This window comes from Anastrepha obliqua, chromosome 1, assembly GCF_027943255.1.
Source record: "Anastrepha obliqua isolate idAnaObli1 chromosome 1, idAnaObli1_1.0, whole genome shotgun sequence".
Taxonomy (NCBI): domain Eukaryota; kingdom Metazoa; phylum Arthropoda; class Insecta; order Diptera; family Tephritidae; genus Anastrepha; species Anastrepha obliqua.
The window spans coordinates 136,264,420-136,367,280 of record NC_072892.1 but is presented as its reverse complement, the minus strand read 5'-3'; the positions used below and the strand labels follow the sequence as shown (position 1 = coordinate 136,367,280).

Sequence of the window (102,861 nt, the reverse complement as noted above, 5' to 3'; positions counted from 1 at the left end):
CAGAACATGATAACGTGGTACATGGACGGATCTCTAGCCGAGGAAGGTGAAGAGGCTGGTGTTTGCGGACCGGGGAAAATATACCCAAAAGCACTGGGCAAGAATACAAGTATGAATATTTCAAACATAAGTCTAAGCGCCTTAGAAAGATGCACTCACTTTAACCTTAAAAGCAACTATAACAAGAGGTGAAACAACTTCAGGGATGTGGCCAATATCAGATAGTTAACCGACTCTCAGCGAATTTGAAGCAATCAGCTGATTTGCGGACATAGCAAGGTATAGAACAGCGGTTGGTTTACGACAAAACTGAGATTGTATTGGTGGTATACGAAAAAAATCAAGGCAGTCATTGCTCATCTTACTTCGTTGCCGACTGAGTAACGACTAATGGGCAAGTGTAGGAATATTTCTATGTACATATGTGAAATGAGCGGATGCAATTGTGCTATCACGTCTCCTATGCCGTAACAACCGAAATTACTCCCACAATTTTGTTTCGAATGGCCAAATCTTAAGCTGCAATTAGTGCTGCCATACCTTAGCCATGACCGTAACCAAAGCAATCAGCTGTTCTGATCAAATACATGAGCATCACTGTAAACGATTATTTGTGCCGCACCATAACGCCATAGCCGTAACCGTAGCGGTATTTTTCTGTTAAATTTTGGTTTTTGCACCGAAATCGTAAGCAGCTGTGAAATACTTGACATTTGTTTTGATATTTGCAATACAAGTTTGAATATTAGAAATCAACGACGAAAAATTAATTGCCTTAGTGGAAAATTATACGTGTTTTTATGACAAAATGCAAATATAGTCATTGATTCTACTTCAATATCAGTAATTTATGGTTATGGCATAACTAGTCAACAAATGCTACGGTTATGGTTACAGCTTTATCCAGTCCCAGCGCCTTTTGCGAATTTCCGCCAACTCTTTATTACTGGCAACAAGTTGTGAAACAAATTGTAATATTACACTTTTTTGTTTCGCCTCTATTTCTTTAACAACAAACAGAAAATAATAAAAATATCTCACTACCTTCAGGGCATACATTCTGTCAACGAAGTACCGAGAATTGTTTGGTAAAAAGCAAAATAATTGCGCCTTCAAAATAACCTCCATTCGAAGCAATACACAAATGTCAACGTTCAGTGCAGTCATCAAAGCATCTTTTAAACACGTTTGAATAGATCTTCTTCAGCTTCTTCAACGAATTCTCTCTGGCTTCTAACGACTAAAAGCGTCGTCCGCGGAGTGGCAATTTAAGTTTTGGGAAAGGGAAAAAGTCACAGGGGGCTAAATCCGCCAAATACGGAGGTTTAATGATATTTGTCGAGTTTTTGGTCAAAAAAGTGTTCACAATATGAGCCTTATGAGACTATGCGTTGATCCATGAGTTTTCTTTCCACAAATTCGGCCGTTTCCTACGCACACTCTCTCTCAAACGTCGCATAACTTCCAACTAATATTCTTTATTTACCATAGAACCATTCGGAATGAATTCCGAGAGCACAAAACCATTATAATCGAAAAAACGAGTAGCATGAATTTCACTTTTGACCGACTTTGACGTGGTTTTTTGGGTCTCGGCTCATGTGGATAGCCCCATTCCGCCGCCTGTTGCTTTGCTCATATACCCACGTCTCCTCTTACCTATTAGTATGCACTGGATAAACGTTGGGTCCGAATTCACTTGCTCAAGAATGTCTTCAGCCACCTTCTTCCGATGAATTTTTTGAAAGAAATTCAACTCTCTTGGAACGAGTCGAGCAGCCACGCGTCTCATGCCCAATTGATGGTGTCAAATTTTGCGAATTGATTCGTGAGACACGCTAAGGTCACAAACTACAGGGTAGGCCATTTAAAGCGGGCCCATCTGGCAACCCTATAACTTTTGACAGGAACGTCAGATCGACTAATGACATAGCGCGTTGGAAGCGTCAGTCCAAGACAATTTTTACCATGGAGCAGTACACTCCAAAAGAACGCGCTGAAATAATTCAGCTTTACATCCAAAATAACTTCTCAATTGTGAAAACTCAACGTGCGTTTAAAAAAAAAAATAAAGTTAAAAGTGCGCCATCCAAAAGCACTTTACAGCGTTTATACGCAAAATTTATTAACCACGGTAGTCTCAGCAATACCAGCCACGCATCCAGACAACGTACACGACGTTCTGCTGAAAATATCGAGGCTGTACGAGCCAGTGTTGAGGAGGCTCCGCGAACATCGAGTTATCGTCGTTCTCAGGAATTAGGCATCGCCAGGACAACACTCAGGCGCATAATTCGCATCGATTTTAAAATGTTTCCGTACAAAATTCAAATGGCACAAAAATTAAACCCGGCTGATTACCCGAAACGGCTTGATTATGCCAAATGGGCCGTCGAAACCGTTCGAAATGAACCCGACTTTTGGCAAAAAATCATCATGTCAGACGAGGCTCATTTTCAGTTGAATGGAGGCGTAAACAAGCAAAATTGTCGCTTCTACGCTGCCGAAAATCCTCAATTAGTTGAAGAACAGCCTCTCTTCGATCAAAAAGTGACTGTGTGGTGCGGTGTTTGTGCGGGAATGGTCATCGGACCGTTCTTTTTCGAAAATGAAAATGGAGCCTCTGTCACCATCAATGGAGAGCGTTATCGTGCCATGATACGCGATTTTGTTATGCCAATCATCGAAGAAAATGACATGGAAGGCTACTGGTTCCAACAGGACGGGGCTACATGCCACACTTCACGCGCTACAATCGATTTTTTGAAGCCATTGTTCCCTGGAAGGTTGATTTCGAAAAATGGTGATTTTCCGTGGCCACCGAGATCACCAGATTTGACGCCACCGGACTTTTATTTGTGGGGTTATCTGAAATCCAAGGTATACATCAACAAGCCAAGGACTCTAACTCAACTTAAAAACAATATCCGACGCGAAATCGCCGCCATACCGGCCGAAATATTGGCCAAAACGATGGAAAACGCCGAAAAAAGGACACATTTGGCCATCAAGGCCAGAGGCAAACATTTGAAGGATATCATTTTCAAAAACTAGCTGGAACAAATCTCCTGGAATCAAAATAAATGATTTTTCATATCAACACAAAAAAAATGTTTTTTTCAATGTTTTTTTTCAGAAACAAATGGGCCCGCTTTAAATGGCCTACCCTGTACCTCCCTCAAACTTAAATAATGGTTTTCCATCACCATTTCCTTGCATTTGTCGACGTTTTCATCCGTTGAAGGCGTTGATGGGCGACCAGATCGGGGCAAATCTTCCACGACTTCTCAGCCCTCTGCAAAAGCCTTATACCACTCTTAGACCCGTGTTTTTGATAAAGCACACTCACCTTAGGCTTTCTGCAACATTTTCAACGATTCGGCACACGAAATCCCGTTCAAAGCATAAAATTTAAGGCAAATTCTTTGTTCGACTTTTTTATCCATAGAGAAAATCGCAGAGCACACCTGCGGTTGACTGATATAATCAAATGCCAAAAAGAAGTTAATTGACAAGTCACGCTCAAACTCTGCTACACAATAGAAGAAGAAGTTGTTCCAACATTCCAACCAAAAAAAATTAGACATATGAGTAACGCGCGCTTTTTAAATGAACAATTCCCGATATTTGTTGGACACAATGTATGACAAATTGAATAAGGAAATTGGATGCACTCACAATAAATCAAAAATACAATTCATTTTTTGTAATTTGTTTGTATAATTGTATGAAAAGTAATAAATATTTGAATACGCACATAGGCATATCTGCTAGATATACTTTTTAAAATTTTAAAACATGAGCACTGCCGATTTTTCTATATAAAGAATCAATGCTTTTAATACATATTTTGGCGACAGATATTATAAATTGGACACATTTAAAAATATTTAATTTTTTTTTTGTTTAAATATCATCCTGTTCACGGCAACCATTAATGCTCGGATTAATATTAGGATACATAAGCATTAAGGCATTTTACATAAATACAAATTCAGTATGTACACTATACTATACATATACATATGTATGTACACACATACAATACACATTTACATATTTAACACAATATTGTACATATGTACGCATACTTGTTCGGTTTCAGAGCTGCAGTACTAATGAAAATTTGAGAAAGCGCCATTTGATAAGCGTCGTCATTTCCTTGTCTCATAGCAGTGATCACAAACACGCACCGGTTTACCTAATTGTCCCTGATCCACGGGTAACGCCAATGTGTGCTCAGAGCATGAATTGCAAAAAATCTCCCCACAACTGCGGCAGTGATGTTTCCGACGCGTCAAACTGAATTCCTTTTTGCATGCAGTACAATGCGTAGCTATAGAATCTGGTGCCCAGATACCAGCACTGGCCACCTCAGCGGGTAACTGTAACGAGAGGTCGGATGAACGTAGTTTTTGCTGTCTTCTTTCGCGCTCCTCCAATTCGGACACCTTCAATTTGCTCACGCTTAGCTGTATGCCCAGTTCTTCGAGTGTTGTTTGCGCCTCCGACCATTGCGTGCGCATTTTGTCAAGTTCTGTACGCAGTTTAGAACTCTGCTGCAAGTCATCGGTGAGCTCTTTAACACAAGTTTGCAAGTTACTAATTTTCTCCTTCAACTTTACTTCTTTCTCTTGTAATGAATTTCGCCATTCGCGTTCTATACGCGATTCAGCTTCGGCACGAGCTGCACGCTCCTCGGAGGCAGTCACTTGAATGGAGAGGGTTTGTGAAGTATTCCTGAGAGCTTCACCCAAATTAGTTTTATCATTATCCCATCTGGTCGTCAATTGAGATGAATTTCGTTTAATTAAAAAAAGAAAGAAAATAGTTTAATTATGTAGTCGGTGATTTTATAGCGAATTAGTACTTTGATTTCTGCTGGAATTATTGTTAAGATATATATCAATATTTATAAAGAAGTGTGAAATTATGAGGTTTGAGCGTAAATATATATATATATAAATTCAAATATAATTTTAATTCAAAAATCTCTTTTTAACAAAAACATAGTTTAGCTAGTGCTACTGAACCCTTGATACTTAAGGGGTTACATGGGATTCGTTGGTTCAAAAATTCGATTTATTTTTTATTTTTTTGCTTATTAATTTCTACAACTTCTCAGGAATATTATCCAAAATTTTCAAGTCGATCCGAATAATAAATCGGAGATACAGCCTTTGGAATGTGTGCGCTCCAAGCCACTTTTATTGTTACTCAAAACTTTAAACGCGTTTTTCTCGGAACAGTGTTTTCAAAGTCGGTTCAAATGTTCTCGAAAACTACTCAACCGATTTTGATGAAATTTTACACAGGTGTTCGAAATACCATTTACTCGTGCTTGAATGAAGGATTTTTTTTTTTTTTTTTTTTCAATTACAACTATTTAAAAAAAACAAAATGTCAAGGAAATTTCACCGAAGTTTTCATTTTTTTGCAAAAATGTCTGCCAAAATTCCAATTTTTACTTTTTTTTTTTTTCTTTCCTTCGCTCAAGCACGAGTTTATGGTCTTAACTAAAGCACTTATTTTTGTTTTTTCATTTTTGATGAGCCTGTCAGGAGTTATGCTGACAACGCGGACGCACTTTTTTTCGAAAGTCGACGTCACAATGGAGGAATTTTAATTTTTTTGTTGAAAATTTCAGAAATTATTCTTTAAATATGTATCTATAAGACAGAAAAAAGTTTGCATTAAATAAATAATTTTTTGCATAGAAAAAAAATATTGAAAATAGGCCTTTTTTTACGCAACGAAACCCATGTAATCCCTTAAAGCATCAGCATTGTTACGCAAAGTCGCGCGGACAAACCAAGAATACCTCATATTGAAGGAATTGAATAACAAATAACGGAAGCAAAACAAGATATACCCTGCTCATCTAGCCTACCTATTGATATAACTACAGGAATTGTGCTGGTTGATAATCGTTCAATTGCTACTAAAACCATGGCACTTATGGGCAAATGACTACTAGCCTGCATATAAGGAAAAAGGAATTTACAGAGGTTTTCACAAAAACATTGACACACTGCCACACGAAATCTTTGGCGCAATCGATCCTCTCGATCTTCTGTAAGAGACAACCACTGGAAACATTGATGAGCTGTATAAATTTTTGAAAGAGACTGATTTGTTACGACGAATATAATGTCAATCATTAATCCATTATAAACCTACTTTTAATTTAGAGACAGTCGAAGGCATTTCTTGCTAGCGCTGCTAAGCAATTATTTGTTAAATAATTTAATTAATTGTACAAAAAATATAAAATAAAATAAAACCACCTGTTGTTAAGAAGACATAACAGGTGGCGCTAAAGTAATCCTCCTATCAGAAAATACTATAAATTTTGCGATTGGCCCCTAATGTCAGTTCTGTTTTGACATTTGTGTAGTAAACACATGCGAAATACACCTTAATAAACAATGTTACGCTACACTGCTCCAGAACGCGGAATATTGCTGACTATTTATTTGACCAATAATCGGTCGGTGATTTTGGCACAACGTGAAATTCGTCGCAGATTTCCTCGCCATCCAACGCCTACTGGTGAAACACTGCGACGTTTAGCCGCTCGCCTCGAAGAGACTTGTACAATACGAGATGCTGCCAGGCCGTTCTGCAGAGAATATTGCTGCTGTAGCCGAGGATGTCATGGAAGCGCTGCTGACCGCCAATCGCGTCTAACATACGCTCAAGCCATTTCCATCTTAGCGGGTACGTAAATAAGCAAAATTTACGCTTCTGGGGCACTGAAAATCCGCGTGTAACCCACGAAGAGCCATTACACCCGCTCAAAGTGACTGTATGGTGTGCTGTTTTCGCTGGAGGAGTCATCGGAGCCTTTTTCTTCGAAGACGTCGCGGGCCAAATGGTTACTGTGAATGGTGAGCGCTACAGAGCAATGAGCAACGAGTTCTTTTTGCCGCAACTTGATGAATTGGGATTGGAAAACATGTGGTTCCAACAGGACGGTGCAACGACACACACTGCACGTGCCACAACCGATATGCTGAAGGATGCATTTCCCGGGCGCCTAATCTCCCGTTTTGGCGATTTGCACTGGCCAGCAAGATCGCCTGATTTGACCGCTTCAGACTTCTTTTTGTGGGGCTTTTTGAAGTCGCGGGTTTATGTCAACACGCCTCAGACTCTTGCAGCTCTTAAAGACAATATCCGTCAAGAATGTGAGGACCTATCGCCGGAAGTTTTGGCCAAAGTGATGGAAAATGCCATAAAAAGGGCTCAAATGGCAATCAACTGTGGCGACGGCCATTTACATGACATCATATTCTCGACTTGATGTAAAAAAAATTAAAAGACCAAATAAAAATAATCCACAAGAAGAATCAAAGTTTTTAAGTTTTTTTTTAAATTACAGCCAAAAAACATCGCAAGGCTACTTTTGCGCCACCTTGTACAAATGTAGGGTTCTTTATTTCTAGAAAAACATGAAGATGTACATCTTAAATTCAATGGCCGCTGGGTACTAACAACTGTCGAGCATGGAAGCGATATACTGTAATTGCAAATATTATTATCGTCATCAAACATATGATGACGGAGAAAATGAGAACAGAACGGATAACCAGCTACAGAACAGAATACAAGAATTATTTAATAGAGGTTCTCCCAGGAAAAACCTACGGGCAGTCGCTAAGGTAAATAGTAATCTTCTGCCACCAATACAAACTTCAGCTAATATCGCCCATTAGTCGAACTAAGTAATCAAAGCGCCTAAGGCAATACTTAAATTTATAGTAACGTAGCAGTATTTAAGGTCAAAAGTGAAAAATTTCATTAAACTCGCAAAATCGAAATTCGTCAAAACTCACTTTGTCCCCAAAAGTCCCTACCTACTCAATCGATGGTAGAATGGGTGTTTCAAAAATTCTCATTGTTCACATGTACCGAATGCTCCAACTATCCAGTTTGACTGGGGTCTTCTTTTTACTGGGTATGAAATTAAAATATAATATATCTTTCAACTTTCAACTAGGTTGGTCAATATTTTTGTCGTATAAAACGTGTTGATAACTTCTGATTGTCATTGAGGACAAATCTCTTTGGGTATGGATGTTTAAAAACAATCAAATCGTTATCACTCGATGATAAACAGTTTTTTCTATGGTACCGGCAAATTTAAAGCACTTGAAATTAATAACTGGAATGTGTTGGCGTAACCACTAGAACACAAAAGACCAAAAAGGTCGAAGTGCAAACCTCCAATAAATCTAAATCTACCACTAAAACAGAAAAACCGTTTTCTGAAATTATAACCAACTGAAACGTAGTTATAATATTCTGGAAGGGGGCTGGAACGTGGATAAGATCAACGACTACTTCCAAAAATTCGGTCCAGCCCAAACTGGAAAAATCGTATTTCAAGGTGGTGTATACATCTCGATCTCAAAGTCATGGTCTTCTTCTTAATTGGCGCGATAACCGCTTAAACGATTTTGGCTAAGTTTAACAAAGAGCGGCAGTTGTTTCTTTCTCGTTCCAATTCCTTCTCCACCTGACCTTTCCAATGCAGGGGCCTTACTCTTCCTCTGCTACCACAAGCTTGTACCGCGTCGAATACTTTCAGAGCCGGAGCGTTTGTATCCATTCGGACGACATGACCCAGCCAACGTAGCCGCTGGATCTTTATTCCATGCGCTATGTCTATGACGACGTAAAGCTCATACAGCTCATCGTTCCATCGCCTGCGATATTCGCCGTGCGTAAATATACATTTTGTGAAAAAAGTACCGGGAATTGTACAATAAAACCCATAATAATTGTTTAAACATCAACATTTATTTTGTCGCCCTCAAAATAGGCTCCATTCGAAGCAATACACATATCCCAACGATTAGTCCAATCATCAAGGCACCTTTTAAACGCATTTGAAGAGATCTTCTTCAGCTTTTTCAATGAATTCTCCTTAATGGCCTCTATCAACTCAAAGCGGCGTCCGCGGAGTGGCGATTTAAGTTTTTGGAAAAGGAAAAAATCACAGGGGGCTAAATCCAGTGAATACGGTGGTTGTTCGATGGTATTTGCCGAGTTTCTGGTCAAAAAAGTGTTCACAATATGAGCCTGTGAGACGGTGCGTTATCATGGCGCAAGATCCATCAGTTTTCTTTCCATAAATTGGGCCGTTTCCTACGCACACTCTCTCTCAAACGTCGCATAACTTCCAAATAATATTCTTTATTTACGGTAGAACTATTTAGAATGAATTCCGAGAGCACAAAACCATTATAATCGGAAAAAAACGAGTAGCATGACTTTGACCGACTTTGACGTGATTTTTTGGGTTTCGACTCATGTGAATAGCCCCATTCAGCCGCTTGTTGACTGGTTTGCATGTCAAACTCATATACCCACGTCTCATCACTTGTTATGATGCGCTTGATAAACGTTGGGTCCGAATTCACTTGCTCAAGCAGATCTTCAGCCACCTTCTTCCGATGAATTTTCTGGAAGGAATTCAACTGTCTTGCTACGAGTCAAGCAGCCACGCGTCTCACGTCCCATTAATGGTGTAAAATGTTTGCGAATTGATTCACGAGACACGCTAAGGTCACAAGCTACCTCCCTCAAACTTAAATAATGGTTTTCCAGCACCATTTCCTTGACTTTGTCGACGTTTTCATCCGTTGAAGATGTTGTTGGGCGACCAAATCGCAAACTCTGCGACACTATAGAGGACAGATGTACCAACATTCCAGCAAAAAAACTTTAGACATATGTAATGCGCGCTTTTTATTCTTCAATACAAATTCATTTTCCTATGTAATTTCTAAATAAAAAATTGACATGTACACTTCTGTTAGGTGCTTGACCGAGCTTCTCCTCCTATTTGTGGAGTACGTCTTGATGTTGTTGTACAAATGGAGGAATTTAAAGTTTTTAGCGGACTCCGAACGGCACATGGTTTTTTATAAGGAGATTTTTCTTGGCAGAAATGCACTCGGAGATTTGCCATTGCCTGCCGAGGAGCCACCACTATTAGAAATTTGTGAACGAATGTTGAAAGTGCAGAAGGACTTTTCGCCATTAATTAGTATAGTATGAAGATGGGTTGGTGAATTCAAACGCGGTCGTTCAAGTCTTGAAGACGATTAAAAACAGCAACAACACCAAAAATCGTAGAAGAAATACAAAATGTTGTATAGGAAAATCATCTAGGTAATAATAGAGATTGAGTAGAAGCCCTAGGTATCTCATTGGGCAAAGTAAGCAATATTTCCACAGAAGTACTGGGTTTCAGAAAGCTGTACGTACAAAGGGTCCTGCATTCGCTAATAATGGAACAAAAACACATTCGAAAGCGACTTTCTCAGCAACATTTAGAGCGTTTTCGAATGCATAAAGTGGATTTTATGCGTCAATTCATCACTACGGATGAGACTTGAGTCTATCACCATAAATCATCTAAATCAAACCAAGTGACTACCGGTGTGCACTTCGTTCTTCGGCACCGAAAGAAGCTCGGGTCCAGAAATCGGTCAAGTGGGTGTTTTTTGGGACTGAAAGGAATTCTGTTTGTCGATTACTTGCAAACTGGTAAAACAATAAATTCTAAATATTATTGTAACCTTTTAGACCGGCTGAAGGAAACAATTCGTGAAAGAGACCCAGTTTGGAAAAGAAAAAAATTCTTTTTCATCAGGACAATGTACCGGGTCACAAGAGCATATTGACAATGGCTAAAATCCACGAATTAAAGTTCGAATTGTTGGAACATCCGCTAAATTCACCAGATTTAACCCCTAGCGACTTCTATCTGTTTCCAGATCTAAAAAAATGCATGCGTGAAAAGAGTTTTTCATCGAATGATGAGGTCATAACAGCTGTGGAAGCGCATTTTGCAGCCCTTCCAGATTCTCACTTCAGGGCTGGAATTCATAAATTGGAATCTCGTTAGAACAAGTGTATTGAATAATAAAGTGTGTTTCAAATTATAAAATTGTGTTTTTCCTATCAAACCGTAAAACTTTTTGAACAGTCTGTGAGTAATACTCTACACTGTAAGTATTCCAAACACTGACCGGGAGGAGAATATGGTATTCTATATGCAGGCTCTTCATACTAATATTTGGTTCCAAAAATGATAAAAAAGCTTCGAGTAATAAAATTCCGTGGCGATGATGAAGTAGAGTCGCCTATTTATGCCTACTTATTTTGAATTAAAAAGCTTTATGAAAGATCTTATACACACTTATATGAGGGGGCTTAAGGAAAATATATCGAAAAGGAAAAATTATTTCATATTTAATTTCACACATCTCCTTTCCATCCTGCGTACTTTTTCGATACTTCTCCGGTACAGCACATAGGTGCTTCAAAGAAAAAAAAACGAATATTCTGTTTAAACTACGTAGTCATCTAGCTAGCTACTCTAATGATGAAATATAAGATCTTGCGTTACTTGAATAAAATTTCGAGCGAACTTGGCCATTTCTATTACTTTAACGAGTGCATGCCGGGCCCTTGCATGGTGTATTTCTTTTTAATTATCTCAACTTAAGTTAAAAAGTTATTAGATACGCTCGTAAGAAATGTCGTATTTTTAACGCTCACAATTTCACACTTACTACCAGTTATTTTTTTATCGATGAGAAAGCTTACTTTTTCTCCAGCTCTGCAATTGTGTTGACCATATCTTCCTTTTGGTCCTCCAACTTTGTAAGTAGTTCTGTTTTATGCTTGAGTGAAGCATCGCATTCCTAATCCATAAAAATGGTGGAAAGAAAAGAATGTGCATGGACTGTAGTTTCAGTTTGAAATAAATACGTTTTCTTTTTTATTTTTTAGAGTATACATAAATATTACTTAAAATTATTTCATATATTTATTTAATATTTATTTTGTATAATACAATAAAAGGTGTATTTTATGTACTTAATATAGAGAAACTCAGTTTTGCAAAATGAACAGCGAGAAATTCGTACAATTTAAGCAGGTTTAACAAAAAGTAATACGTATATTTATTCTAAAATACTGAGCCTGTAGACGATTTAGCTACACAAAATATTTCTTGTTCATATTTTTTATTTTTTATTTATTTATTTAATTTGTTTTTATTTTTTTACATACATTAATAAGCCACCCAAATTATTAATGAGGTGTTTTAACAATCATCTCAAATAAAAAAAGAAAGAAAATCTGATTCAGTTCAGTCATAGTCATGAAGTCATCACCAGTTCAAAAGTAGTCCAAAGTGGCTCTAGTAACCTATGTTGCTCACGCGAGTACTCATTCCGACGTTAATCGGTTGAGTCAAAGTTATCTACGTAAATGACCCAGATTACTATCTGGCGAAGAACTTCAGTAGTATTTCCAAAAAATTTATGGAAAATCTTTCATGCTAAATACAACACCAACTCATACCAGGGCTTCCCACAACAGTCGGTTATACGTTACCGGCACAACCCGGATTTGTAGCCGACCTAGGACTGCCACTCCAGCACCACTCTGGTGCATGCTTATGCTGCTGCAATAACAACAACTACTACTTCCCGCAGAGTGTCAGTGCGCATGGAACTTCGCGCCGCCATTAGTCAAAGCCCTTTTTAACTTTAATAGCAAATTTCTTAAAAGGTTTGCTGTACTATTAATTGTATGTCATCCCTAAACCGTAGGATATTTCTAAGGATATTTAGAGAGAGGAAATAGGGCAAATATTAAAATTTATTGAGGAATTAGGCTCGGAGAAGTACTCTGAATCCATGAAGTAGGCAAAATAGAACTTTCAGTTCACATTGTTAACTCCAGTCCTAATAACAGCAAAAATAATAATAATAATACGACAAAATTGTCTCTTCTTATCCACTCTAGAGCCCTCTATATGTATGTACATTAGGGTGGTCATAATTTGTATGAAAAAAAAATTCATTTCACATTTGGTGTACTACAACAGTAGATATGTAAAGTTATTAAAACAAAATACTAAATATGAAATTTTTAGCCTATAGGAGAAAATCTCCTGCCGCAAACTTGAAAAATGTTTTTTAATACACATTTTTGAAAACAACAAAATTCGTAATTTTTAAGAAACACTGGCCTTTTTCTTATTTTTGTTTTTTTATAATAGCTTAGACTAAACTCTGATAACCGATTAAATCTCTTATTGGGATTGTCACTAATTCCATAATTGCTCCCAAATGCCAGGCATCTCTTAACAGATCCATTCGATATGGGTGCCGCGTGGCATGGCATAATGACATGCAAGGGAATTATTGTAAGGCAGACAAATTAGCGAGAGCGGACACTACGACTCGCCTCCCTCTTGGTATGAAGATTGTAGGTATACCCCTCTCAACTTACAAACAGCTTTCAACGTACAAACTACAACCCCAACACGAGATGGGTTGATAGTCTGCCATGTAACGCTACAAAAAGAATTTCGCCAAAACGGGGCGTCAAGCACTCAAAGGCGTTATTTCATCGGTCAAGGAAAAACGTCTCTATATTGGTTGCTTTGATCACAGGCCTCTGTCTCCTAGGCCAACGTACAACATTCGGACTATTGCAGAAGCTGCAACCATGAGGGGGAGGAAGAGTCTGTCAGACATCTTCTCTGCCACTGTCTTGCGTGGCATTCCACGGGGTTAAGATACTTTGGCTCTTCGTTCTTGAATGATACCGATGACCTTAGGGATACAAGTGTCAGCCAGATCAATGGGTTTGCACGACTGCCACACCTACTAAGCTACCTACCTAGACTAAGCTTAGTAATTTCAGTACATTTCACTGATTAGCTTCGTCTTTTAATATATGTACTTTAAAATCATTATTTACCTCACGATTCTGGGCATTAATAGGGTTTTAAAAACGTGAAACTTGCAGTGTTGTTTGAAAAATAAAGAAAAGTCGTAGGAAATATTTTTATACTATAATATTTTACTTAAAAAAATACTATTTTTTAGAACTTCAGGCTCAATTCGGATACTCTAAACCTTATCTGCATGGCTTAATACAGTAGAAACCCTATACTTGCGACACAATTTTTTTCACATTGCGTATTCAGTGCTCGCTACATTAGAAAGTTTTTACCTCGATACTTCAACATTTTTTTTATTCATCTTTATCTTTTGCTCTGTTTAAGATGAATTTTTGAGGATAAAGCTCGGGGAAGTACCGTCGATGGCATTCTGGTAATGACATTTTTTGAATTGAATCAGCTGAATGAATTCAGCGGAAGTGCCGTCTAAAGGCAAAGCGAAAATTTACGCTACTTACAATAAAAGAAAAAGCTGACATTCTGAACAAACTAAATGCGAGGATTTCCATTAATGCTCTAGCTAAAAATTTCCACGTGCATAGATCACAATAACTCATACTAAAAAAAAAGAACACTCCTTAAAGAAGTTTGTTACGCGACCTGAATCCGGCCCAGATAAAAGGAAAACCCATAAGGTTTCAGAATTTCTGAGTTTCTAAAAGAAAAGGCGTTCTTCAATTTGTTTGCGGATCAAAGGAACACAAATTTACCAATTAAAAGTGATATGTTAAAAGAGAAAGCCAAATTATTGCATGCCGAAATTCAGGATAAATCTGGAGGGCTACACGCTAGCCATGGTTGGATTGCAAATTTTAAAAAGAGACAAGAAATGCGATGGCTAAAAATTTTCGGAGAAAAACTGTCAAATAAGAGTGACTCCATAAACCTATTTTTGAACAAATTTAACAAAACAATTATGGATTTAAGTTTGATAAAAGAACAGATATACAATGCCGATGAGTCTGGCTTCCAAACTGTACGGCTCTAATACAGCCCATGGATCGATGAGTTACTGCCAAGTATCAACCTGAAAAATGCAATATGTTTTTTAGCTAGAAACTTCAATACAATCGTTGTTTCAAAAACAGATTGAAAAAGCGTCTGACTGGGATTGGGACGATATCATTCCTCTTTCGGATTACAGATAGCCGATGATACATCCAATATTCAATTCATTCCAACTTTGCTGCAAGTATCTAAATATGAAATGGAGCAATGAATTGTTGAACCTGAAGAAGACAGTCGGTGAAGAAGACAGTCGGTGAACGAAGACAGTCAGTGATGAACTAACGACGTGATGCTAAATACGAATAAAATTACATTGGAGGAGGATATATCAGCTTCCAATATATGCTTGGATTGGGCAGAGCAAAACAATGCTTGCTTAAACTATGTTGTGACACTGCAGAAGCTCAGAAACAGGTGGTACAAGAGAGTGTGTGCAAAACAAACCAAAATCGAAAATTTCTTTAATTTCAAATGAAACTTATCAAATTAACTTGGATTGCTATCAGTAAAAAAAGACTATTTAAATTTGTATGGAAAAGCAACCTCAGTACTTGCGAGAATCAAGTTTCTACTGTATTTCATATTTAGTATTTTTTTTTTGGGTAACTTAACATTTCTAGAGGTTGTACCGAATAATATCAACAATTTCAGAAATAGCGGTCACCCTAATGTACTTATTTCCATACTGCTAGAGTTGAAAAAAGCGCACGTTCGAAAGGCTTTTATCTGAAAGAAATTGTCAAAGATCGACGCGAGTTTTGAGCGACTTCAAACTTCCAGTTCGATGTACTAATTTGCATATCCAAAAGTTTGCTAAAGATTACATTGATTACAAAGTTGAAAATGTGTATGATAATTTTTTGAAATTCGTTAAACTTTTGTGAATTTTGCACAAAGTTTGGAGCTTTGATTTATGAATTTTGAAGTTCATTGTTGTAGAATGAACTATAAAAAATTTTCATAAAAAATGAGCACGACTTTTTTTTCTATGTTCACTGCACTCAGGAGCATAGGTCCTCGACAAGACTCAGTCTTGCGTTGGTTTCGTTAATCTATTTTGTTTTATGGCAGGGTAGGTGATTAGCCTGTCGCTACCATTAGCACGAAATAGATTTCGAATATTGCAAAAAAATGAAGTGACTTAATTATGTGAGCACAAGTGTACATGCGTTTGCTCGTAAATTTTCAAGCAAAATTTATCTAAAACCGTTTGGATTCGAAAAAAAAGCTTAAATTCACTGGCTACAGCTTTCTCTAAATGCTAATATTATATGTATGTATGTATGTAACTATGTATAATTGTATGTATAAGTAAAGTATATGATTCCAACTTTCTTCTGATTGATTTTGTCTATAAGTAACTTTTCGGTTTGTCTATGCGCAGGTATTTTATTTATGTACTTCTTATTGTACTTTTGAATAGACCGCAAATATTCAAATGAGTCGCCGCCTTCAGATTCAGTTGCACTACTTCAACATCCATATTTTCAACAATAATATATGTATGTATGTTTGTTTGTATGTACTTACACACCTATTATATATATATTCTATACATTCTAGATATATATATGTATATGTATTTATATGTATATATTATTATTGTTGTAGGTTTTTAATTTCGCTTTTTAACACCTCCTAGATAGTAAAAAGGCCTTTAGTATTATTTATATATGTATATGAATATTAGTAATTACTGTTCACAGTTACATATACATACATATATAAATTGGAAAAGAGAATTTCTGCATATAGTACGTACATACATTAGTGTTGTTGTTTCTGTTTACTATCCAAGTGAAATATGTTAAAAATTTAGTTTTTCATTTTCATTAGCAAAGCTTTGTTTTAGACAGAATTTTTTTTACAGCATTTGTTCTGGGGCTTCAAGGCTTTGCGGCAGCTATGTGTATGTATGTATGGATGTGTGTATGCATTACCGACATTCAAATCGATAAGAAAGCATTGAACTATGTATGTAGGTATGTTTCGATTTTCGAATTCGAAATTGTATACGAAAACTAAACAAAAAATGCTTAAATTCAAACTGTAATTAATGCAATTAATTGAATGCAATCGTTTTAATTTTGCATTTGCTCTTGTGAGAGCGTGTAATCACTTTTGCAGGTGTCCATCGGTTTATCCGGATACGATTTACCCACTTCGGTGAACGATTTCGCTGAAGTTGGTGTTTTAAGTTCACCATCAGTCTCTAATTTTTCGGGTGCTACGGATGCCGATGGTGATTTGCGATAATTGTTAGGATTGAAAGGCGGTATGGCGTCGACTTTTAGATGTAAACGCTTTACTGGTGGTCCGATGTCCTGGCGGTGTTTTTTGGTGAGTGCTTCAAATTTTTGTAGATTTTGTTGACGTCGTGTACTGGGCGATTTGTCTCCTCCTCCACCTGCATGGCCAGCTAGCTGTTGTTGTTGCTCTAACTTATTTTCATATTTTTTCTCTAAGGACTGCAAAATATTGCCAATTTGCGAAGCTTTGGTTTGTAGTCGTGACACCATTTCACCCTTTTGGGTGAGTTCGTCTTCACATTCCTGATTTGGTACAAATTTTGGCAAGATTTAAAGAATTTATATACATACATAAGGTAAAAGACGCCTGTAGCAATAGCTGTAGGTATTTTTCAGCATAACTTATAATTACAATAAAAATAAATGTACACCAAACGCAGTAATTTTCTAGGTATTAAGTTTTAATATATGGTGAACAGATTAAAGTTGCCACTCGAGTAGTTTCAACTAAAATGACAATATTACTTAAAATGAAATGAAATTAAAAGGTCAAAAATAAACATAAATATAATAAAAAAAAAGTAATCCCCCCTATAACACGTTGGATTAGTTCCGAGTTGTGGAAGTATTCTCGTAAAACTGATCCAAAAATCAATTGTTCTTGTAGAGAAACAAATTTTCTTTTTAACTTAAGTCTTGTAACCTTTTCACTTGTCATGGCTGAGAACTAAATATTTTATTTAAAATAAATACTTATAAAAATAAGATATCTTTACCGTAAATATGTATGAATAATCAATACGCTTACACTTCAAAAACTAGGAACACAATGTAAATTTATTTGCGAACTCTACAAATTATTCACAGAAGAGAAATATGGGGCAAATACAGCGTTATATGAGAGGATTACAAATTCAACTATTTAATGCAGGATTTCAGAAAATAAACATTTTTAGTAGTTCGATTGAGTAAAATCTTATTATACATGATTTAATTTTATTTTTTAATTCACCAAATTTAATGTATGCACAGTGAACCCTCGATTAACGACGCCACGCCTAACAAATATTTCATATAACGAACAAAATTAAAAAAAAAACAAAAATGCTTCGCTTAATTAACGAAGTTTCCTTTAACGACTAACAAAAAGAGGAAATACTTAGAGGAACAACAATGCTGAGTATATATCAAAGCTCAGCGGGGAGCTGGCTACCGAAGAGCTTATGGTTTCGCAATGTAATTTACAGCAAAAAGACGTGAAGACTTTAGAGGACGTGGAGGCAACATAAAGACAAGAACCGTCGAGTGTAATTAGAGAAATGCTGGAAGCGTAGGAGTCAGTGGCATGATGCATTAACCCTTTTACACCCCTCGACGGAATAATGCGCGAGCAAAAACTCCCTCTTATCACCAAGAACGAAATAGTCCGCGCGGCAAAAACTCTCTCTATCATCAAGAAAGGAATAATCCACAATAAATTATTAATATATAAATTTTTTTTTTTTTTAAGTTTGAGGAAAATATATAATTTTGACAATCCTGTAACATTATTTTTCATTGGAACAAACAGTAAGAGTCTTGCCGAGGATATTTTGAGTGCATCGCGTATTTCAAGCGATGATACAAAAGGGTTAAAAAGCAGACAGACAGGGGCTAGTGGCTAAACGCGCAAAAGATTTGTTCAACGCAAATTGAGTGTGAATATCTGCAATATGAATATGAACGTCTTTCGAATTTCTATAAAGGTAATTTATCAACTAAAAATAATTAACCCAAAATGTTTCTAAAATCATTATGTAGATATATGCCGCCAGGAAGCAACTAAATTTAATACTAAAAATTTTAGTCAGAACATAGGCAGGAACATAAGCTCTTTACGGCAAAAATGTCAAAAATATATTTTTTTAAATAAAATGTAGGTGTGATGTTTTTTCTTATTTCCATATACACACATATGTATTGTATGTACATACAATGGCGAGCATAATTGAGTGCACGATGATCTTCGTTCCTGATTCAATAATTAAAGATGACGTAAGATGCCTAATTCTCACCCTGTGCCGGCCATATTGAGCTACTTAAATCCGATTGTCCTCTTAAAAAAGCTCATTTTAATTTCAGCGCAAATTCTAAAGAAAAAATACTCAAAGGCATAGATACAAATGGACTTTTGCTACAAAAAATTTAGTAGGCAACACTGTTTTTGTGGGGCCAAAAGAGGATGTTAAGTTTGTTCATGTCCCAAAAGATAAAATGAGAAGAAAAGTCTGGGTAAAATCGTGCGGCACCTCATTAGAAACAGGCGAAAAAGTTTGCGAGTAACGGATTTTGAGATGAAGCCAGATCGGAAGAGGGCGAAGTTTACTAGTGATGCTCTTCCGATGCCTATCGAAATTTTGCATTGCTGGAGTGAGCGCGAAACGAAACATTCTTCGGTTTAGGCTTTTACGCAAACAGATCAAATCCTTTTTTATATGAAAAGTGTAGTATTATTTAAGCGCATTTTGATTTTTAAATCATGCACTGATTGTCGTGTGTTTCACTTGGAAAAAAATGGGCCTATCCTAAGTAACGGCTTGTGAAACTGGATAAATTTAAATCTAACGTCAGTCAAATACTTTCTGAGGGACAGATTAAAAAGTTGGAAGGCCCAACGAAAATAATTCATTGGGCTTCGGACGAAGAGCACAGGCAATTACCAAAATTCGTACATGAATTAACATAGGTCTTCTGAGAATGGGAAGAAATATATTTTTTGTGGGAAACTCATAGTTTTTAAGATATAGGTTGTCAAAGCTTTTGCCAAACCTACCGAAAATTGTAGAAATTGTTAAAATAGGTGACAATCAATTGTCTTGTCACTATGTATGTGACACATCCACGGGAATGGTTAAGTTAAAAATATAAATAGTTAAGTACCATTCATAAGATACGTAGGTGAAATGATTGAAGTGCCACTCTGGCACTCCCCAAGTAGCACTAAAGCGCCGTTATGGTACTATTATGAGACCTCCAACAGGCATATATCTACAGCTAGCCAGACCTGTTGATGTAATAGAGAAGATTGATTAATTGAATAACATTAAATTATTCTATAGTTTACATTGACTTTTTTCAATTTTTTACTACTTTTTCAGAAAGAAGATAAACGTATTCCCCTTTTTACCCTTACTTTCAAATTGCTCCATGGATTGAGTAGCATCCGAAATCAGTTGCCAAACTTTACACAAACTTTTATTACCGAATCCAAGGCGCATCCATTAAAAATGGTGGAACCAACAATGTTTTGTACATTAGATTGTCACGGCAAAGTATTGGAAAAGTAAGAAAGAAAAAATAAATCTTTCATTCTGTACTAACAGCCACATGGACACGACGAAAGAAAAAAACAAATCAGCCGATTTACCGATACCAAAAAATTTTCCAAAAATGTTAACCAAAAATCGTAGAATTGAAATGACACATTTGTGGAAGTTTTCTAAAAAATTTTAAAATTGGATTTATATGGGTTTTGTTAGACAATGAAAACCACATTTTTATACAAAAAATATTCAACAAAATACTCAAAAAAAAAAAATAAAAAAATAGTCAAAACTATCAGTGAGGTTAATATTGAACTATTTTAGTATGCATTTCTGTGACCCAGAACGCACTGTTTTATTTTATTGGGAATTATGGTTTTGCTTCACGAACGTTTCGCATAACGTAGAAGATTCTAGAACGAGGGTACACTGTACTTACAAAACAATTTTTCTATTTAAATTGTTTCGTTTGAATTCATTTTGAGTTAATTTAATTTTATTTTTAAATATATAAATTAAAAAAAAATTAAATTTTATTTTATTTTATTTATAGTTTATATATTTAAAAATTTAATTTTATTTTATTTTAGTTTATACAGGGTGAACAATATGAAGTGTTACCAAGTGTATTTGTAAAAGAGCTCATGACATCAACGTCCAAATTGTTTTAATGACAGGTCAATATATTTTTTATAAGCCATCAAAAGCATTTGCGTCTCAGTTTTGTTGAATTTTTTTTTCTGTGATGGAATTCAAACGTAATAGTGTGATTGCGTTATATTTGGCTGGTGGACCAAAAAAACCGCAACAACGCCAGAAATGATTCGGAAAGTGAAGGCTCGACTTGAACGAAATCCACGTCGAAGTGGAAGAAAAATTGCCAAAGAACTGAAAATATCGTCGCAGCATTCGACGCATATTGAAAAATGAGCTCAAGAACAAGGCTTACAAGTTCGAAAAAGCACACGATCTTTCTCCCCAGCAAAAAAAGTTCGGTGCGAAAGAGCAAAGGAGTTGTTGCGCTTGCACGAACGTGGCGAATTTCCTAACAATGGTTTTCTTATGAAAAAAGTTTCCCAATCGAGCAGTTCATAAACACTCAAAACGATCGTGTTTACTTGACCGAACGCTCACACGAGAATTTGAGCCTACGTATGGCCACTCGAAGCAATTTCCCATCGCAAGTAATTGTTTGGGCCGCAGTAACCGCTGATGGACACTCTCCAATCGTTTTTATCGAGCCTGGTGTCAAAGTGAATGCGAGACTTATTATCGGGAAAATGTTTTAGAAGCTGCTTTAGAGCCGTGGACATGCAAACATTTCGGTCGTAGACCATGGACGTTCCAACAGGACTCGGCACCGTCTCATAAAGCTCGTGTGAACCAAGAATGGTTAAAAAATCATGTTCCACACTTCATTTCGTCCACACAATGGCTTTGGAATTCGCTAGACGAAAATCCGATGGACTATTCCATCTTGTCCATTTTAGAGAGCAAGGTGAGGACTAAAAAATATGCCAGTATGGATGCGCTGAAAAAAGCGATTGTACGAGAATGGGCCAAAATACATCAAGATCACACTCGTACAGCATGCAACTCATTTTTTGACCGTTTGAAGGCTATAGTCAAGGCAAAAGGTGGTCATATCGAGCTAAAGTGAATATATGTTAAAATTGTAATCATTTTTGTACAATTTTGTCTTTGAAATCAATAAAAACTAATTTCACACAAAAAAGTTATGGTGTGTTGAATAGGTAACACTTCATATCGTTCACCCGTATATTTAAAAATTTCATTTTAGTTTATATATTTAAAACTTTTATTTTATTTTATATTTTCATTTTATTCCGATTTCGTTTTATTATATTTTATTACACTTCATTTTATATCTTTTTTTATGATTGCGTTATTTTTAGTTTTTAATATATTTTCTTTTTAGTAATTGAGTGGGCAACTGTTGTCTGGTCACCTCAAAACACTTTGCAAAACCGTGTTATCTTTGTCGGTTTTCACCTGTCTCGTTCTTACCCACCTGTAATTTACGATACATTTCCAAGTTAATTTGCTTGATATCGTCCAATTGTCGACGCAGCGATACAATCGTATCCTGCTTTTCGTGTATATCCTTCTCAAGCAATTTCATTGCCATATCAGACTCAGCTTTGAGTGATATTTGCAGTTTCAATTCCTTGTCTAGCTCTAAATTTTTCTTTTTCTCTTCACTCAATTCGGCTGTTAGCGACTCAATCGTGGCTTTATTCGCTCTATCCGTCGATTTGTTTGGACTGGCCTCGACATTGGATATAGGAACATCTTCTGTATAAAATAAATATTTAGATTTATAAAGTTTCCAAGTGCAGCAAGGGAAGGTATGGCAAGTAACATAGTTCTGTACATACTAGAACTGGTCGCACTTTGACGAAGCGCCTGATTCTCGGCTTGCAGGGCCAATAGGCTGTTACGTGCGATCGCAAGATCCTCCTTCATTAACGCATTTGTAGTGGTCAGAGTTTCGACTTTAGCTTGCAGATTACCTACAGTGGCACTAAAGACAAATTTCGATTTAAAATTTCGTTTAAAAATGACACGATACACAATTCTGCAACATCTGGCTAATTGTTTATAAGACATTTCGAATGTCCCAATTTTCATCAAGTTTGCTGTAGTTATTTTCTCTAGCATAAGCTTTGGTGAAAAGCGCCAGCCAATATGTTGCTCATGACTTCATTGCAATTTACGTACTTTAGATGCCGATTGAGCTCTTCAATGTAGTTTTTCTGATCCAAAACCGCAATCATATTGCCTTGACCGTTCGCCTCCAGTGACTGATTGATCTCCTCATCATTATCGGTACTACGCGAACTCGAACGCAGGTAAAGCGAAAAATCAATAACACCCTGTTGTGAATCCAAATCTTCCTCCTTCACGCACAAATTGCAATCAATCACATTTAGACCCACTAAGATTCCCATAATGACCACAATCTACGATAAGACACGCAAAATAACATCAACTACATATTTTTAAGACATTGCTTTTATCCCACCTCGTCGCTCATCATCAGCGCATGTGGCTCATAGTATTCGTAGAGCGAATCGTCTCGATGCTCGATAAGCGCTTGCAGATAATCAGCTAATTTCTTTTGCATCAAAGCTATACGCAACCAAGCTCGAGCGCGTCCTATATGTGTACGCACCGTGGGAAGATCTCGCACACTCGCTGTTATGTCCTGCGATTCAGGACAATAGTTTTCTACACTTTGAAGCAGGTCCCATAATTCTTTGCGTGGCCCCAAAAGACCCTAGAAAAATTGGTTAGAAATATGTAGTAGCAACACTCACGCGAACGGAGAATCATCTTTACACACCTTCTTTGGACGCAAACCATGACCTAACACGTGCTCTATTACAATGAAGAAGTGCTGCAGCGGTAGATGGTCAGAGTCCAACATACGTCCGAAACGCAACGATTGCTCCAATAACTCCTTCACCACGAGCTTACAAATATTTACCAAATTACTGCGTTCAATTTCGGCTGGATCGCGAGCTAAAAGTACACACCGACAAACATGCAACATTATTCACTGCAGAGCCAAGGCCGATTCAGAAGATTTGAATGCTAAATGTACTTATGTAATCAGCGTCGTCGAGAGCTGCATTCAAAACTGTACATACTTATATATTCATCTATGCTGCATACATATGCAGCTACAACCACATTCACACTTACTAGTATTTATATTAAATGTCATATAGCGGATTGCCACGCGCATACATATAAAGTTTGCTTGCAACTCAAACCATTCAAATTCGAAAAGCATAATTAACTGAAAACTTTAAGAAGCATAGAAATTTATAGTAAAAGCAATTTGATTGATCGCACGAGCTTTGACTTTGTAGCCAGCGTCAATCAACAAGAAAGTATAAGTTGGAAAAAAAATTATTTCACATGAAACAATGAAAATATGTGTATCTTTAGTGCTGTTGACGTTGCTTTGCCCAGGCGGTTGCCCGGTTTACGACTTCGACTTGAGAACTATCGAGCAACCCAGTCAGTTTGCGAATGGTCTAAAGCTGGCTGCCGATCTTAACTCCGAATTCAATCAGGGCATCATGAATTTTCACGTGCTTAACGATCAGCATCCGTTAAATGACGACAGTACCTGCACACTAACTTCACTTGCGTCCGACCTTGGCGCAAATCCGACAAGAAAGTTCAAAGCTTCGCGTAAAATCGAAGATGAGAAACAAGCAGAAACGGAGTTGGATGATTTTGTTGGTTCGAATCTTTTTTCCAGTGTACGTAAAAAATGTTTTTCACCGGAAGATTTGAATTTGTTGTCCGCACGCAGGGATTTCGAGGCAAGTTTGTTCATTAAAAGTAAATGTTTGAAGGCAGCATTCAAATTTCTTTATAATTTTAGTATCTTGTGCCAAAAGATCTGCCGAAGTGCCTGCTCAATGATGAAATGATAAACATGTTATTGAATTACTTTTATAATGGCAATGAGCTGATACAAAAACTGCCCGAATCTACGAGAAGGGTGCTTGATAGGGCCTACTACGATATGCTCGGCGGTTACTTGCGTTCATACTTGCTGCCAGTAGCGAAGTACTCTTATTACGGTGGCAAAGCAAGTCTAAAGGTGGTCAGCAGTGTTGTGGATTTGTATCAACAATGCAAGTCCTTTCTGAACACGAACGGTAATGGCTGGAAAATGCCCATTTTACTTGAGGAATTGGAGAACATTCATGTGGATCCTCTACGGGGCTCGGACTGCGGTGGCGACGGCAATGGAGGTGGTAGTGGTTCAACTGGTTGCGCACGTCTTGAAATGTTGCCAAGCAATGACGGCGACGAAAATGTTATGCTGGTGGCGTTGCCAAAATTAGAAGCAGATTGTATTGAAAACGGTTTAAGTAATATATGGCTGCCATTTAGAAAACGACGCAACTATGACCTCAGATCAATGAAATCTTCTTACGTAATCATACGATTTTACGAAACGGTCACACGTTGCTACCAATCACAGTCAATGCCACAGGATACTTTCAATTCCAAGCTCATAGCTTGGATCAATGAGAATATAAAACCACATTTGTCCGACGAAGAATTCTACCCTGGTCTTGGCGGAGTACTTAGGATTGCTGAAAAATTAAGAAGAGGCAGAAAAGCGACGGATATTGAAAGTGACGGCCAAATGGAAGAACTTGTACGTGAGGAAAGTAGAAACGACGATGGGTTTTCCGACATAGAACTTGCACGAAAGGCATTAGAATATAAGATGCACGAAAAAGCCAGGCAAACGTTGATTAATGGAAAACGTTGGTTTGAGAGAAATACCAACGACAATGGCAATAATCCCAATAGACAGCTGCAAAGTAGAAAAATATGCGAAAAACCAAAAACTCAAAAAAACCAGCAAGTCCAGCAAGCGAAACCAAAAAAATCAAAGTGTAAAACGAAGGGTGGAAAACATGAACATGGTGAAGCTGGGTCGCTAATGAAATTATCTTCAGAACAACAGAAACATTATCTGAAATACCTGTGTTGTATTATTGGACTGATATTGCTCGTATTGTTGATCATTTTGCTTATCGCTATGCTAATGAGATATCGTAAGCGAAAAACGAAGAAAGAGCCCAAACCAAAACCACCAAAGAAAAAGCGCAAATGTCCTGCATGGTGTAATTATTTGATTTGCAGAAAGAAACCACACGATGAGGAGATTGTTATCAAACCTGATACCAAATCGGTCATTGCGACACAACCACGTAGTTCCCACAAACGTAAAAAGTAAAATAAAACCGCTCTAATTAATCATTTCAACTTTCCAGACCGTCGCACGTCCACTTCAACGTCGTCACTGGCCTGCCAACCCGCTGCTAAATGCATTCCTTGCTCTAAGCGTGCCACTAAGGAATCGGAAAGTGCGCCCATTATCGAAACGACATCACTCGATTACTACTCCTCGTCCGAGCCCGAAAGTAAAGTACGCCAGAAAGCGAAAAAAGGCAAACAGAAAGTGGTCACGATAGATGAGAAAAAGAAGAAAAAAGCAGCATCACCGTCCCCAACGAAATCTAAGTCAGCTCCTGCCAAATCCAAATCGCCTCCGAAAAGCAGAATGGGCGGTGGAGCAGAGCATAAAACTTCGTCCGGTTCGGATAGCACCAGACGTTTGGGTATTCAACGAACTGTCCCAACTGATAATAAGAAGAGTAGTGTATAGGAAGGTATCATTTTCAAATAAATCCATATTAAATATATATTTTTTGGTTACAGAATGAAATAGTGCGTTGCAAACGTACGGTTTCGAGGGATCGCTCGAAAGGCTCGCGTAGTTGGGAAACCATGTACGATACATAAAATTCAAGATAACTTTACACCAAATGGGCTTTTATTTTTCTAAATATCTATTGCATGAGTTTCGCAAATTTAAGTAACTCTATCTATTTTTGCATTTATTTATTAAATTAGTTTTTACGAAATAAAATGTGGTTATCGCGAGTAGCCAATAAAAGATATGCGAAGGATAGAATGGTAAATATGAAGTGGCAAAGTTGAATGGGGAATCGATAAATTACGACGTACAATAGTTTCGGTTATTGAGATGAATTACGTAGAACATGCAGAGCTTTCGGCAGGGGATATCTGAGTTAACGCGCGTTTTGGAAAATACCTGCTTTGTTACGAGAGTTGCCTTTTATATTTTGCGCCTTTACAACTCTACGCGTACTTACGCAGAATCTTTCTCTCGAACAGTCCAAGCGTCGCTTCATCGGATGTTGTCATCGTCCAAGCTTCTGCGCCATACGTTAGGACGGACACGATGAGAGTCTTGTAGAGTGTTAGTTTTGTTCGTCGAGAGAGGACTTTACTGCTCAGTTGCCTACTTAGTCCAAAATAGCACTTGTTGGCAAGAGAGATTTTACGTTGGATTTCAAGGCTGACATTGTTATCGCTGTTAATGCTGGTTCCTAAATAAACGAAGTCTTTTACAACCTCGAAATTATAACTGTCAACAGTGATGTGGGTGCCGATACGCGAGTGCGCCGACTGTTTGTTTGAAGACAGTCGATTCTAGCCGGATGAAATTCGTCCGGGCCGTGAAGGCCGTCCAAAAACGGTTATAGAGCCAAAAGCAATCGATGATTCACATAAAATGTCACAAGATAGAGGCATCCTTGGACATAGTGAGACCTTTCAATATTGCGTGAACATTTGTGCGTTAAGAAGATTTGTTCTCGTTGGTTACCGCATAATTTTGCAAGTGTCTAAAAAGGGACTCGTGTTGATTTGTGTAACAGCTGACGAATCTTGGATCTATGCATATGAGCCGGAAACAAATCATCAATCGACAATATGAGTGTTCCAGGACGAGCTTAATCCAACAAAATATGTTTGCGGAAGAAGCACCTCAAAGCCTATTTTTCGGAAAATCTGTCGTAACTGTACCACTAGAGAAATTTAACAGTTAATTCTAAGTGGTACGCAATCATTTGTTTGCCGCAGAATTAAGGAAAACCAACCGCTAAAGACGAATTATCCTTCATTAAAACAATGCGGCTTACACAAGTGAGTTTTTGAGCACTCAAAAGTTCGAATTAATGGGTCACTCACCTTACAGCCCTGATTTGGTACCTAATGACTCCTTTTTGTTCCCAAGCATCAAAAATAGAGTGCGAAGTTACTTACAACGCCTGAAGAAGCTGTTGAATCCTTTGATCAGCTAGTTTTCGAGGTGTCCACTTCTTAGTGGCGAAAGTGCTTTCAAAATTGGTTCAAGCGAATGTCGAAGTGTATTGACTTCCAAGGAAAATATGTTTAAAAACAATAAAGCCAGTTTCGTTACTATTTTACTATATTTTCATTATTGAGCACAAAATATAAAAGTCAATTCTTGTACGTGAGGCTACTGTACATCCCGAAAAAGTGTACAATACAGATTTTTGAGCCAATGTTACCGATATTTGTGCGAGTATCAGGTGAATGAATCGCAACTTTTCGGTTCACACATTAATACCAAGTGTCAAAGTGCTAAATGGTTTCACCAAGAGGGTGCAACATGCCGCACAGTGAGGGAAATCATCATATTATTAAGATGCACTTTTGACGTCCTCCGATTAGGTCATGCGTATCTGCGTTGACGCATCAGTTATGATTGAAGACTTAAAAGACAGCATTGCTTTTAATAATAATAGCCAATTGGATTGACTAAACATTTACGTTTGTGATGTCCTTGCTACATACTTGAGTTTTTATTGGCCACTTCATCGCAAGTACTTTTTCACCACTCAACAATAGATAATCACATTTCAATGAATGCTTTCAAGAGAGCACTTTTGCTACTTTGGAACATTGAATGCACTCTAGAAACGAGATAAGTTATGTTAAATGGATGCATAAACAAGTCAACTATTAACTAATACACCTGTCGCTCTGCTAAACAATCTATGAAACACATTTGCTCATGAGTTATGCCTTTAATGAGAATGTTTAACGGCAAGCTTACGTAGAATGATATCAGCCTCACGCAATTGAAACATCAACGATAGACATCACATGGTTCATACCCACACATATCTACATACATTAATAAACACACCTACAAAGAAAATCTGAACTAGTTGAAGAAATTTTTAGTTTAAAAATTGTGTTATTTCTGAAAAATGGGCCAGTCTATAAATGTTTTGATTTTCGCGAGAAGTGAATGATTTGATTTTTTTGTTGTGATTTTTTAGTGAGCTATTAAGAAGCTGTGAAAAAAATACAAGTAAAGTGAGTCACAAACAAAATATGCCGAACAAAAGTAAACACATTCTATTAAAAAAGTAACGGAAATTGATTTAAAGAGTTGGTTAAAGGGACTAGAAAATTCTAGGAAAAATTGCCAGATTTTTTAAAAACTCAAATTACACTTTTATGCCTCAGTTTTCAGTCGATACTTGTAAAAGAAAATTCGTGCGGGAAACAGCAAACAGATTTGAAAAATATTTTAATGATCGGACTATTCGTGTATGGTATATAAGTGACCTACTTTGAAGGTGATACAATATTATTAATGAATAGTAAATATTTAGTGTTTTATTAACCTATTCCTAGTACTTTTTTACAGAGTTACACGATTTATCTTTACCTATTCCTACACCATTTTATATTGAATCCTATGATCTTTTTTGTAAAAATAGAAAAAGTGAATTTCGTTAGCCCATTAAACTCTATTTTTGCGCGAAACAAGCGTTACGTCCGTCAAAGAAAATCTTGTATATCATTATGGGCGAGGACCTATGTTCCAATGGAAGATAAAGCAAACGAAGGAAAGGAATGAGAACCACTAATGTACTCACTTTCGATGGGATTGTCCCAGCAAAAGCTCCGGCGAACATTCTGGCTACCTAACTGGGTCATGACAACAAATATAATCGATAAAATAAACGCTTTTATATTAAGGGACTTTCCGGTCTAGAATTTCGAAAAAAAACGATTCTTTTTTTCATGTTATGATAGTTTATACTTTCAAAAATATACTTGCAAATTTTGATATTGAAATTCGTTGTAGTTTAGACGTTACAGTTCTTTAAAAGGAGCCCGGTTTGGAGTACGACGCCCAGGTATTAGCGTGTTTAACCGTGTTTTTCTCGAAACTATTTTTTCCGAGTTGGCGTTAATAATGTCTCAAAAAGTACTGAACCGATTGATTTGAATTTTTAAAATTATATAATATGGTATTGAGTAGACTTGTGGCTCCCGCGGATAGCAGAATTATAATTTTATAAAAAAATTTTCTATTTTTTTTAAGAGCGAGAACTTGACAAAAAATCTTTTTTTTTTTTGTTTTGCCACAAACAGATAAAATATCTAGAAAAAAAAATTTTTTTTTTTTGTAAATCTGCTACCCACTATAGCGACATATCTCCTGATGAATAATCGACGGGATGTATTACGTCAGGGGAAGCAATTTTTTTTATTGTTGTCATTGAAAAAAATATTGTTTTTTTTTGTAAATAAATTGATCTAATGAATAAAAACGATTTTCAATTGATACCGATTGTTTTTAGTAAATTTTCACGTCTCTAGAGCAGAGAGGTGCCTTAAATGAGCGGCAAGTGAAGGTGCGTAAATTTAAATGAAGCTTACCGTATAGGTCAGAGATTTCATTTTCTTACAAGTGTTTAGATATGAGAAGGCTATCCACAAGGTAAGTGCCGCGCCTACACAATATTGACAATAAACACCATCGTCTAACAACTTCAAAACAATATTTGGCGTTCAAATCACTAGCCGAACGAGTTTCTGTACATTTTCGTACCCGTTAAGGAAATGTGGATTCATTACAACACCGCAGAGACGAATAAAAAATCTTCATATGGCGATAAGAAATTTGGGTGGTAAGAAGAGATTATCGATGAACCCAACGTTAATTTTAATACAGAATCAAGAAATACAATCAGTTGAAGAGTATCAAAAATTAGAGAAAGTGTAGTTAGCTCATATGGCACAACAAGATTAGAGTGCTCCTTATTTCAATTTGCAGAGACTTATTGATCCACCCCCGCAGTCTCATATCGAAAACACTTTTTAATATTCAACCAAAAAAAACTTATTATAGACAAAAGTTTTTTTTTATCCCTTCGTCAACTTGAATAAGATTTTTAAGGCAAAGGCGTTAAAGTAAAAAGTTTTTTTAAAGTATTTTAAAGAATTTCATAATTTAATGCTTGTTAATGTACTGTAAAAGACTGAGCCCTAATGGTACAACCTCATTTATGAAAATAAATAAATTAATTAATTACATGAATGTGCATGCTTTTCTAATCTAAATTTAAAAAAAATCATACAATTTTGTTTGACAATTCCACGACGTAATGTGGGGTGCCATGATTCAATTATTAAAGGTTTGCTCACTTGCGATATTAGAATTCTGACCCTCCCTTACAAAAGGTCGTATTTAAGAAGGGGATGAAAGTGGAAAAAATAAATACCTTTTTGGTAAAAATGGTAGGAAAAAACGTTTTGTTCTAACTTAAATTATAAATGGTACAAACGCGAATTGCCCGGAATGATATTAAAAAAAGGATATTAAGTTAAACCCAGATTAGTATTTTGTTAATTAATTAAGAATTAATTTTTAAATTGAAAACTGATCACGAATCTGGGAAGGTTAGCCAATATGACGCTATTTATTACCTAAGAATTATGACCGTAATGAAAGCCTTTCAGAGGAGAAGCGAACTCACCATAAATTTAGTTGACTAAAAATAAGCTGTGAGCATACACACCCCTTGTTTTACTATGCTACACCCACATAAGTTTGAGGTTTTCACCCCCAAGTCGCGATTATTCTTGCATTCCTAACTACTTGACAAACTACTCCCGACATGACACAAGAAATTATTGAAAATGTTGTTTGCAATAGCGGTGGCTCCTCGACAAGCAATGGCATCCGAGTGTATTGCTGCCATGAAAAAACTTCTCAAAAAAAACCATCTGCCATCCGGAGGCTGTGATTAATTATTATCAATACGTTCAGCATTCACGTTCATTGTCCCAAAAAGATGCTCTATGATATCCGGATTTAAGCTGTATGTCAGGATGTTTTCCATACATTTTTGGTTATGGATAGAGCAAGTGCTTACACACCCTTTTGAAAACGAAATATTTTTCCTCCAAAATTTACTTTTCTTCCACTTTTGTTAAAAATTTCTAGAGTTAGCAACTCAGTGTCTGCCTAAGGGAGGCGATTTGACACGGAATGAGAAAGCTGATTACTGAGCAAATCTTTTATTATTGAATCATGGTGGGGTGCGAAATAATTTTTCTAACATTTAATAAAATTTGAAGGGATGATCGGTACAAAATGTAAAAAGTTTCGTAACGGTCCAGTTCGATTTCAACCAGAAAATAAGCAAATAAATTATTAAAAAGTTATCCGGCTTTGAAAAGTCTTACTCGAAGTGCTTTCCATTTCACGTTTTCCTTATATAAAAAAAATTCACTTACTGTCTAGTGTTTAAATAGTTATTGCGCATTAGAAAGCATGAGCAGGCAGTTTTCTTCCAAATGGAAGTACAAGTAATTCATGGTATGTAAATTTTTTGGCATGCAAATGAGGTCAGAAAATTATAATTTAATTTATAATTTAATAATTTTATTAAATATTGCAGCAAACAAACAAAATTTGGAGAAAAATAAATCCATTATTTCCTCGGTAGTAGGCTGTAGTGATCGATATTGCGTAAAGTATCAATCAGCAATTTAAAGTTTATGGTCGAGACTGTAACGACTATTGTAATTACGTGCAATTTTGGTTTCGTCGTTACGTTTAATCATTTTTGATGTTAAAAGAAATGTCGATAATGCCGATAAAATCACAGAAATAATCAAAGTTGACCGGAATGTTAGTAGCAGGGATTGAAATTGCTCCACTACTTTCTAGTTCTCCTTTTTATTCTCGGTACTATTCTGAACTTGAACAGATGAGTAGTGGAGCAGGTAGTGTAAAACGCGTTATCAATGGTTTTACTCAGCTCCAAGTGTCTACTAGTAGCTCAGACTACTAGTCAAAAAATTTTTCAGTACTCTCTGTAGTTGGAGTAGTAGCAGAAAACTTGGAATCGCTTCTAGCGAAATAATTCATGCGAACTCCAACTACCGCTACTACTCTCACTTTTGTTGCGCTACTACTACTCCCATAGCTACTACTTGAGCAGTGTACGTTTTTGTTTTATTAGATGCATTTTCCATGCAGTTTTGCGGTGTTACACCGATAATATAAACGACAAATTAGGTATGTCCGTGTACGGCAGGCTCTACGTATGGTTGAATGCAACTTAAAATTATATTTCTTATAGCTTCTTATAACTTTTTATATTAAATTAAAATTCATAAATGTGTGATATCTATTGATATCTAGACTTTTATCAACAGAGCAATGTTTCCGGTAAGATTTGCTGCCTTTATGCCAAAAAGCGATCAAAAGGGCTATTTATTGGACCAACCCCATTTTTAGGCTTTAACAAAAATAACATAAAAAGGGAAACCAAAAAATGGATCCAAAATAAAATCAGTGAACACTGGAACAGCACAAGCGGCCTTAATCACTCCAAAACTTTTTTGAACTTCAATGCCAAAAGAGCAAAATCTGCTCTCACCCTAGATAAAAACGGCCTCAGATTACTCACCCAGCGAACTATAAGGGATGTAAAGTGTACCAAAACCTTGTGAAAAAACCAAATATGCCAGACAAAAGACACACAGTTCCCACATACTCTTATACTCCTCAAAACTTTCCTCAACTAAATAATACTCCAGTTTTTGAAAACCAATTTGTCAATCCAAATGTTACTTATGCACAACGCGTTCATAGTAATGCAGGCCAAGAAAACAATGTACTTCAAAAAATTGAAACATTACTTGCCAAACAACTTGAGCTTACTCAAAGTTTGTTTAATATAATGTCCACTTTATTAGAAAAATTATGCAAATAAATCTTCGTATAGCTATTTGGAACGCCAATGGACTCAATAACCACACCGAGGAAGTAAAAATGTTCCTTAATTTAAATCAAATTGATATTTTATTGGTGTCAGAAACCCATTTTACTAACAAAACTTATTTTAAAATTATCGGTTACGATCTCATTTGTGCTAACCATCCAGACAACAAAGCCCATGGGGGATCTGCAATTTTGATTAAGTCCGGTCTTAAGTACGAAGGTTTAGAAGAAGTCAGAGAGCAATATTTACAAGCTGCTGGGGTTAAACTAAAATGTGACGATCAATATCTACGAATTTACGCAGTATATTTTCCTCCACGTTTTAGTATAAAAACTGACCAATACGTTGAAATTTTTAAACGTTTCGGTTCTAAATTTTTTGTAGGCGGAGACTACAATGCAAAACACCCATGGTGGGGCTCTAGGCTCATTAACCCGAAAGGAAGAGAGCTGCAAAGGTGCATCTCCCAAAAAAACTATACAATTTTGTCAACAGGCACACCGACATATTGGCCAAGCGATCCAAGAAAAGTTCCGGATCTCCTAGATTTTGTCGTATACTCTGGTATACCCAGCCGAAGGCTGAGCATACAGCATAGTAACGAGCTTAGTTCCGACCACTCGCCTCTAATTGTAACGTACAATGACAATGTCCACAATATTTCTAAGATGTATAAGATCCTTACCCCAAAAACTGACCTAAAATCTTTTCAATATTGCATAGATAAACATATAGATTTAAAAATGTCAATAGAAACAGGAGTCGAACTCGATGCAGCAATAGAAGCATTCACTAATGTTATTCATGAGGCAGCGTCGAGCCCCTTGAGAGAGAAACTCCCTTCTAATGACCATGTACAAGTCCCTCCTGAAATACTACTTCTAATTAATAAAAAAAGAAGATTACGAAAAATCTGGCAGGAAAACAGATACCCCGCTAATAAAAGAGCACTGAATAAAGCTACGAAAGAACTCAAAACAAAACTATCTGATCTCAGAAATCAATCGTTTAATTCTTTCATCAAAACACTTGAACCTACAAAAAACGATAAACACAAAATCTGGAGGGCTACTAAATATTTAAAGCGGCCGATCAAGCGTAATGTCAGCATTAGGGATTCTAATGGGGTATGGTGCAGAAGCGATGAAAGTAAAACAGAGGCTTTTGCCAAACATCTCTATCAAATTTTTCAGCCAAATCTTCCAATTGCCGCCAATGACGATGCGGAGTTCACAAATTTCCTTGAATCCCCATGTCAAATGGATTTTCCGATCAGCCGGATATCAAATAGTGAAGTATCTGAAGAAATACTTAGACTAAAAAACTGCAAGGCTCCTGGATATGACTGCATTGATAGTAAAGTAGTTAAAGCTCTACCTGAGAAAGCTATTGAATTCCTTACAATAATCTACAATGCCATTCTCAATATAAATCACTACCCAACACAATGGAAATGTGCTGTTGTTGTTATGGTGCCAAAACCAAATAAACCCAAAAACTTTCTTAAGTCTTACCGCCCCATTAGTTTGCTTGTAACGTTCTCGAAAATATTCGAACGAATATTTTTGAAGAGAATGTTACCAGTAGTTGGGGACCACAACATCATTCCCGAACATCAGTTTGGGTTCAGGGCAAGACATGGCACACCAGAACAATGCCACAGGGTTGTAAATGTAATTAGGGATGCACTAGAAAGGAAGCAATACTGTTCTGCAGCTTTTTTAGATGTTCAACAGGCATTCGACAGAGTATGGCATGTGGGACTTCTATACAAAATTAAAAAACTCCTGCCAGCACATTTCTATTTGATCCTTAAATCCTATCTGAGTGAAAGGCACTTTTATGTTAGACACCGAGATGCGTCTTCAGAAATATATAATATTAGCGCTGGTGTGCCCCAGGGTAGTGTGTTGGGCCCCATCCTATTCACAATATTTACTTCCGACATGCCAATAACAGAAGAAGTTGAAGTGGCTACTTACGCTGACGATACAGCCTTCATAGCTTCTAGCGATTCACCTGCAACAGCATCCTCTTTGCTGCAAAACCAATTAAATATATTAGAAATTTGGCTTGATAAATGGAGGATCAAAGTTAACTCCGACAAGTCTACCCATGTCACCTTTACGATAAGAAAAGATAACTGCTCTAGAATATTTTTAAATAATGCTGTAATACCAATGAATACCAAGGTGACATATTTAGGAATGCATTTAGATCGACGCCTTACTTGGAAATCCCATATTAAGGCCAAACAAGAGCAGCTTAAAAATAAAACCAAGCGAATGCACTGGCTGCTTGGTCGTAAATCTCAGCTTAGTTTTGAAAACAAAATAAGACTATATAAAGCTATTTTAAAGCCTGTATGGACCTACGGTATACAGCTTTGGGGAACTGCTAGCAAATCGAATATAGAAATCCTGCAACGCTACCAATCAAAACTTTGCGTGCACTTGTTAACGCCCCTTGGTTCGTCACAAATGAAGCAATACATAAGGACTTAGATATCCCATTTGTAAAGAGTGAAATTCCAAACTTTTCTAACAGATATCTTGCACGGCTGTCAAACCATGTAAATACGAATGCTATATGCTTATTAGACTCAAGTAATGAAACAATACGACTGAAGCGTAATCATATCTTAGACTTGCCATTTCTCTAATTTTTCTGAATTAAATTATTTAATCAACACTAAATAAAAAACAAAATACATAAGTTCCTATATGAAGATAAGCAACTCATTAGTACAATTGAAATTTAATACACTTAAGATCAAATATTAGAACAAATATCGTAATTTTATAAGTAGTTTTGCATTTATGCAAATACTACCGCTGCTATTAGATAATAAGACCTAATTTGCTGAATATCATTATTTTAAGATAGATTGCAAATAAAATACTTACAAAAAAAAAAAAAAAAAAAGATTACTCTGTGGAGCACTTACAGGTCACTTTGCCTATAATAAACACTTTAACACAAGAGGGTTATCTAGTACAAGATTATGCAGGTTCTGCTGTGATGAAGAGGAGTCTATGGAAAACTTAATCACCAACTGTGAGGCATTAGGCCACAGGAGGCACAGAATCCTGGGCTCGTACCTACTAGAGGAGGAAGACCTGCAATTGCTCCCTTCCAAGGAGCTGGTTCGATTCCTCGGTATACCAAATTATTATAATTAAGTAATTAGAGGCGCACAATAGATCAATCTAGTCGCAAGGCATAAAGGCCTTAGCCTAGCCCGTACAACCATTACAATTACCAATATTTGCTGCTACGAAGTAGTTAATGCAAACGCTCATACAACAAAAACAATCTTCCATAACAGGTGTCACAACAAACTGCTCGAAAAATATTGGGTTGGCAACTAACTAATTGCGCATTTCACTCATAGATGGCTTCAGTTGAATTTTTAGGTTTGCAGTCGTAGTGCAAATATAAAACACATTTTGTTATTTTGGCTATGTTCAAAAACTCGATACATGGGCTCCTCACGAACTGAAAGAAACGCATTTAACGCAACGCATTAACAGCTGCGATTTGCTAAAAAAACGTTATGAAAATGATCCATTTTTAAAACGACTGATAACTGGTGATGAAAAATGGGTGGTTTACAACAACATCAAGCGGAAAAGATGGTGGAACAACTCAGGTGAACCAACTCAAACAACATCAAAAGCTGATATTCATCAAAACAAGGTTTTGTTATCAGTTTGGTGGGATTACAAAGGAATTGTCTACTTTGAACTCTTACCACCCAACCGAACGATCAATTCTGATGCCTACATTGAGCAACTAATGAAATTAAACAATGCAGTTGAAGAAAAGCGGCCCGAATTGACAAATCGAAAAAGTATTGTATTCCATCATGACACTGCAAGGTCACACACATCTTTGGCCACTCGGCAAAAATTATTGGAGTTTGGTTGGGATGTTTTGCTACATCCACCATATAGTCCTAACCTGACACCATCTGATTACTTTTTGTTGCGATCTTTACAAAAGTGCTTGAATGGTTAAAATTTCAATAATGACGATGATGTCAGACCGTACCTGATTCAGTTTTTTGCTAATAAAAACCAGAAGTTTTATGAACACGGGATTCTGATGCTGCCTGAAAGATGGCAAAAGGTCATTGATCAAAATGGGCAATAATAAAGTTATTTAGTTCCATGAAAAAATTGTCTTTGATTTTCTAAAAAATCCGTAATTACTTAGTGGCCAAATGCGAATTATAAATTGTTCTGGCAGTGTGTTTTCCCACAGGGTTGCTATCCTTCATACACATACATGTATTTGTAGATGAGTCCTTGAACTTATTCAAACAAAATTTAAGACAAACTGAAAATATGTATCTAAATAAAAAAAATACTGATTTCAAATGAGGTTCAAAAAAGAAAAAAAATCAAAATATGAATCTATTATTTACATATGTACATGTGTGTGTGAGTGCGAAAATATAGCAATGGAAATTATTTGAAAAAGCAACCTACGGTGATTGGACCATTCACCAGTACCACCAACACCAAACACACCAATCAAGCCATTATCTGCATGTGCATGTCGTGCGGTAAGCAAGTGCGACGACAAACTGTTGTACACATGTTCGGGCGCATCGTTAAAACGACGGCCCAGCAAGTTACGGACTGTCAATATACCATTATCATCCAGCCCATTCGACATTCCCGAATAGCGTTTGTTTTTTTGGCCCAACTGTGTGCCACGCTGTGCACCATAGCCCGCGGAGTTGGCCGTGCCGCCATTATGTTGCTGACCAATGTCAAGATCTTGCAGCTCCTTCAGGCATAGCCAATCGCCGTCGACGGATACGCGAAAGTTACAAAGATAAATGGTGTCCTGCACGCCGCCGGCTATTTCTTCGCTTGTGTTTGCATGTGATGCCTTTGGCAAAGTAATTGTCGTAGAGTTATTGTTTTGTTGTTGTTGTTGATGCTGATGCTGATGCTGCTTTTGGAGGACACCTGATGTGGCGCTGTTCGTAACGTTGACTTGCTGTTGCATTTTGTAGGCCTTATTGGAGTTTTTCGACTGTGTCACTACCTTTGTGGTGGTAGTAGTAGTAGTCTGAGTGCTTTGTTGTTCAACGGTGTTATTGTTGTTCAACGTTAATTTCCTGGTTTCGTCGGCCAGGGAGCGCATGTTACGTGTATTGGATGCACATAAACTAATTGCTGTACGAAAGGCCACACGTTTGTAAGTCTGTCTGCTTGGATCGAAACAGTTGGCCCAAAGTTCAATTTGCTGATAAACGAATCAATAGCTTTGTTCCACTGATGCTCTTAGTCACGTAGTTGGAGTTTTGCAATGCGTCCGAGTCACTTTAAATGTAAAAAAAAATAAAACGCATTATTATAGCACAGTAAGCGAAAATTATCTACTCTGGTGAAAAATCGAAGCACTACTCTCCACCCACCCTTCCACCCATATTTACCTTCAACGCATGCACCATCAAGTGCTTTGACCAAATTTCTTTTTCAAATATTTTCTGCAATCACTTCTATTTTTTATCAACTTTTCTTATTATATCAGCTTGCAATTTTCACTTCACCACTCGAGTAGTAATTAGACGATTTGTAAAGTTATTATTTTTCCAAGCAAATTTTGTGTCGTGCTTTGTCAAAAGGCTCACCGTAAAATATAGTATCTATTTTGCGACTGACTGGCTACTTCTCCGATGACTGTCTGCATTGAGCGTTCACTTCTCACAACTCAAAAGCATAGTAAATGTGTGAGTTGAGTCCTTTATGTCTCTCTGCTTGAAGTCGCACGCATCCGGTGGTGAGTTTGTTCGCTCGCAACTTGTATGTTTTCAAGTTTGCGTTATTGATTTTCCACCAATCGCTGTCACTTTGGCGCATGTAGAGACAGTTCTTAGCATTTTTTCTCCAAAATGTTGTTGGTGGCCAAAAAACACTCCATACCTCCATATCCATTCGGTTGTGTGGTGAATCAGTTGTTAAAAAATCTGTTACTGCACATTTTATATGCCGACACTCAATATTTTGATTTGTTTAGTGCTTTGCGATCCTGCTTAGTAATAATCGTTAATTTCAATTGCAAACGACATTGCAGACTGCGGTTTAGAGTTTTGGTATTTTTTAAGACCTCAGAATTATAAACAAATTGAAATTCTTATTTTTTATTCTCCGAATACAAGGACGTTTTAGGATTTTAGGCGACTCGTTGAAGAAAATGGCTGAACTACGATTTCTTACTCTTCTTCTGGTGTAGCTCTCCAAATCGACTATTGGTTTGAATTAAGATCTTTGCCTAATTTCGCCCGTTAGTCGTATTAACCGTTAACAATTCACAAGTGTCTCGCAAACAACTTTTAAGTTTATTTACGTATATGAGGTTGTTCTAAAAGTATCGCGAATTTTGTGTTTTTTTAATTATTTATTTATTAATTAATATCTATTTTGTCCCCTTCAAAGTAATCCCCATGAGATATTATGCACTTGTGTCAACGTTTCTTCCAATATTCGAAACACTTCAAAAGATCATTTTTTTATCTTGTTCAGCTCCTCTGACGGCATCGAAGTCTTTATCTCGTCAATCGTAGCGTAACGTCGTCCTTTCATGGATCTCTTCAATTTCGGGAACAAGAAAAAGTCACAGGGGGCCAAAAAGTCGAGCACAAGCAACGATGTGTGAGCAAGGGCGTTATCATGATGCAAAAGCCAATTTTTGTTCTTCCACAAATCCGGGCGTTTCTGGCGGATTGTTTCGCGCAAATTGCGCATAACTTGCAGGTAATATTCCTTATTAACCGTTTTACCTTGTGGCAAGAACTCATGATGCACAACGCCCCTGCAATCGAAGAAAATAGTAAGCAAAACTTTTACATTCGACCGAACTTGGCGCGCTTTTTTGGTCTTGGTTCCTGCGGCAGCTTCCATTGAGATGATTGAGCTTTGGTTTCCACGTCATAACCATAAACGCACGATTCGTCATCAGTTATGACCCTCTGGAGCAAATTTGGGTCGTCGCGGGCAGAGCCCAACATCTCATTAGCAATGTTCATGCGATGCTGCGTTTGGTCGAAATTGAGCAGTTTTGGTACGAATTTTGCGGCGACCCGTCTCATGCCCAAATCATTGAAAAAAATCGAATGGCACGAGCCAATCGATATGTCTAGGTCCTCAGCAACTTCTCTAACGGTTATTCGATGATTGGCCAATACAGTTTTCTTCCCTTCATCAAATTTTTCGTCTGTTGTTGAAGTGCTCGGGCGTCTGGCACATTTTTTGTCGTTCACATCTTCTCGGCCAGTCAACATTCGGAATGTATCCGCGCACTTAATTTCGTTTTTCACACAAAATTTGATACAGGTTCTTTGATCTATCTTTTTGAATAGGTAAAAATCGGAGACGAGCCGAAACACGTGCAAGCAAAGCAGCTGTCAACAATTAACTGAACATTCAAAATGGCCGAACTCGTCAGCAGGAGTGAGAGACATGAGTACCAACATATCGCCACAAAAAAATCGAAATTCGAATATACGTAATCTGCGAAAATTCAAAATTCGCGATACTTTTTCAACACACCTCGTACGACACAAAGTATTTATTTCTACGAAAAACCATTTTATACAACCTATTCCATGCTTTTACGCATTTAAATGTGAAAAAAAAAAATATTTTTAAAGTTAATAATTCAACGTTCTCACATTTTGTAATGAAAATAGAGCCGTCTATGGCCGGTATGGTCATGTCCAGAGGAAGTCTGAATCCAATACGACAAAGGAAGTTCTAAATATCGTTACGACGCCATGGAAGCCAGAACGACCTTAACATACATGAGCGAAGCAGATCGAAAGCGACATGAAGCGTGTGAATTTAAACACCGAGACGGGCCAAAATAATAAAATTTGGCGATTACGAAATAGAAGAGCTTATCTGAAGTAAAACGCGGCAAAAGCAAGGAAGAAAAAGAATATTATGTAAAAAAATGATTGCCAATATCTGTAAGTACAGTGGGTCTAATAGACGCCATAACTTAGAAGATTTGACCAATTCGATTCAAACAAACTGTATTTTATGGTCTTATTATATGCAATATATTAAAAAAAAATTTCTGTGTATAATCAACGACATTAGCTATAATGGCTTAACATCTTGTAGTCATACTTTGTGTCAATTTCTGCGCAACTTGCGGAGGTAATCGGCTCCAAATCAGCCGATTTGCCTTGATCACTGTTTGAGCGTCCATATTTATTTTCCTTAGAGGTTTTGCTTAACTATTGCCCAAACATTTTCAATGACTTTTTCGGACCTTTGGGGTCCGTACATAGGAACACTGCTTCAAATCGGTTTTCATATGCGGAACTCAGTTTGTAAAAAAACGGACGCTTTTTAAATTTCTCACAAACTAACTCTCTGCGAAAATTTTCTGTCGCGTTTTTTTTCCATGGTAATTGAATTTAGGGAAATCTCCTATATCCTGTCTTAGGACAAGGGTAACATACAGGTGTGTACTAAGTTAAGAAGGCTGGGTGAAAGGTCGATTATACGGATCGATTTTGATCAAATTTTGTGTGTGGTTTTGAGTTGGATTGTGGGTTCGTCGATGGTTTAGATTCTTAATTGGATGTGATAGTTGGCGCTCAAATTTTAATTCTATCAGGCGCTTCAGTTGAATTTTTGTTATAACCTGTATTTATAGTTCGAGTGTATTCATATTTGGAATATGTTTTGGCAATAAAAATAGAAATACTCTGGAAAGAAATGTTCCGATAGGTGGCGTTGGAGTCGAGTTATAACTAGAAGGCGTATTTATTGGCCGATTTGAGTCATATTTGTAATACGTTGGTAATAATAACAGAATAATTTTGCAGAAAATTTAATTTTCTTTAATTTCGGGTTGGAAAACCGCCAAGGTATTGACGGAAAATATTGTTCGACATTGTTCCGAGCGCGGCTTGAAGTGAGTGACGACAAAAAAGCAGGATAAAGTACTCGTCCAAAGCGGGACCTTTCTTTGTGACTACTCTTAGCACTTGCTAAGAAGAGAATAGATGTGAGTAGCAACACCATCGAACATCGACTGAAAGAGGCGAACATATCGCAGCGTCCCACATCATCAAAACCACTTCTCTCAGAAACACATTGAGAAGCAATAAAACAAGAAAATGGTGTCCCAGTATTGGACTGGCCCAGACGCTAATCCCATTGATAATATGTGGGGAACTATGAAAATACATCTTGCCGGAAGGCCAGTCCATGATTTAAAGCAACTCGTGCGTCAAATTCACAAATCTAGTCTTGTTTGTCGACAAGCAACGCAGAAAAGGTGGATCAAAGCATGAAGAAGATGCCAGGCTATACTCGACAACGATGGAGACTGCACGACTTATTGAGTAATTGCGACTCGTAGTTTTGTACATACTTTCATGTAAAAAAAAATTTTAAATATTTATATATCTTTTAGACTTCATGAATTATCGCGGTTCCTTTGTTCTGACACAGACTGTATAGTATATACAACTGCATTCTCGAAATGATATAAATATTTTGATTAGAATGAGAAATTTCGATGAAATTTGTTGAATCTTTTTATATAATATTTAGATACACAAATTTTTTTAACCTGGATTTATATGGTTTTTGTAAGAGAATAGCATGCGTGTTTTCATAGTGGAATGAGTTTGGTACGCTTGGCACAGACTTTCACTCCCACCTTTTATACAAAACTTTTAAAGTGTTGGAATAATGGCTCATTTTTTTTTAAATTGTCAAATTTATCAAACAATGTATTCGCCGATAAAACCTTTTCATGGGTCAAATATTGATCAGTGTTTTCGATATGAATTTGCTAAAGCTCAACATAAGCCATTCAGCAGAAAGGTTGTTCCTTTCTCTTTCTGCTGACTGAGCTATTAAGTCCTGATTTGAGTGGTAGAGTAACATTTTTCTGTTCCATTTTTGCCCAACAAAAAATCCAAAAATTTTTTCTGAGATAAATCGAAGCAAAACAGGAAGTAAACAAAATATTTTCAAAACTCTAACTTTAAAAACAGCCGAATTAATATAATTTTTGTGGCCCCAAATATATCGAGATATCGTACACAAAATATTGCGGAAATAGGTAACGCAAAATATTCTTTATTTTGACCTTGAACGTGTATCTAGGTAATAGTATTCTCGGAGACACTAAAAGATGCGATTGATTTGCATCCGATTCAAATTCCCAGTTTCCAACTCTCACCAGCTTTAGTCAACACCCGTTTAGAGGTGAAAAAAGTAAGAATGGGAATCCTGGGAGAACATCTCAGAAATGGTTGTGGGTTGGGTTTAGAAGCTGCTAAATAAAAACTCTTTTTCATGAAAAGAAGGGCAAACTCTCGACGCATCTATCACTACCAACCAGAAAATCTGACAATTGACTCCAGCTTCTCTTTTCCGAACGTACTATTCAACGACGCGATGCACTACTCGCGAGCAAAGAAAACAGAAGAAGGCTGCAATACGTGGGAGCGAAGAGTTGAAGATACCGACTAGCCAATATGATGACGAAGTATCTATAAAGTTTGTGTAGAACTCAAAGATAAAGGGTAATCCTGCAATATGCGACAAATACTGCCAACCGCCAAAGAACTGATTGGAATTTCTCAGCGTGTTAAATTCAACACCTGGGAAAATACTTAAGAAAATACGCAATATCAATTTACCGATTTTAAGACTGCTTTTGGATGCAAATAAGTTTATATTATTGCTATACCACTACCAACAATACCATTAAAATTGGAAAGAAACCACCTACGGAAAGAAAGTCTATATTAGAGAACTTCGTTCAATTCGGAATCAGTATCAATTCCTATAATACCAACGAGAGTTTCCCTCTCAACACGAAAGAGATGTATAAGTTCTAATAAAACCATTGCTAAGAACCTTTTCACGGTTATATTTTGATTGCTTGCCAGTTAATTTTTGAAAGATTGAATTAACAACAAATGAAATAATGACCATTGTTTCAACTCATTGCTTCTTATAGTTATTTATGTAAATGTTGGAAACATGTCTTGCTTAAGGGGGTAGTATGGTTAATTCGGTGCAAAACAAGCATATTTTTCGAAATTTTTTTTGTCGACACAGTTGATTTATTCAAAATTTTAAAATTACTTCATTATAAAGTCATATTTAAAGAATATTGTGTGAAATTTTCATTGATTTTTATGAAGAAATGAGTTGGTGGCAGCGAATCTTCGCGGACGTCTCATAAAAAAGTTTTATTGCGGTGTCCCTCAGAACTCATTACTGGATCAACTAAAATCAAAAAACCAAATTGATTTCATCAGCTAATAAAGTTTCGCAGGTAACAACGTCGATTTTTTTTTTTTTTTTTTTTTAATTTTTTAAAGCGCTTTGAAGTCAAAACACCGATTTTTCATTAAGGGGTTATATACCTTGTGTTTTTCAAAAAAATCAAAATAAATTTTATTTCTTTATCGTAAAGTACAATCCCTTGAGAACATTTTCCAAAAATTTCATAGAGATCTGAGCAATAGATCGAAAGTTACAGCGTTTTAAATTGTGCGTCGTCACGTCCTGAGCGTACGGCCTCATGCGGCGCTTGAAACTTTAAACGCGATTATCTCAAAAACGTGTTTTTCCAAAAATGCTTTTGCGGTGGACGCGATTGCAAAAAAAGTATTTAACCGATTTTTATAATTTTTTTTTTTAAATTGTTCGTAATTGATGTCGCCTCTTAGTGAACGATCAACTTTTTATGTATAAATTTTTATTTTGCAGATATGAATTTTTTAATGCCAATTTTAGGACTGTAGAAGTGGAGTTTTTTAAAAACATGTTCCTATTTTCACAAAAATCAAAATATTTAATATATTGATCGTTCACTAAGAAGATATAACCCTATACTAATGAAATCTTTTCGATTTTTTGATTTCAGTTGACTTGGTGGACTTGAATCGCGTCCACCGCAAGCCTCTTCCAAAAAAAGGGTCTTGGGGGAAAACGCCATAACTCCGCCATTTTTAAATATTTTTACACAAACAAAGCCTTTTTTTTCTTTAAACATTGTAATATCCAATAATAAAAACTTTTATACAATAAAATTATTGCTACATATCTTTAAAAAAACCCAACTTTCGCTAATTTCACCGGACCACAAGGTATATAACCCCTTAAAAAAACTTGAAAACTTTGTTGTTTTAAAATATGACAAAATTAAAAAAAAAAAAACTCGACGTCATTACCTCGTGAATAAAGTAAAGAAACAAAAAAACCAAATTTGAAAAGAATCGGTGCAGTAGATATGAATCTACAGTGGACACCGACCGTAAAAAAGGCAAGTGTGAGAAAAACGCGTTTAAAGATTTCGGCAGCGTGAAATCCGGTTGGAGAGGTAGATACTTAATCCTTTGTGTCTTTGTCAATTTTACTCTAATGCACTTCAAACTTTCACACAATAATCTTAAGATGTTATAGAATAATTTAAAAAACAAAAAAAAAAAACAAAAAATGAAAAAAAAAATACCATACTACCCCCTTAAGAAGAACTCTTAACTGACGAGATCCAAGACCACACACACTTCCGGAACCCAACAGTTTATAAACAGGCTTTAAATGGCATTCATCAGGCGTCTCTTACCACCTTCTTAAACTCCCGCCCCCCGAATGCCGTCATTGAAGTCCAATCTCCACACTTCGCGCACGAAGAGCTCCAGCTACCTCTTAAAATTACTTTTAAATTTTGCAACAGATCAAAAATATCGAGAGATAATTTGAAAATGAACTTTCAAAATTAATTGCTATCGACTATTACCAAAATTTTTCAATCAATGTGGTAGTCCTATGTATTTTATATGTAATATTCATTAAATAATCATAAATTCAAACACAATTTAAAACAAACGACGTCAATTTATAGTAAGTTTAAACACAATTTTTCTAGGCATAGAAAGGCTCCTCATAACAAACCATCTACTGTTCGTAGGCAGCATAAAACTGTAGGTCCTTACATTTGTGGATGCACATCAAGACGCTCACTACAACTTGGACGGACGGCTTGGCCGCACATCCAACAAATATGTGTGCGCCAATTATATTCATATATGTACTCGTATATGTAGGCATATATTAACATATTGATGTATTCATAAATTCTTTCATTGCCGTAAAATTAGTCTCCTATGGTGCGTACAATCGCTTCCGGAAGCTTTCGTTTATATCACCTGTTGGATCTGATATATATATTATAGTTCATAAATATGTATGTATGTATGTATGTCTATTGGAATGCGCACATAAGTATGTACATATGCACAAAACGTTTGCCAACAATGCAGAATGAAAATAATAATAATAAATTATTATGAATAAATGAAAATCGTCAACTCACCGGGCTTCCGTTTTTTGGGCGTACAAGTTTGTGATGAAGCTGATGATGCCTCCGACGCTATTCCAGTTTGAACGTTACTTGTTCCCGTTACAACGCCAGCTGCGTTCGACACTATTGCACTAATTTGCGAGGAAATACTTTCCGAACGTCGGAAAGTATCTCGCAATCTGTTAAGGGACGACAATGAAGGAGAACCAGACAACAGGTTACTGGACGCATTGCTGACGATCTCATCACTATCTGGACTTCGTAACAACAAATTACGGGAACTACTCATTTTCGTACAACACTCACTTTCCCACACAACACAGCACTTGTTAAACACCGTCAATTAAAACAACACAAGTGTCAAAATACTTTTTAAAAGTCAGACAATGGGAATTAAAATTAAATAAATGCTGTAAATGCCCAGACAAACACCTTCGACGCAAACAAAATGGTAAAGTAACCAAAACAATTTTTTTCGATTGTTTATGACAATTCAGTTATCACTGCAGTGGCTCTCAAAGTGCTAATAGGAAGGAAATAAAACAATCGGCAACGTACTAACAGATTTTTAAGAAAATGTATTTACTACAAATATGTATAAACTTTACCATATGCATTTATTGCAGTTTAAATATTGTAATTATTTTATTTTATACCTAACTACGCAGTTAGGCGAACGCAAATAGTCGATATATTCGTTACACTTTGGTGATAGGTCTGTTCATGTAAAAATTATTCAATTACTTAATTTCTGAGAATTCCCTCTCAAAGAGAAAAATATTAAACAAGTACGTGATCGCAAAACCAGTGGCAATTGCAACTTTTACTTTTTAAATTGTTGAAGGGAAAGATCAAAAAAAGAAAACAAATTTCAGTTAAGCTAATCCGAATTAAATTAAATAAATAAGCAAATAAAATGGAAAATACCGAGCTTAGCATCACATGATTTTATTTTGTCCACAATCATCTGTTGCATTTAATCCTCGCTGTCAGATGAAGAATATTCCATCAACAATTGAGTGGTTGTGGCAATCACAGCTTTCTTCATACTGTCCTTGCTTCCGTCTTGCTATTGATCCACAAACGGAGGTGCCTACAATTTTAAGCCGACTCCGAACGGCAGATATTTTTTTATGAGAAGCAGAAATACACTCGGAGGATTGCCATTGCCTGCCGAGGGGCGACCGCTATTAGAAAAAGCTTTTTTCTTAATTTTGATCTTTCAACGAGATTCGAACCTATATATGAATATTACCAAATTAAGTAATAACCAAGAAGTAGAAGCTTAATACACAAAAGATACCTTTGCGATACCCTTCCGATTTATATTTCGGAAACTGCAGCAACGGTGACAGGAGACTATGGTTCAGAAGCGCATACCAATATTATCTGAAATATATTTGTTACTAGCAAACCCGACCCGCTTCGCTGGGCAAAGACACGGTGGGTCCACGTTTTGGCATATATTTCGAGACCCTAGTCATCAATAGGTATGAAAATTACCCCACGTTAAAGCACTTATCGACAGCTTTCATTTGATGCCCATATTGCACATCCACAACCAAATTTTACCCTGGCCCACGTTTTGACCTATATCTCGAGACCCCAGTCACGGAGCGGCAAGAGAAATACTCTGTACTAAAGCATTCACCAACAGCTTCCAATTGATATCCATATTGTACAAACACATTCTAGGGTCCAAGTGTTGGTCTCTATCTCGGGACCCTAGTCACGGAGCGGCATGAAAAATACTCTGAACTAAAGCATTCACCAACAGCTTCCATTTGATACCCATATTGTATATACACATCCGAAGGTTACCCGGGCCCACGTTTTGACCTATATCTTGAGACCCCAGTCACGAAGCGGCATGAGAAATACTCTGTACTAAAGCATTCACCAACAGCTTCCAATTGATATCCATATTGTACAAACACATTCTAGGGTCCAAGTGTTGGTCTCTATCTTGGGACCCTAGTCACGGAGCGGCATGAAAAATACTCTGAACTAAAGCATTCACCAACAGCTTCCATTTGATACCCATATTGTATATACACATCCGAAGGTTACCCGGGCCCACGTTTTGACCTATATCTTGAGACCCCAGTCACGGAGCGGCATGAGAAATACTCTGTACTAAAGCATTCACCAACAGCTTCCAATTGATATCCATATTGTACAAACACATTCTAGGGTCCAAGTGTTGGTCTCTATCTCGGGACCCTAGTCACGGAGCGGCATGAAAAATACTCTGAACTAAAGCATTCACCAACAGCTTCCATTTGATACCCATATTGTATATACACATCCGAAGGTTACCCGGGCCCACATTTTGACCTATATCTCGAGACCCCAGTCACGGAGCGGCATGAGAAATACTCTGTACTAAAGCATTCACCAATAGCTTCCAATTGCTATCCATATTGTACAAACACATTCTAGGGTCCACGTGTTGGTCTCTATCTCGGGACCCTAGTCACGGAGCGGCATGAAAAATACTCTGAACTAAAGCATTCACCAACAGCTTCCATTTGCTACCCATATTGTACAAACACATCCTAGGGTTACCCGGGTTCACGTTTTGGCCTATTTCTCGAGACCCTGGTATCCGATTCTTAAAATTTTAAAACACAAACCATCTACTGAATAGTCCAAACAAAGCCTAAAAATTTGGTTTGGATAGGTGAGCCCGTTCGCGAGTTTTAAGCGAATATAGGGACAGATTTTCACATTTATATATATAGATTTAAATTTAAACTTTGACTCAATTGACAAATTTTAATTCGTTTTTATTTTTACTTTGCCATCAGCTGTTTTTCTCACTTGCAAATTCTTACAAGTAGAAATTTATGCAGTAAAAACTTGCAACTTTCCCTCAAAATGAAATGTCTTTTTGCTCTCTCACTTTCCCCTACTTTGCAAATTTTTTGTATACATGGTCACGAAAACTTGATAACGTGAGACAATAGTTACAAGTTGTTTCCTTCATGAACAGACCTAATATAAATATATGTAATATTCACTTCACTCCACACTATCCTCTGTTATCGTTTATCGGTTTATTATAAAAGTCCCTGCCATTATGACATTTCTTGTTACGACACGGAAAACAGCTGCTAGCACAATAACGATAGTTATTATTATATTGAGAAAAAGATGAGCTTGCTCAGAAAGGTATAATAATAATTTAAATCAAATTCATTTACTATAGCTTTCACCCATTACAGTGTACACAGCAACTTCTGGTAGACACAAATATTTGTGCACAGGCAATTACCGCTACCAACGCAGCATTCCACACAAGTCCAGTATGCAGCCGCGTGCAAGCCGGTCGTTATCGAGTCACGACAAAACGTAATCGCCCGCTCACCTATGAAATGGCCAACCCACCCCATTACATTGCACATCGAAAGTCTTGGAATTCATGGAATACGTGTACGTATAAAAAATATTTATTAAAATTGCAATATGCTAATTTAAACAATATAACTTGCTCTCCACAGCAACGATGTTGGATGGACTACGCTCCTCGCAGACAGCCATTGAGGATTTGTTTGTACGAAAATTCATGACCGGTACTTGGCATGCCCTTATTGTTTCCGAAGTGATTATCAAAAGACAGCACAACATGATAAGAATAGCAGCCATTGTCCGCCAAGCAATAAGCCCTCGCAAGATGTACTTTCTTATTGGTTACACCGAAGAACTCTTATCCTATTGGCTGCAATGTCCGGTCACATTAGAGTTGCAAACAGTCGCGGATAAAACAGATGTTATATTCAAGTACATTTAAGTTCTTTATCTTAGTTACCGTATAGATGGAGAAATAAGCAGACGAAGTAACCAAATAAAGCGCAGCCCTACCAAAATCCCTTTATCAGTGCACAGTAATCTCGTTGTGATTCTTATTACTCTGCCAAGTCTTAATGGCTTTGTTAACAATGGTAGCATCTTGATCTTTAACCTACGATTATTAATGGTGATGAATTTTCAACTGAGCATACGTACAACTTTCAATAGCAAACCTGTTCAATTAGTGTTTTTAAGTTCGTCACTGAGTTGCAATTCAGTACACGCTTTCTCAATGCTTTGACTAGCTCCAAGAATATGAAAACGACTATCTTCCTAGATCCTCCACAAATTTTGTCCCATACTTTCACTAACGCTGTATCCGTGATGACTCCTGCAAAACACGTCACATACCATTTTTCTAAAATTTCACTGGAGTTAAAAACGCCTAGTTTATCTAAATGGCTGCAATACAGAAGCAGAATTATAATGAAAGTCTACTTGAATAAAAGCTTGATAAATACTTAAACATAATTTACAAAAGAATTTTTTAACAACAAACTTACTTGTTCAGTTCGATGTCTTCACGCTTCAACAACGTCTGTGTCAACTCTTTCAGCTTAGGGCACTCCTGTTCTATGCCCTTTGTACATGCAAAGAACTCTTTAGCTATCCAATATGTTTCCACATCATTGTCAAATATCTGCAGTAGCACGTTCACAATTTCCATAAAATTGTTGTCATCTTCAGGTGGACCAATCAACGGATGTAGCAATCGACCATTTTCCAAAAGCCACATTGTTTGTAGTACTTTACTTTTAGGCGTAGTCTTCTCGATATATTGCATCATAGTTACTGCGCGGAGCAAGTCCTCGTAGACGGCAGTACGTTGTTCTAAGATATAATCCATGGAGTTTTTATGTAGAGGCAACACGCCGAGTATTATACTCCACAATAGGCTGCGCTGTGCAGTGGGTACAGTGTAACTTAAACAAAACTGTTTTAATTTAGAGTGATTCCGTATATTGTCTTGGAGTAGTTTATTCAAAGATTTCTTTTCTTCTACAGAATAGCATCCTACTTTTTCATAGTAACTTGAGCGAAAATTTCGTTCGTCCATTGTGGTCAATCTTCTGTTCTGGTTATATGACCAATACACAAGTATGCGACGTAATGAAATTTATCCACTTAAAAAAATTGTCTAAAGTTGTATTCTACATTGTATTAATAACGCAAATTAGTGAACTTTTTCAGTCGCGAAGTTTTGTGCACTATTTAAAAAGATTTCTTCAATAAACTATAGGAATAAAAATGAGTAATCGATTTTTTAGTCATTAATATTTATATCGAGTAAACGATATGTCTATTACACAAGGTGCTTTTTAGGATGCATGAGAACTTTAAGTGCTAATGTATCGATCAAACAATTTATGATGTCTGTTAAGGTGACAATTCACACTAAATATGTTATTTTGTCCGTTCCATTCAGTTGTGAGTTACAGGGTGTTAACAATGGAGTTCAACAAAGCGTAAAACCGATACATTTTACAATTTTTCTTTGATAAAGGTGAAAATGCAAGCCGCTGAAAATGTGAATGGTGTTGTAACAGCTACTTACGAGCAATTTTGGTTTCGTCGATTCCGTTAAGGAATTTTTTAATTAATTAATTTTTTAATTTAAATAAAATGTCGCACAAATCACATAAATAATCGAAGTTTCCCGACATTTTAGTAGACGCAAGCGGTAAGAGCTAAAGATAGACTATAAAACGAGGAGGTAAAGATAGACTATAAAACGGTTTTAAACCATTTACGCAAAAAAAGATAAAAATAGTGGATTTCTTTTTCCCCAAACTAATATCAACACAGTTTTCTATTCTCGACTGTCAAATCATAGTTATCCATATCGATATTTCGCATGCAGCTAATGGTGGTCACACTCACCAACGTAAACGTACGCCCGTACGCCCGTATCAGCTCACAAGATAAAACAACTATCTATGATACTACGGAACGGAACGATGATGAGAATTCATTTAGAAGGACTCTCATTAGTTTCATCCTGTCAGCTGATACGGGCGTATGTTTACGTTGGTGAGTATGAGCCCCATAAAAAAACACCCGAGATGTGTTGCATACCAAAAAGATAATCTAGCATTTTATTGTAACAGAAACTATTCCATTTCCCATAAATGTTTGGGAAGCACTAACTCCAGTCCTTGACAGAATGCAGGTGAGGCCTTCCGAAAACCGCTACTGTTTTTCGCGATTTTGGTAACCGATGAGCAGATAAGCAAATAAAAGGAAGAGAGCGTGTTTGTTTGCAAATATTCCGTAAATGGTTTGGCAATGGATTTTTAAATTAAAGAAATTTTGAAAGCACCAATTATATAAATATAAATAAAATATAAAATGAAAAAAGTGTGTGTGTGTATATGATTTCTGGTTCATACAGGAAAAATTTTCTTACTTTACGATGCGGTGTTGTGCGTGTCGTTCATACAAGGCAAAACTCCGTTGGTTGCAATTGCTTTAGTTTTTAGTTTACAGTCAACAACAACATTAAGAAAAATGAAAACACAGTGAGTTGCTTATGCTCGGGAAGTATCCCTCGCCTAGCCTCTCCTCGTCTCGTCCTCTTCCACAAGTTATGAGTTGCTTCAATAAAAGTTCGCAAGTAATTTTTATTCCTTTCGTTTGTTTATCTACAGCATTGGCGTCAGCGCGAGTTCGAAAGGTGCAATCTTGTATTCTATCATTCTTGGGTCATTCCAAACTTTAAGCTGAAAAATGGGTAAGTTATGCATAAAAAGTTAGTAAAATTTATTATTTACAATACTAACTGGATATACTGAATTTATACTCATTAAAGTTTAACTTGGGTTCATAATTTTTGTAATAATATTATTTCTTTACGTCTGATGATTGTCGACGTACGCGAAAACGTAAGAGTTGCCCAACTTTCTCTATGTAAACGAGTTCACATAAATGCATGCATTCGTAGTCAACTGTCAAAGAGAAGTAAACGCCAACTGGAGCAACATTTTTTTGTAGACGTGTCTTTAATTGGCAATACTGTTGTTTCCGTGGCGCCGCAATCTGACGACGGATTCTTATAGAACTCGACAAAAGAAAACGAAATGAAGAAGTAAAATTTTTTGATATCTCGCTTAATTTTCAAGTAATTTAATGTTAAATTTGTCTAATTTAGCGAAAAGTTGGTGTTGCCATACACCTGAAATAAAAACGAAGTTCGTATGCAGAGATGTTCAGCAGAAGGTTCATTGTAAAACTGCAGTATTTTTTGCTCTAATTTTAAGTTGAGAAATAATTTTGAAAATAAAAACATACAACTCATTCAAACTTAAAAACAATGATATTAAGCGTATCTCAAAAAATAATAAAGTAATTAAAATTAAATTAATGAACACAGTATTTTTTGCGTAGAACTTCTTTTCGTGTGGGCGCCTTCGGCCGCGCTTCAAAAAAATAACCCTCATCAGTCCAACTCCGGCTACGCAATCCACAGTATTTTTGCGTAGAACTTCTTTCCGTGTTAAAACCATTGAACCCAAAATTAAAACATCATATGCGTGTATGTAGTAAAGAAGCACAATAACCCTCATCCCCAACATTAACACTAAACTTAAATACTTAATTTTTGTTCATATTTTTGTTTCAGGCATCCGGCAACACCATACTGTTGTCATTCCAATCTTCTTCTTATTCGCGTTTAAAATTGGAAAGTGACTGTATGGACAAATGCATTTGCATTTTATTTTAATAAAAATAATTCGAATATAAGAATAAAAATAAGTAAAAACACGCGTGTGAGGGTATATTTCGTGAATTTTAGTGAAGTGTTAAAAAATATATAGTGTAATGTGGCAAATTATAGTGAAGTTCCAAAGGGCATTTTGAGACCTTTTTTATTAAATATCTCGAGAACTAAGCGAGATATCAAAAAATTTTACTCATTCATTTCGTTTTCTTTTGTCGAGTTCTATAAGAATCCGTCATCAGATTGCGGCGACACGGAAACAGCAGAATCCCCCTTTAATTATGTGGATAATAAATTTTCTGAATTGCTGAATTGTAGCAAATCAAGTACATATTCATAGGAGAAGGGGAAAGTCATGACGTCACGCTCTCGAAGCCAGGTTTGTTTACAGTCAAATGAAGTTGAATGTTAAAATGGAAGAAAATAAAAACACTGCTTTGATTAAATGCAATTATTAATGACATTTATTATAAGACTTAATCAGTAAGACTTCATCAAATATGACAGAAAGTGTTTTCCAGTCACGTCAAATCGCTAACAAATCATTACGCGAGCGTAAAAGAATAATTAATGTAATCAAAAAGAGAAACTGCAAAGAGCTACGTACCAACTTTTTTTAAATTGGATTAGACAACGTCATCTGTGGTAATTGCATAGCTTAGGAAACCCTGTCACGTGGAAAATTGAACAGTACTATCGGCCGGCGCTTTCTCCAAGCGTTCTTCAAGATAAGCGCAAATATTTGACAGCTGAGTAATTAACGCAATTTTCTTGACGACTTCGTTAGTGTATTGCCAAAAATGATTGATTTGTGCCGGGAAAAGTGGGCTTGGTGGCTACTAGTCCTTTTAATAATACTGCCGGAACAGGGTGATTGTTCTGCTAGCAGCAATGAGTATATGAAACGTGAGCATTCATTGATACGGCCGTTCCAAGGTGAGTTTTATGCTTCCAATTGCGATTAATTTAATCGACGCAATTGAAATGAAGAAAATTAAATAAGGAAAGGCTCACGCACTACTCGATACTTTACGTTTTACAGGCATTGGTATAAATTTACCATATTGGGATTTTCTTGGACACACAATGGTAACTAGCAACTACATAAGACTGACGCCAGATTTGCAATCGAAGAGCGGTGCACTTTGGAACTACTCGGTAAGTTTTGCATAAAAAAAAAAAACGAAGCCAGGTTGCGAGGAACATATTAATGTGTGCTGTTTTATGCCATAGCCCGTTATGACACGCAACTGGGAGGTACATGTTACATTCAAAGTGCACGGAAGGGGAAATGAACTGTTCGGAGATGGATTCGCTATTTGGTATACCAAAGAACGTATGCAGGGAGGACCCGTGTTCGGCAGCAAAGACTATTTCTCCGGTTTGGCGGTGATATTGGACACTTACAGCAATCAAAATGGACCACACAATGTAAGACTAACCCAAATAAATGAAAAAATCAAATAATTGTCATACAACATTCTATTGTAATTCATGTAATAGCATCAACATCCCTACCTCAGTGCTATGATAAACAATGGCACATGGACATATGATCATGACCGGGATGGCACACACACACAACTGGCCGGTTGTGAGGTGCGTTTTCGTAATGTGGACTATGAGACACATGTGAGCATACGTTATGAAAATGACATACTCTCGATCTCCACGGATATGGAGAATAGAGGCGAGTGGAAGAGTTGTTTCGTGGTGAACGATGTTGAATTGCCAACGGGATACTTCCTTGGATTGTCGGCGACAACTGGAGATCTATCCGACAATCATGACATAATTGGTGTAAAGTTTTACGATCTTGATATAAATGTGACGGTGGGTTTTGCTTTCTGCCACAACATTACGCATTAGCTACATATTTTAAAGTTTTCCCATTTCTTTTGTCTTGCAGCCGGAAGAGATATCAGCACGTTCTAAAATTGTGCCGCGTGCGAAAACCTATGAACCGCCACGTGAACACAAAGACGATCCCAAGCCGGGCATGTCAAATGTGAAAATATTCTTCATACTTTTATTCGGCATGTTGGTTGCAATCGCTGGCGCCATTTTTGCGATCTCATACTTTAAAGAGAAGAATTCAAGAAAGCGCTTCTACTAAACACACTTACTTCCACTTCCACTGCACACGACAGACATCATAGACTTTTCCTTAGCAAAATATTTCAAATACATACATATATACATAATACAGAAACGACAAACAACATAAGCACACTCACACTTTTGTTGCAATGACACTAAATGCTAATTTATTGTGTATTTAATGTAAAATTTTGTCTATATACATACATATATTTTAATTTAGTACTGCTAGACAAATGCGGCATGAAAGTTGCTTCTAATGCAAAAGGGCGCATCTAAGTCATTGCGTTCATTTGGTATTACAAGTTTTCATACCGCACGGTATGAAGTTATTTTATCAACTACATTTACATGGATTTTTTTTATTCTAAACCATACAATTAGAAAGAAATATATAAAGTAATTGTAAATAAAAAAAAAACGTAAAAGTAAAAAATTACATGCGATATTCAATATGTTGGTGAGAAGGTATGTATCTGTGTATGTAGCACGATAAGAAACCTCTACAAAGAAACGCTTTACGAATGGACTTTGGATAAAGTGTGCGTAATTCCAGGTAAGAAAAAACAAACAAGCAGTTTTTTAATCCAATTTTATAATTTGATTGTATATATGTATGTTGCGTTTATCAGCATTAGAAATATTCCGCCTTAAGTTAGGTTAGGTTGGGTTCTTTTCTATGGAAATAAAACGCCGTTTTTAACATATTTTATTAAGCAGTTTTTATTACAGGTGTATGTGTATATGAAGGTATGTATGCAATTAGGTTTATATAGTAGATCTATGCTTGTACGCTTTTTCCAACAATGTATTATCGAAATATTACTTCTAATTATATATGTACGTAGGTGTTTTTATTTATTTATTGTAAGTATGTATGTAAGAATATTAATTGGAATCGAAGGAACATTCTTATTTCTGAAAATCTTTAATTTTTCTTTATTGTTTGCAATTTGTATTTAATAAATGTACGTGTTATTATTTGTAAGTCTTTATATTTTGAAACAAACTGCAACATATACATACAGGTATAGTAAAATTATAACTAACTTGCCGGTCGACTGACTAAAATCCAACTGGTTCGCTAATAATGAACGCGCAATGGCTGCGCAAATTCTTTGTAAATGGAAAACTGATGATTAGTACAAAGAAATAATAAATAAATAATGCGGCAGTTAACAGTTGGTTAATTTAACGGGCGCTTAATGCTTTGAAGCAACGTACCAAACAAGAGACTGCCTGTGCATAGCTTGGAAACATTAAACACTTATAAATGGAGTAACATTTTGATTAACATTCATATTTTATACTTTTTGTTATTGGGTGAAACGCCGCAACAAATTAAGTAAATTCACATTCTTTATATTCAAAAGAATCGAATTACTACAATGAAAGATTTGTGTTGGCTTATACTTTGTAATCATTATTTTTAATGACGAATTTTCAAATTTGTCTTACAATTTTTAAGTGCATTCGAACGCAACGCTCCAATTCGAATTTCATAGAAATATTTTAGAAAGATGCGTTCAAATGATGAAACTAAGATTCGTATTGTTTTTCTTTGCTGTTAACAATTACAATTACAGCTTACACTGAATAAAAAAAAAATAATAATAAAAATAGAAAAAACAATGTTGGCGCGAAATCTTATAAATACGCCGCATTGTACACATACAAAAAACGCTTATAAGGAAAATATGAACGCACAACACTTGTGTAACTATGTAAGTATGTATGTATGCCTTCTGTTTTATAACACTTTAGAGACGCCCATATACAATATGTAATTAAGTCTAAAAATTCAAGTCTTTAAAATTAGCGAAAAAAATTGAAGACTACAATGCCTTAATGCTAAGCGCTGCTACATTTTTTATACATTTTATTTTTATTTATTAATTTCTGAGAAATTTAAATATTAATATTTGGTTTGGATGAGAAATTCGACTTATTTTCAATTTTTAATCTTTTATTTTTTAGTTTTAGTTTTTTATTATTTAGCACGCCATATAGCAGCAAAGTATATATTTAAATATAAATGTATGTGCATATGTATGTATGAATTAACAACTAAACAGCCCAAACTGCAACAATATTAAAATCTACTCGTTCACAACTGATCGGCTTCTGGTCATTTCGATATCTTAACGAGCATCAACTGCCGCTTTGAACGATATTTGGAAAAAAAGTACTCGTCGTTGTTGTAGCAGCATAAACATTCTCCATACATGAAAGGGGAATGCTGCTGAAGTGACAGTCCTGGCCGGCTATAAATCCGGTTACGTAGAATCGACTGTCGTGGCAAAGCAGTACTTCGTTACCACCGGCTGTTATAATATTTTCAAAAGTTTAACACAAAATTATAATTATTAAGTAGGAATCTTGTCCACTGTTGGAAATCTTAAGTTGTTTTTTTCAGAAGCCGGTCCAATTGCGAACCAGCATTTTGACTCAATATTTTAATTTTAATTTATCTTTTCTGCAGCATAAATCTTACTAAAATCTGAATTGTTAAATAATAATAATTCAAGGCTAATAAAGAAATATAAATATTTATAACCACCTGAGTGTGTACACCAAGCGTGAGGCGCAAAGAGTGCCGGTAAATATGAACGAGCCGAATTTTTTTTTTTGACATTAAAGTCGTCTATTTAAGTTGGTGCGCTGGAACTTTGCTGAGTGAATTCCCACAAGTTTACATACAAATTCATAAAAAATTAAAGGGATTTAAAATGTTATAAGCGGAGTATTTCATGGAAATCTCAGCGCATAAAATATTTACATTATATTTCATATGTTTATGAATATCAACAAAGCGCATTGATGTGGCTGCTGAAACGCAGATTAATTTTCGAAGGACACATTCTACTTCATCATTGAAAGCTAAAAATAAATAAGGTTTTCCTACAGCCAAATCAAGGTTATGACGATATATGCAGGCGTGTGTTAAACTCATACTTAGAATTGCAATTCATCCTTCAAATGTCACTTTTGAAAGCAAACAAACATTGAAAAGAATCGTTTTGAGAGCCTACAAGAATTGCGTTGCCAAAATTATTTAAACTTAATTTATAATCTAAAAAACACTGGAAAAATAGTGGTGCAAATTTTTGCGTACATTTCGTTTTTATAAAACTTGAAGATTTTCAATACAAAAACAAAAAGTAAACAAAAACCAACACACCCAGCAAGAATTTAACTCCAGTAAAAGCTATTATATAAGCAATTTTGATATTTGATAATGAAAATTGATATATTTATCTGAGCCCAAACATTCAACAAAGTCCCGGCTACCTGAAACTTACTATTTAAGACATTAAAGCTAAAATTGGCATACTGTTTATATGGAGTGGCACACCTAAACAAGCCAAATAGCTACCTTAAGTATAAATAAATTTTGTTGATAAGCACATAATAAATATTAACGTTATCGAATAAAGGCAGGAGACGCCTTTGCCACAATGGAAGCAACGAAATCACGCGTACGGTGATACGGTGAGCCACTGACTCAGCGTCTACTTATTTGTATTGATTATAAAAATTATTAAATAAACGATTCGACACAAACAACATTTCGTGCACGCAGATAGACTAAACGACAGTTGACAAACAGTCAACACATTCTTTAATGCGGAGCATAATTACTAATATTGAAAAGCAAGAATTAAAGCTGAACTAAAGATTTCATGTGTTTCCCTTTCGCTTAGTAACGTAAGATTGATCGTTGAAAAAAAATTTAATTTTTTTTTCAAGTTGCAAGGGTGTTAGTAATACCCTATTGCATTGATTTGGCTGAACAAATGTATCAAAATGCTTTACATTTATGACAAAAAAAAAAAAGAAATTAGATACATATATGTATGTATGTATTTACATACGTACTATATATACTTTATATTTTATTTGATATTCGCGCGCGATTGCTTCTAAAAATGTTACGACTTCTTACCTTTCACTGTTTTTTCTAAACTATTTTGTAATTTGGCCTACAACACGGTTAAAACCCTCAGAGTCTTCCCTCAGTTCTAAAGCATTTTGTGGACTTTTCTAAGTGCTTTTTCTTTAAGTGTTCATGAGTTTACTTGACTACATTGATTAAACACTAACTTAAAAATACTTAAATGCGCTTAAGTGCTTGAGTTTTGATTAACTGATTTGAATATTTCCAATAAAAGGTTCATGTTGTTGTCATCGTGACAGGTCAATCAAATGGGTTCTAATGTTATCGACCATTTTGTCGGTCTTTCGCTCCACCCAACGTCAATCAGCGCATTTATACCAAAAATTTACTATAACACTACATTTATACAGTCCACTTGCGCTTGATTTGGGCTACCACAATTCACAGACCTCTACTGAACTCAATTACCATGTAAAAGTGTGCTAATTTTGCGGCTAATACAGGTTCACTTCGTTGCTTACTTTCTACCGCCGCGCGCCAACCCACCACCGGCGTTTACAGCAATTTTCGTTGATACATTTTGTAGTGCACCACCGACACCATTCGGCGTGTTATCGAACGTTGAGCTACGTATCAACGTTTGCTTCTTTTGCTGTTGTTGCTGCTGAGTTGCTCGTTGCACCGCCGCTTTTTTGGGCATATTTAGCGCGGGCGATGACTTCGTTTGCTGCGACTTCAATTTACTTACCACAGCCGTTGTGCCACGTGCCGCATTGGCGCGCGGCACTCTCTGCTGCTCCTGCTGCTTGCTCTTAGCATCATTCACACGCTTCCAAATATTGGCTATGCGACTTTGCGCTTGATTGATTTTCGCCGCTGCATTTTTTGTTGCATGCGCTGCCGCTGTTGCTACCGTATCGCGACTGTTCAGGTTCGAATTGCTGCGTGTTGGCGGTGTTGTAGCGGATACGCGTTTGACGCGTGCGGCGCTGCTGGTCACGCGTATGGCCGCGTTACTGTTGGAACGCTGTGGCATGCCGGTGCTACCTGTTGTCACAACTTTCCGCTGTTTTGGGGAGCTCGATTTCGCAGCTATTGGTATTTTGCGAGTGATCGCTGGCTGAGTGGACGTCGTTGTTGATTTCGAAGCGGCCACGGCGGTTGCACGCTTTGTTGGCAACTTCGAACTACGTTGCGGGCTACCGCCAGCTGTTGCTGTGGCTGGCGGTAATATCGCTTTAACATCTGATACAACGACAGGCACTTGACATGTCGTAATCGTAGGCTCCTCCTGCACAAATGTACCCTGACGGTCTAGTGAAGGTGGCGCTGCTCCCTGTTGAGTGGTTGTTGCTTGCGCACCAGCACTTACTTGGGTCTGTACTTTTTTCGGCGCTGGCAACCGCGTACCAGCCATCTCCGGCGCTACTACATTTGTATCGCGTTTACGGAGCGTATGAAGTTGCGCTGTTTTAGTTGGCGTCAAAGTTTTATTGGTAGCAATGCGCGTTTGGGGTGACATTGTACGTTGGTACTGTATGCTGTAGGGTGAAATGTAAATCGGTTTCTTGCGACCACGCACCGCCTTTGCCTGATCATTATTTGACACATCTTCGACCGCAGCTGGCTCAGTAGGTTTGGTAATACGCGCACGTGCCGGCGATTTAACTAAGGAATGCTCCTCAGATTCACTATTGTCAGAAGCGTCTTCCTCGCTTTGGTTGTCGTAATTTTCAGCGATACCGTATGTTTCGTGTTGATCATGGCAGGATTCGGTCTCTGAGTTTTGATCGCATTCAATGCTAGTACAGTCGCCACCATCTGGAACGCCTCTCACTTCTGCTGCTTCTGCTTCTGGCGCGGTTTTTGATATATTAATAGGCATATTTATGAATTTGAACTTTTGTGTCATGGCGCGTAGCGAACACATACTTTCCGAGGCGCAGTCGTCGGTGGATGTTAAAGAATATGGTCCGGCCGACTCATCTGCGCTGGCGTTGGCTTCATTAGCTTCCATATCATTACTTGCGATAGTGGTGGTTGTCTTTGCAGTTGAAGTATTGTAGACAATTGTTTGGGTACGATAACGTTCGGCATCTGAGCGTCGGCGACTGGAAGATCTGAAAGCAAAATAAATATAAAATATTAGAGACTTACGATAGGCATAGATATCACAATGGAACTGCGAAAGGTCTAAGTGTGTCTTTATGACAACCACCCTACCTACCTACCTACGATAGGCAACAGTTGGTATGCAGAAATTAGAAAATGGAAAAGGTTTGAAAAATCGAACAGCTAAAACTGTTCAAAATATGACGTATATGAATACCTAAAAATATTTTTAAAATATCAGACACGACTTGGATCCAAGGAAAGGAAACTGACGGCGCTCTGTTATTATTTACTAATAATTTAAAAAACTTGCATTTTCGTGGAGGGTACCTATTTTAATTACCATATGTGTGGCTGCCGTAGCCGAACGGTTGGTGCGGGACTACCATTCGGAAGTACGTAGATTCGAATCTCCGTGTCAGAGAAATGGCACCACTGGCGTGTATCGAGGTTATATTTAGTAAGGATGTAGCATCTCTTCGAACAACACACACACACCAAGTTTGTTGTTGTTGTAGCAGCTTACTAAACTCTGACAGTGCGGTGCAGTTACCGGTCGCCTTCATCTAACTCATCTAACGTAGACACACGCCTTCATATGATGGACATATATTGGGTATGTCGGAGCCGATTCCGGATAAGTAGGAGTTTAACCTGCTACAGTATTCAGAACGCCATTGGGCCAAAGTTATGCGGGTCTCGCGGGGCAGCTGAAGCTCTTCGCCTGCAATAGCTGGTGGTTGGACTCCTTAGATACCTTCGGTAGCACCTTAGGAGAAACTTCTTGGCAGACATCAGGAAGCATCCCGTAGCTATCCTGATTGCAGTATTTTGACATATCTGTAGCTTTATCCACTGCGAATTACTTGTGCCAGACGACCAGACAATACCTTTTTGGCCGTTCCGCGGGGAGAGTGGTAAATAGTGGTGAGTTGTTCAGTACGTAGGTGTAGCTGTGAGGCTACAAGTCGTGCATACTGCTATGCCGGTATAGCAGTACTCATGACGGCCAGACAGGCGCAGCATAGTTCGGAATCGGCCGGCCAATTGCTTTAAATGTCGCCAGCAACATTTCATTTTCATTGCCGCAAGTGATTTCAGGACTTTGTTGCGGTTTTGGACCTTAGTAGCAATTGCGCTTGTGTGCGCAGAAAAGGAGAGCAAACTATCAATGGTGACGTCCAAAACTTTGGGGGTTTTTACTGTCGGTATTGGTGTGTCATTGACTTTTACCTTTAGCTGCAGTTTGACCTCCTTTGTTTAAGTGGCCAAGAGGGTCGCCTTGGATTTAGTGATGGAAAGTTGGAGATTTCTCACAGTGCCATAGAACGAAGGACTGGTGAGATAATCGTTCGCTTAGGAGCACAAGGAGACCGGTGAGACTCCCTCTGGTGGTTGGCGGAGCTTCGATATGTATAAGTTGAAAAGCAAGAGTGAAAGGACACTAGCCTGAGGAGGTCCTTGTTTTATCCTCCTCTGTTCTGAGTTTTGATCTCTTAAGATGACTGACGAATGTCGACCACTTAAATAGTACGAGGACCACATCTTCTGTCCCGGCGGGAGGGTCGACTGTATAATATCATCTAGCAGCGTGGAATGGCTGACTGTGTCAAAAGCCTTCTTCAGCTGCAGCGCTACTAAGACGCGCTTGGATGTTTATGGCGGTGAGTGATGTGGTGGTGCTGTACACACTTCGGACGGCGCACTAGACAGTGCTAGTTTACGCACCAAGTTTCAGCCAGATCGGTATATTTCTTTGTGCTGGGCATTCGTTTGAATCGAGGAATTCGAGTGATTTTCTTTGCCCATCTTGACAACGCACCAGCTTACACCTCAGCAGGTATGATAGCAAAATTAATGGAAATAGTGTTCCAACTCGTTTTACATTACGCCTCTTATCCAGACCTGGCTATGACGAGAAATAAAAAAAGGTTAACCCCAAACCCACGGACTTTTCGAACGACCCTCGTATATGTTTCTGTATCAACTACCTATTTGACCTCGTTAGTCTGTAATAAACAGCTAAAATATACATACATACGTACATACCAGATTTTACTAATAATGATCCGTGTATTCCAAAATAAAATGAATTCCTTAAATATTTGTATATATAATCACTCACCCAGCGCTGCCTACAGTCTCCGTTTCGATTATTTCGATCTGCAAAGTCTCGTCTGACATTTGTGTTTCCTCCAATTTTAATCGCTGGCGTTCTTCCTCACTTACTGCCACATTTGAGGATATAGTGAAGGTGCGGTAACGGTCCTTGGCTACTTTTCGCTTCTGTTTTGGCGTCAATGTGCGTTTTTCGCCATTTAGCGGGGTTGGTGATGCAGCTGATTTCTGTGGCGTAGATTCCGCTGAACTAAATTCGCAGTCGTCTGTTGGCAGTGGTGTACTGCCAGCGCCACTGTGAAACGAGTTTTCTTCGGCGTCCATGTCGTGTGGCATTGTTTCGTAGCAACTTTGCAGCGTTATAGTGTTATCGTCATAATCACCACCCTCTACTTGACCGCCTGCTGCTGTCTCATAGTTTGAGGCTACTGATAGAGTGGTGGCCATACTGCACTCTGCATCCGCCACCTCCGATTGTATGCTTGCCACACTTATCATGGAGTCTAACAATTCGTCCATCAATGATGGTGGCTTGATGTTCTCCAGTAAATTGCAGCTCGAATTAACGCTTTCGGCGCTGCCGCTCAGGTGTGCGGGTAGTTGGCCTAGCGCGCGTTTCGCCACTAAACCCTGTGGTAGTGATTTACGCGGAAATTTAGGCGAGCGCATGATCATTTGGGGACTCTGCGGGGTGCTACTGCTACGCCTTTGTAAAACGCCAAGCGAATGGAAAGCGTTGGTCTGCGGTTCTTGATGGTAATAGCCAGACATATTGAGTGATTCCATACCCGATGGCGGACGTATATTGTCCAAATCTAAGCTATTGATGCTGAATGTTAAATCGACGCTGTCGTCATCGTCAGCACTAACGCTACCGCCATGCTGCAGATTCTCCGCTAGGGCGCGTGCTTCAATGGCGATGATGGTAGAATTTGTCATGGCTGCAGCAGCGGCTTGTGCTGCCGCGGCCACTGCGTTGCTGTTACTGCCATAGAACATATGATGGCCACCCAAAGAAAGCGCTGCTGATTGAACAGCACCACCCAACTGGAAATTGATGCCGCTACTGGTGGTCGACTCCTGAGTTTCATTGTAACAAAGTATATCTATGCTGCGTCCATCGTTTACCAATGTGTCCGTTTCGGTTTCCGTTTCCAATGAACTGGGTTGTGTGGCTGTGTCAGCGCGTTCGAGCATTAACAGTGAAGGTTGCGGTTGCTCCTCATTTATTGGAGTGATTTCAGCGAAGTCGTGTAAGTCTTTGTGATCTGCTTCTGTGGCCTGGTCTACGTCTTCGTCATCATCATCGTCGTTGTCATCGTAATTTAGTGATGCGACTATGGGTGCTGTAACGCTAACGCTGGGAAAAGAGACGTCGTCGTTAGGACAGGTGTCCTCATTCCAGGTGTTGTTGGAGTTCGAGGTGCCGCCAATGGATATACTGGCGCCACCCGACGCCATGCGATGTTGTTCAGCGACACTACCCTCCGCCAAAACGCTTGTGGCGTTAGTGCGCAACTGTTCAGCAGATGAGACAAACTCCAGTGTTAGGCGCTCCACAGATTTTAGCATCAAATCAGGATCTTTGTGCTTTTGTGATGTTGTTAGTGGCGGTGAATTACGCGATTGTCGCATTTCTAGCGAGACAGTGGTCTCAATTATGAACGATTCATTCGAATCATCACTGGTCACAGTATTATCGAACGATACCGATGGACTATTCAACTCTTCGTGTGCCGACGGCTGGTCGAAGTCAACCGGTTGATCCTCCTTATACCCAGTATCGTTCATTTTCTGGTCGGTTGCTGCGTTCACGTGATTTGGAAGACTTACGTCGCTGTGTGCTGTGATGGTGGTGTCCATCGCTGGACTTCTTGCTGCGTCTATGATGTCGACGTTGTTGATGTCCTTCGTTTCCCAACAATTCACGCTGCTGCAAGAGTTGTTGGTGTCGGTGCACGTGTTGCTGTTGTTGCTGTTGCTGCTGCTGAAGGTGGTGGTGAAGTGACTGTTGTAGCCGGTGTTGTTCATCTTTGCTACGTCTGGAGCTGCTGTGCTGTGCACATTTGAGGATAAAGTAGCCGCGTGTGGGTGACACAGCACCTGTGCAGCCGCAGACGTAGCCAGCACGTTTTTTGACCCGGTCCCGGTGCTGTGACTGACATCGCCACCAATAAATATGGGCATAGGTATTGAATTTGTGGATTTGTCAGCAGCATATTTTGCTGCAACTGTTGCGCTGCCTACACTACTGCTGTGGCTGTGGCTGTTGCTGCCAATCTTTTTCGATATACCTGTGTTAATGCATTCTAAGAGTAGTTTTTCATCTTTGCGCTCACGCTCACGTAAATGACGATTGACAGTAGTTGTTGTGGCTGTTAGAGCCGTGGACATGTTTGTTGGCAACGCCATTGGCTTAGGTTGTGCGTGCAATTGCAATGGTAAAGAGTCAAATTGTTTGAGATTCGGATTCGATTGAGTTGTGCCACTACCTCCACGGCGATTATTCAACATGTGTTGGCGGCGGTGATTGGCACCGTCTCGGGTAGGCTTATGCATTCCGGTTCGTATGCACAGCTCAAATAATGATTTGGCTTGATTATCATTGGAGTCACTCGAATCCACCGAACTATACGAGTCATTTCCATTTTGGTAGCGATGAGTTGTAATGGAAGTATTGCCAGCACCGACGTCGGACGTTTGCTGCTCCTGACGCTGGTAGTGTCGCGCTGTGGCGCTTGAGTTGAGAGAGGATGACGAGGTGGCCGCATTGATGGGAATGGGCTGTGAGGCGGACAGTGATGTGCGCTTGTTATTGTTGTTGGTTTTCGATGTGCTACTGAAACCAAGGTTTGATTTCGGTCTATTGCAGCCGGCGGCAATAGCCTGATTGACGCGAAAAGTGAAGAGAAAATAATTAGTATGAGCTTTGGGAGTTTATATCTATGGATGTTAAGTGATTAATCACCTGACTTAACAAGTTCGTATCGTCTTCAGAGTCTATAGACAAGGAACTAAGTGAGTCGTCCTGCCATTTCTGTTCCATGCATGCACCCTCTTCATGCACCACTGCGACAGCTGCCTCGGATTCGGTATTCGCTGGCAAGTTTGGCGCGTTTTCGACGCTAAGATGGGGAAAGGTTATTAAATAAATTATAAAAAATTGCAAAAGCAAATAGCAAAGGGTACATTTTTTGTATGGGAAGTGACTAGTTTTCTACTTTTATAAATTATATCGAGTACATGAACATTATCCTAAGTAACATACCTTAGTTTGCTGCTCTTTAGTTGAACGGCGGGTCCCACTAAGCTGGAGCCCACCGTCAGATTTGACAAACCCGAAGCCACAGAAAAATTGCATGGCGAGTTTTCGATTAAAAATTTATTCGTTTCGTCTGCGACAGGCAAATAAGGCGGCAAGATATTACCACCGCGTCGCAGCATTGCTATTGGATCTGCCACGCGTGATGACATCATCGCTCTATGTTGCACACTTGTGCCACTTGTATGCGGCTTTGTCTGCGCAGTTGGCTTTTTCATGCCTACTTCTATGCATTGCTGCAACAAGTCAAACGATTGCCCTGCTGCACCACTCTCAGAGGCGTTGGATGACACGTCATCGGATAAAACAAGCGAGTGTCGGTTATCGGACTCTCCCATAGCCGTTGTGGGAGGCGGCTGTGGCACTTTCAATTCTTCCATATTGTTGCTGGAGCAAATGGAAATCGCCGACAAGTTGGTATTACTGCCGACCTTTGAGAGCAATGCCGGAGTATCTTCCGTGTAGTAGTGCTTTGGCTCATCGGCTGTCAACTGAGAATCTGTACCCTTCTGACCACTAGTTGTGTTTGCCATGGACTTCTTTGATGCCGCAGCAGTTATAGTTGTACGATTCATGCCCATATTGATGCAATTGGCGAGCAATATGTCATCGATGTTGTTAACGGCCTCTTCTTCCTCGCCTTGAGTAGTAGGTATGGGGAAATTAAAAAAGATTCATAATAAAAAAACATTAAAACTTTAAACAAACCTTCTGATACGATGGCTTGCTGGCCAATGTTATCACCCTCCACCGGTGGTTCTCTGGACGGCGGCAAGCTGATTTCATCATCCAAAATGCTCAGATTACTCAAACTGGTACGACAAGAGAATTGCGCTGGCGTATTCTCGACGTGGAACGTGCTTATATCATCTTCGAAGACGCTACACAGCGGCCGCTTAGTGTCTTCACCCACGGCAATGCCACCACGTAGCCCAATAGCAGCGCTACTAGAAGCAATACCGACAGCACTGCCGCGCGTGGGTGCCAACGGCGAAACGCTTGGCGGAAAGCCACCTATGCCACCGCTGCTGTTAACGTGGCCGGAATTGCTATTGCGACGCGGCGATTGCGGTAGGCTCTGTGTAGGCGAGTCGGGTATTTCCGAAGGTGAAATGACGCCGCTGGCTAAGCGACTGAAATCGCTAACGACGGAACTTTTATCATCGCAAACACCAATCTCTTCTTCACCTTCCTCCACCAGCGAATCCATTGAGCTGTGACGCGAAAACATTAGGGGCGTCTCTTGTGCTGAATTAATTGCGGTAGCGTTGCCGCTGGTTTGTGCAGCGGGCGCAACTCCTTGCGGCAAAGGTGTAGCGGCAGGGCGTGCAACAGGTTTAGCATTCTCTTTTGTTGAATTGGTCGTGTTAGCTTTCATTTGGACAGCTTTGGCATCCTTTGTGTTCGATTGCTGTGTTGGTGGCGACTCATCCAAACTGCTGAGGGACTCGTAACGGCTAAAATAACCCGGTGTGCCCTCTTCACAATAGTTAATCGGCTTCTCGGGTGTGTAAGAGCCCGAACCGTATGCGGTGTTTCCTTGTGCGCCTGTGTTGCTAGGCATCTGTTGTACTCTTTGGTATTTTTTAGGTTTTTCTGTGGTTTTCAAAGCCTCTACTTGTGAGCCAGCTTCTGATTTAATGACTGCTTGTCGTAAGTCTGTGACCGACGCGGCATTAGATATGACATAGGGTGTGTCTTCAGTTTGGTAGCATTTCACGGTATCCTCAAGTATCAGCAGTATTTCATTCCCATTACTAACCACTGCCTGACCGCAATTTGGCGGTGCAGAAGCTGGTAAGGTATCGGCTGGGGTAACTCTTGCGCTGGCACTGTTAATACGATCCGCCCGCACATTTGGTAACACATCCAGATCCGACTCAATTTGGTGCTCGGCATACCGCAAACTGAAGTCAGTCGGCTGATCTAAGTCAGTCTCCTGATATGTGACGTTAGTGGTGCTGTTCCCTGCACCTTGCACCTCAGTTGTGCGCTCATCCGGAGTTTTGGCATCTTTTTCACAATATTTGGCCGAATAATCGATTGGCTGTTCAACCTCAGTGGCTTCCACATCATTCTCCAGCGAATAAGCGGCTGCTGCAGCTGCCGCAGTGTACGGCAACTTTTTGCGATTGGCGTCCGAAGCCGAATGAGAGCGCATTAAATTCTCGTAAGTGGTATCTGATTTCGCAGAGAAGACGGAGTCGCGGCTTTCGCTTTTCGTCAGCATAGCGGAGCGTGTGAGTCTCGCCGAAGTGCCTGGTGGCACCGTACCGCCTATGTAACGCTGCCGCTGCGCATGCATTACAACGCTCAAAGTGGTATGTTGGTGGAGTTGGCCATCTTCCTTTGTCACACCGGTATTACCGCTTATGTCTAAGTTGTCGCAGGTCTCGGCATGCTGCTTACCGCCTAACTCCTGTTGCAGGGCTTTCTGCTTGCGCGCATTCAATGTCGGCAGTTTTCGTAAGCCCATTGAACGCGCAATTGGATCAAGTGGATTTTGACTCTGCACTGCCGGTCGAAAGTTGAGTAGATTCTTGAGCGCCGAAGCACTACCCTCAGAGATCATAGCGTGCTTTGAGTGTATAAGCGAACGCAGCATTGGCACGGCCCCGTTATCCCATAGGAATTTCTGATCCTCCGGGCAACGTGCCGATAAATTCCACAAAGTGCCGCAGGAGTTGCTCACCACGGTTAAGCTTTCTGACTTTAGCTGCTGCAGTAGTATTGAGAGACAGTTGCGTTCGCGCAGTATTTGACGGTAGTGTTCGCGCACAGCTATGTGACTAGAGACGTTGCGGAGTATACCGCCTGCATTTTCTATTATCTTCAACGTTTTGCTTGGTCCTTCGTAGGTCAACATGTCAACAAGGAAGGCGAGTGCACCATCCACAGCACAGAATTCCGCCTTGTTGGTGCTGCAATGTGCCGACAGATTCCACAACGCAGACAATATTGCTTTGAGCGTGTTTTCACTCTTATTTTTCATTGCCGCACGCGCTAGTGCGGTCACTGTTCCGATTTCATTCAACACTGCCTTCATATTGCTGTCGGCGCGCCATGATAGATTGCGCAATACGCTAGCGGTTACCTGCAGCAAATCGTCCGGTGCCGAATCCAGCTGCGCCACCAATGCCTCCATGAATATTTTCTGACTGCAAAGATAAGCCTTGTTGTGTTCATCACCGAAAGTCAGATTTGTAAGCGCCATTAGCGCGTAACGTCGCAGCGAATTGCAGCACTGATCCTCCGGTTTTGGTCCGTGCACAGCGTGATCCAAATGCACCAAATTCGGTATTGCCTGTAGTGCACCCAGCTCGCACATAGCATGCCGGTGTTCCTCGTCGAAGCTCACCTTCATCAATGATGAAATAGCCGCCAACGGATGCCGTTCTGAGTCATCAGCAATTGCCTCGCCACCGCTCTGCAGCAGAGTTTTCAAAAAATTACAATAATCTAGTATCTGTTCGAGCAAACGTAGCACTTTCGTTTCACGTCGCGCGGTCTTCTCATCCAGATGGCTATGCACGACGTTATGTAATGCCATAGTAGAGCATTTGCGTACACTATCATCGCCATCGGAATGCATCATCTGCACTAATAGCGGCACACAGCCGGCACGTCGTAGCGCGCTACATGTTTCTGGCGTGCGCGACAATTCAAGAAATTTCTTAGACATTTCCGCCGGGTCATTGGAGCCCAGCATCGAGAGTAGCGAATACACACACTCCACCTTCGGACCAAGACGGTCGACATCGACAATGTCATCAACCCCAAGCGCGCTCTTGTCGTCGCCGACACCACCTGTATGGGCCATTGGCAAGCTGCCATAAAGTCTGTCAAAGCTGCAACTACCGCTGCCACTGCTACTCGCCCAGGCGCCGCCTTTCGGTATGCTGCGCTGTAATGCCGGTGGTGGCGACGGCGTTTCGGCGCTATGTAGAAAACGCGACAAGGTGTACGAAGAAGTTAAGTCCTTGCTGCGCTCACGTGAAGTACGCGAACTCGACATGCTGCCGCTGTTGTTACTGCCGCTACCACCGCCATAGCCACCACGATCCAAAGAGCTTTTACGGCCACCACCACTGCTGTTGCTGCAGCTTTTCAACATTTGGCCTGCACTAAGAGCGGACTGTTGCTCTTCTTGTCGTTCGAAATTACGGTCTAGACTGCGATGCTCGCGCCGTAGGTCGTGGTCAGCGATTGTCGCAAGTAGCATATAGTCTGGTGGTATTGGATTCTCGTCCAAGAAATGCTTTGGTTTTGTAAATGCGCTCTTACCAATACCACTTGGCAAATTCAATGTGTTGTCATCCTGTGTGAATTCCTTCTTTGTATAACCACTGGCTGCCAACTCGTAGTCGCTAATCTCGCCGTCACGCTCATACTTCTTATCCATTTTCAATTGCTCACCGCTACTAGTGCCTGTGGTCTTGGGATCGATTTTTGCGCCAAAAGTTAGCACGCGTTCAAAGTCGGCAATCATTTCGGGTGGTGGCATGGCATCGTCCAAAAAATGAGGCTTCTGTGTGGGCAGCACCTCATCTACATCCACGTCGACTGCAACATCCACATCGGTATCGTCAATGATACTGTTGGCATCATCGTCATCATCCAAATCTGGCGTAGCGTTCAGTTTCGGCTCGCACTTATTGCCACGATGTGACGCAGACGGCGACGGCGATAGCATTGTTAAGCGCTTCAAGCAATTTCAGCCAAATTTCGTTAAATAAAAATACACGCACACGCGTCTGTAGCGTTGGCTGCACAGTTCAGCCTAATCTTCCATATTATCCAACGTTGCAACGGCAACTGTAAAACACACAGGAATATCTATAAGTAGACATTAGACATGTAAATGGCCAAAAATATATAAAAATAATGAGCTGTGATGCGGCTATTTTTAAATGAGTTCACACGTTAGTTTTTAAATTTCTTTTTCAATTAGTTTTTTGTTTTTTATTCTTAGTCTCATTTCAATCGAATGGGCTCTGAGGAATACACATTTGCTCATACTCTCCTCTACTGCTCTAACTAAGCTTGCGCATATCCATTAGGCAGCTATACACAGACGGCAAAAAGATAAGAAAAAATTGTTCAACAATCTACTAGGTTGTTCAATAAGTTTTTCGGTTCGATAAAAAAACACAATTTTATGGTTTGAAATACACTTTATTATTCAGTATAGTCTCCCTGAACATAGGTAAATACACTTGTTCCAACGAGATTCCAATTTATGAATTTCATCCGTAAAGTGAGAATCTGGAAGGGTTGCAGAATACGCTTCCACAGCTGTTATGACACCAACAATTCAAGGCTTTTAGCCAATGTCAAAATGCTTTGTTGTTGTTGTTGTAGCAGCAAAAACATTCCCTATACATGTACGGGGAGTGCTGCTGGAGTGACAATCCTTGGCTGAATACATAGTAAGTCCGAGTCGTTGCGGTAACGTAGAACCGACTGACGGGGGAACGTCAAAATGCTCTTGTGACTCGGTGATTTGTCGTCATAAAAAATAATTTTTTTCTCTTGCAAACTGGGCCTTTTTTCACGAATTTTTTCTTTAACTGGTCCAAAAATGTAGAATAATATTTATAGATTTTATTGTTCTGCCAGTTTGCAAGTAATCGACAAACAAAATTCCTTTCGCACAACAAAAAACATCCTCCTAACCGATTTCTGGACCCGAGCTTCTTACGAAACCGAAGAACTAGGTTCACACCACTCGTTGGCCTCTTGTTTTTATTTTGGATCAGTGATAGACCCAAGACTCATCCGTAGTGACGCATAAAATCCACTTTATCCTTTCGAAAATGCTCTAAATGTTGCTGAGAAAGTCTCATTCGAATGTGTTTTTTGTTCCATTATTAGCGAATGCAGGACCCTTTGTACACAAAGCTTTCTGAAACCAAGTAGTTCAGTGGAAATATTGCTTACATTGCCCAATGATATGCCTGGGGCTTCTACTAAATCTCTATCAGTCCCTAGATGATTTTCCAATAAGATATCCTGTATTTTTTCTACGATTTTTGGTGTTGTTGCTGTTTTTAATCGTCTTCAAGGCTTGTACGATCAAGTTTGAATTCAGCAACCCATCTTTCTACTGTACTAATTGATGGCGAAAAGACCTTCTACACTTTCAACATTCGTTCACAAATTTCCTTTGCTTTTAAACCTTCCAAAAATAAAAATTCAATCACTGCACGATATCTGATTTTTTCCGATGTCTTTGTTAACAAAGAACGAAGTGACAGATTGAAATTAAACTTACCATGGTGAAAAGATTTTTAGATTTGTACTACCTAGCATACCGTTATTCGGCTCTGAGCGAATTTGACAGATATGCAAACGTCGTAGAATGACGTAGAATCCAAAGTTCCCCTCCATTTTTTCCCCCTCATACCTAAGCAAACCTTGGAAACTTCCCATAAGTTAATTTGAAGAGTGTACTAATATAACAAAAAAAAAATGCTGGCTAGTAGCGATGCTGTCTCTTATAGGCCTAAAAACTTATTGCGCAACCTAGTAAATGACAGAGTAGAGCACAAGAACTACTTCAACTACTTCGAATGTCTGCTCGGCGTGAGTGTCGAGCTTCAGTTGTTGCTGTTGTTACGAGTACGTGTTAGAAATCTTCTTGGTATTACCTCCTTGCTTTACCTGTTAGAATAGGTTCACACACACATACATATATAAACGTACATATGTCCGCAATCTACTGGAAGCATATCCAAATTGAAGCAACACAACATAAATCACTAATCTCTTCATCGCTCATGAATGTGTCATTGATGGCTCCTTCGGTACTAACACACCTATACACGAGTACTCGCATACCTATTTACGTGCCTTCCTCAGTTTATATCGCATTGGTGGGCTCAACAAGACAAAGACATTAAGCTATAAATAAATACAAATATTATAGAATATAAACTATTAAATATTCTATACCTCTGTGTAATTTTGACAGAGATCAATGATATATTCTTATGTACATATACCTAACCATGTACAGGGTGTTCTTTTTAACTTTTGGAATTTGAACTAGCACATTTTTTTGGACAATGGCAGCTAAAATAACATTCGTGTTGTGTCAGAAATTTAGTTTATGGCTATACTTTCACGAAAAGGCTGTTTTCTCCTTGAACAAAGTTTGGAAATTGTCAAATCTTAATTCAAGAGGTCTGAAATCTTATCGAAAGATCATGTTTCCATAGCAACGGCTATGTTAAGAACAGAATTGTCACATTTGACAGTCAGATTATTCACACATTGTTACGGAGACGCCGATACGTTCATAAGAATTGTTTTTTTTTTTTAAATTAGCAACTACTGGACATCGTTCTAGCCAATGGCGAACAGAACCACGACGACATTTGTGATCAGATCTTTGCTTGTCACACGAGGCTATCGGTGTCGAAAAAAATATTAATGGAGTCCTAGTACAGAAACGAATGGGAGGCCCTTCTTCAAAGAACGATATTACACAGCACTTAGGTGCATATATAAGGTGTCTTTCAAAAGTGATGCCTAAAGGTTAGTAGCGAATAATTCCTAGGCGGTATCCTTTTTTGCGATGCCGGAACTTTATGACGGTGGCCGCCGTAGTCGAATGAGTTCATGCATGACTACCATTCGGGAGTGCGTAGGTTCGAATCTCTGTGCATGAAACAGCAAAATGATAGAAAAAGTTTTTTCTAATAGCGGTCGCTCCTCTCTTCATAAAAAACCATTTACCGTTCGGGGCCGGCTAAAAACTGTAGGTTTCTCCATTTGTGGAACAACATCAAGACGCACACCACAAATAGGGGGAGGAGCTCGGCCAAACATCTAACAGAAGTGTATGTGCCAATTTTTTATTTGGAGATTAGGTAGGAAAATTAAGTTGTATTGAAGAATAAATAGGTATATAAAACTCGTAAACTGATTATCAACTTTTTGATTGCACGTCTAACTAGGCCATTTATTTAGCAATGTTAAATACATTCTGTCAAAAAAATATCGGGAATTGTTCATTTAAAAAGTGCGTGTTACATATGTCTAAATTTTTTTTTGCTGGAATGTTGGTACAACTGTCCTCTATATTGTCGCAGAGTTTGAACCTGATCTGACAATTAGCTTGTTTTGGCATTTAATTATATCAGTCAACCGCAGGTGTGCTCTGCGATTTTCACTATGGATAAAAATATCGAACAAAGAATTTGTCCTAAATTTTGTGTTTTAAACGGGATTTCGTGTGCCGAATCGTTGAAAATGTTGCAGAAAGCCTATGGCGAGTGTACTTTATCAAAAACGCGGTACATGGGTCTACGAGTGGTATAAGGTTTTTGGTCGCCCATCAACGTCTTCAACACATGAAAACGTTGACAAAGTCAAGGAAATGGTGCGGGAAAACCATCATTTAAGTTTGAGGGAGGTAGCTCGTGACCTTAGCGTGTCTCACGAATCAATTCGCAACATTTTACACCATCAGTTGGGCATGAGACCCGGGGCTGTTCGACTCGTTCCTAGAGAGTTGCATTGCTTTCAAAAAATGCATCGGAAGAAGGTGGCTGAAGACATTCTTGAGCAAGTGAATTCGGGCCCAACGTTTATCCAGCGCATCATAACAGGTGATGCGACGTGGGTATGAGTTTGACATGTAAACCAGTCAACAGGTGGCTGAATGGGGCTATTCACATGAGTTGAAACCCAAAAAACCACGTCAAAGATGGTCAAAAGTGAAAGTCTGCTACTCGTTTTTTTCCGATTATAATGGTTTTGTGCTCTCGGAATTCATTCTAAATAGTTCTACCGTAAATAAAGAATATTATTTGGAAGTTATGTGGCGTTTGAGAGAGAGTGTGCGTAGGAAACGGCCCAATTTATGGAAAGAAAACTCATGGATCTTGCGCCATGATAACGCACCGTCTCACAGGCTCATATTGTGAACACTTTTTTGACCAGAAACTCGACAAATATCATCGAACAACCACCGTATTCATCGGATTTAGCCCCCTGTGACTTTTTCTTTTTCCCAAAAACTTAAATTGCCACTCCGCGGACGACGATTTGAGTCGATAGAGGCCATTAAGAAGAATTCGCTGAAGGAGCTGAGGAAGATCTCTTCAAAGGCGTTTAAAAGGTGCTTTGATGATTGGACTAATCGTTGGCAGTCGTGTATTGCTTCGAATGGAGCCTATTTTGAAGGCGAAAAAATAAGTTTTGATGATTAAACAATTATTTTTCGTTTTATTGAACAATTCCTGGTACTTTTTTGACAGAACCTACATTTACGCACAAACTCAAACTCTAAACGAATTCTCAAAATCGTAGTTACTACTTCAGTGTCCCGATTTCAACGTTCGAAATTACATATAGAAAAAAAACTTTGTAATAAAATAGCTTGTAACTGGACTGCTATTGATTATATATTAATTATATAATTGTTATAATTAATTAATTATAATTATATAATTGTAATACAATTCCCAAAGGTATATAATTCAGAATGCATATGTATATGTATGTTTATGTATATACCTACTTACTACTGTACTTATGAGCACCACTAAACGAAAGTAAAATGTTTATAGCATAAAGAAAAACAGAAAGTTGAAAAACTATAAAGCCACAACAAACTAAATGAATTTCTTAATAAAACAAGCTAAAAATCCCTTAAACCAGCTCATATTGCACCAAAATGACGTTTGATGTCGCTAATTAACTTTTCGTCACTGTTGTAAAAATATAAAAAACTCAAAAGAATTTGCTTGACATAAATTCCTGCATTTTGTTGTTGTTAGTAAATAATTATAAATGCTTTCCACTTATTATAATGAAGAAACGTCAATGGTCTCTTCATTTTAGCGAATAATTTGAACTAGATTTTTTGCGACCATTATCTGATCACGTCAATCTGAATGGCTTACAGTGTCGAGTGCTGCGATTATTGCAATGCATACACATGTAGATATGTGTATGTATGCATGTATAAGAATACATTAATTTCTCTGTTAATATATAAGGAATAATTTTTTGAGTGACTGTGTGAATTATCGTCACTCGAAAATAAAACTAAGCATAAATAGACATATTTTACTTTTAAAACGCATATTAATTCACTTGGCATGCCATACTCGTATAATTATTACAGATGAGTGGGGAAATTTCGTAGGCTGCGCAGAAGGAGATCTACACACAAGCGGATACTTAAATCACTGATCAACAAAACTAAAATTATTTTTTATAACAGAGTGAGGAATTTAAAGTTGTATTTGTTACCTACTGGTGAACTGAGTTAGTTCTTCAAGAGAAGTGCGTTTAGGCCAATCTATGCTTCTGAGTCAATACAAATGTATGTAGAAATGTGGGTGAGCAGCTTGGTGATTAAATCCTAAAATTCGTTGAGACTTTGTATTTTGTGAAGTAATAGGATTTTCGTATTAGGGGTGTATATGGGCCAAAATAAGTCAAGCGTACCCGTTTAAAAACTTCATTGCCTCGATTTTGATTAAATTTAGTAAATATGTTCCACTATACAGCAGCATAAATTGCGCTCAAGGAGGGAGGATTTTTTTGCGCATGCCTTTTTTACTTGACTTGCAAGTCAAATAATTGTCAAAATAAAAAAGTTGTCCATGGGATTTTACCGCATTTTTTGATGAAAAATTAGACAAACAAAATTAAAAAAATACCATAAAATTTATGATAAAAAAAAAAATTATTTAAAAAAAATTAAAATATAATAAATAAATAAAAAATTATTTAAAAAAAAATTAGTATTAAAATAAATATAAAAAAATAATTTTTATAATTTTTTTTTTAAATCGATAAAATTTTGTTCTTGAATGTACTTATGTTATGTTGTAAATTTTTTTTGGAGGTTCCATTTGACTTTTTCTGCCCTTTATACAAGGTGGCGCAAAATTAATCACCCTATCGGAATTTATAATTTTTGCACATGGCGTTGTGCATCTATTATGTTTGACAATTGTGGATTAGACAACTGCAATATGCAAACAGGCAAGCAATGGAGCGCGCAGAGAATAAAATAAAGATTTTCAACGCTTAAAATAACTACAATATTTTTTTTATTCAGTAAAAGCGTTATTAAAAAAAATTTGATGATTAATTCTGTGCCAGTTTGTATTTACAACAACAAAATCAAATTTTTTAATTATCATGCCACCTTTCTTTCAACTTTCTATATTTTTGAATTTTCCGATATAAGCAGATAACTTTGTCGTCACGACGTTTCTTAACGTTAAATAGTTATTCAATACTAGTGATACACGTGACAGCGTCGCAGCACTGCCTTCTTTCCCAGGCTTAACGCTTTAGAACTCCTAACATACCGAAATGTGAGAAATGTTAAATTATCTTGTAATTTTACAAAATTGGCAGAGCTTATAAAAACGAATACGTACAGCAATAAATGAACTTAATTTACCAAATATTTTCTGTATATCTTAAGCCGAAAGCCCTGGCAGCTAGTGCTTAATTAATTATAATTTTTATTTCAACTATTTTTTTAATTGTAATTCATTTAAATAAATGAATTAATGTTTATTAACCTAATAAGCAGTGCTGTTATAGCGCGAAATGTTAATCGACTGTCTGTTAACATTTCACGACAACATGCAGTACAACATTTCTCATAACAGTCAGCTGAGAAAAACAGTGTTTAAAGGAGCAGATAACCAATAGCAGGAAATTGAGAAAACGGCACTCAGCATGATTTAAACGTTGGTCAAACTTTTGCCGAAACATTGCAACTTATGCTAATGATTTCTTATCCCGTGGCAGAGCTGCTGAGTGGAAAGCGCGGATAAAAACGGTTTATGATTGAGTGCCAAAAATGTTGGCCAAATAAATTTGTGCGCCTGAATACATGAAAGGTCAATCAAAATTTTCAGTGAAATACATTGGCTCGGAATTGGGGAAATTTGCAAAAATTCGGGAAATTTTCATCAAAATTATAAACTTTTTACTTAGAATTTTTGAAAAAAAATTTTTAGTATTCAATTTTATATTTATAGCTCACTTAATTTAGCAAGTTTGAATTAGGCTAAAAATTACACTGATTTTTGAGATTTTTTTTCGGTCGAGGTGGTGTGGATTTTTTTTATATTGAAAAAAAAAACCAGCACCGTCGCAGAAAAAATTATCAAAAATCAAAGCGATTTTTGAACCACTTGAAACTAGCACTTTATTTTACTATAAAAAAAATGGCTTACCTAAAATTTTATCCATAGTTTGATATGTTGACCAGAATTCAATGCTCTATAAAACTGCATAACCTAGACCGCAAATCTGAGTAAAAAGTTTGAAATTTTGATGAAAATGTTAGCCGAGTTTTTATAAAATTTGTACAAAGTTCGAATTTCGATTTATATGGTTCTTGTAGTAGTACGAACTATATTTTTATAAAAAAAAAATAACTGAAATTAAATAAATGGTCAAAACTTATTAATATAATATGTGGTGTACACTCTCTTTTCACGCTGACAGTATATGCATCAAATTTGATACGTTTTACGTTTTATTTTTATAAAATACACCAAAATTTACCAATGCAGGTCAAAAAAAAATTATTTTAGTTCCCCATGCTGATATTTGTATTTTTGGCCTAAATAAGAAAACATATATTATCAATGCTTTACTTTTATATAAAAACATAATAAAGGGTTTTCCAAAAAGAGGTGTTATTTTGATAACAGATCAATGGTTTCGTTGCTTATGTGGCACGTAGCGCCGTCTTGCTGAAAATAAACGTTGTCCAGACCAATACCATCCAATTCCGGCCATAAAAAATCGTTAGTCATCTCTCGATAGCGCAATCCATTCATTTTCGAAAAAGTAAGGTCCAATGACTCCGCCGCACCATAAACCGCAACAAACAGTCACACGTTGAGGATAGAGAGGCGTTTCATCTCTCAAGAACTCCGGATCATTTTTATCCATTTTAACGACCCAATCAGCAAAGACACGACGTTTTTGATGATCGGCCGGCTTGAATTCTTGTGTTAACTGGACTCTATAAGCCTTAAGGCCCAAATCTTTATGCAGATAACGGTGTAATGACGTTTGTGGAATGCCTAATTCCAAAGAACGACGAGGAATGGACAAACCTGGGTTTTCTTCAACACTTTCGGCTACAACATCAATATTTTCGGCTGTTCTTGAGCGACGTGCACGGGTTTTATTCTTCACATCACTAACTTGTCACAAATGCCAAATTTTCACAATTTTTAAAGTGAATTTTAATAATTTCAATGCGTTGTTTAAGAGAGTATCGTTCCATTTATATTAATGGTGTAGTTTCCATAGCGTTTTTCAATAGGTGCGCTTCAACTTTTTTCCGATAGGGAGGGCGAACGACGCAATATTTTTTTTTTCGCTTGTCATTTGTAAACTTCATTAGTATACATTTCATCATGGAACGCTACACACTTGAGCAACGATTGCAAATCGTGCAAATTTTTTATGAAAATAATCCTTCTGTTGCTGCTACTTTAAGACTACTTTTTTCCAAAAAATCATCTTCAGTGATGAAGCTCACTTTTGGCTCAATGGCTTTGTCAACAAGCAAAATATGCGTTACTGGGCAGAAAGCAATCCACACGTGATTCATGAGGCACCGTTGCATCCCGAAAAAATCACGGTTTGGTGCGGTTTACATGCCGGCGGCGTAATTGGCCCATATTTTTTCGTTGACGAGAACGATCGCCACGTTACTGTGAAAGGAAAACGATACCGCGACATGATAAACGATTATTTTTGGCCGCAATTGAATGGTATGGACTTAGACGACATGTGGTTTCAACAGGACGGGGCCACAAGCCACACAGCACACGCTACAATTGATTTGTTGAAGAGTAAGTTCGATGAGCGCATTATTTCCAGAAATGGACCGGTCGAATGGCCGTCGAGCTCGTGTGATTTGACGCCTCTAGACTATTTTCTTTGGGGTTATGTGAAGTCATTGGTCTACAGTAACAAGCCGGCGACGATTTGTGAGCTCAGAGCCAATATTGAACGCGAAATTGCTGGAATTTCGGCCGATTTATGCAAAAGAGTAGTCGAAAATTGGGTTCAACGATTGGACTTCGTGCACGCGGTGGTCATGCAAAAGAAATCGAATTTCATACTAAAATGTATATGTTCAAATCGATAATGAAAAAAAAATTAGTTAAAAAAGTCAAACCGTTTGTGTTTTATTAAAAAAAAAAGTGGAAGCGCTCTTACTGAAAAACGCTTTACTTGTCAAATATCAAAAAATGACAGTTCAAAAGTGACATCTGCCGAAATAGCGGGCTATTCAAAATAACATCTGTTATTGGAAAACCCTTTATTTTACAAATATATACATTTTGAAACTTTTTTCTTAATATTTCCCATTGTTCTATTTTTTATTGCATTTGTTGTTTTTTACACTTTGGCACTTTATCCATTTTAGCCTGGGAAAAGGTTCGGCCATGAAGAAGACACTTACGATGCAATACGCAGCAAATTTCGCTCCCTTTTACACACTTTTTAAGGACGGAATTGATTTATGGGCTGCTGTGAGACTTCGTGGGCTTCCACGTTACACTTCAGGAATACACTTCCCATCCTTGGTGAACATTTCTCGACGCCATACACCAAGCAGGGGATTGAGCAAATATTAAAGAAGCAGATAAATTTTAAAAGGATGTTGAGCAAGTGGTCCTAAGTGGTTCTAGACACTTAATAATCATATATTACAAATCTCAACTCATTTACCAATTAATTTAATCTGAAGCACTACTTTTCGGATTTTGAATATCATGAATTATAAATGTTAAAACCATAAAACTTTCAAAAAACGTAAATACCTGTAATTTTTGCCTCCTTCATAGGAAGTATAATAATAAGTATTTGATTTTCTGCAGAAAACATATATTTTTTGTCGGTAGTTGCAAATCACTGTAGACTAGTGTAATTCAATTATTTTTAGTTATATTGATATTTTACGATGCCATCACAAATGCACTGAAAAATATGTTTAGGCGCCCACTCACATTACAAAATTTCAATTAAAACTTCTACGCAGTTGCTAGAAGGCAAGACAAGAATTTACATACATCAGTTTTGTGCTGTCTGAGTTTTTCGAAATCTCCGCATTGAATTTTAACAAAATTACATTTGAGTGTAAGAAGTAATATAAAAAACGCAGATATCGGATAATAAATAATAAACTGTCGGATTGTAAAATTTCACTTATCACACTTGGCACATTATTCATTCTTCGACAAATTTTATTTGTTCTTTATGTTTTTCACCACTCAATGCAATGTAGCAGACGGACACAATGAATTGTTGCAAGAAATATTTAATCGTCTCAAGTGATTGGAATTGTGGCGCACGCCGTTGCTAAAGCCGATGCTGTGTTTCTTTGTACTGCCACACGCCGAGTGCAGCAGTAGCGCGTTTTTGCTGCTACCGTTAAACGCAAGCACACAGACATATATATAAAGGGTACTTCGAGTTCTCATGGTGAAAAGATTTTTAGAGGTATGATTTTGAACATACCGTTATTCGGCGCTGAGGGAATTTGACAGAATCAGTTGATGGGCTGACGTAACTTGGGATGTGTTTACTGAAAAAACTAAGATTGTATTGCTGATATACCAAAAAAATCAACCAATGACACTTCGTTACTATCTGAATAACCATTGATTGGACGAGTGTGTGAGTATGTGGGGAAATGGTCGTGCAGAATTCGGCTGCCGAGTCTCCCAAGTGCGTGGCAGCCTAATTTCCCTTCACAATTCTCTCCATAGTTAAAGAGCAAACGTTCCCACGAAAGTCGGATCTATATAACCGGAACGACCCGGCCAAGGACTGTCACTTCAGCAACATTGCCCGTATATGTATGGGGAATGTTTGTGCTACAACAACAACAACAACAACAACAACAACAACAACAACAACAACAACAACAACAACAACAAACTTTGTAAATCTATGAACCTTGGCAAGCTCGGATTTCTTTTTTAGCTGAATTGAATTTCTTGACAGTTGCCACAGTTTGATGGGGTATTTTTTGACAGACGTAATTAGAAAATCAACAAATCACTAAATGAGCTGAAATTCACTCGAGAACTGTATAAAGAATTAAAATCCACTATCAAAATTGTGCAATTGTGAACATTTTAGTTTGTACAAAGTTCGAATTTCGATTTATATGGTTCATGTAGTAGTACGAACTATATTTTTATAAAAAAAAATAACTGAAATTAAATAAATGGTCAAAACTTATTAATATGTGGTGTACACTCTCTTTTCACGCTGACAGTATATGCATCAAATTTGATACGTTTTACGTTTTATTTTTAATTAAAATCCACTATCAAAATTGTGCAATTGTGAACATTTTAGTTTCTTAATAAAGAAAAAATTTTGCATCAAGACCTGGTGCGGTATGGTACAGGGCGGTATAATACCGTACGATATGTGATATCAGCTACCATGGCGGTATGTGAGCGCACTCAAGCAGAAACGGTACTACTGGTGCAGTGCAAAGCTATATGGCAGCCTGCTCAGTTGACCGTTATATTGGGCAGATTTGAAATTTAGCGCCAGAGTTCTACCACAAATTTAATTTACAAAAGTGTTAAATATTATACAATAGATTTAATCTTTTCGTTTACAAAAACGAGAGCTTTGTAGGCATTAATGAAATATTCTTTGGTGTTGCTTCTCAGTCATCAGGCTTCTTTTCTGTCCAAATTTATTTTGGGAACTCATTTTCTTTGTCTAAACTCGTACTGGAGTACGCCTGATTCCATAGACCTTTGCTATGGAAACTAACGGTAATGGTATTGAGTGCAAGCTATAAAAACACCAGTGCAACGTCGGCCCAGGCGTTCAATTTGAAATATCCCTGCCTTTGCGCAAATCATTGATGATCAAGATGTAGAAAATGTAGCGCTAGCCGTCAACGAATTGTGATAACGGGATATCTTAACAATGTTTGTTCAACTTATTGTTGATGGTATGGATATTGCCGATATGTGGCTTCAGCAAGACGATGCGACTTGCCACACACCCAACGAAAATACAAATTTATTGAAAAATTATTTCCCAGGATGAATAATTGTACGATGTATCGAAGCAATTTGGACTATTTTTTGTGGGTTCATCTGAAAAAATATAGTGTACATAAATAAATCAGAAAGATTTATTCTTCTTTAATGGAGCGATAACCGTTTACGCGATTTTGGCCGAGTTTAACCAAGCGCGTCAGTCATTTCTTTCTCGTGCTAACCGGGGCCAATCGGACACTTCAGGTGAAGCCAATTCCTTCTCCACCTGATCTTTCCAACGCAGAGACAGCCTTCCTCTTCCTTTGCTACGACCAGCTGGTACCGCGTCGAATGTTTTCAGAACCGCGCGTTTGTATCTATTCGGACGGCATGATCCAGTCAACGAAGCCGCTGCACTATGTCTATGTCGTCGTAAACCTTATACAGCTCATCGTTCCATCGCCTGCGATATTCGCCGTTGCCAACGTGCAAAGGTCCAAAAATCTTGCGTCGCTTTATCGGATGTTGCCATCGTCTACGCTTCTGCGGCACGGACATTATGAGGGCCTTGTAGAGTGTTAGTTTTCTTCGTCGAGAGAGGACTTTACTACTCAATTGCTTATTTAGTCCAAAGTAGCACTTGTTGGCAAGAGAGATTCTACGTTAGATTTCAAAGCCCACATTGTTATCGGTGCTATTGCGGGTTCCTAAAGCTGTCAACAGTGCCGATACGCGAGTGCGCCGACTGTTTGTTTGATGACAGGAGGTACTTCGTTTTGTCCTCGTTCACCACCAGGCCCCTTGGCTTTGCTTCTTTATCCGGTTTGGAGCAGGCAGAACTAACAGCTCGGTAGTTAAGACCGATGATGTCAATAAAAATCGGCAAACGCCAACAATAGTACGCTTTTATAAAAAAAATGTGCCTGAGCGATTAAGTTCTGCGGCTCGTACGATGCTCTCCAACATCAGGTTAAAGAAGTGACACGACAACGAGTCACCCTGTCTGAAACCTCGTTTGGTATCAAACGGCTCGGAGAGGTCCTTCTCAATTCTGATGGCGCTGCTGGTATTGAGCAACGTCATTTTGCATAGCCGTATTATATTTTGTGGAGGCATAATGGTAACTCCTTTTCGTGCTGACGAATGCAGCTTTAAAATCGACAAAAAGATGGTGTGTGTCGATTCTCCTTCATGGTTCTTGCCGTATTGCGAATATGTTTTCGTCATGGCTCTTTTCCAAGACTTGGCGCATTGTGTATGTCTGGTCTGAGGCTCTATACTTAAACCAGACAGCGAATTATGTCTAAATGCCATCGAAAATTTTACCACAAAAAAAAATTAAAATAAACCATTGACATCTCTAAGCGTGCACGCGGGAAAAATTTGGCGAAATAAATTTTATCGTTCATAACTTACCCGCCCTCCGCTATACATTTCGAATAAACTGCGTTTTTACTTAAACTTTAAAAAACAAGCTCGAGCACGAAAGACCCTCTATATGCATACATTCACACATACTTAAGGAAAAAGTGCTGCGCAACGAAGCGATTTACTTTAGCACTATTTGGCAGTGGCTCGCCGCCCAATGCCCCACTGTTTGTACATACATACATGCATACATATGCATTTATGTTGGTGTTATCGAGGTGCGATAATTTGCCGCGCATGCTTATTGTGTGTGCTTTTGTTGCGCACTAACCAGAGCTGCAGCACTTTTTAATGTTTTAGTGGAAACGGCAACCTATGCAACACCAGAATGAATCTGCAACTAAAAAAGCAAAACAAAACAAAAACGAAAAAAAACACAAAAAACAATAACTACCACTACGCAGTTGCTTTTCTTGTTGTTGCTGTGCGCGATTGCTATGAATGAACCTACCACAAGTTGAGAAATTAACTTATGAATATAACTGATATTCAGTCGAGCAGCAGTAGTGCATAGTATCAATATCAGCAGGTAACAACAAGCGCCACAAACATGCATACACACGTATGTATGTATGTATGCACATATTCATGAATGTGTTGCTTCACGACGCTCTACAGCAATGTGAATGTATAGCAGTAAAAACAACATTGCCTGCAATTGAAACAATAATCGTCGCCGTCACTATTAGAAAGTCGCTCTGATGAAGGAGTTTCCAGTGCATGACTGGTGGCGTCGTCGTTGACGTTTGGTTTGGCAGCCACTTCCGACAGCAGCAAACAATTGGCTTGGAGGAGACGATGTGCCAAAGCCACAATTGTAGAAAAGACAAGACATAATTAATATTTATACTATAAATAAAATAAATTAACCAGAAGCAAAACACGAATACGAAATGCACTTTGCATTGGCATTTGCAAGAAACAAATTCGATCGTTACATTTACTCAAGCCATTTGTGTCGCATTTGTTGGTGGTGTTTTATGCCGGCCAGCGGGAATTTTCATAATAATTGGCTGCAATTGTCGTCTTCCATTGCATGCACCTGCGCCTTGTAATTACCATTACAGCGGCTGAAACAAAGATGCGTAAACAGTGGGCGTCAAAAGCGTACGGAAAAGTTGCTCAACGGTGTACTTTTCTTTCCTTTTTTCTTGGTCAATCAGGAATAAGGTGGTGCAGATATATGATGTTCACTCGAAAGCATACCACTTTATAATAGCTTTGAACCTTGATAAAAATTTTATTTGTATCTGCGATGCTTGCGGATACGAGGCTGCGCAATATTTGATATCGGATGTCGATATATAGGATTTTCCAATAACAGATGTTATTTTGAATAGCCCGCTAATTCGGTAGATGTCACTTTTGAAGCTGTCATTTTTTGATATTTGACAAGTAGAAACTACGCCATTAACAGAAATGGAACGCTACACGCTTAAACAACGCATTGGAATTATTAAAATCCACTATAAAAATAGTGAAAATTTGGCAGAGATGGTTCGTAAAACTCGAGCATTTTTGGGTCATCGTGAAGCACCTTGTCGGACCGCAATACAGAAATTTGTTGAAAAATTCGAGCTGTTGGGACAAGTTAGTGATGTGAAGAATAAAACCCGTGTACGGGAACAGCCGAAAGTATTGCTGTTGTAGCCGTAAGTAGAGAAGAAGAAGTAAACCCAGGTTTGTCCATTCCTCGTCGTTCTTTGGAATTAGGCATTCCACAAACGTCATTACACCGTATTTTGCATAAAGATTTGGGTATTAAGGCTTATAAAGTCGAGTTAGCACAAGAACTCAAGCCAGCCGATCATCGACAACGTCGTGCCTTTGCTGATTGGGTCGTTGAAATGCATGAAAATGATTCGGAATTCCATCGAAAAATCATCTTGAGTGATGAGGCCCATTTCCATCTCGGTGACTTCGTCAACAAGCAAAATTGTCAGATCTGGAGCTCAGAAAATCCAAGAGTTATTGTTGAAAAGCCTCTCTATCCTCAACGTGTGACTGTTTGGTACGGTTTATGGTCCGGCGGAGTCATTGGACCTTATTTTTCGAAAATGAAGCTGGAGAAGCAGTTTCGGTGAATGGATTGCGCTATCGAGAGATGATTAACGATTTTTTATGGCCGGAATTGGATGGTATTGATCTGGGCAACGTTTATTTTCAACAAGACGGCGCTGCGTGCCACAGAAGCAACGAAACCATTGATCTTTTATGGGAATAACACCTCTTATTGGAAAACCCTATATTTCAGATATCGTTGTATTAACACTTTTAATCGCAATCTACCATCCGTTTCAGAAATGTGTCGAATTCGCAACGTTTTAGCAAAGAATTGTAATGGCCAAATCGGTTCAAAAGTTTTTTTTTTGCGTAAAATCGTGTGACACCCATTCATCGAACTTGGACTGGGTGTTAACATTTCGGTTCGAGTGACCTCCCGTTCCCATGACAGTCGGGTCCGGAACGACCCGGATTCATATCTGGCCAAGGACTGTCAATTCAGCAGTATATCCAATTTTTGCTGCTAAAACAACAACAACATCAACGATTGACCTCCAGAGCGGAATTATTGCCGACCACCGTAGCCGAATATCTTCGTAAGTGACTGTCATTCGGAAGTGTACAGGTTAGAAGCTGCGGGCGCAAAACACCAGTTGATAGAAAAAGCTGTTTCCAAGAGCAGTCGCCCCTCGGCAGAATGCAGGCCGCTCCATTTGTGGGAAACTTCAAGCGGCACACCACAAATAGGAGGAGGAACTCGGTCAAACTTCCAAAACGGGTGTAAGCGCCAATTATATGTATATTTATGTTGTATTCCATTCTGTATTAGGCTTATAAACAGCACTAAATTGTTTTAGTTATGTTCACCGACTTTTCATCCTGATCGTTGTGGTACTGAAGAATTTATCGATTTTTTTTATTTTTTGACTTTTATTTGTGAAAGCTGCACAACGAACTTTCAAATAAATTTTTTAGAGCATAATGCCACCTTTAGTCATTGTTTGGTATGAGATATTGACTTCTAATACAAGCTCTCGCCTTATGAACATAAAAAGGTAAGATCCATGGGATGCAATCACAAATAGGTCTAAAACTTGAAACAGTTGCGCGACTTAGTAGATGCCGACAACACATCGGACGGCGCAAAAGCAAACAGCCCAGAAGCATGTACGATGTCGAGTCTTGTCTAGGCCCTATGCTCCCGAGCGAAATGAATAAGAAAAAAAAGTTCTAGACAGGGTCCTGTAGTCAGCTTATGACCAAAATGTGTAGAAGCTCAGAACGTTATTTAACAACCCCATTCCTTGTGGTTCGATCTTGCTGAAAGAGTAAATCCAACCGTATTATTAGTTGACCGCGATGACAGCACTTAATTAAACATCGAATTAGGCAGCTGAATTCAAGAATTTACCCAGTTTATCACATTTATTCGTATAAATTTAGTCTATAATATAATAATATAAGTTTCTGTAATTAATTTATGCCTGTAAGGTAATTAAAAAGTTTACTACTAAAAGCACTAAAAATTAATTACAAAAACTTAGGTAAAAGTAAGAGATTTTAACATATGTTCCTGTATGATTATCCATACTAATATTATAAAGAGGAAAACTTTGTTTGTTTGGTTGTAATGAATAGGCTCAAAAACTACTGGACCGATTTTAAAAATTCTTTCACCATTCGAAAGCTACATCATCCACGAGTAACATGGATTATATTTTATTTTGGAAATAGGGCTCGAGATATAGGTCAAAACGTGGACCCGGGTAACCTTCGGATGTGTATGTACAATATGAGTATCAAAAGCTGTTGGTGAATGCTTTAATCCAGAGTATTTTTCATGCCGCTCCGTGACTAGGGTCTCGAGATAGAGACCAAAACGTGGACCCTAGAATGTGTTTGTACAATATGGATATCAAATTGAAGCTGTTGGTGAATGCTTTAGTACAGAGTATTTTTCATGCCGCTCCGTGACTGGGGTCTCGAGATATAGGTCAAAACGTGGACCCGGGTAACCTTTGGTTGTGTATGTACAATATGGGTACATATGATAAGTGCTTTAATACGGGGTAATTTTCATACCTATTGATGACTAGGGTCTCGAAATATATGCCAAAACGTGTCTTTGCACCGAATTAAACCAAACTTACGCACATTGTTAAGTAAGTATTGAAAATGGGTTTCGTAAAGTTTGGTTGTAATTCGGAGCACTGGCAACGGGTACAGCGTTCTTTTGAACCAGCCATAATGTCGCTTACTTTTTTAACGCTTGGGGCGGACCTGAACTGTCAAATTGACAGTGTGAGTTACAATGTGTCAATATTTCTTTCTGATTTGGATATATTTACTCAAAAACAAATAGAAAACCAAAAAATATTGTTTATGCCAAAGCACTTGAATAAAGAATAAAGAAATAAATAATATGAAAATCATATATTTTCTGTTCTAAACCATATCTATTCTATTTTAGTGTGCGCAGCGAAGGGGGCCGGGTTTGCTAGTGCAGAATACAGTTAACTCCAATATATGTTTACATTCATGATTACCAGTGCTGTCTGTATTTTTATGAAAAAAGTTCCGTGACTTATGTTTGGTTTTTGTCCTTTCGATTTTTTCTAAATAATGGGAGTATTTATTTAATTCATTGCTAAAAATAAGCGAAAAAGCAATTTTCTATATGCAAACTCTACCACACAAAACTCAACTAATCATCTCTCTTGTGTTTTTTAGTTATGGCTATGGCGCCTAAAAGTACCTGGCATGAATGTATAAATTTGGTTACCACTGTTAATAATATATAACATTTTCTGTTAAGTCAGCAAAGTTGAGTTGAATCCTTTTCTGAAAATGAATTGTACGAGCATTGATTCAACAACAATCGCATGGGATTTTGGGCATTTGTATTACTTGCTTCTCCGTAGATATATGAGGAATATTACTGAAGTGACCGCCCTTGGTCGAATATAAATGTGGGTCGTTCCGGTTACGTAGAACTGACTGTCGTGGAAAATTAAGCCGGTTACAAAACAACAACTTCAAATTGTGAACGAGTTATTGTTAATAGTATTTATTTATTATTAATTAATTTTCAATAAATATTATAACGCACGAGCAACAAAGACTATCGGCACGGCAGGAGGCACCTCCTCAATTACACGGACGGGATCCATGACAAAACAGACCGACAATTACTGGACCAGACAGTGTACAGACAGACAATATACAACATTCATCGGGAGACCATCACCACCTTCTTAAGCTCCCGACCACCGAATGCCGTCATCGGAATCCAACCACCACCCATTGTAGACGAAGAGCTTCAACATCCCTGAGATTTCCGCGTAACTTTGGCACAATTACGTTCTGGATACTGTAGCAGGTTAAACTTCTACTTATCCAGAATCGACCCCGACATACTCAATATATAATATGTCCAGCATGTGAAGGCACCCCGCACGACACTAACCACCTTTTCACATGCCCCATCAAACCCACTCATCTAATACCCCTCTCCCTCTGGACCCAAACCGTCGAAACATCAAGTTTCCTGGGCCTACCGTTAGATGAGTTAGACGACGAGGACCGGTGATTTACACCACACTGACAGGGTACAGTTACTGCTACAACAACAACAACAACTATCGGCTCTGAAAGATTGCTTGAGTTTTGGCCGAAACAGGCCAATGAATATGGGCAGCGGACAAGATGGATATAAATTATTATAAAGATTTAAGCTTCTTTTTTACTTAGCGAGAATTTTTGTTTTTGCGCAATATTCCTTTTGTTATTGCTATCTTCGCCTTGTTGTTGTTGTTGTAGCATCATACTACCTTCGCCTTTCCTTTTGCATTCTGTACTATTATTTTCCGCGCAATTATTTTAGTCACTGCACAAGCGGAAAAGTTTATATTTTTATTAAACATATTTATATTATTTTACATTTTCATTTTATTCATAATGTTTTGGTAGATAAACAAAAGTCAAAAAATTGGCATGCGCTCGCTCACAGCTGAAATGAAATGCATTTATAATGCATACATACATACATACAAAAAGGTGCATTGGGCTTTAGATGCATGTGAAAAGTAATAAATAAATAGATTTATATATTGAACCTGTCGCTGCACTCCACGCGCTGAATACGCCGCTGACGATGCGGCAATTTTGGTTTGTTCAAGAGTAAAATAGTTGAACTGACTCGTCTTCATCATATATACAAACATACAAATATACATATGCATGAGGGTGCCCGCTATAAAGCGCAACGGAACTCATCGAGTGGGCGACGCAAAGGGAGCGCCTCATATTCACAGCATTTAAGTGCGAGTTTAAATATACATACATCTGTATATCTACACACATGCATACACATATAAATACATATCTACCAAATAAATTACATTTGTACATTAATGCAACGATTTGGAAATATTTCTCTAACATAAAAATGTTAGCCTTGACATTCATGCATACAGCATTTCCGCTGCATACACTGATAGCTGAATGCTTTCAATACATTCGTATTTGTGGGTATGTTTCAGCTGTTGGGGAGACGAGCTGTATTAGAAATTTAAAAGTAGAACAAATTTAGAAAATTCCGGAAATGCGTCTTTTGCATATTTTGGTGCGTGTTATCATTTATAATTTTTTGGGGATATTTAAGTTGGAAATTATTATTCGAATAAAAATATTTTTGAGAAATTTAAATTAAATTTTTTTAAATTGACGTTAAAAATGCTAGAAAATCCTATTATGTATTTAATTGTTTTTCTTTTTTTCATTATAGAGTGATTCATGTAACTTTTGGAACTTGCACCATCAATCGTATTGATTTTGACAGTTAAAATATTATCAGTGACGGGTCAGAATATTACTTTATGGTTACACTTCTACAAACAAATTTTGGGAACATTGAAATCGAGTAATCAACGGAAACGGTGATGTCAGTTGATTGTTTAGAAACTGCGATTTGACTGCATTAGACTATTTTTTGTGTGGTGCCGTAAAGGATAAATGTTTTGCCAACTACGCAGCGATGATTTCAGAGTTGAACATGAAATCAAAGTTGCCATTAGTCAGATAAGAGCCAAAATTCGCGAAAACGTGCTAAAAAATTGGATTGACAAATTGGACTACTGTACTGTTATTTGAATGAAATTGTGCTCCATGTTCAAGGGCAAGGTTTGCTCTTTTAAAATAAAAAATCTGAAAAATATTATCACTTATTTTATTTATACCCGAATTAAATGCCTAAAGTACTTCTACGAATATATTGTTTTCTTTCTAAGAAACCAAAGAGAAATTGTCTCATTTGTTAAAATGTAATTCGCACAGTATCGTAAAAGTCACGAATAAAATTAAGATAAATATTTATTTAAAAATAATTGATTTTTCACACTTTTACTCTAGTTACGCCACATTGAACTTCTTAATTCTTCTACATATGCACGTAGGTGATAAATAGGGTGCCTGTGAAATTCGAGATTGCAATTTTTAGATTCCCATGTAAGAGTATAAAACATTCCCAAAACAATGAATATATAAAAAGAAATAATATTTAAAGAAAAAAAAAACTATAGAATACGTACGTTAAAAAATTTAGTTTTGAAAAGCTTCGAAGAGTCGCTAATTAGCCATCTGCTTGTCTTGGTTTTTTTATACATATTCATGCATGTTTGATTCTAATGCCAAGAAAATATTTATTTGTTTGGTACTTCAGCGATGAGGTCTAAGAGCCAAAGTGCTTGCCAAAAATCCCAAATACGCATGTTCACACTCACATACTATACATATGTACATTTTTACACGCATTTTAGGCGGTTTGATGTCATTATTGGTACACTTTATACATACATACATATATTCTAATATTTTAAGGGTGCACAGCAACTATCAACCGAAGTACATATATATAGTATAGAGGAGCAATGACCTCATTTCAAAGCACGCAAAGTAACTTTGAAATAAATCGAATAGGTACTTTATACTAGGTCTGTTATAATTCTTACAAATCAAGTTTGGGTGTTTATGTATCCAACTTGCAAAGTAGGGGAGAGCAAAATGACATTTCATTTAGAGGGGAAGTGGCAAGTTTTTACTGGGTAAATTTCTACTTGTAAGAATTTGCAAAGTAAAAATAAACATAAATTATTTTATTTATTATAATTAATTACAATTTAAAAATTATAATAATTGAAAGCACTAGCTGCCAGGGCTATCGGCTCTGTAACAAAAGGATTTAAAGTTAGATTAAATTGTGGCACCCGAATTAAGTCAAGGTTCTAAATGTAAATCAAAGAGTTGATTAAAATGGATAATGTAAGTAAATATATTTTAGATAAAATGTATAAAGTATATTAGAAGCCATATATTAAATAGGAATCGCCCAATGATATAGAGGTATCTACTTCTGAACCACAGCCTTCAGTCAACGCTGCTGCAGTTTCGAGATACAAATCGAAAACATTGAAGGCATCTTTTGTGTTTTACGCTTGTACTTCATGGTTATTAACTAATTGGGCAACATAAAACAATTGCTAATGGAATTTTCTTCATCTGACAGCGAGGATGAAATGGAACAAATTATTGTGGACAAAATAAAATCATAGTTGCCTAGGCTCGTTATTTTGCATTTTACTTGCTTTAATACGAGGTAGCTCAACAGAGAAAATTTTCACGGCGTGGACTGAGTACTACTTTGCTGTGAGATATAGTACAAACGAAATTCCCCGCATATTTTACGGCAATGCAAATTATATTGGTTTTGACAGCCATTTCACGTGAAACGCGCATTACAGTACTATACTTAAGAGCCTAACAGACGGCGACGTTAATCGGGTTTACCGACACAGTTAATTCTGATCAAAATTTTAATGTGACTGACGAAGAATTAGTGAATTAGTGACCAGCTGATGTGTTTATTGGATAGTTTTGTCAGTAAAAAATGTACCGCAAGCAACAAATATGGGTATTAGCTGTTCTGATACTAATTATAATTATTTTATTAAAGAAATCTTAAATTGCTATTTCTCAAACTGCTCCGAAATATCAAAACAAATAATGTAATTTCGAGCTTGTTAGTGCCAACCTGCATTGCATCCAGCCTTTCAGTCATTTTCATTATTTTTCATTCACAATAGATATTAGCTGTCCTTTTTCGGCAATGTTGCCATCGAAAACTCCCCTAATCCGCTTAAATTATGAGAACTAAGTCTAGTTGTCAATACACATTAGTTGTACTTGATTCCTGAGATAATTCCGAATTAATCCGTTAATCCCGATTAATGCCACCGTCTGCCTAGGCTATAAGCGTGAAATGCACTACTAAAGCGGTTGTACAACCAGGTAAAAATTCCCATTTGATCAAGCCACTTGATTACTGACAAACTTGTCAAGCCGTTTGATGCTTGTTTGTAAAACAATTCGAATTTTTGGATTTTCTGGCCGCCATGTAAACTTCAACATCAAATCAAGTCGTTTGTGTAGCGTACGGTAAATGGACGAACAATCATTTCTACTCGAATTCGTAGCAATATAAAAAAGCTCCTCACAAAATTGTAGGTCCTTCCATTAGTGGAACAACATCAATACCCATACCACAAATACGAGGAGGAGCTCGGCCAAACACCAAATAAAGGGTATAAGATGCTGGGGAACATTAAATCTTATTCGTTCTACCAAATGCGGAAAATCAACTGCACTTTTGATGGTTTTATAAGTTAAAGAAAGGCTTAGGGTCGACCTGTGATTTTCAAGATTTTTTAATTTTATGAGAAATATACAAGGATAATGGGGAGAGCGAATTTAAGAATCACTTTTTAAACACTCAGAATGTTAATAGCATTCGAAGGGCCCTTAATTGCCAAAAATTGCTTTAAATTATCTGCGCAAAATAAGAACTGTCGCTGCACAATGAAAAAGGAGGCTTGAAGCAGGTCTGACAAGCCGCTCGTGTAGTGTACTTAGTGCTTTATCGTGCTTTAATTCATTCACATTAACCAGTCATAGCCTGGCGCCCTGTGTGTTTTCTCATATTAACAAAAAAAAGAGAGTCAAATCCATGAAAAAACGCAGAAGTTATTATATTATATGAATTCAACACGTCTAGTGAGGCTTACGCGGCCGAAAATGGCAATTGTCGCCAATTAAATTACTTAGCTTCTAGGCGACACTTGCGCGAAATGAATTTACAAAAGCACTGTGCTTCGCGCCAAAACTGTACACAAGTGCAAATAAGTTAAAAAAAAACTATTGAATATTTGCATAGAAGTAAATATGTATGTATATACGTTCCATATAAATATAAGTAGTGGAAGCAACAATGCAAGCGTGCTCTTTTGAGTTTTGCCTGTTGTCTTCATGAAAGCCTCCTCATGCGGGTATGACTCAGCCAATCATTTAATTATTGAGAGAGAATGTAGTACGTCCATAAGTGAAGGCACAAAAATATTTACCGGTCTGTGCAATATACAAGTATTGGAGTGAGAGTAATTGTACATACATACAAAAATGGTAGGAACATGCATATAGGTGGATTGTTCTTGTAACACATTCCAGTGCCGATGATCCTTGGTCGCCGAAGTGGATTCGCGGCGAACAGGTACATAATGTAAAACCGATCGAACCACATGATCTGTATATTATTTCTTAAGCGAATAATTTTCTACATACATATATATGTATATGTATTTATGCCTATGTATAATTATGAATATGCATATGTATGTACCCAGGTATGTAAATAAAATACATTTATATGCAAAGACGCAGATCGACAACGGGAATAAAAGTACTAGTACCAACAACAATAAAGTAACCTTCAATAAGGGGTAATATTGCTTCGTATTTTCAACCGGTGTTCATCAGCAATCGCTGAACCAACAGAAAAGAATAGCTACATACTCACTCACATACATACATAATTCGAACTGATGGAAGAAGTGAACTGCAAAAAAGTTATTTACAAAACTTACAAAGTTAGCGGAATTCGGTGATAGCAGACGCGGTTCATATACAAGTTATGTAAAAATAAATAAAAAAAAATCCCAATTGCTGCAGCTGAACTGAGCGTTACTTCGGTGGAAGAAACCAACGAGTTCATTAAACATGGTACAGCTTATTTAATTTTTAGCTTTATTTATAATTATATAAAGTAAAAAGTAAAAGGGAAAAATGAAAACTAAAAAAGTAAGAGTGAAAAAGAAAAAGTTTTTCAAATCAACAATTTACGTAGGTTTGTGCTTACATACATACATATGCACTATATATACGAGTATGTACATTTGTAATATAAATAGGCAAATTCAGCCAATTCATACAAAAGATTGTAAAAACAGTAAAATGTGCATCAAGCAACACAATCAAGTTCGTTTCGAATGAACGATTTTGTCTACACCGATGAGGGGCTGCAACTCTTGGCCATCGCGAAAAAAATAAAGATGACTTTTATGTTGAAGGCAGCTAATAAAAGCAGTATCAGTATGTTTATAAATACACATACATACATTTATGTATATACAGTAGATCTGCTGGTATAAAATGTACTAGGCTCAATATATGGAAAAACTATAACTGGATATATGTGCATGAGTTCTTTTGTTTTATAAGCCACGGGCGTACACATGTTTCTATGTACATACATATATGTATCATTACCATTTTAGGCTTTATTAAGTGGAAGTATTTACTGATTAATAACAATTAATTGATTTACAAATGTACGCGTTGTTATTCTATGAAAAAGTAATTGAACTTTGCTTGTATTAATAAATTGCTTCTAATTTTTGCCATACATGGATTATTGTTATACTATATTACTTTTTAACCATCAGTTTGTGTACTCACAGAATCCCTTTTTCCCCATCCATGCATACATACATAATCTGTGTCCTGCTAGCGAAGGCGTCAAATCAGTAGGGTGGGGGAGAAGTGACGGTTTCGTATTGATTTTTCACATTTAACTACTTCACCACTGGTGTGCCGTTTACTTTGAGATTTTATACAACATCCAGTTACGATCAATTTTCATAATATTTTCTCTCACAAAGTATTTCTTTTCAATCTCAATGTAAGTTAATATATTCCGATTAAATTTATTCTATTCACGCACCGTACAACACTAATATATGTGAAAAGATGTGCGAATACTTCTCATCCCACATACCTTCTTCCCTTTTCTTTGAGTATTCTTCTTGAAAAAATTCTGGGAGTCGTCGCTTCAATTTCACTGCATCAGCGCCCACACCACTATAACCACAAATAAGTCGCAACTGTGGCGAGAATGCGTAATTTGCGGACGTTATTACCTTACTCAGGTGCTGAGTAATTTTCTTATCAATTGCACTGATAACTTCTGTTAATATTTATTGTGAATTATTACACACTATAATTAAAATAGCACTAAACGCGAAAAACACAAACATCTACTTTGCCAGACGAAATTTTATGGCACACTGAAGAATCAGCACTCGGTAGTGATGCCATTTTACCGTGTACTAGTCAGCGCTGCCACATAAGTGGATTTGATTTGGTAATTTTAAATGAATTTCGGCACATTTTGTTTTCAATTAATTATAATTCATAATTTAAATTGTAAGTGAGCATGAAAGTTCTAATTATATGTTATTGAAATAAACATTAATGGACTATAGAAACTTTTTTCTATACATTTTCACTTTACATGATGACCAATATGCAATTTCCGGCTCTTCGGTTTCACAGCTAACTTAACTATGTGCCGAACGTTTAACTTATAAATTAAATTATTTCATTTTTAAATTGAGTTAACGAAAAGGAAAGTTGTTACTGTAACAGCATAAAAAAAATGCTCAAATGTTTTTCGGGAATGCAGGTGAAATGGCAGTGCTTAATTGGATGCAACTCTGGGCCGTTTCGGAAATGTTTAACAGACCGTTGAGGGAACAACGAAAAGAATGGCGAAACATTTAAGTATAAGAAATAGTTTTTTAGTTTAGTTTTATTTATTCTACGCATTTATATGTGAAAATTATAATGGGAATTAAGAGTGCTGCTCGAAGTAATAATGCAAAAAGATTTGTTGCTCTCAATGTTTGAAATATTTTTCTATTCACATTTCGCGAAAGCGTGGCTGAGCAAAACAATTGATTGCACTGTGTCGATTTATTCGAAACGAGCACCGTAGGCCTAAGTAGCTAGTGTGCTCTATCAATTAGTGTTATATTTCATATTGTTCTAATAAATAATAATAATAATATTCGAAACGGTCATACACCTCGTTGTTCAATCGGCAACGTCAGATAGCAATATTGATCATCTTTAAAAATTAAAGATAGTATAAGCGGAATTTTAATGAAACGTTTGCGAATATTTAAAGCATTTGAAAATGGACATGGACCACAGCCCGTTAAATAATCTTTGCGTGCAAAAAATAATTTTTTTTACTGAATTTCTCTACATCATTTCAAAATTGATAAGGTCTAAAAAACTTCCTCTTATATACCCAATAGAAATAACAATTTTATGTTGTATATATCTCCTATAAATAATAATAATAATAATTTCCTACATTCTCTACATTTTTTAAGTGGTAGAAAACCGAACCCTCTGTAACCATATTCCAAGTTTTGAATATCTTTCTCATCAGTCTCTTTCGACATTCTGCAGGTAATTGATTGCATAAAATAAACAAAGGCTCTTGTATCTGTATTTAATTATTAGGTATTTTACTCAATATTTGCATAAATAATACAATTCATGTTTTTTTGCTTTTATCCTTAATGGTATATTTATCGTAGGTTTTTGTGGGATCGTACGGCTCCCAACGGCTTGCTGGAAAAATGTGCTTATTGCGTTCGTACCAAGAGCGTAGTAGCACTTTGCCCGCATGTGACTCCTCCTTTTCTACCGTTGCATCGCTAATCATACGCACGTCATCGTGTACGTCAAATTGGAAGAGAGGCCCACTTTTACCACGCGCCTTTGTAACAATGAAGTCATAAAAGGAATAATGATGCGGCAGTATTAAATCTTCCTTGACATACATCAATTGGTCTGCCATTACCGTTTTCAGTTCATTGAACTCTTTGCGCAGCAACTCAAGACAACGCTGCAGGAATTGATAAATAGAATTGCCTTTCTTCATTACAACACTTCGTCTATGGCCTGAACCATCCCAATAACTGAACGTGATGGTTATTTCTTGATCTTTCAATGCGGCTTGTTGCATTACCCATTCTTGACGCAACTGTTCCCGTAGACGATTCTCTTGCTCTTCACGGTCACGGTCAGGCAGAAAAGATGTATCTACTTCCGGGTTTTTGAAGATTTTCTTTTTCTTGGGTAGGGAACTTTCATCGCTGAGGTCGGTCCATTTCTTTTTTGGTGGCGATTCCTCTTTCTTTACTATATCACTTAAACCCGGACCATCCGTTTCCTTTGTCTTCACTTCATCTTCGTCATCGTCATTAAAGCTAAACGAGAGTGCTTGTATTTGGCGCTTCTGTTTGTTCTTCTCTGCTTGTATAGCCTCAAGTGCACGTTGCTTTTCACGCTCTTTTTCATCTTTTTTCTGTGCCAATTTTTTTTCACGCTCCCTGACAATATCCTCTTGCTTGGCCTTCATCTCATCCAACGTGACCAGACCAATGGTCGAACTTTTAAGTTGTTGCTCCACGGCGTCATAATGTGCAGCGAATTTGTTTTCAATTTTATCTAGCTTCAGCTCCTCCTCGATTTTCTTCTTGCGAAACTCAATTTCCTGCTGGGCGATCTCACGCTTTTTCATCAATTGCGCGGCACGGCCTGCTTCACTAGCAGCTCCCTTGTAGTGCGCCATTTCCGAAAGATGCTACTATTAATTATATTTCTACTTTTATTTTGTTTTTGGAAAACTTTATCCTCAACAATATTTCCAACGCTCAGCTGCTTTATTGACAAAATATTCTCTAGAAACTGACAGTTGTTTGGTGCGCATGTTGTGACTGCGTGGCGCTTCTTCTTTTTTGTGCGGTGGAGCTGCCACTAAAAATATATGAGAAAACCGATTTTTTTTTCTTATCATCAATAAACATAAATACCGGTTTAAAATTTGGTTAAACAAAACTTCCCTAAAAATAATAACTGAAGGAAATATATTAATGTAGATCAAAATGACCGCAGATGTTGCTTAGGTCCCGCAAGTCGTAAATCTCACAAGGTTTATAATACGTTTACATATATACCCAATCCGTAATTAAAAAACAAGATTACCCATGTACAATTTTTCTTCCGAAATCTGGGATTATAAAATAGTCCAAAATTATTACCAAACTTTTTTACACACAACCCTGTGTTTTCTGTGTTAAAGGTAATTATTTTGACGAATGTAAAGAGAAATGTCAAAGTAAAAACTAAAAAAATAGATGCCGGCACAGACAATAGGTTTTTAAGACATAATTCTAATAATTTTTTGTTAAATAATAAACGCTTTGCCCTCTTATTTTATTATTATAAAATATAATATCGAATTTCGCATGTGTATTCCTGCCATAATTTTTTGAAACCTCAGTAAACGGTTTATGGATTTCCTCCAACTGGTTATTATTAGCAGCCAATTGCGCAATTTCATTAGCTATTGCTTCTCCTTGTCTTTTCTTCATATCGTTAGTAATAATTAAGCAAACCAAAAACTCCAAAATATTCCACTAAAGCAATTTCTATGAGGAAAAACCTTTTAAAGCAGGTGATTGACAATTTTTTATGTAATGTGCCATATGTGAACGGGTTGATGAATTTTATGGATTTATTGTTAATTACTGCGTGGGTGAACGTACTTTAAAACGGCTGCTGAAACAGTGTCTTAATGAAGAATTATGATTCGAATTCGGCGGTTGCGTTTCCTAAATTCTTCCAAAATTTCTGTCAAAAAAATAGTTGTGTGCCACCCAGAATTGACTGTTCTAAGAATGCTTGTAAGCATGCTAAAGGAAAAAGGAAATTATGAGCTTTCAAGCCAAATAGAAGAACACTTTCCACTTGTGGCCATCCGGAGACAAATCGGCAATATGATATAAACTTGGTAAGTTACACGGGCGGCTCATATCTAATTTGATT

General features: G+C 37.6%; 7 protein-coding genes across 14 annotated transcripts; 3 read left to right on the top strand and 4 right to left on the bottom strand.

The window, feature by feature from the left end:
- Positions 1-3,737: 3,737 nt before the first annotated feature.
- On the bottom strand, positions 3,738-47,693 carry LOC129236279 (protein RUFY3). 4 transcript variants are annotated; one of them, XM_054870569.1, is made up of 9 exons: positions 39,291-39,417; positions 38,332-39,177; positions 23,707-23,885; positions 23,386-23,640; positions 23,082-23,323; positions 22,739-22,884; positions 22,372-22,655; positions 11,626-11,723; positions 3,738-4,779 (listed from the first exon to the last, which is right to left on the bottom strand). In XM_054870569.1, exons 2-9 carry the CDS (start codon positions 38,996-38,998, stop codon positions 4,155-4,157), a joined length of 2,496 nt encoding a protein of 831 aa, XP_054726544.1. In that variant the 5' UTR covers positions 38,999-39,177; positions 39,291-39,417; the 3' UTR covers positions 3,738-4,154. The 4 variants fall into 4 exon arrangements, with proteins under 4 accessions (XP_054726544.1, XP_054726545.1, XP_054726546.1 ...); XM_054870570.1 differs by having other exon boundaries at positions 3,739-4,779; positions 38,497-39,177; positions 39,291-39,414; XM_054870571.1 differs by lacking the exons at positions 38,332-39,177; positions 39,291-39,417 and adding an exon at positions 47,219-47,693 and having other exon boundaries at positions 3,742-4,779.
- On the top strand, positions 24,223-26,857 carry LOC129236280 (uncharacterized). 3 transcript variants are annotated; one of them, XM_054870573.1, is made up of 4 exons: positions 24,223-24,700; positions 24,763-26,113; positions 26,177-26,565; positions 26,625-26,857. In XM_054870573.1, the coding sequence occupies exons 1-4, from the start codon at positions 24,296-24,298 to the stop codon at positions 26,706-26,708; spliced, it is 2,229 nt and encodes a 742-aa protein (XP_054726548.1). In that variant the 5' UTR covers positions 24,223-24,295; the 3' UTR covers positions 26,709-26,857. The 3 variants fall into 3 exon arrangements, with proteins under 3 accessions (XP_054726548.1, XP_054726550.1, XP_054726549.1); XM_054870575.1 differs by having other exon boundaries at positions 26,177-26,560; positions 26,625-26,706; XM_054870574.1 differs by having other exon boundaries at positions 26,177-26,575; positions 26,625-26,700.
- A 2,589-nt stretch (positions 47,694-50,282) lies between the features above and the next one.
- On the top strand, positions 50,283-51,097 carry LOC129236278 (28S ribosomal protein S24, mitochondrial). Its single transcript, XM_054870568.1, has 3 exons — positions 50,283-50,380; positions 50,434-50,641; positions 50,710-51,097. Exons 1-3 carry the CDS (start codon positions 50,363-50,365, stop codon positions 50,997-50,999), a joined length of 516 nt encoding a protein of 171 aa, XP_054726543.1. The 5' UTR covers positions 50,283-50,362; the 3' UTR covers positions 51,000-51,097.
- On the bottom strand, positions 50,628-52,281 carry LOC129236277 (TBC1 domain family member 7). Of its 2 annotated transcripts, XR_008581649.1 has the most exons (4): positions 51,562-52,281; positions 51,232-51,460; positions 51,018-51,170; positions 50,628-50,927 (listed from the first exon to the last, which is right to left on the bottom strand). XR_008581649.1 is itself a non-coding variant. In XM_054870567.1 (3 exons), exons 1-3 carry the CDS (start codon positions 52,113-52,115, stop codon positions 51,084-51,086), a joined length of 870 nt encoding a protein of 289 aa, XP_054726542.1. In that variant the 5' UTR covers positions 52,116-52,281; the 3' UTR covers positions 50,628-51,083. The 2 variants fall into 2 exon arrangements, 1 of the variants encoding a protein (XP_054726542.1); XM_054870567.1 differs by having other exon boundaries at positions 50,628-51,170.
- A 3,207-nt stretch (positions 52,282-55,488) lies between these two features.
- Positions 55,489-57,275, top strand: LOC129236276 (vesicular integral-membrane protein VIP36). The gene is made up of 5 exons (XM_054870566.1): positions 55,489-55,712; positions 55,819-55,934; positions 56,010-56,207; positions 56,280-56,609; positions 56,686-57,275. The coding sequence occupies exons 1-5, from the start codon at positions 55,577-55,579 to the stop codon at positions 56,890-56,892; spliced, it is 987 nt and encodes a 328-aa protein (XP_054726541.1). The 5' UTR covers positions 55,489-55,576; the 3' UTR covers positions 56,893-57,275.
- A 306-nt stretch (positions 57,276-57,581) lies between these two features.
- LOC129236275 (adenomatous polyposis coli protein) lies at positions 57,582-99,228 on the bottom strand. Of its 2 annotated transcripts, none has more exons than XM_054870564.1 (6): positions 98,954-99,228; positions 69,035-73,141; positions 68,273-68,966; positions 67,973-68,129; positions 65,012-67,890; positions 57,582-62,894 (listed from the first exon to the last, which is right to left on the bottom strand). In XM_054870564.1, the coding sequence occupies exons 2-6, from the start codon at positions 73,017-73,019 to the stop codon at positions 61,292-61,294; spliced, it is 9,318 nt and encodes a 3,105-aa protein (XP_054726539.1). In that variant the 5' UTR covers positions 73,020-73,141; positions 98,954-99,228; the 3' UTR covers positions 57,582-61,291. The 2 variants fall into 2 exon arrangements, with proteins under 2 accessions (XP_054726539.1, XP_054726540.1); XM_054870565.1 differs by lacking the exon at positions 98,954-99,228 and adding an exon at positions 98,635-98,924.
- Positions 99,229-100,465: 1,237 nt separating this feature from the next.
- On the bottom strand, positions 100,466-101,703 carry LOC129251972 (protein FAM50 homolog). Its single transcript, XM_054890892.1, has one exon. The coding sequence runs from the start codon at positions 101,603-101,605 to the stop codon at positions 100,523-100,525; it is 1,083 nt and encodes a 360-aa protein (XP_054746867.1). The 5' UTR covers positions 101,606-101,703; the 3' UTR covers positions 100,466-100,522.
- Between the last annotated feature and the right edge of the window lie 1,158 nt (positions 101,704-102,861).

What these genes read in the sequence shown, in the direction of transcription:
- LOC129236279 (XM_054870569.1), bottom strand. Translation starts at nt 38,998, where the DNA reads ATGCGCTCCCTGGCCGACGAAACCAGGAAATTAACGTTGAACAACAAT. An exon ending in TGGTGAATGGTCCAATCACC is followed by an intron (nt 23,886 to 38,331) that starts GTAGGTTGCTTT and finishes GTGTACTTTTAG; the next exon opens with CTCGCGATCCAGCCGAAATT. An exon ending in GAGCTCAATCGGCATCTAAA is followed by an intron (nt 22,885 to 23,081) that starts GTACGTAAATTG and finishes ATTTGTCTTTAG; the next exon opens with TGCCACTGTAGGTAATCTGC.
- LOC129236277 (XM_054870567.1), bottom strand. Translation starts at nt 52,115, where the DNA reads ATGGACGAACGAAATTTTCGCTCAAGTTACTATGAAAAAGTAGGATGC. An exon ending in GAAGACATCGAACTGAACAA is followed by an intron (nt 51,461 to 51,561) that starts GTAAGTTTGTTG and finishes TCTGTATTGCAG; the next exon opens with CCATTTAGATAAACTAGGCG. An exon ending in TAAAAACACTAATTGAACAG is followed by an intron (nt 51,171 to 51,231) that starts GTTTGCTATTGA and finishes TAATAATCGTAG; the next exon opens with GTTAAAGATCAAGATGCTAC.
- LOC129251972 (XM_054890892.1), bottom strand. Translation starts at nt 101,605, where the DNA reads ATGGCGCACTACAAGGGAGCTGCTAGTGAAGCAGGCCGTGCCGCGCAA.
- LOC129236276 (XM_054870566.1), top strand. Translation starts at nt 55,577, where the DNA reads ATGATTGATTTGTGCCGGGAAAAGTGGGCTTGGTGGCTACTAGTCCTT. An exon ending in ATTGATACGGCCGTTCCAAG is followed by an intron (nt 55,713 to 55,818) that starts GTGAGTTTTATG and finishes TACGTTTTACAG; the next exon opens with GCATTGGTATAAATTTACCA. An exon ending in ATCTTGATATAAATGTGACG is followed by an intron (nt 56,610 to 56,685) that starts GTGGGTTTTGCT and finishes TTTGTCTTGCAG; the next exon opens with CCGGAAGAGATATCAGCACG.
- LOC129236275 (XM_054870564.1), bottom strand. Translation starts at nt 73,019, where the DNA reads ATGCTATCGCCGTCGCCGTCTGCGTCACATCGTGGCAATAAGTGCGAG. An exon ending in CTAAAGAGCAGCAAACTAAG is followed by an intron (nt 68,130 to 68,272) that starts GTATGTTACTTA and finishes TCCCCATCTTAG; the next exon opens with CGTCGAAAACGCGCCAAACT. An exon ending in GAGACTGTAGGCAGCGCTGG is followed by an intron (nt 62,895 to 65,011) that starts GTGAGTGATTAT and finishes TTTTGCTTTCAG; the next exon opens with ATCTTCCAGTCGCCGACGCT.
- LOC129236280 (XM_054870573.1), top strand. Translation starts at nt 24,296, where the DNA reads ATGAAAATATGTGTATCTTTAGTGCTGTTGACGTTGCTTTGCCCAGGC. An exon ending in CCGCACGCAGGGATTTCGAG is followed by an intron (nt 24,701 to 24,762) that starts GCAAGTTTGTTC and finishes TTATAATTTTAG; the next exon opens with TATCTTGTGCCAAAAGATCT. An exon ending in CTGATAATAAGAAGAGTAGT is followed by an intron (nt 26,566 to 26,624) that starts GTATAGGAAGGT and finishes TTTTGGTTACAG; the next exon opens with AATGAAATAGTGCGTTGCAA.
- LOC129236278 (XM_054870568.1), top strand. An exon ending in TTGGAATTCATGGAATACGT is followed by an intron (nt 50,642 to 50,709) that starts GTACGTATAAAA and finishes TGCTCTCCACAG; the next exon opens with CAACGATGTTGGATGGACTA.